The sequence below is a fragment of the Zingiber officinale genome, chromosome 9A (assembly GCF_018446385.1).
Source record: "Zingiber officinale cultivar Zhangliang chromosome 9A, Zo_v1.1, whole genome shotgun sequence".
In the NCBI taxonomy this organism is placed as follows: Eukaryota; Viridiplantae; Streptophyta; class Magnoliopsida; order Zingiberales; family Zingiberaceae; genus Zingiber; species Zingiber officinale.
Window position 1 is genome coordinate 59,235,732 of NC_056002.1, and position 144,179 is coordinate 59,379,910.

A 144,179-nucleotide genomic window follows, 5' to 3' on the forward strand; every position below is an offset into this window, starting at 1 on the left:
CCTATGCTCTCATCTCCCTGTATCATAGGGGAGGGATCCCTGCCCACTACATGCTTCAGTCATCACTACCCAGGAACGGACCAGCGGAGCCCTGACAGAGCAAGCTGCACACACCCTACCTGATGTACTACTAACTTATGAGTGGTTGTGTGTGCAGACCATGTAACTGGCGATACGCTCATCAATAAAGGAGCTGACCACCGCCAGTATGCAATCATGCAAAATGGTGCATGACACTAAACATGTAGATAAAGACCATATACCCTCCATATAAAATACACTAAAAGGAAATAAATCATACAATGGTCTAGGTATCAACAACCTAAGTACACAAATCAGATATGACGAACAACAAGACTACTACACAGTAGGCAATGTAAGTCACAATTTCTATGAACAGGGATACACACAATGACAATCAAAGAAAATATAAGTAGGAATGTAGGTAGACAACATGAACTAGATAGTGACATATCAAGCAGATGCAAACATAATCATTACCACTAGAAATAAATTATTATGCATATCTAACATGACTATATCAAGAGATAAGTCAGAAGTACCCGCCTCAAATAGAATGTCGAATCCGATAAAAACCCAAGTTGTGATGCTGTCTCAAATAGATCCTGCATCAAAGTATTTTATTTAGCTAAATTCATAGGAATTAAATAGCTAAATAAATTCCCCAAGCTAATTTAGAGAAAACCCTAATCGGCATAACATTAACACTACCTAGATTAAATCCCATGGTTAACTAGGGTTAGTTGCCTTAACCCTAATCATTCCATTAGATTAATTCTAAACCTAAATAAATCTACAACAAAGATACAGTTCTCTACTCCTTACCTCAACTCCAAGTCAGTGCTCTTGATCCTTAGCCAAATATGTTGTTGTCGGGTGAAGAAGTTGCTAGAAATCAGAAATGGCACCGACACAATGAATCTACAAACAGAGACCACCATTCTCCAGTTAGCATAACCTTCCACTCCAACATAGGTGATGCTCACGGAAAAAATTTGGACAAGAACAGAGCACAAAATCGAAAGCCAACCCTAAGCCCTCACCTTCAATCACACCGCTGGATTACTGCTGCCCTCTGTCGCTTTCTCGAGCTCTCGGCTTCCGGCGATCTAGGGCATAGTGTCAACAGGGGGTGGCGGTGTACAGGGTAGAGAGTGTGCGTTAGGGAGGAGAGGAAGAGGTCATCGGTGTGCAACTCGGGAGGGGAAGGGAGATCGGCTATCGGCGCTAGGGCAGAGATGCGATGCTGGTGTTGATCCTTCCATCCGACGACGGCTGCACTCGGTGGCGGCTGCACTCGGCGACAGCGGAGATGATAGAGGAAGAGGATCGACGTCGGTTTGGGAAATAGGAGAGGTTCAGAAAAGAGAGGAGGCTCGGCGGTGCGGTTCGGGAGAGAAGAGGAGAAGAGAAGTTGGTGTCGGGGAAGAAGGGTTTGGACGACACAAAGCTAGGGCAGAGGAGGAGAAAGCTTTCGGCGAGAGAAGGAATAGAGCAAGGGAAAAGAATTAAAGAAAAGGAAAAGTAAATAATTAAGGAAATTAAACATTTCCTTGTTTAAATTGGGTAGCTTAAACAGGCTTTCCCGTGGCCCAATATTTATCACTGTAACCTACACCATACGGCCTCCGAAAAATTCCCATAAAATTTCTAAAAATTCTAGAAAATTTCATTAAGGTTATTCCTCTATTTAAACTTATTATTTAATTAATATTTATTGCCATATTTTACATTCTCCCCCACCAATAAAAATTTGGTCCTCAAATTTTGTTGTTTACCATTAGCAATTACTAACAATAGATAAATAGTATAAATGCTGAACAAAAAATTAACCCACATACCTCAAGTGAAAAGATGGGGATATCAAGCTCGAATCGTATCTTCGAGCTCCCAAGTAGCCTCCTCGTCGGAAATTAAAGATTCTCTTCTTTAAGTTGTCGGTACAAAGTTATTCTAATTGTTGTTACATTTGTAATTTGTAATTCTTATCGAGCTTATAGTTGTTGCCCACCGGAAGCGAACAAGGATCGCGGGCCTTCGAGTAGGAGTTGCCTTAGGCTCCGAACGAAGTAAATCCCTTTGTGTCTTTGTCTTTATTTTTATTCCGCTACATTTTAATTACTCCGATAATTTTTCGATAATCGAACGAAATAGCCACGAGCGCTATTCACCCCCCCTCTAGCGCGTCTCGATCCAACAGATTGGTGTAAAGTGGTGTACAAAATAAAGAAGAATATCAAAGGAGAAGTTGAAAAATACAAAGCAAGATTGGTGGTAAAAGGCTACAATTAAATATCAGACATTGACTATGATGAGGCATTCGTTTTCGTTGTTCAATTTGAAACTGTCAGACTAATAATTTCTTTAGTAGACCAAAATAAGTGGAGAATACATCAAATAGATGTAAAATCTATCTTTTTAAATGGAATTCTTGAAGAAGAAGTCTATATTCGGCAGCCATCAGGTTATGAAGTCAAAGGACAAGAAGACAAAGTTCTAAAATTAAAGAAGGCTTTCTACAGGCTAAAGTAAGCACCAAGGGCATGGAATAGCTGAATAGACAAATACTTGCAAGAGAAAGGCTTCTTCAAATGTCCATATAAACATGCACTATACATTCAGAATAACGATAAAGATGTTTTGATTGTATACCTATATGTTGATGACTTGATCTTTACATGAAGTAATCCAAGTATGTTTGAAGAATTCAAAGAAGCAATGACTGAGGAATTTGAGATGACTGATATTGGGCTCATGGCATACTATCTAGGCATTGAAGTGAACAAAAGGGAAGATAAAATCTTCATTTCACAAGAAGGTTATGCAAGAGAGACATTAAAAAAGTTCAAGATGGATAATAGTAAACCTATAAACACCTTAGTAGAATGTGGAGTCAAGCAATCAAAGTATGATGAAGAAGAAAAAGTTGACCCAACATTTTTCAAGAGCTTGGTTGGAAGTTTACAATACTTGACGTGGCCTTATCCTTTATGCTGTGTGACCTATTAGTCGCTATATGGATACTCCAACTACCACCCACCTTTAGATTGCTAAGAGAATTTTGCACTATATCAAAGGTATGACGGATTTTGGATTGCTTTATTTAACATCTAACCAGTTCAAACTTGAGGATATACCGATAATGATTAAGGTGGAGATATGGATGATAGAAAGAGCACTACAGAATTTGTATTCTTTGTGGGAGATACAGTTTTCACTTGGATGTCGAAGAAACAACCTATTGTCATACTTTCTACTTGTAAAGTGGAGTATGTAACTGCGACCTCGTGTGTTTGTCATGTTATTTGAATTAGAAATTTATTGAATGAACTAAGTTTACTATAAGAAGAGATAATCAAGATTCAAGTTGATAACAAGTCTGCAATAACACTAGCAAATAATCTAGTTTCCCATGATAGAAGCAAACACATCGATACATGCTATCACTATATCAGAGAGTGTATTACAAGAAAAAATGTGCAAGTAGAATACATAAAGTCTCAAGATCAAGTTGCTGATATTTTTACCAAGTCACTCAATACGATATCTGCTTGGAGTCACAAAATCAAGTTTAAGAGGAGATGTTAGAAATTTAAATTAATTTTATTGATAAAGAAAAAATTATTGATAGAATATTATGGATAGAGATAGAATTGATGAGGTGACAATTCTTAATAAAATGATAGTTCATGATAAGATAGAGATAGAATATGATAAAATCACATTCTTGATAAGAATAAGAATTCATGGAGATAGAATATGATGAGGTGACATTCTTGATAAGAATAAGAGTTTATGGAGATAGAATATGATAAGGTGACAAAAATAAAAGGATCTAGATTCAATGTATTTGAGATTAGTGATTATCCAATATACCTATAAATATGTACCTTTTCCGATAAATGTAAGTTGAGTTCACATTTTTTTTATTCTCCTCTTTCACGTAGAGTACATTGCTTTTCTCATAATTCTTTTTTTCCAACAAAGTGAGTGCATTTCTTTTCCCATAATTCTTATCGAGCTTATAGTTGTTGCCCACCGGAAGCGATCAAGGATCGCAGGCCTTCGAGTAGGAGTCGCCTTAGGCTCCGAACGAAATAAATCCCTTTGTGTCTTTGTCTTTATTTTTATTCCGCTGCATTTTAATTACTCCGATAATTTTCCGATAATCGAACGAAATAGCCACGAGCGCTATTCACCCCCCCTCTTGCGCGTCTCAATCCAACAATTGGTATCAGAGCGGGGTCGTTTTGAATCAGTGCAACAACTGTTCAAAACAATTTTTTCGTGGTATTTTCATTTTCTTTCGATTAGAATCTAGCCTCATAGCTATATTCTAATTTTTTTTTTTCGAATCGATTTTTTTGCTCAAAGTTGGTCAATACCACTTGAGCTTGTCATTTTTTTTTCTTCCTCCTGCACTACTAATCCAAGACACAGTCTTGGAATAGATTTGTTTGTTTTTGTTTACTTAGGTCTAAAATGACTCAACAAGAAGGATATAGCACTGTTCGTCCCCCACTATTTTCCGGAGAAGACTTCGGATATTGGAAGGGGCGAATGGAGATATATCTGAAGATCCAGTTCGACACCTGGATGATCGTCAAGACAGGACTGCAACTACCAACTGATACGGACGGTAAGCCTACATCCTGTGAGAACTAGGAGCCAGCCTTCATCAAAAAGGTGGAAGCCGACGCCAAAGCTACCTGCACCATCCAGTGCGGGCTTACCAAAGAAGAGCTCAACAGAGTCGGTCCATTCTCCTCCGCAAAGGAACTATGGGAGAAACTGATCGAACTTCACGAGGGCACCTCGGAAACCAAGGTAAGTAAGCGTGATTTGTTACTTAATAAACTATACAATTTGAAAATGCAAGAAGGCGAGACGGCAAGTTCTTTACACGCTCGAATTCAAGATATTCTGAATTCCCTTCATGGAATCGGGCAGAAGGTAGAAAACAGAGACATAATAAGGTATGCTCTTAACTCGTTTCCAAGGAGTACGTTGTGGGCATCAATGGTAGATGCCTACAAGGTCTCCAAAGACTTATCTTCTTTAAAATTAGACGAATTATTTAGTGAATTTGAACTCCATGAACAAACTAATGCACAGCCTTCCGAGAAGGGTATTGCTTTGTTTGCAGGTACGAGTCGAACACGGGAATCAAGAGTACGGCGAAAAATTGAATCGGAATCAGAAGACGAACCCGACTCAGAAGATGAACTGACCAGCGAACTAGTGAATCTCGTGAAGAAGCTCTACAAAAAGAAAAAGGGCTTCAACAAGAAAGATCTAAAGAAGGCAGTCCAATCCAAGGAGGCCCAACATAACTCAAAGGTAAAGTTCGAAGTCACTTGCTACGGGTGCAACCAAAAGGGGCATATAAAAGCCAACTGCCCCAACCAAAAGGAAGCCAAGAAGCAAAGAAGAAAGAAGGCCCTAAAGGCAACCTGGGACGAATCTTCTTCGGAGGACGAAGACGACGAACTCGACCAAACGAGTTTACTCGCATTGATGGCCTGGGACCAAATCATCGAATCCGAGAGTGAGTCAGAAGCCGACTCCAAGCAAAGCCACGGATCCGCATCCGTTTCCGAAGGGCCAGACTCCGCTGTAAGTATTCCGAGGCTTAATAATTTAGTCAATTATTTACTTCGCAAATTAGCCAAGTCAAATCTTAAGATAAAGTCACTTCTAAAGGAAGTAGCTATCCTTAAAGGAGTGACTAACTCAAAACACTTACCTGATCAAGTTCAAACTGAAGATTCAACTCAAGTTCAATAACTTGAGGAAGAAAATTCAAGTTTAAAAAATCAGGTAAAAGACTTAAAAAACACCTTAGAACGGTTTTCTTTGGGCTCCAAGAATCTGGACCTAATTCTTGGGACACAAAGAGTCGTCTACAATAGAACTGGGCTAGGATATAAAAGTAAAAAGAAATATAAATCTTATTTATCCCTAATAAGCAAACAAAGTAGTAAATCAGTCCAAGCATGGGTCCCCAAGTCCAAATTGATCAATCAAGTTGGACTTGGCCAATACTAGGTTCCGAAGGATCAAATATACTACCTCGACAAACCATATCGAGGCCGTGATCCAGGGAAAGCTAAATTGAAAACGATCTTAAAAATTCAAAATTAAATTATAAACCTAAATTCAAAATTCGAAATTAAATTAAAAATTCAAAATTAAATTATAAATCTAAATTCAAAATTCGAAATTAAATTAAAAATTCAAAATTAAATTATAAACCTAAATTCAAAATTCGAAATTAAATTAAAAATTCAAAATTAAATTATAAATCTAAATTCAAAATTCAAAATTAAATTATAAATCTAAATTCAAAATTTGAAATTAAATTAAAAAATTATAAAAATTAAATTATAAATTCAAAATTGAAAAATAGATGGAGGATCCAAACTAGCTGGCACCTTCAACTGAACTACCCGACAGGGTAACTGAACCTAATTTACCCGGAATGGGTAAAACAAGAATAGACTACCCGGCAGGGTAATTAAGGTTAGATTAAAACGGGATAAGTTTAACTTGAACCACAGTACTGGTGAAGTTTTTGGATGATAGTACGTTAGGGAAGCTTGGGCATCGCATGTCTAGGAAGATATGGCTTCGACCTGGTGCATTTGGCCAAGTGGAACTGACCGAAGCTACCCTTAAATGAATCCTAACTAGTTAGACCAAGGATTAGTATTAAGTTCAATGGGTAGGACTATTTGGAAAACCTCGAAGGCATGGTTACTTTAATGAGTTCCTTGTGACTCACCATAGCCCAGAAGTTTATCCAAAGAATGCCTACTTGTTGAACCCAAAGCTAAACCTGAATCTAACACAAAGTTAAAACTTACCCTAAAAATTTAACCATAATTCATCTCACAAAAATTATAGGATTCCCTCATTGAAAATTTAAATCGGGTGAGATGACTAAGTAATTAAAAGAATTGATAATTAAATTTCAAAATTATTTTTAAAAACTTAAATTTTAAAATTATGTTAAAAACTTAAATTTCAAAATTATTTTAAAAACTTAAATTTTAAAACTTTAAAATTATCTTTATCCTGATCAAAAATTGCTGAATTACTTAGAAAATCTAAGGAGTCTACTTCAATTAAGCTATCTTTAAATCCATTAAGAACCAATTCAAACTACTTCATGTGTAGGAATTGAAACAATGGATGTTGGATAGTGGATGCTCTAGACATATGACAGGAGATAAGTTGAAGTTTACTAAACTCAAGTACAAGAAGTTAGGATCAGTTGCATTCGGCAACGACGGTAAACTTAAAGTAATCGGAAAAGGTAATATTGAACTTAGTTCCGATTTCATTATTCTAAATGTCTTATTGGTTGAAAATTTTAACTTTAATTTACTAAGTATAAGTCAATTATGTGACAGCGGATATCTAGTCAATTTTGACAAATCTGGATGTCTAGTTAAAAACATCGAAAACCCTGAAATTAGGCTTAAGGGACTTAGGAAGAATAACATCTACATAATAGACTTGTCATTATCCTCAATAAAGTGTCTATTGACACAACAAGAGGAAACTCAACTGTGGCACAGAAGGCTGGGTCACACTCACACCAGACTCATTTCAAAAATGAGTCACAATGGTCTAGTTAGAGGTTTGCCCAAATTAAAATTCATTGAACACTCAATCTGTGATACATGTCAAAAAGGAAAACAAACCAAGTCAATCCACAAATCAACCAACCTAGAAAGAACCAACACCATACTCGAGCTCCTTCATATTGATCTATTTGACTCACATGGAGCCAAGTCACTAAGCAAGAATCAATATTGCTTAGTAATAATTGATGACTACTCTAGGTACACATGGGTAAAATTCCTAAAAACAAAAGATGAAACCTATGAAATATTTAGTAACTTTTGCAAATTAACGGAAAATGAAAAAGATACTAAAATTAAAAGAATAAGAAGTGATCACGGGGGAGAATTTGAGAATCATAGGTTCACCCAATTTTGTAAAATAAGTGGATACCAACATGAATTTTCATGTCCTAGAACACCCCAACAAAATGGACTAGTAGAACGTAAAAATAGAACACTACAAGAAGCCGCTAGGACAATGTTAAACGAATATGAGTTAAGTCATCAATTTTGGGCTGAAGCAATAAATACGGTAAATTATATTCAAAACAGAATTTTAATAAACAAATCTCACAATAAAACACCGTATGAACTCTACTATCACAAAATTCCTAACCTAAACTATTTAAAAGTATTTGGTTGTAAAGTCCACATTTTAAATACTAAAGATTACTTAGGAAAATTTACACCCAAGTCTAACCAAGGAATATTTTTAGGATACTCCTCAACCAGTAGAGCCTTTAGAGTATATAATCAAAACACCTTGAAAGTTGAAGAAACAACTAATGTAATATTCGATGAAGAAAACAATTTACCTAATATAACTGACAATGTCGACATTCATCCAAGAGCTATAGAAGATGATGAAATCCAACCTAATCTTAATGAGGCAGAAGAACCAGTACCTGAACCACAACCAAGACCAACTAGAGTAAGTACTTCTCACCCACCTGACCAAATTCTGGGTGACCCAAACCTAGGAGTCAGAACTAGATCATCCCATAGAAACCTTAGTCAGATTGCCCTCATTTCCAAAATTGAACCTAAAACTATAGATGAAGCTCTTCCTGACCCAGACTGGATCATTGCAATGCAAGAAGAATTAGCACAATTTGAGAGAAACCAAGTCTGGGACCTTGTACCTAAACCCATAGATAAATCAATAATAGACACCAAATGGGTTTTTAGGAACAAGTTGGATGATCACGGTGATATAATAAGAAACAAAGCAAGGTTAGTAGCCAAAGGGTTTAGTCAAGTCGAAGGCTTAGACTATGATGAAACCTATGCTCCAGTAGCTAGACTCGAGTCTATTAGGATGTTATTAGCCTATGCAGCAAATAAAGGATTCAAATTGTACCAAATGGGTGTTAAGTCAGCCTTTTTAAATGGTTTTATCAAGGAAGAGGTCTACGTAAGCCAACCTCCAGGGTTTGAAGACATAGACTACCCTAATCACGTATTTAAATTAAAAAAGGCACTATATGGACTAAAACAAGCCCCTAGAGCATGGTATGAAAGATTATCTAATTACTTAATATCTAAAGAATTTAACCAAGGACAAATCGATCCGACTTTGTTCGTGAAAACTATAGGAAAAGACATCTTTATAGCCCAAATCTATGTTGACGACATAATCTTTTGCTCAACTAATTCAAAATTCTTAAAAGAATTTGTCAAATTAATGGAAAGTGAATTTGAAATGAGTATGGTTGGAGAACTTAATTTCTTCTTAGGCTTACAAATTAAACAAACTAAAGATGGAATCTACATTTATCAAACTAAATATGCTAAAGAATTAATTAAAAAATTCTGTATGAAAAATTCAAAAATTATAAATACCCCAATGGCAACCAACATAAACATTGACTCTGGCCCTGAAGGAAAACCAGTTGACCCAAAATACTATAGGAGTGCCATAGGCAGCTTACTTTACCTAACTGCAAGTCGACCCTACATATTGTTTGCAGTAGGTATGTGCGCAAGATACCAATCCTGTGCAAAAAAAGTCACACCTATCATACATTAAAAGAATACTTCGATATATTAAAGGAACTCTAAACGTAGGACTTTGGTATCCAAGAACTTGCACCTTTGACCTTTACGGCTATTCTGATTCAGACTATGCCGGGTGCAAGCTAGACAGAAAAAGTACAAGTGGTAGCTGCCAGATTCTAGGTCAGTGCCTAGTAAGTTGGTCAAGCAGAAAGCAACATTGTGTTGCTCTATCCACCACAGAAGCTGAATACATAGCTCTAGGAGAATGTGCATCTCAACTACTGTGGATGATGCATACACTAAAAGACTATCAACTAGACTATAAAAATACTGAAATCTTTATTGATAATATCAGCTCGATTAATCTGACCAAAAATCCTATTCACCATTCTAGGACTAAACACATAGAGGTAAAACACCACTTTGTAAGGGATCATGTAGCTAAAGGTGAAATTGCACTCAACCATGTTGAGTCCAAATCAAACCTAGCTGACATCTTTACAAAACCCTTACCTGAACTTGAGTTCAGTGGACTTAGAAGGAAAATAGGAATGTGTTGGGTAGAGTAGATATCTTACCATTATTTCTATTAGTGTGTTTCAAATTCTAGGAAAAATCATTTTCAAAATTCCCAATTTCCTAGAATGTTCAAAAATTGAAATAGCCTAGGCTTTCCCCCTAGAAATCATGTTCTCCTAGAATTAAGCCAGAGCATCTCACAAACACCTAGGTTTACCTTGATTGTGATTGAAAAACATAGACCGGCGTGAGATGCATAGGGTATAGCCTGAACTCAAGGATGCTTATATCTGTGCATCAATATGAGTCTGGGCGTTAAATACGCAATATACATTAATCAAGTTAAGTTCTCCAGCTCTAGTCAAGTCTATCTGGACCAAAATAACTTAACTTGACTAACCTAGTGAAAGCTATTGCCCTGTAGACAATCAGCAAGTAACTAAAGGTTAGACAGTTGGTAAAGGATACTCAAATTTCTAGTTAAGAATGTTTTGTTCTTTATGGCTCTGATACCTAGTAAATCAATCTAGTGAACATGACTTGTGCTTGGACTTAAGGACCAACTGAACTTAAATGAATAACCTTGTCCTAAAACTTAAAATATTATTTAAATTAAGTTCCAATTGACCTTAACTTTCAAATCCTGTTGAATATAGCTAACCTGTTGACCTTAGTAAATTACTGTACAATTCAACGTCTATTATTGCCCATTTTTGATATATGGCAAAGGGAGAGAGAAGCAAAAATGTAAATATAAAATTCAAGTTAAAAGTTAAGGGGGAGCAAAAGTTAAGGGGGAGCAAAAGTTAAGGGGGAGCATATAAGGCAAATTTGCTTTAGTTACTTTGTTCATCTACACTTAGCAGATTTGCCTGTGTTAAAAATGTCTATCTATTCGTTTGTTTACTTAACTTTAAATTTGAGTTGCCATAATCAAAAAGGGGGAGATTATTGGTGCGGGAAGCATCCGACGATCGAACTCGTGTTTTGATAATGGCAAAGAATTCAAAGTTAAGATGTTTTGTAGTCTAACAAGTCTACTTGAGGATTTTAGGAAAGTCCTAGCTGCGGTTAGGCAAAGGGTAAAACCCTAGGGGATGGTAACCCTAGGTCATAGGGGGTGGTAACCCTATGCAGAAAGTCTTAGTAGGTCGATGTCTTCAGGCAAAAGTCCTAGGGGGTGGTAACCCTAGGTGGAAAGTCCTGGTGTCGCGAACCAGGTGAAAGACTGGACTAGCCGGGGAAGCGGATGTCCAGCAGAAAGTCCGGAAGCATCGAGTGCTGAGCAAAAGTCCAGTCGATCTGGAGGATCGCACTGGCAACAGGTAAATCTCCTGAGTGGAGTAGGTGAGGACGCGTTCCCCGTAGAGGGAACAGTAGGCGTCGGGTCAACCTAGGGTTTCCGGTTGGAAACCCGAAGTCAGACTCGGACAGTCCGGAGACTGTCTATACTTCATTTATCATGTTTATTGTGCTAACTTTGTATTGCAGGATAGTGTTTGGGAATAACGTATCTTGCAGGTGCAAAGGAGCAACCTAAAGCCTTGGATGAACAGTGTCCGAGGCACCTCCATGGAGCTTGGAGGCGCCTCGGGTGCAAAAGCTGAGCTGGCTGCGAAGCACCACTGGAGGCGCCTTGAAGCAGGTAGAAGGCGCCTTGGAAGGCGCCTTGAAAGGGCTATAAGGCGCCTTGAGAGGATGAAGTTCGACCAGATCAGATGTTATCCACGCGGAAGACCAGGCAGCATGGAGGCGCCTTGAACAACCTTCTAGGTGCCTTGAACACCCTTTATAAGGGGGTTTCGACCAGCACTTCAAGGAATCAAGTTCTGAGCCTTCCTTCTTCAACGTGCTGCTAACAAAGTCATTCCGAAGTGCTGCTGCAACATTCCGACGATCCGGAGCTTCGTTTTTCTCTTCTTTATGTTGTCGGTACAAAGTTATTCTAATTGCTGTTACATTTGTAATTTGTAATTCTTATCGAGCTTATAGTTGTTGCCCACCGGAAGCGATCAAGGATCGCGGGCCTTCGAGTAGGAGTTGCCTTAGGCTCCGAACGAAGTAAATCCCTTTGTGTCTTTGTCTTTATTTTTATTCCGCTGCATTTTAATTACTCCGATAATTTTCCGATAATCGAACGAAATAGCCACGAGCGCTATTCACCCCCCCCCCCCCCCTCTAGCGCGTCTCGATCCAACAGATTGGTGTAAAGTGGTGTACAAAATAAAGAAGAATATCAAAGGAGAAGTTGAAAAATACAAAGCAAGATTGGTGGCAAAAGACTATAATTAAAGATCAGACATTGACTATGATGAGGCATTCGTTTTCATTGTTCAATTTGAAACTGTCAGACTAATAATTTCTTTGGTAGACCAAAATAAGTGGAGAATACATCAAATAGATGTAAAATCTATCTTTTTAAATGGAATTTTTGAAGAAGAAGTCTATATTCGGCAGCCATCAGGTTATGAAGTCAAAGAACAAGAAGACAAAGTTCTAAAATTAAAGAAGGCTTTCTACAGGCTAAAGTAAGCACCAAGGGCATGGAATAGCTGAATAGACAAATACTTGCAAGAGAAAGGCTTCTTCAAATGTCCATATAAACATGCACTATACATTCAGAATAACGATAAAGATGTTTTGATTGTATACCTATATGTTGATGACTTGATCTTTACATGAAGTAATCCAAGTATGTTTGAAGAATTCAAAGAAGCAATGACTGAGGAATTTGAGATGACTGATATTGGGCTCATGGCATACTATCTAGGCATTGAAGTGAACAAAAGGGAAGATAAAATCTTCATTTCACAAGAAGGTTATGCAAGAGAGACATTAAAAAAGTTCAAGATGGATAATAGTAAACCTATAAATACCTTAGTAGAATGTGGAGTCAAGCAATCAAAGTATGATGAAGAAGAAAAAGTTGACCCAACATTTTTCAAGAGCTTGGTTGGAAGTTTACAATACTTGACGTGGCCTTATCCTTTATGCTGTGTGACCTATTAGTCGCTATATGGATACTCCAACTACCACCCACCTTTAGATTGCTAAGAGAATTTTACACTATATCAAAGGTATGACGGATTTTGGATTGCTTTATTTAACATCTAACCAGTTCAAACTTGAGGATATACCGATAATGATTAAGGTGGAGATATGGATGAGAAAGAGCACTACAGAATTTGTATTCTTTGTGGGAGATACAGTTTTCACTTGGATGTCGAAGAAACAACCTATTGTCATACTTTCTACTTGTAAAGTGGAGTATGTAACTGCGACCTCATGTGTTTGTCATGCTATTTGAATTAGAAATTTATTGAATGAACTAAGTTTACCATAAGAAGAGATAATCAAGATTCAAGTTGATAACAAGTCTGCAATAGCACTAGCAAATAATCTAGTTTCCCATGATAGAAGCAAACACATCGATACATGCTATCACTATATCAGAGAGTGTATTACAAGAAAAAATGTGCAAGTAGAATACATAAAGTCTCAAGATCAAGTTGCTGATATTTTTACCAAGTCACTCAATATGATATCTGCTTTGAGTCACAAAATCAAGTTTAAGAGGAGATGTTAGAAATTTAAATTAATTTTATTGATAAAGATAAAATTATTGATAGAATATTATGGATAGAGATAGAATTGATGAGGTGACAATTCTTAATAAAATGAGAGTTCATGATAAGATAGAGATAGAATATGATAAAATCACATTCTTGATAAGAATAAAAATTCATGGAGATAGAATATGATGAGGTGACATTCTTGATAAGAATAAGAGTTTATGGAGATAGAATATGATAAGGTGACAAAAATAAAAGGATCTAGATTCAATGTATTTGAGATTAGTGATTATCCAATATACCTATAAATATGTACCTTTTCCGATAAATGTAAGTTGAGTTCACATTTTTTTTATTCTCCTCTTTCACGTAGAGTACATTGCTTTTCTCATAATTCTTTTTTTCCAACAAAGTGAGTGCATTTCTTTTCCCATAATTCTTTTTCTAACAAAGTTTTCATTGAAAGCCTATTGGTCAAATTTCAATCTTCTCAGTCCCAATCCTCTAAATTTCATCTTCATCAACCCCAGTTTTGTTGTGCATGAGGAATGACAAGAGGGAGCAGTCAAATTCACAAGGGATTTTGCCGTAGATACAGTGAGTTAAGAGAGTATTGAACAAGCTTAATTCTGCTAAAACAAGTTAGATTTAATTTGTCAACAGTTCCATTAATTAAGCTGATAGTACTAACACAACAATAATCTGCATGAGTCTCAGGTTCTCATCAACAATGACCTTGACTTTGTTTCTCAAATCTGATGTTGAATTATGTAACCAACTCCTTTAACAGTCCATTTAGTTCAGAGAATGCAGAAAAGGACATAAATATATAGAGAGAGAGAGTAAGTTGCTTTATTGATTTATCTAGTTCTTGTATATTATACCTCATAAAAGTATTATTGTGTCAATGTAATAATTATATTGCAATTATTGCAATACTTTTATGAGATCGTTTATCTAGTTCATTTACTGTGGATTCTATGATAGTGATAACTGATCAGAAAGCATCCAAAGTTACTTCTTTTATTGAGCAATACTTCTAGAGATATATTGATGTTGCTCCAGCTACTTAAAGAATGGGCCATTGATATAGCAAGAAGTTGCTTCATTGATTTATGCAACCGATTATCAGACATAGACTTTAATCCCAACCAAAAGCTACATCAATTAGAAGTTATTATTAATGATAGTTGATTGGCTCAGTTCATTTGCCACCCTTGTCACCATGATGGAGACCATGGAAGTAGCCTTGGGGGGTTCTTCTCAAAGGCTTCCCTTGATATGTAGCCTTCTGCTCCAGGAGCTTTCATCACTTCATCGCCTCCGGTTGGTTTAATCACGGACGTCGAAGAGGCAGAGGCTTTAGTGCCTTGGTCCTTTAAACCTCCAGGACTATTGTCATCTCTTGCACCACCTTCTTCAGCACGTTTGCCACCTTTGTCATCCATTCTAAGAGAAGACAATTAATTAGTACCTCACCTTCTTTAATTCAATGGCTTCTTCTTCGTTTAGCACTTTATTTATAGAGCAATGAATTGAATATCAGTCTTCGCTCTACTGCATGCAACAGTTGCATGGCTTTGGAAGTAGAAGAAGGGTACGTACGTTAATGGCGGATTGTTGGGAAGTGGAATCGTCATGCCTTTGAGTAAACTTAAGCAGTGGTCAAAGTTTTAAGTTTTCAAAGCAATATTCTTTGGAAATTCACACGTCAAAAAAGCATCGGAGCTATTTTTCTGGGGAAAAATAAGTTTTTTTTTCAGGTTAAAAATGATCAAAGTAAATTTTAAAATGTTTCTCCCGCAGTTTGAACTATTTTCTCAAAATATTTTTTTTTATATATTAATATTATGAAGGTTAATTAGAACTACTTATGGAAGTGTTAAGAAAAGGAGAATTTTAAAATGCTCTGAAGTTCTAAGATTTTTTAATATCGTCAAATACATTTCATACTTTCTAAATTTTTTGGATATGTTTGATTTTTTTTATAAAGAGATCTAGATCTTAGAAACTAATTAATCCTGAGATGTACGTTCCGAACCCCCATTTTGCATATTAAGTAAATTCAGAAAGCGTGTGACTTTTGACATGGTGCCCTAATGTCATCTGTTGTTTTTTTATTGGCATCAGATATTCAAAGTTGTCACTTATTTGTTGAGTCAATAGCTGGGAGTCTGAATAGATGATCACTCGGGAAGCTCCCACATGTCGAGCAGCATGCAGGCCTACTAATAAAGTTTCATACTCTACCTCATTGTTGGTAGCTCGGAAGTTTAGTCGCACCGCTAGCTGCAAAATGTCGTCTTGAGGAGATATCAGAAGAATTCCAACCCCACTCCCTTATCGTGTAGCTGATCCATCTACATAAACTTTCCAAGTTTCCCCTGGGCTAGCTTGATGAACCTCAGTCAAGAAATCAGCCAAGGTATGTGTTTTGATAGCAGTGCAAGGCTGATAAGTGATATTATACTCTCCCAATTCAGTTGTCCACTTGATAAGGCGACCAGCCACCTTGACATTAGTAAGAGCTTTTCCCATAGTGTTGTTTGTTAGGACCGTAATAGGATAAGCTAGGAAGTAGGGCCTCAAACGCCAAGCCATCAGTACCAGTCCGTAAACCAACTTTTCCAGAACTGTGTACCTAGACTCAGCTCCCTTTAATAAATGATTGAAGAAATACACTGACCGTTGTACATTGTCTTGCTCTTTTACCAGCACTGCCCCCACGGCCTCAGGGGTAGCCGATAGGTAGACCCAAAGTGGTTCTCCTGTGATAAGCTTGAATAGAGAATGCAGGGTCTCCAGATATGTCTTCAATTCTTCAAAAGCTCGAGTGCACTCTTCATCCCACTGGAACTTAGAGGCTTTTCTGAGCACTTTGAAGAAGGGCGCCGCTTTATCTGTCGATCGGGAGATGAATCGGGACAAGGCTGTTATCCTGCCGACCAGCTTCTGAGCTTCCTTCAAGTTTTGGGGAGCCTTCATATTACGGAGTGTTTGGACCTTCTCTGGGTTGGCTTCAATCCCCCGCTCAGTGACGAGATAGCCCAGGAACTTTCCTCCCTTGGCTCCGAATAAACACTTCAAAGGATTTAACTTTACCCCCATACTGCCGAAGAGTGTTGCAAGTCTCCTCTACGTCGTCTATCAGGTTTGCATCTAAGGGAGATTTGATGAGAATGTCATCTACATAAACTTCCACATTGTGCCCGGCATGCTCCCGGAATATCTTTTCCATCATCCTTTGATAGGTGGCTCCTGCATTCTTGAGCCCAAAAGGCATGACGGTATAACAGAAAGTACCATCAGCAGTAATAAAACTGACCTTCTCCTGATCTTCTGGGGCTAAAGGGATCTGATGATATCCCTGATAGGCATCCAGCATGCAGATTCTCTCACATCCGGTGGTTGAGTCCACCAACTGATCGATCCGAGGCAAAGGATAACAGTCTTTGGGGATAGCTTTATTGAGATCCCGGAAGTCTATGCAGACCCTCCACTTATTATTGGGTTTTGCTACTAAGACCACATTGGAAAGTCAGGACTGGAATTGTGCCTCCCAGACATGTCCTGCTTTCCTGAGCTGGTCTACTTTAGCTCTAATAATTTTATTTTGGTCGGCTGAAAAGTTCCTCTTCTTTTGCTTAACTGGTCTGGCGTCAGGAAGGAGATGCAACTTATCTTCCGCTACTTCTGGCTTGACCCCCGGTAATTCTTCGGCGGACCAGGCAAAAACATCCTTATTGCAGATCAAGCACTAGATCAGGTCTTCTTTCAGCTCTGGCGGTAGGTCCCCAGCTATGCGAGTAAGAGTCTCTGGGCGCTCAACATATAATTGGACCTCCTCGCAGGGGATGGACTCTTCTGCTATAGGCATAGGCTCCTCCTGAATGGCATGAACAACCTCATCCTGAGTTCTTTGTGCTTTGCAAGCCTTGACCTTTACCATATCGATGTAGCATCTTCTAGAGACTTTTTGCTCTCCTTTGACTTCCCCAACCTGTTCGCCGACCGGGAATTTTATTTTCTGATAGAAGGTGGAAACCGCAACCCTGAACTCGTGTAAGGCTGGTCGGCCGAGAATAACATTATAGGAGGAGGGTGAGTCCACCACAATAAAGGTGCTCCTCCTGGTCCAACCAGTGGCTCACTCCCCAAAGATATAGCCAGCTTGATCTAGCCCATGGGCTTCACTTCATTACCAGTGAAGCCATATAGAGAAGTGACCACCGGCTGCAGCTCACTAGCGTCGATCTGCATCTCTTCGAAGGCATATCTGAATAGCACATTGACCGAGCTTCCCGTGTCAACAAAGACTCGGGCCACCCGGTTGTTGGCGATAGTAGCCTTGATGATGAGGGCATCATCATGGGGTAGCTCCAACCCCTCCAAGTCTTGTGGTCCGAAGCTGATGACCGGGCTGGCAGCTTGCTGTGGACTACATCCTACAGTATGAATTTCTAAGCAACGCTCATGAGATTTGCGCGCTCGGCCCGAATCTCCGTCTGTAGGCCCCCGGGAGATCATGCCGATATCGTGGCAGACCCAACTCAGTAGCACGGCACGAATCCCGCGCGAATTGGTAGCAGTCACTGGTGGCATGCTAGTGAGAGCGATGATATGTGCAGTAACGCGCTCCCCATGGTCCAGGTCAAGGGACCTGAACGGCAGCTACCCGTGGAATCGGTCGGGCATCCTGAACAGGGTGGAAAGTTCGTCGGGGGTCTCTAACACATGGGAGAGGTTGAGCAGGAGGTGGAGGTGCTCTTCTCTCAGGCTTATTCGCGGGAAGAGGTTTGTCTGTCTTCCTTCTTGCCGCCTGAGCTTCCTCTACGTTGATGTAGCTGGCAGCCTTCTCCAGCATCTCATCAAAATTCTTCACAGGATTTTGGATGAGATCCCTAAAGAATTCTCCCTCAGTCAAACCATGGGAGAAAGCACTCATAAGTATTTCAGATGTGGCCGAAGGAACGTCTTGGGCCACTTGGTCAAAGCGCTTGATGTAGCTCCTCAGTGGTTCAGCGGATCCTTGCTTGAGGGCGAACAAGCAGTGATCTGTCTTTTGGTACTTCCTGCTGCTGGCGAAGTGGCGCAGGAAGGCGATCTTGAAGTCGGAGAAGCAAGTGATGGACCCATGCGGCAATCCATCAAACCGTTTCTGGGCAGAGCCCGACAGAGTTTTCAGAAACACTCGGCACTTAACAGCATCGCTGTACTGATGCAGCAGAGCTGCGTTCCTGAATTTGCGCAGATGGTCTTCAGGATCTTTACTACCATCATATTCCCCGATAGCTGGGGGTCAGTACCCTTTTGGTAGTTTTTCTTCCAGGATTTTAGAGGAGAAAGTCACTTTCTCTTCTGGTTCCGACCATCGTTCGTCCCGTGGGACGATAGCCTTCCCCTTCTTAGAATCTTTGGGTAACGAACTTTCAGCCATAGAAACCTGAGGTTGCTCCTTGTGGCTGTAATATCCAGACTCAGGTTGATAATAACCCTAGCCCGGCTCCCTATAGAAAGCAGGTGGAAACTCCAGAGGTTGTTTCCGTTTGGAGCCTCGATCAGATGCGTGAGCAGGTTCTTTAGAACCCTCAGGTAGCTTTTTTAGTCGAGAGGCGGTAGTCTGTTGTTTCTCAGAGGCCGCTCACTTTTTGGCTTCTTTGAAGAGCTCGTACTCTCCAACGGTCATGGTCACGTTGATTCTGCCCGAGTCCTCCATCTTCACGCACCGGAACAGGCAGGGAGTTTGCCACAGACGGCACCAAATTTGATCCCGTCCGGAAGCTGAGTCGGATGAAGGCGGACCTCGATGTACTGGAGGTTGACGGAAAGTCGTTGCGGCGTCCGATCTACCTGGCACTCTCCGGAAGGGTTCACATGGGCGAATGATGACGAAGGATGATGACTAGGATGATGACGCTAGGGCTCTGCGCACACTTAGACGAGCACACGAGTCGTTAGAGACCAGAAACCAGGGAAAAAGTCCCCGGATCAGGCCCTCCGACGCTCAAGCCAGATACTTTTCTCCAGAAGCACAGAGAAAGGACGAAAAGTAAAGACGAGTCAGAAATGACGAGTGAGCGTACCTACGTAAGGGACAAAGCATCCCTTTTTATACCGCAACGGATTCTTCTGGAGTCTGACGGGTGTCAGGGAACGTCAGATGTCAGGCTTTGTCTGGCGGTGGGTGACACGTGGCGTTTTCTTATAGGTCTAGGAAGGAATCAGAGTGTTGTAAATACCCGACCATTAGCATATTCTCTGACAGGCAGTGATTATTCTTTGACAGGTGGTTACGATTCCTTAAACTGCTTGTCGCGTAGCGTCCAACCTCCTTCTCTTGTTATCCTTGCCCTGGCTCTTGGTATTTGCTGATCCCTACCTGTACGCTATGCTTGTGCCATAGGGCTAGAAGCCCAACCTGTATCCTTGTCCCTGTACCTTGTGCGGCAAGGCTAAAATCCCCCACCTATACGCTATGCTAGTGCCGCAGGGCTAGAAGCCTGACCTATATCCTTGGTTTGCACACCCCGACCTGTACGCTAGGTCTGTATACCGATCGGCTTCTGTTCTCTGTAATCCATGGTTTGTATGTCCTGACCTGTACGCCAGGTCTGTATACCACCCGGCTTCTGTCCTCTGTAATCTATGGCTTGTACGTTCCGACCTGTACGTCAGGTCTGTATTCCAACTTGATTCTGTCTGTTGTTATCCATGGCTTGTACGTTCCGACCTGTACGCCAAGTCTGTATTCCGACCTGCTTCTATCTGCTGTTATCCATGGTTTTTACGTTCTGACCTGTATGTCAGGTCTGTATTCCGACCTGCTTCTGTCTGCTGTTATCTCTGGCTCGTATGTCATGACCTGTACGCCAGGTATGTATTCCGACCTGCTTCTATCTGCTGTTATCCCTGGTTCGTATGTCCCGACCTGTACGCCAGGTATGTATTCCAACCTGCTTCTGTCTGTTGCTATCCATGACTTGTACGTTTCGACCTGTACGTCAGGTCTGTATTCCGACCTGCTTCTGTCTGCTGTTATCCATGGCTTGTACGTTCCGACATGTACACCAGGTCTATATTCCGGCCTGCTTCTGTCTGTTGTTATCCATGGTTTGTACGTTCCGATCTATACGCCAGGTCTGTATTCTGACCAGCTTCTATATGGTGTTATCCCTGGCTTGTACGTTCCGACATGTACACCAGGTCTATACTACGCCAGAGGTCTTTCCTTTTGCGCCATTACCTGGCATGTGGGTCATGCCCTCAATTGCCATCGAGCCTGAATCTTGTCCAACTTTGTAATCTTATCTTTTGACTGCGCCGTCAGCTGAAACTTTGACCGTGGCCACGCAAGCTTGACTTCTGACCCTCACAGGAGCTAGACTTCTGGCCATCCCATGGGCTTGACCTTTGATCACGTCATCCACCGAACCCCCTTCTCATGCATCGTATCAGTAGAGCTTTTGAACAGGCAGCCAAGCAAGGTTTGCTGGAGGCAGTTAATAAAGCTCCTGGAAATGGTGGCTATGCGAAAATTTCAGTTCACAAAACCAAGGGCTCGAATCGCTCAGCTTATGTTTTGGCTAATTGTTGGAGGACACCGAATGAGACCACTTGCAAGGCCTGTCTGGAGAATGCATCAGCTTCAGCAGTTCGATGCTTACTTTGGTCGGAAGGCCGTGTGCTCAACACGGGTTGTTTCTTGAGATATTCCGACACAAATTTCCTTAATCCAGATAAGAGCAGAAGCCATCAAGGAAGTATGCTACATGAGTTTTTTTGTTGTGCTGCTAGAATCTATCAAAAATTTTGTTCAGCTCGTCTCTTGATGTCTTATGTGTCCTTGCTATGTGCTATGTGGTATTTTGGCAGGGAGCATCATAGCTGTGGTTGTTGCTGTTGTTAGCGCTCTCATAGTTGTTGCTGTCGGAATTACGGTTGCGGTAAGGGTGTGGAAGCAAAGGAAACTAAAGAAGAAGAGAGGTAAATGATGCTACTTCTATATTCATATAATGCACACCCAGATACTTGCTTATTATTGTTCCATTTCATATCGTAAAGCCAGGCATCGAGTGAGATCATATTCGTAAATAAAGAACCCAAGACCAAACAACAAGTCTTGTAAACTCATCAAAAAATCTCTTTAGTATCATTGGAAACAACCAAGAAAAACATCAATAGAATGCTTATTGCTTTTCATCATCTCTTTTTCTCATCTTAGGTCTCTGTTGTGTACGAATTTGTATTCTCAGGTTTGAATAATTCACTAAACATCGAACCAGGATTTTACAATAATAGTTTGAACTTCAGATATTCTACACTTGAGAAAGCTACAAGAGGCATTTATCATTCCAACAAATTTGGGCAAGGAGGTTTCGGAACAATTTACAAGGTGAGAAACCATTGCTGTTTTAAATATTTTGGGTTGACGAACCTCTTGTACCAATGCAACATCAAATGGTTATCTTGTCGCGATGTACTCTCTTTAAAAGAACCAGCAAAATTCTATAGGTTACAGGATTGTGTAATTTTGTAAGACCAAAGCATTAGGTTGTGGTTCTAATGTTTGATGAACTTGCAACTTGCTGATAGGGAACTTTGGTCGACGGAAGAGAAATTGCTGTGAAGAGGCTGTTCTTCAACAATAAGCACCGCGTTGCAGATTTCTACAATGAAGTCAACATAATTAACAGCGTGGAGCATAAGAACCTTGTTAGGGTGTTGGGTTGCAGTTGCTCGGGACCTGAAAGCCTTCTCGTTTATGAGTTCCTCCCAAACAAGAGTGTCGACGGTTTCTTATTTGGTATAAGATCAATTCGATATATTGAAGGTTATTGTACTAAATCATTTCTATGTAGTAAAGGGTTTGTATTTTATATAACTTCAACAGATCCTGAGAGGGGTAAGGAATTAAATTGGCATAGAAGGTTGGGCATCATTACCGGCACGGCTGAAGGTCTTTCTTATCTGGATCAGAACTCAAAGATTAAAATAATCCATAGGGATATCAAAGCAAGCAACATCCTACTAGACATAAAATTTCTACCAAAAATTGCTGATTTTGGACTAGCAAGAACATTCCAAGATGACAAGAGCCATATAAGCACTGCAGTAGCAGGAACACTGTGAGTAACCTTCTCTATTTTAACTATTCAGATTCCAAAAGTTCAGACGAGCAAAATAACTCATTGAGATTGTATTTGCCGATTTATTTACATGTTGATAAGAATTTGCATCTTTTGACAGGGGTTACATGGCTCCAGAATACTTAGCCCGTGGACAACTGACAGAGAAGGCTGATGTCTTCAGTTTTGGAGTGCTTATGATTGAGATAGTGACCGGAGCAAAGTTTATGAATGTTTTTCCGAGTCATCAGAGAGTCTCCTTACACAAGCTGCTGCTCATACTTGAGGAACAAATGACGCTCAAATGAACATCATTTGTGCTAGTATATGTTCGGTGTATGTACTAAATATTTGGTCTTTTCGTTGCTTATCGAGTAGGCATGGAAGCATTTTCAATCAGGAACAATTGAGCGGATGATCGATCCAAATATTCTTCTCGACGATTATCAAGATGTTGACACAGTGAAATAGGAAATAATGCAGGTGTTCCATGTGGGACTTCTATGGACCCAAGAGAGTCCTTCACTTAGGCCATCAGTAGCATTTGCTTTGCTGATGTTGTGCACTGACAGAGAACTTCCTGCACCCACCAAGCCACCTTTCACCGACGAGACCACTATGGAGCTCGACGAGACCAAAGATGTAAAACGCCATCCATCTCCTTACTCCATTGCTAGTGTTTCATTCTATCCGCGGTGTCTAAGTGACTACTCGAATGAAACACTAAAACATGGGCGATGAGATGACAGAATATAGGTGTGCTTGGGAATATGTTTGATGGCAAGAAATGCTGGACTGATACTTTAAGATTGATGTCTTTGTTGAAGTAATTATGTTATTAGTTTTCTAACATGTATTTCAAAAACTTATCAATCAACAAACTTGTGGTTTCTTCAAGTTTCCCAAATGTGTGTACTGGAGGTTAGACACAGGTTTATCTGTATTTTTTTAATATATTTGAATTATCTAATCAGCTCTTTTAACAGTGCACTACTTGAACATTCTGAAAGGTAACTAAGAGGGTCTAAGAACATATATATATATATAGCAAGAAGTTGCTTCATTGATTTATGCGACCGATTAACAGACATAGACTTTAATCCCAACCAAAAGCTACATCAATTAGAAGTTATTATTAATGATAGTTGATTGGCTCAGTTCATTTGCCACCCTTGTCACCATGATGGAGACCATGGAAGTAGCCTTGGGGGTTCTTCTCAAAGGCTTCCCTTGATATGAAGCCTTCTGCTCCAGGAGCTTTCATCACTTCATCGCCTCCGGTTGGTTTAATCACGGACGTCGAAGAGGCAGAGGCTTTAGTGCCTTGGTCCTTTAAACCTCCAGGACTATTGCCATCTCTTGCACCACCTTCTTCAGCACGTTTGCCACCTTTGCCATCCATTCTAAGAGAAGACAATTAATTAGTACCTCACCTTCTCTAATTCAATGGCTTCTCCTTCTTCATTTGCCACTCTCTTTATAGAGCAATGAATTGAATATCAGTCTTCGCTCTACTCCATGCAACAGTTGCATGGCTTTGGAAGTAGAAGAAGGGTACGTACGTTAATGGCGGATTATTGGGAAGTGAAAGGGTCGATAAGGTATTTAAGTAAACTTTAAGCTTTGGTCAAAGTAGTAAGTGTTAAAGCATCTGTTGACTGAAAGCTTTGGAAAACTCACACGTAAAAAAAAAAAAAAAGGTATTGTAGCTATTTTTCCAGGAAAGAATTGCTAGCCGCTTGCAGACGGACTGGTCCGGGATAAACTGGCCCGTCAAAAATTCATGACCAGTTTGGGCGGATTGGAAAATTTATAATCCAATATTAAGGTAGATTGTGGATTATACGGAGAGTCCGCAAGTCTATTAAAAAATTATATATAAAATTAAAAATTTTAAGCTTAGTTGTAGATTAGGTCACTCATTCTACGAACTCATTGAGCTTTTTATTTTAATGTTATGATTTTAATTTTTTTTCTCAACCCACCCAAGAACGCCATTGGCCGGTCCGTTGGACCTACAATTAGCACGGGCTGATTCATTTAGGCTTGCCAAATGATGAATTAATAAAATTTTAATCTAACTTTTTAAAAATTATTTGACGAAACGGTCAAACAAATCCAATCCAAATTGACAGTTTTACTCCTGAGCCTTTGAATCAATATAACTCAAAAACGAACAATATATATGAATGTGATAAATAACAAGAATTTAAAGATGAGAGAAAAAACCTCCTTCAACAGATGATATCCCAAAATTAACCGTCGAGAAATATGATTATCGACTGATGATAATGCTTCGAGATGCCAACATTGTTGGTAACTCACAACACTTTGTTAATGCCACAAGAATTATCACACCTTTATCTAAACGTATTTTATAGTTATCTTAGATCCATGGGTTGGCGAAGTTTATATTTGTATAAATATTTGCTCTAATAGACTGTAGGATTAATTTTTAGTCAATGTAAAATATCTTATTTGATGTCTGAACGATATTAGATCGCTTCGGACGAACGATATATCACTGTTCTTGTTTCCAGTCGTTGAAGATGGACCACTAATGAGATAGCTTGTCTGCTGACTATAAGAAGAACTCAAGAGGAAATTCTAAACTGTGAGCGGGCCTACCATGTCACCAAAAAGTAAAGGAGAAAGAAGACGTCAATAGACGGGCTGGGGCGGGGGTCAGCGTAGCCACTCTGACGCTCAAATTAGTGAGGGCGCTAAGTAGCAGTGATCAAAGGACATCGACGAGGAATAGTGAAGAGCAATGGAAGAGCATTTCTACGTGGGAAGAAGTGACCCCTTATATATAGTATTGTTTCTCTTAGCACAAATAATGAAACATGTTACTAAAATAATGCTAACCATACCGACATCATGTCGTCTTTCCCAAATTATACCAACTAATTTTGTACATAAATAGTAGAAGCATCCATTGTACAGGTTGCATAGATAATATTCTAGTGATTCTCTGAAAGCATGTTACACATTGGTAGAATGGGATGATGGGTTGTTATCTCGTAACAGTGGGGCCTTGATGGATTATAGTGATATTTTTGCAATGGCCCTAACTTTTCATGTTATTCGATCAGACCTTACTTCCAACCAATTCCGATTAGATAAGAAGGACTGAGAACTAGTATGGCTTTTGGTGACTCGATCTATACGACGATTACCATTTACTCAGTAGAAAGTCTGGTCAAACCTAGAGGATTCCATATTTGACTGGACATGGAATCTTTTTAAACTTGAGGGGGGATATCTGGTTCATCAAGCCGGGGGATCGATCACTGATAACCTTTGTTCAAATCAGTACAGGAAACCCTAGGGTGTGACTACCTATGGATGTTTGAGTAGTCTTTGCCCAACCAGGGCTAGCACGAGGTCTAAGTTGACTCCTTTTGAATTTTGACCACCACGCTAGCCAATACTCTTGACTCCAATACCCCTTTTGGGTCACCCTTATTCGTCATATCAATTACCTTTTTTACTTTAATATTCTACCGTTATCTTCAAATCATATTGATGCGGCGATAAGGGAGAGCCCACCTATCACGGGTTAGTTGGCATGGTGTTGATCAAAGTCAAGGAGGTCAACGTTAGGGCTTACGAAAAGAGTCTCGGTCAAAGGTGGCTGTCTGGTTATCCCGGTTGGCAAAGGAGTGGTCGAGCGGATCACCCACCCGGTCAGACGAATGGACATCATGGACCGATCAAACGAATAGACAAACTCGTAGTCGGTTGTTTCCATCGACAGGAAAACGAGTCGCTCAAACTGCCCGTCCGGCGCAAGGAATGACATTATACAAGAAGGGACGAGAAAACAAAAGAAAACACTCAGTCTATCATGAAATATGAAGAAGTCAAGTCAAAGAAGAACACTCCATCTATCATTAATGCACAGAAGTTAAGATAAAGAAGCCTTCCTCTGGCAATTAATAACGATCACAAAGAAAGGTATAAAAGGGTACGCCAGATATGAGGAAAGGCAAGATTTATCTATTTTTGGATTACCCCGATTCTAACTTGAGAGACGGAGGCCAACGCCAGGGACCCCTTCCTTGGTTTGATTTTGTTTTACAGGATTGAGGTCTTCATCTCGTCAGTAGTCACCCCATCCCCACCTTTCCAGCTTCCCTCATTTGGACAGAATCATTTTGGCGTCATCTGTGGGAACATAGCCTACGTCCAAATAAGAAGATGGAAGACGTTGGACGACTCACAACAGTGCTGACGTAAGAGGATCTCGATGCACTAATACAAGCTCGAGTGATAAAGATAATGGAGTAACAGCAACAAGCGTTGGCTGATCGACCAACGCATGAGCATGCTGCTTCTGCAGTAGGTCAGCAGGCCAAAAGAGGAGATCGAGCGGATCAACTTTCTGCTCAGGATCCAAATAGGAGACCGATCGACTCCTATGGGGACCCCCATAATACACCAGTCCCCTTCAACTGAGCGCTATCGTGGGCTCCCCCAGAAGAAAGAGGCCAGCGGATAGACACTGGGGATCTTCCTTGGATGAGGCGCCCGTACGGGACTCACGAAACGAAAAAGCGCCGAGGGAAGATAACTCGCTCGTATGGGTCAATCAATAATTTTTGGAGGGGATCCTAAATGACCCTCTGCTAAAGCATTGCACCCCCGATGATGATCGGGGAGTACAATGGAGCAACCGATCCCGAGTCCATTTGGCCAAGTTTGACAACGTGGCCACCCTTCACCAGTACATGGACGGAGTGAAATGTCGAGTCTTCCTTACCACTCTATCTGGATCAACACAATGATGGTTCAAATGGTTGCCGAACAGCTTGATCCACAGCTTTAAGGACTTCCGAGCAGTATTCCTACATCACTTTGCTAGTAGTCGCCGCCATCAGAAGACGAGTGTAAATCTGTTCTCGCTAAAGCAAGGGCCCCGAGAGACCCTGTGAGCCTATATCCAACGCTTCAATCATGTGACAATGGACATTCTAGTAGTCTCCTCATATGTGTTAGTGAACGCCTTCACCCAAGGGTTCACAGAGGGAGAGTTCTTCCGATCGCTCATTCGGTGGTCGCCAAAGGACTTTGGTCATCTGCAAAAGAAGGCCAACGAATACATTAATATGGAAGAAGCCCATGCGGCAAGGAATAAGGAGACGACCGTCGAGCCCGCAGGAGCATCCGAGCGACATCAACTGAGTTGTCATCCACCACCTAAAGGGTCAACTGGAGCCCCTCCACATTAGGAGACTAGGCCATATGTCGTATAGTAGGCGGCACCCGCTCACCCAAGAGGCAAGAGGTGGGCACCGATGTTTTGTACCTTCCACCAGTCAACGACGCACAACACTAGAGACTGCTACGACCTAGTAGTTAGTAGGTCGGTTCTACGCGGATACCGCTGTCGATCACCACTTCCAGACCAGTGTCATCGAAGTCGATCTGCAAAACAAAGGAAGGAGGAAAGGATGACCGAGCCACGCCACCACCAACTACAAAGGGACCGAATCCCTGACTAAGCCTCTTCCGAACGGACCAGACCGCCCGCAAGGAAAGAAGAGAACTGGAGTAACACCGCTCGGGGGGAGATGGGAATGATCACCGGTGGATCGACTGACGGAGATTCTAACTGAGCAAGGAAGTTGCATGCACAGCAGCTCGAGATCCACGTTGTTGGTTGCAGCAAGGAGAAAGCTGAGGGACTCGAGATTAGCTTTGATCCTAAGGATTTGGAGGGAGTGGAGGTCCCCTATGACGATGCATTAATCATCCGAGCGGTAATTACCAATTATACAGTCCATCGAACTTTTATTAATACAGGGAGCTCAGTAAATATCATATACAGGAAGACATTCGATCAATTGCAAATTGACTGAAGTGAACTGCTGCCAATGAGGACTCCACTCTATGGCTTCACAGGCAATGAAGTGTTGCTGATCGGCCAGATCAAGTTGGCCATCTCACTCGGAGAAAAACCCCTGAAGCAGACAAAGACCAAAATTTTCATAGTGATAGATGCTCCCTTGACCTACAACGTCATTTTAGGTTAACCGACACTCAATGAGTTCCAAGTGGTGGTGTCCACTTATTGTCAGAAGATCAAATTCCCAATGGACGATAAGGTAGGAGAAGTTAAAGGTGACAAGTTAGCCTCTCGGCGATACTACATCGAGATGGTCAAGTCTGAAGTAAGAATCGCTCAGAAAAAATCCACGTTTTTAGGTAAACATCATCATTGAAAAACCCCCCATGATAGTTTACGAAGAAAAAGAAGAAGTTCAGATCTACCCTAACTGTCCAAAAGTTCAAATCCACCCTAACCACCCACCCTGTCAATCTAGAGGGCGAGAAAAAGGCGCAACTAGTAGCCTGTCTCAAATAAAATCGTGATGTGTTTGCTTGGGCGACACATGAGCTTTCCAAAATTTTGCCAAGTGTGGCTCAGTATGAGCTACACGTCCGACCGGATGCTTGGTTAGTAAAACAAAAGAAAAGGGACTTCAGTATGGAACAGAACTTGGCCATCCTAACAGAGATAGAGAAATTGCTGGAGGCTGGCCACATACGGGAGGTATAATTTTCGATCTGGCTTGCTAACATTGTATTGGTCCCCAAGCCGAGCAACAAATGGAGGGTCTGTATAGACTTCCGTGACTTGAATAAAGCGTATCTGAAGGATTTTTATCCGCTGCCCCGGATAGACCAGATGGTGGACTCTACGATAGGCTGCGAGCTGATTTGCATGCTCGACGCATATCAAGGTTATCACCAAGTGCCACTCGCCCGAGAAGATCAAGAAAAAGTCAGCTTTATCACGACCGATGGAACATTCTGCTACAATGTCATGCTGTTCGGACTAAAAACATTGGCACCACCTATCAGAAGCTCATGAACAAGGTGTTTCGATGGCAGATTGACCGCAACATAGAGGTATATGTCGACAACATATTAATAAAATCTCCAAGAGCTATTGATTTTTGCACACATATCAAGGAGACCTGCCAAAGTCTGATGGCTTATAGAATAAAGCTAAATCGAACAAGTGCATGTTTGGTGCCAAGAGCGGCTAATTCCTGGAATACATCATCATCGAGCGGAGGATCAAGGTGAATTCGAGTAAGGTCAAGGCTTTGCAAGATATGCCACCGCCACACAACTTGAAGGAAGCCCAACGGCTGACCGAGCGGATTACCATTCTGTCCAGATTTATATCCAAATCATCCGACAGGAGCCTACCGTTCTTTAAGGTTCTACGTCGGGCGACAAAATTCCAGTGAGATGCGGAGTGCGACCGGACATTCGAAGAGCTCAAAGATTATCTCAACTCCTGCCTATATTAGCTAAGCTGAGCACAGGAGAGCCACTTTGGATCTATCTGTCGTCCACCGAGAATGCGGTCGGTTTGGCATTAGAAGAGTCGCTTTGGATCTATCTGTCGTCCACCAAGAATGTGGTCGGTTCAGTATTAGTTAAGAAGAATGGGCAAGAGCAATAGCCATGTATTTTTTAAGTAATATATTGAAAGATACCAAATTCCGCTACACTGGTCTGGAAAAGTTAGCTTATGCTTTGGTACTAGCCGCTCGGAGACTCCGTCCGTACTTCTTCTCCCATCCAATCGTCGTGATGACCAACGATACCTTGGGAAGAGTCCTCCTCAACCCAGAAGCATCCGACCAGCTAATCAAGTGGACAACTGAACTAAGTGAGTTCGACATCCAATACCAACCCCAAACGACGATAAAAGCTTAGGCCTTGGCTGATTTCGTCATAGAAATCCAAAAAGACGAGCTAGAAGCAACTTAGAGAATATATGTTGATGGCTCTTCCACTCGACAAGGCAGCAAGATTAGCATCCTACTCATTTCCCCAAGGGAAGACCGAATGCAACTTTCTGTTCGGCTGGATTATCGTGCCACCAATAATGGGGTTGAGTATGAAGCCTTGATCGCTGGCTTGCAAGCAGCGCGGCATGTTGGAGTCACAAAGGTCCTCATTCACTCGGACTCCCAATTGGCCGCCCAACAACTGGCAGGGGCGTTCGAGATTAGCAGCCCTGACTCAAGTTATATGTAGAAGCCTTCGAGAAGCTAAAGACAAATTTTCAAGAAGTCACTATACAAAAGATCCCTCTATCGGACAATCAAGCACCAGATGAACTGGCTAAGTTAGCTAGTTCATTATCACCGGTCGTGATCAACCAACTGATTGAACAGGTTTCTTTGGTGGCGCATATTGATCGAATGGAAGGAGTTATCTTTCCAAGCAACTAGAGAACACCTTTAATCGAATTTCTCCAATCAGGTAGTACGCCGGTCGACCAGGAGGTGGTGCGTCTATTAAATAAGAGGGTCGGATGATTCACCTTGGTCGGAGATTAGCTGTACAAAAGAGCCTTCTATGTGTTAGACTAGAGGATGCAGCGTATATCTTGCAAGAAGTGCACCAAGGCTCCTATAGAAGCCATCCAGACAGTCGTTCGTTAGCTCGAAAGATTCTCCTAGCCGGATACTTCTGGCCAAATCTCTAAGAGGATGTCGTTCGGACGACAACCACTTGAGACACACTCTTCTGCATGTGGGCCTCTTGACAGTGGGTCGGTTGCTGATCTTTTGGCCATCGTCTAAATTCATGAATGTGTGTGCATTATAATGCCTCATATTCACTGTTTATTTTCTCCCTACATAAGGTTGTTGACTTCAACCATATGCATTCAATATGAAGTTGACCTCCATAATTTTGATCATGTTCGAAAGAGGTGAAGGCAGTTGGCTGGGAACATGGATCTACTGTTAACCAAATGAAGACTCCGTGCTATCCTGCGCAACATAAGGAGCATTAGTGCCGGGTAAGGGAAGGGATCTCTGGGTTGACACTTCGACGCTCAAGTCAGATCGAGTTATGTGAAGAAAATAGTAGGGAACAACTATAGCAATGTACACGTAGAATAATGTAGCATTGCATACCTTCATCGGTTGATGAAGATCCCTTTTTATAGTGTCAATGTTGTGTCTATGCAATACCAAAGCATTCCTAAAAAACAAGGACATCCCATAAAGTGTTCCTGACACCTTTCCTAAAATGAGCCTGCAAATCCCTCTGATTTGACAAGTTAAAAATTTCGAACACACGATTTGTCTGCAAGTATTCTCTGTCCTTTATGGCACAAACTTCAAAGAAGAGTACAAACCGTAAATCCCTGGGGCTCATGTTAGGCCAACCGACCATCACTCAGAGGGATCGCCAGCTTGGCCTCACCGAGTGTAGGTAGTGAGTCAGTGCACATTCAACCATTCTCTGTCATAAAGGAGCGGCCTATCCGATCAGTCTACATATCCGATCAGAATACAGACTCGACTGGCCCTGATCGACTGAGGCAGTCAGTCGATACATAGCAATGAGGCTTATCTGCTTATCCTGGGTTGGGAGACGAAGACTAGCCAAACGAGAGGCCTGGTCGGCCCCCGTGCCCGGTCGGAGGCTCTAGGCCCGATCGGCCATGTGGCCAATTTGAGCATGCCCTTGCCCCTTTGGTAACTTTGACTACTTCTTGACTTTGATCGTCACGCTAGCCGGTTTTCCATGCTATGAGGGGTCCGCTTTTACCACCGTATCAGATTTCATCTCATCTATCCTCTTCCTCAATCTTGACTACCAAACGAGCAGCAGCCCACCAATAGGTCTGTAGCTTTCGGTCCTCCATTCTACTTGACAATATGATCTTAAGAACAGTCCGTTCAGGTGGGTGCCACCCGGATGGCCAATATTTAAATAAAATAGGGATTTGAACTGGGAGATCTTCCAACGGCTATCTGAAGCAAAATGACAAGAGAAAGAGAGGGTTTTTAACAGGTGCCAAGAGAGATAAGGAGGGAGGGTTACCTTCGGGATCAATAGGGAAAAGTCCGGACACTTGAATTATTAAAAGAAAAGAACTGAATTTTCTATCCGGATCATTCTCAATATGATATCAGACTGCAAAGATACAAACCAGCTTAGATTCTGCAGTTATTGAGGAAGAATTTTCAACTGCACATTATTCTTGTTTATGATCTCCACCTGGAACAGATTGAACCTTAGTAGATGGCCTTCCCTTGAACACACACACAAAAATATATATCATACTTGAAGTTCATTTGAAGAAACTCTCAGATTAATTCTGATTGATGAACTGCTTGCTCACAGTGATGAAGTTGCCCAAGTTCTGGCTTTGAGCTCTTGAGGTCTGAAGTAGTTGTTGGAGTTTATCTGTAGCGGATATGGCCTTCTTGTTGACATCTTGGGCAGATGGAGACTCGCTGGCCGAGAGAGCTTTTGCCACCGGCAAAGCTCCCTCTGCTCATTCTACTGCTGCGACAAGAGTTTGCTTTCTTGCAGGACTCCTGATCTTGCACTTGCTCTTTCTCTTCAGGATTGAACAAGGTGGCTAACTTCCATGTGCCATTGCATAGGACAATGAATGGCCCAATTACGAAAACATCACAAGGGCGCCTTTGTTATCGTTTTCGTCAAAAGAAAATGCTCTTCAAAAAATACTTTTATTCTAGTGTTATTATAGTGAACCATTGCATTAACAGTTGGGTTCCACTAATTTCCATGTGCGATGATTAGGATAAAGACTTAGTCACCTCTTAAATTGCATGGTTCTCTCTTTCAGCAATATCATTTTGTTGCGGTGTTATAGGATAAAAGAACTCGTGTATATTCATTGCTTTTGCAAAAAGTTTTCCGATTAGAAATTCCCAAACTCACCTCTATGATTACTATGGATTTGATCGACTTTGAAACTCTTCTCATATTTTAACTCTCTTGCAAAAACTAATGACGATTTCTATGGCCTTGCTTTTATGTTTAATAAAGCTAGTCAATATGAATTTGCACTAACCATTAACTATGTTATAGGGAACTTGCTCTCATAGTGGTTGCCTTAGGTTGCATAGCTAGCTTACACTTCTTGTGAGTTGAGAGAATAACATTGATGGGTGGTTACATAAGAGAAGGTCAAGAATAAAGCATCAAAGTGGTAGTAAGTGTAGAATTAATTTTTATTTTAATGAAGCGAAGGTTGATTCCACTCACTCCGAGCGTTTTTTATCACCGATCATGTAGTAAGATGAAAGGAAATAAATCATTATATCGAATGACCACTTAGGTGGGAGAGTATTTAATTCTCAGAAGAATAAGTTTTCTGGGAATCGATTCTTGTTTAATAAAATAATTCTACCATTCAAATAGCAACTCGGTAATTTATTAGGATTTTTCAAGGTTTTAGGTTGTAGGAGCATATGGACATTACTTGTTTTGAGTGAGCAAATGAACAGTTTGATTTATTTGGGTGGGCAATTCATGCATGCATCAATTTTTTTTTTATTTTAAAGAAATGAGCATTTCACATGGCCATGTAGACCAAAAGGTTGGTGACTCGAAATATTTTTTCTAAGAAATGAACTGTACTCGCATAGTTTCTCAAGTATCACAATTTAAATCTTATTTACAATGCATTATGGGATATTATTTTCCCGTGGGATAAAAAATGTAGGAAGACTTTTAGATTTATTTGATTGTGGATCTATGAGATTGGGTTATTCATTTTCAGTATTAGTTGGATCGAAGACCTAGATTATATAATTGAATTATCAAAAAAGGAAAAAAAAATGAGGGCAGCTTGCAAAGACTAATTTAAAGAAAGAGGGGATAAATAGTCATAACCCTAAAAAAAACTTCTTGCAAATATTAAGATAATTCAATATCATTTCTTATGTGAGTGACTTTGTTTGATCATGTCAAATATATTATACAACAAAAATGTAATAAAAGTAATGTTAATATATTTCTTTAACGAGATGGAGTAAACATTTTACTCCTAATCCACAGCCTAACACTCTAATTGATCGATCCCAACTACTCCTTTGTAAGAGGTGGAGTAAGAATCCCAATCTTTGGATGCTACAAAGCTGCCGTGCGTGCGTGAGAGGGGGCACGTGGGAGGTGTCTAGGTGGGTCCCTTCCTCTCAAGCGGCGCAGATGTCTGCCGTGCAATGTAACGCTTTCCCTACACAGTGGTTATCCTATCAAATAAAAATAAAAATAAAAATGAAATGTAAAGCCAAAGTAAGAAAATTAGCCCAGGACGTAACGATTATAGTCTTCAAGTCAACTTATAGGCCTTTAAACAATTGGTTATTAAAACAGTCAATGTTTTCGACACCATTTTAACAGCTCAAGAAACCTCTAAGACTTACATAGATGCTACTCCAGCGTACATATTTTCTTTCGTTTCATCTATAGTGAACTAGAAGCTGTTTTAGTTGATTTTCAAGAACTCCTGATCAATGAGCAATTAAAAAAGAAGATATAATAAGCTGTTCTTTCAATCGACTGCTCAAGCTTGTAATCGACTTTAACCTTTAGATCAAAAGTCAGGGGGCGTTTGGTTCTTTTCTAGGAATAGGAATCGGAATGGGAATCATTGTATTGTGGAATGGGAATGGGTATGAGCATGGATATCACTCTTAAAAGTAATGTTTGGTTAGTTGTATATCTTCTATCGGAATAAATCAAAGTTTCCTTTTTTACCCTTAAAGGAAAATAAGAGAAAAAATTAGATGGGAGAGAAAGATGAATGTGAGAGAAAAATATGATGAAAGAGAATGATGAGAGAGAAAGTATTATGAGAGAGAAAGTGTGATAAGAAAGAATGAAGAGAGAGAAAGTGTGATGAGAGAAAATGAAAAAAGAGAGTGTGATTGGAGAGAGCATGATGAGAGAAAATATGATGTGAGAGAAAGTATGATAGGAGAGGATGAAGAGAGAGAAAATATAATGAGAAAAAATGAGAAGAGAGTGTGATGAGAGAAATTGAGGAGAGAGAAAGTATGATGAGAGAGAAAGGGTGTTGAGGAAAAAAGGAGTAAGTGTGATAAGAGAGATTGAGAAGAGAGAAAGTATGATGAGAGAGAAAGTGTGATGAGAGAGAAAGTGTGTTGAGGAAAAAAGGAGGAAGTGTGATAAGAGAGATTGAGAAGAGAGAAAGTATGATGAGAGAGAAAGTGTGATGAGAAAAAAGAGAAAAGAGAGTGTGATGGGAGAGATTGAGGAGAGAGAAAGTGTGATGAGAGAGAAAGTGTGATGAGGAACAAAAGAAGGAAGAGAGTGCGATGAAAGAGATTGAGGAGACAGAAAGTATGATGAGAGAGAAAGTGTAATAAGAAAAAAAGAGGAAAGAGAGTGTGATAGGAGAGATTAAGGAGAGAGAAAGTGTGTGATAAAATGATGAGAGAGAAAATATAATGAGAGAGAATAAGGAGAGATAAGTGATATGAAAGAAAAAATAAATAAATATATTTTGATATTTGATATTAATGGAGAAAATTTTAGTTTTAAGTCAAGGGTATTTTTGGAATAAGGGAATATTTTGATTGATGAAAATTGGGTAATGGCTCATTGAAGGGGAGTTACATGAGAATGAGTCATTACCCAATTTCAAGGATTCATTCCCTTATTTGTATTCCTATTCCTATAATCCAAACATTAACAATGGGAATCAATGATTCTCATTCCCATTCCCCACTCCTATTACCCTAAACCAAACGCCACCTCATATCATTTCTTGTGAATCATTCTGATTACAATTAATATTAAGAAATTAATAAGAAGGGTGGTAAATGCGCCAGCCGAGTTGAGATTCCTGGTATTTATTTGATAAAATAACTGAGTTAAGTTAAGTTAATCTAAAATCAATTAAGTTGTTAAAATTGTTCAAGCTTGGTTTTATTTTTTTTTTTATGTGTTTGAACTTAGTTGATTTAGGAGAGAGGATCCTTAGGTCTATTTTTTTATGGACCAAGAGATGATCTACAATGTAATTGCGATCGAATTACGATTGTGATTCAGTCGTAATTGGTTGCGATTTCTCATTGGGTTTACCTTTCTATTCAAGTTATAGTTTAGATCAGGGCAGGCGGTCGGAGGCCACCGACGGTGGGTGGGTGGACTGGCTATCGGGCATCGAGCGGGGGAGCGACCTTCGGGCAACTTTTGGCCGCCCGTCTCTACTGAAACTATAATTTGGATTAAAAGGTGAACCCAGGAAGAGATCATAACCAATTGTGGCCGAATCGCAACAGCGATTCAACTGCAATTACATTGTGGATCATCCTCTATTCTACAAAAAGTGGACCAGAAGTTCCGGTCTCTTGATTTAGATGTTACTAAACTCTCAATTCATCTAATTTGATTGTTTAAAAATTTTATAATTTTAAATTTATTTGATTAGTTATTATGTTGGGGTTATAAGATTATAAACATGAGAAAGATCATGAGTTTATAAAAAAAATGATATTTTTATTAACTTAAGATCTTTTGGATAAAATCCAAGAGTAAATTTATAAGACTTTAGATTTAAAGTGGATGATATCATATTATTATGAAAATATATAATTTTTTTCGATCCTTTAATATATTTATAAATTATGCTCACAATTTTCAGATAAAATAGAAACACCATTTATCTAATATCAAAAATATATATATATTAAGAAATTCATAGAGACATGGTGCTTTATTCTATATATTATAATTCATTTAATCATCAACAAGCGAGGTTGGCGGCCAGACTAGTAAACCAAACCTCATCCGCCGCCACCGCCTTGTCGTCGTCGTTCCGATGCCAACTCCACCGCGCGTGCGTCGCATTCACCACCGCCAGCCGCCCGTGGCCGAAGCTCGCCTCCCTGAACACCGAGATCGACGGCTGTGGATTCAAGAACTTGGACGCCAGCCCCTCCCTGTTCCCGCCGTCCCCAATCGTGATGTGCACCGGCCCGCAACCGTCGGCGATGTTGTTGTTCACCCGCGTGAACCGCTCGTACGCGTGCACATGTCCAGCGAACACGGCGTCGACGCGGTACCCATACAGAAGCGCCTCCACCGCCACACGCATCGCCTCCCCTTCCCTCCGGTGCGCCGCGTTGGAGTTGTACCACGGCGCGTGGATCACGGCGAACACCCACGGCGTCCGCGCGCGGTCGATCCGCGCCAGGTCGGCGGCTAGCCACCGGTACTGGTCGGAGCCGGTGCCGAAGTCGGTGTACGACCCAAGCATGAGCACGCGGACGGCGCCGCCGGCGACGTCGAAGGAGTAGAAGAGGTTCGACCCGGAGGCAGAGGAAGGGTCTGCGTCGTACGGCATGCGCCACCGAGCGTTGTAGGCGACGAAGGAGGCGGAGTGGACCACGGGGATGCTCTCGATCTCATGATTCCCCTCGGTGACCATCCACGGCCGAGCGCTCGCCAGCGGCTCCACCAGCCGGCCGAAGGAGTCCCAGAGCCGCTGCGCGAAGTCGGCGTAGGAGAGATCGCCGGGGAGGAGGAGCACGTCGTACGCCGCCGCCGCCACGTGCTGAAGCGTCGAGTTGGTCCACGAGGTCTGTCCCAAATCTCCTGCACGGTGAAGTAAAGTCAATCAGAACGATGGCGCAACGCCGGAGTGCAAATCTAACATTTTGACATTATATTTTTTAAAAAATAAATTATCAATCATTAATTTCAATCGTTAAATAAATAAATAAATAAATAATTATCAGTCAAATTTAATTTTAACCAAAATAAAATTATAATTTATCCATCAAATCTAATTTTAATTAAAAAATTATAAATTACTGATGAATAAATTATAAATTACTGATGAATTTAGTTTCGACAAGTAAAATTAAAAATTATTGATTAAATTTAACTTTGTTAAAATAAAATTATAAGTTAAATCTAAGTCCTTATCTTTTTTGCTTAGTGCAAATCAAAATCAAATTGTATATCCTCACCGACGACGACGAATTTCAGGGGAAAAGACGACGGCGGAGTCTTGAAGGAGAACTCCCGGGCGGGGTTGGAACCGCAGCGGTAGTAGTAGACGGTGCTGGGACTCAAAGGGCCGATGACGACGTCGTGTATTTGGCCGGAGCGGTAGAGGAGGTAGGAGTAGGAGGAAGCGGAACCGGCTGCGGAATGGGAGTACTGGCCAGAGGACGTGCCATAATCGACGACCGACGGCCCGTCGTCGTCTGTTATCCACGTCACTCTCATTCTGTCAGAGCCTACCAGCGATATATGCACCTGTTGCGGGGTGAGGCCGTCGGCATCGGCGGCGAGAGGGACAGAGAGAACCTCCCTGGCAGGCGGCCGCTCGTAGGCCAGAGCGGTCGAGGCGGAGAAGAAGAGCAGGAGAAAGAGGGAAAGTTGACAGCAATCCATGAATGAATGAATGAAGTTTCTCTCTCTCTCTCTCTTCTCTATAAAGCTGGTGATCGACTCGATTAATCTTCCGTTGGAAACTTGACGTTTCTGAATTTCCTCAATCGTGTGTGATCGCTTCGTCGCCTGAACCCCAAAATAGAGATCAAGTTCAGGAGGCCGTTGGCAGGAAACATAAACATACACCCGCAATAAACGTTGTTGCAATGGGCGGAGTTTGGATCGCTTGACGTTTCTTCCACGTCGAGTGATGTTGTAGCACGTCCGACAAAATAAGCAGACGAGGATAGCAAAGTGCAGCAAGGAAAAGACAGAAGAAGAATGTCTAATGGTATATCCATAGTTCCATACCGAATCGGTAAGCCCAAAAAGTTACACGATATGTGGGCCTTGTCGAAGGGTGGGTTGGTCAGAAGATCGAGCTTGTGCCTAATTTAGATATAGGCCATTAGGAACCTCAATTTTTATTAGGATATATATATATATATATATATATATATATATATATATATAAAGAGAATAAAAAAATAGGACCTAGTATAATCGCATTCTCTATCTAAACTTTAAATTTCAAAAAAATCTAATTATGATTCCAATAAATAAAGCTGGTTTCGTATTTTTTTATATTTTAAATTTATTTTTAATTATATATTTTATTTTATTTTATAAGATCTAATTTATTACTCTTTAATATCTCTCAATCCTAACCTTCTTTTATTACGATTCTCCTTTGTTAGTGACGCTTTCTTTTTTACAGTAAAAATATAAATTAAAATTTTTTTATCCATACAATGTAAAATAAAAAAGTTAGGGTGTGTTTGGTCTACGTATGTTCCATTTTCATTTTCTGGAAAACGAGTGTTTTCTAGAAAATAAAAAATGACTTTTTGTCATTCTCTATTTTTCCAAAAATACTATCTATTTTTTTAGAAAATGGACATGGAAAATGCAAACCAAACACCATTTTTAAAAAACGTGTATTTTTCAAAAAATGAAAATGAAAAACATGCAAATCAAATGCACCCTTAGTTTTTTTTCGAACTCTCCTTCTTCTCCTTTTCCAACTCCCCCTCTCTGTGCTTCTCTTGCTCGTTGAGATTTAGAAGAGAAACTACACTTAACACTGTCACACTAATCTAGTTGGTGCTACTATGTTTCTTGCTCAATTAAATTCAAATGATGATGTATTTATCCGTATTGTATCTAATCGAAATGAAGAATTTTATTAGTTTTGAGTAATAGAGAGTTAGATACTGTAGTATGGTAGATGGTAGCGCACGTGAGGGGGCAATGAATCGCGTGATTTTAAAAAAATTTGTCTTTTTCTATTTTATAAAATAAGTATGCAGCGGAAAACTAAACATGAAAATAGAACAAGCACACGAAATCGGTCGAGTTACTTGGTTCGGAGCCTTCGGTGACTCCTACTCCAAGACTCATGATCTCTCATACTGTATTAATGGACAATTGACTATAATCCTCTTCCAGAACCGCCGAATGAGAGAATTGAGTATAATAGAAAAACGAGAACAAGTGTAAAAACCTATATTTTCCTTAATGCAGTAATTAAACAATAAAAAACCTTTCATTATCCAACACTTTTGAAGATAATCGGATTGAGCTCGGTGTTTGACGGCTTCTCAGCAGTAGTCGAGTGCAACAACGTCGTAGCACAACAGGAGGACGAATTCAGAGCAGTCAAAAACTCGAAAGTTCGCTTGTAGAAGTTGTAATTGAGTTGTCTTGAATGCTTGGCTAAATAGCTCTTTTATTGGTTATTGAGGGCGCCTCCAAGCTCCTCAAAGGCGCCTCCAACGTAAAGTTGAATCGCATAAACTTTGGTTGCGATAAATGATAACTAGCATTTTTGTGCATTATTTTGGCTCTCATTCGTAGCATTTTTATCTTTTCACATGCTAATTTTGTGTTTATATTATATTTTGTGAGTTGAATATATTTTGAACTTAATTATAAATTTCCTACGAATTATGGAATTTAATTTCACATTTTATGTGATTTTGTAGGAAATTCAAAAGTCATGGATTAGGGTCGAGCCGGATCGAATTTGGTTTGATTTGGAGGTCAAGTGGAGGAGATCAAGCTGAATTAATATAGACCATTCATAGAGATCTTCCTCATCCAAAGAAGTCAAGCTCCAATTCAAAACCCAACCCAATTCTTAAGCCCACTCTTAAAGCTCAATTCCAAAAGCCCAATTTCATACTCTTAATGAATCGGATCTAAGCTCTAATGGATACCTTTTCCTTAACCCAAACCCGACCCGTTAAGAAACCTCTTCCTCATGCGACGACACAGTAGCGAAGCCCTCATCTCTTCTCGCGCGATTTCCTCCCGTGGCGGCTAGGGCACAACACCGACGTCCTTCTTCCTTTCTTCCTTTTCTCTCCGGCCGGCGGCCTTGCTTCTTCCCTTACCTTTACTACCGCCGGCCGGCCATCCTCAGCCCACTCATCTTCTTCTTCTTGATTCCAGTGGCGAGTAATAGCGGGTAAATCGGCAAGGGCAACAAGCTTCGGTGACGACAGCAGTCTTCACCTCACAGGAGAGGCTTTCTCCGGTGTGACCTCCATCTTCCGACTTCCTCCTGAAGTTTCTTCCTACCGGGGTTCAGGCGGAAGAGGCAGAGGAGCGGCAGCGGTTCATTCCAATTCACAACGCCTTCTCACAGCTGATCAACTTTCATCTGAGGGGGTTCTTCGGTGGAAGCTTTGGTCATAATCACCGTTGTTGAAGCAATCAACACCCAGCAGAGTTAGCTGTTGTTCATCAGTTCCGGGGGTTCTGGATCTGGGATAGAGGAGGAAGCTAGGGCACGCGACTTCAATTCCAGCACTACTTCCTTCATTCAGACTAGATTTGCAAGCTTATTCTCCTATTGTTGATATTTTGGTTTGCATGGTTGAAGATGTGATGTAATTGATGTTTCTTTTAGTTGGTTGATGCATGCTTGTACTTAAGTTGTTCTCCCTTGTTTTAGATTTGCACGTACTCATGTTATTTTGATTCATGCTCGTAAGGTGTTTGAGCATATGCTTCTTCTAATAGATAGGTTTAAATTAATGCACTTTATTTTTCTTAATTCTTGTTTATCTTGTTTCTTTCAATTGCTCTAAGTTCTGTTCTTTATTTGGATGCAATTAGGTTAGATTAGATTTCTTTAATGCTCTAGATTTCATTCAATGCTTACTTTAGGTTACTTTAATTTCCTTGCAATTATAGTTTAAGTTAGACTAGATTTTCATACTTGCATTGCTCATTTGTTCCTTAAGTTTAATTTCATACTTGTTTTGTTATTTCATATCGTAGTTTAGAACTCAAACCCAACCCCTCCATTTTCAAGTTAAAAATCCAATGCAATAATCGATCCTAATTTTATCATTTACCATTACATTCTTTGGGAGACGACCCGAGTTATTTCTATACTACTTTAGTGTAGAGGGGTTCGGTAACTTTAATTGTAATTTGATAAACTCCCGTATCACGACACTCGAGCTCATATCAAATTTTGGCGCCGTTGCCGGGGACTTGTAGTGGTGTTTGATAATTTTAGGATTGCTTTCTTATTTTTCTATAAAAATTTTAAAAAAAATTGTCAAATGCTTTAATGTTCATAGATTCATGTGTTTGATATCATATACTCCTGTATCTTCTAATCTTATCTGTTAGTGTTTCAGTGTAAGACCAGGACAATTCTTTCAGTTCAACATGGATCTTTATTCTCAACAATTTGGAAGCTTCAATGAATATCACAATTTCGATACTAGGAAAGTAAGACATATATATACTAATTGTAGCAGTCCTTTTCATCTAGATGTTATATGTCATCTCATTCACAAGACTGCTAGATTTCCTATGAAACCCTAGTATTTCCAACATCAATATCAACAGACATATGATCCAACTCCTAGTACCTATAGTCATGACTAGAGCAATTATTCGACTCAATACTTTCAACCCCAGATTCCAGAGCAGCATGGGTACTTCCAATACCAATGCTATCAACCCCAATAAATTCCTGAGCAATATGGAAATACACAGCAACAGGCTATTGAGCATCCTTAGTGTTACAATTCAGACTGGATGAACCATAAAAATTTCATGTATAGGAATGAGCAGCAATAATGGGATCAATCTTTTCCATCATATCAGAGGCCACAAGGATTTCAGGATGATCCTATGTCCACATGGACACATTCAGTCCAGCAGATCGATCCAGTACCTTGGGGAACATTTCGAGGGTTCACTGAAGAAGTTCATGCCCCTAGTCCATCAGAATTTCAAGATTTGCAGGAGGTTATACAGCAAATGCAGCAACAACAAGAGGCCTATATCCAGTCTCAACAAAGAAATGAAGCATCACTACAGAATTTCCAGATGTATCTGGATTAACTTGCAACATTCATCAGTCAACGACAAGCCCAATTATCTAGTGAGGAGATGGATTCTAGCGATTGTCATAGCCCTGACCTTGATTCTACTACTATACAGGACTCCTTTGATTTTGTGTGTTGTGATGATATAGTTGTAGTTGATCCTAATGTTAGGACCAAAAGTAGCTAGAGGGGGGGGGGGGGGGGTGAATAGCTCGTCGCGTGCCCGGTGTTCGGCGTTGCTTGTTTCTTCAAAGATGTGCAGCGGAAAATACAGAAACAAATCACATAACGCTAACACGGTTGATTTACTTGGTATCCACCTCACAAGAGGTGACTAGTCCAAGGATCCACACCAACACACACACCCTCCACTAATAAAACTCTCCTTTATGGTAACTACCAAAGGCGGAGAAGCCCTACAGGACTCAATACCAGAAGAAGAAAGGGTAGTAAAGAAATACAAGCTTACAAGCTTACAATGAGTGCACAAACCCTAACCCTAGTTTCTTCTTCTTGCTTTGATCCGCCTCTTGACTTGGAAGAGCCTCCAAGAACCTTCAAGAACTGGCGATCTCGAGCTTGAGAAGAGCTGTGGAGGAGCTGGTGAAGATCTGAAAATGATCCGTGAAGTGATGCCGAAGGAAATGAACGCCTGCGGCTTAAATCGACGCTAACGGTCGAATCCCGATCGATTGGAATGCTCCTAATCGATCGGGGAGGCTTTGGATCGATCCACGGATCGATCCAGAGCGCCTCTGTGCTATGGAAAAACGCCTGGATCGATCCAGCGCTTATCGCGCGAAGCAGCAGCGTCCCAATCGATCCACTGATCGATTGGGACCTCTGGATCGATCCACCGATCGATCCAGAGGGGTTCTGTTCGCGGGGACTCACCGGATCGATCGGCCGATCGATCCAGATCTTCTAGATCGATCTACTGATCGATCCAGATCTGCTGGATCGATCCACGGATCGATCCAGATCTGCTGGATTGATCCACGGATCAATCCAAACCTGCTGGATCAATCCACGGATCAATCCAAATCTTGGTTTTTGCCCAAAACCAAGTCCAAAGCCCCCTAAACCAACATCTAGTCAACCATCACTTGTTGGTACATAAGACCTAGCATCCGGTCACCCTTGACCAGCTAGGACTCTCTCACCAAGTGTCTGGTCAATTCCTTTGACCCACTTGGACTTTTCTCTTCTTGCCAAGTATCCGGTCAGTCCCTCTGACCTACTTGGACTTTTCTTTCTCGTGCCAAGTATCCGGTCAATCCCTTTGACCTACTTGGACTCTCACCAGATGTCTGGTCAACCTTGACCCATCTGGATTTCTCTTGCCTGGCTTCACTCACCAGGACTTTCCCAATTGCCTAGCTTCACTCACTGGGTCTTTCACCTGGCTTCACTCACCAGGATTTTCCTCCTGCCTAACTTCACTCACTAGGACTTCCCAATTGCCTAGCTTCACTCACTAGGTCTTTCACCTGGCTTCACTCACCAGGATTTTCCTCCTGCCTAGCTTCCCAGTTAAGTATCCGGTCATCCTTGACCTACTTGACTCTTCTTCAATCAACCTTGTATTGTCAAACATCGAAACCCAAACCAAGACTCAAGCTTGGTCAACCAGGTCAACCTTGACCTGAGGGATGTTGCACCAACAATCTCCCCCTTTTTGATGTTTGACAATACCAACACTATCACTTACAATACCACATGTAAGTTAGGCTAATCCCATAGCCTAAACCTTCTTCATGCCACTAGGTAATGAATACATAAGTTAAGCCCTTCATTCTCCCCCTAAGAAGGCAAACTCCTTCTAGGTGATAAAAGCCTAACTTACACCCTTTCATTCTCCCCCTATTGGCACACATCAAACCATGCCCCATTTTTGGGCACACATCAACAAATTCACTTGTTGAAAACTCTCCCCCTGAAGAGTTGCTCATCGTTGTTCACAACTTCACTCGTTGTGATCAACACGATAATGAAGGTCCCATACCCTTCATTATCCTTAACCCTACATTCTCCCCCAATGTAGGCAAATGCCCATCCTTGAGCATTATCCACTTGAAGCCACTTGAACAATGAGGATATCCACTCCCCATTAAAGTTCAAACGCTCAACCTTGAGCATGTTCTTAACGGAAGGTTAACCACCTTCCAAGGTTCATGAAAAAAATAATTTTCATGTCTTTAAAGAGTCCCTCCCCCTAAAGACATGGCGGTAACTTCTGTCATTGCACCAACAATGACTTGGAATCCTTAAAACTTTAGGAAACCCAATTTTAGAAGTTTTGAGGTTCAAATATTCAAAATTTGAAACAAACCTCAACCTAAACTTCAACTTAGCCTTCCTTAACCAATCCATCCTTGTTTTTCACACGAAAACACCATTTTTATGTATACAAATGTATTTTGAGGGGTTAGGAATGGTTACCTAGACTAAAATAGGTTCAATATGCTGAAAATAAGCTTTTCCAGTCAAAATCAGCATCTTCGATCGATTGGAGTTGGGTTCCAATCGATTGAACCCTGCTGAATCGATCCACCGATCGATTCAGTCTTCTTGGATCGATCGGCTGATCGATCCAGCGAGCTTCTGCTCGCTAGAATTGCCTTCTGAATCGATCCACTGATCGATTCAGACACTCCAATCGATCCATGGATCGATCGGAGCTCTGATAGTTGCTGAATTTCAAATTCAGCCAACTTCAGAAACCCCTAGAAAATTCTACAAAAATCCAAAAATCATGAAATTTCGTGTAGATATTATTTAGGGCATACTTTATCATGGAAAAATAGTTTTCTATGAAAATATATCATATCTTCAAAGATTGACACAAGCTTGAAAACTTGCTAAAACTTTAGCGTTTTCTTCAAGTTTGTGTCTAACTATTCAATGGTGATTACTATCAAAAGATAGCCTTCACCAAGGTTTTCCAAAAGTCTTTTAAAATAATTTTCAAGACCAATATCTCATCACATTCCTTGGGCTTAATGCACATGACTTGTACATTAGCTTTCCCAATGATGGGAAAACACATAACTATGTGTTTTGATGAACCTAAAACTCAAAAGAATGCACTAAATCAACATGTTGAGTTTTGTTCATCATCCTAACATCTCACTTGTATCTATTGTGGACAAAACACATACAAGTCATCTTATAGGTCTTTGTGAGATGTAAAATTTGGTTTTGCCTTATTCTAGGGATCATGCATATCTATCTAGGCATTTTAGAGATATTAGACATCCACCCAGGATGTCACTTGTTAATAAGTGTTGTTAAATGTCATTTGTCCTTAATTACAAGGAATTAAACTTAATGCATGATTATGCTATGACATACATCAAAATGAAATAACTTTCAAAAGAAAGATTCCTATAATTACATGATGTATGTATGACATGACATGATATTTTTGTATTTTCATAATAAGGTATGAGTGCAAAAATAAACATGATGTCATGACATATAATGGGCAAACAATCATGGTAAGATTCAGCATAAATAAAATATACCTAGATTATCTATCTAAGTATCTTTAGGCTTAGCTAATCCTAAAACTTAAACCCTAGATTTGCCCAAAGTGCTTCAAGAAAGTGTCAAAACCTAATTTGACATTTCTAATTCTCTTGATTACTTTATGCCAAGTGAAATTAAGCATATTCCCCAAGTGTTGGCATATTTCATTGTTCCACAAGAGAAACACTTTAATTTAAGGCTTAGATTTGCCTTAAATTATTAAGAAAATACCAAAATCTCAACTTGGTATTTCTTATGTTTTCCTTAATTTTGCCATTTTTTTTAAAAAATAAAATTAATACTTCTCAAATTTTGGCACATTTTACTCTTCCAATGAGTAAATGATAATTCCATTTCATTTTCAAAGGTTAACAAAAACCTTGAAACTGCTCCTTGAGTGTCAATTTCCTCAAAGTTGGGTTAACTACCCTTCTAATCGGAGTTGACACTCTCTAACCTATCTATGGGATAGAGAAGATGCTCCTAGGAACCCAACACATATTGGTGCTCCTTGGATGCTCTAGGTACTCAGTAGGGATAACTTCCCTAGATACCTTCCTAGTGACCTTGTTGGGCTTCTTAGAAGCCTTGGTCACATTTTCTAGGTCAAATCTAGGGATAGCCTCCCTTGTGACCTTGTTAGTGACTTTCTTAGACTTCTTAGAAGTCTTAGTCACTTTGGTTGCAAAGATAGTTCTAGGGATATCTTCCCTTGTATCCTTGACTTGACCTCTAGACCTAGGGTTGGTTCCATAACTATATGGAACCCTATGGTAAGAGATTACATCCTTCTTAGCCTTTGGTTTGTATCCCAAACCCCTATGGCCATTAGATGACCTTTGTGCTCCTAGACCTAGGCTATGCTCATTTTGCCCTTTTAGGATATTTTTCATCCTTTTTAGGGTCTTTTCCATTTTATCAAGTCTTGACCTCAAGACTTGATTTTCTATCACTAAGTCCTTAGTTTTTGGTTTTCCATTAAATTTATGAACATTTTTATTTCTAGGCTTGTAGCTAAGGTCCTTAGTGTGATTGCCTAGATTTTTATCTACCTTCCTAATCCTAGGTGTGGTAGTTTTAGCATGGTAAGCTACATTATTTTCCTTAATTTTACCATGCTCTCTATTCTTATGGTAAATAGCATTAAAATGATATAAGTTAGAACTAGCATGCTTTTTACCATAATGTAAAGGGGTAGACTCAATAAAAGTTACCTTCCTTTTTACCTTAGAGGCTCCCCCTTGACTTGAGCTTCTTCCTTGAGCCTTGACCATCTTCTTCCCCTTAGAGCATTGACTCCGGTAATGCCCCTTTTGATTGCAAGAGAAGCACACAATGTGCTTCTTGCTCTTCTTTGTTCCGGGGATGGTTTCCTTTGGCTTCTCCTTGCCCTTAGGTGTCACTTGACCTTTCTTCTTGGCCAATTTAGGGCACTTGCTTTTGTAGTGCCCATGTTCCCTACATTCAAAACATATAATATGATTCTTATTATTAATTGAACTATTTATACCTTCTTGTGTAGGGGTGGCACTTGCTCCTCCATTTGATATGAATGTAGAGGCTTCCTCTTGATCCGAAATCGATTTCCCTCCAATTGATTTATCTTGACTTGTGGAGGTGGAAGCTTCTTCATCCTCTTCTTCTCTTGACCCGGATGTGGAGGATTCTCCTTCTTCTTGATCCGGTGTCACCAAGAGTTGCTCCCCCTCAATCCTAGAGGTGGAGGCTTCACCTTCTTCTTCATCCTCTTGTACATGAAACAAGGAATTCCTTGCTCTTTTGATTACACTCCCTTGAGAATGAAGCTTCTTGGATTTCCTCTTCTTCGGAAGTTGAGCATCTCTCAACTTCGGAGTCCTCCTCTTGATCTTGCTCCAATGAGTCACCCTCTTTGGATTCTTCTTGGTTAGGTACAGTGGAGGGGATCTCATGAGCCTTTTCTAATTTTCTCCATAGCTCTTTGGCATCTTCAACTTCTCCAATTTTCTCCAAGATGTTGCTCGGCAATAGATTGACCAAAAGCTTGGTCACTTTGTCATTGGCCTCACATCTTTGGATTTGTTCTTGGCTCCATTTACTCCTTTTGAGAACTTTGCCCTTTGAATTCCTTGGAGCCTTAAAACCTTCCATTAGAGCAAACCATTGCTCTATCTCCATCATCAAGAAATTTTTAATTCTTGATCTCCAAGAATCGAAGCTTGTGGATGTGTATGGTGGAGCCACCCTTGTATCAAATCTAAGTCCATCTTGAAATTGCATCTTGAAGTTGAGCTTCTTGAATTCTTTGACTTTGATGAATTTGCTCCAACTTCTTCACCCTCTAGCTTTGCTTGTTATGTTTGCCCCTTCCGGCGGTGATTCCGGTGAAGAGCAACCTTGCTCTGATACCACTTGTTAGGACCAAAAGTAGCTAGAGGGGGGGGGGGTGAATAGCTCGTCGCGTGCCCGGTGTTCGGCGTTGCTTGTTTCTTCAAAGATGTGCAGCGGAAAATACAGAAACAAATCACACAACGCTAACACGGTTGGTTTACTTGGTATCCACCTCACAAGAGGTGACTAGTCCAAGGATCCACACCAACACACACACCCTCCACTAATAAAACTCTCCTTTATGGTAACTACCAAAGGCGGAGAAGCCCTACAAGACTCAATACTAGAAGAAGAAAGGGTAGTAAAGAAATACAAGCTTACAATGAGTGCACAAACCCTAACCCTAGTTTCTTCTTCTTGCTTTGATCCGCCTCTTGATTTGGAAGAGCCTCCAAGAACCTTCAAGAACTGGCGATCTCGAGCTTGAGAAGAGCTGTGGAGGAGCTGGTGAAGATCTGAAAATGATCCGTGAAGTGATGCCGAAGGAAATGAACGCCTGCGGCTTAAATCGACACTAACGGTCGAATCCCGATCGATTGGAATGCTCCCAATCGATCGGGGAGGCTTTGGATCGATCCACGGATCGATCCAGAGCGCCTCTGTGCTATGGAAAAACGCCTGGATCGATCCACGGATCGATCCAGCGCTTATCGCGCGAAGCAGCAGCGTCCCAATCGATCCACTGATCGATTGGGACCTCTGGATCGATCCACCCATCGATCCAGAGGGGTTCTATTCGCGGGGACTCACCGGATCGATCGGCTGATTGATCCAGATCTTCTGGATCGATCCAGATCTGCTGGATCGATCCACGGATCAATCCAAACCTGCTGGATCAATCCACGGATCAATCCAAATCTTGGTTTTTGCCCAAAACCAAGTCCAAAGCCCCTAAACCAACATCTAGTCAACCATGACTTGTTGGTACATAAGACCTAGCATCCGGTCACCCTTGACCAGCTAGGACTCTCTCACCAAGTGTCTGGTCAATCCCTTTGACCCACTTGGACTTTTCTCTTCTTGCCAAGTATCCGATCAGTCCCTCTGACCTACTTGGACTTTTCTTTCTCGTGCCAAGTATCCGGTCAATCCTTTTGACCTACTTGGACTCTCACCAGATGTCTGGTCAACCTTGAACCATTTGGATTTCTCTTACCTGGCTTCACTCACCAGGACTTTCCCAATTTCCTAGCTTCACTCACTAGGTCTTTCACCTGGCTTCACTCACCAGGATTTTCCTCCTGCCTAGCTTCACTCACTAGGACTTCCCAATTGCCTAGCTTCACTCACTAGGTCTTTCACCTGGCTTCACTCACCAGGATTTTCCTCCTGCCTAGCTTCCCAGTCAAGTATCCGGTCATCCTTGACCTACTTGACTCTTCTTCAATCAACCTTGTATTGTCAAACATCGAAACTCAAACCAAGACTCAAGCTTGGTCAACCAGGTCAACCTTGACCTGAGGGATGTTGCACCAACACCTAATTCTGATGATATTATTGCTATAGATATTGTTGATGCAGGTGTTTTTGGTGATGTTGAGGAGCTAGCTGAGCCGGATTATATTTCTATCGATAAGGAAAGTGTAGGGACTTGTATGGTGGAAGTAATGTCTCAAGAATCACCTATTTTTGTTGCGCGACCACTTGAAGATGAGAGTGTAGGGACTTATGCTGTGGAGGCAAAGCCCCAAGAATCACTTCTATTTGATGCACTACTAGAACCTGAGCCAGAACCAGAGTCCGAGCTATTACTTGATGAAGAGGAAGTCACATCCACTGTTCTAGAACATCCAGGTACATTTCAATACAGCAAGGTGAATATTTCTTGTGATCTTTTAGAGAATTCCATAGAGGTTCCGAATATTGATTTTATTGGATGTGGCCCATATTTGGATTCATGCTTGTTTAAGTTTGATTTTGTTTCAGCTCTTCCTTACCCCACATGCGTGTGGAAGGTGCATTCCGTCCTTGGCCTTGCAGGTTTTTACAGGCCCTTGGATTGGATACTTTTACTAAACTGCCTCCAGCCGCCAGGAACTAAAGAGAAAATGGTGGAAGAAGCAATTCTCTCCTTAGCTTGAATCACTCCACTTCCGAGTTGGATGCTCAAATTGAATCTTCTCCAACCGCCAGGATGGATTTTTCCTCGAGTTGTTACCCTATTGCCGAGGTGGCTTCTACTTCTGAATCATCTTCAACCGCCAGGAATAAAGGGGAGCTCGTTCCTTTCCTTTTCTTTTCTTGCTTGCCTTTATTTTTATACTTGCATGTTTGTTTGCTTCTATTCTTTGCTTCCATACTTGTCTTTCATACTTTGTTTCCTTATTTTGTATTTTGTTTATTTTTTTATATACCTTGCTTGATTTTGAGTCATATCTCCCTTCATTTCCCTTTATAATGCTTTGAGAATCGTAAAAGATAGTTAAGTTTGACTATCAAGTCTTGGTTTCTTTGGTATGGTTGGATACATTAATTGCATTAGTCATTTGTTGTGGTGATAGACTCTATCTTGTTAGATTATGCATGATATTTTGTTATTCACCTAGTGAGGTTGTTCCCACGCTTATCCTTAATCCTCTTGTGTGTGATAGCACTTGTGATACTTGACACTCTAGAACTTGCTTTGATTCTTTTTGAAATTATGATAACATAAGCTTGCATGAATATAATAGAGGTAAATTTTCTTGTTGATCTCTTAGTTGTTCCTATACTTTGTTGTTCTTACTAGTAAGCATTTCACCTATTGCTTTCATGTTTCATTGTACTTCCCTTGTTATATCTTCTCATTGTCATTATATTTTCATTATCATTATCATTATCATTATCATTATCATTATCATTGTACTTCCCTTGTCATATCTTCTCATTGTCGTTATATTTTCACTAGCATATCTTTATCAATTCATTCATTCCCTAGTCCTTTGATGAGAGCATTGGGTGATTGCATGATGAGTTACATTTTCATTGTCACATCTTTATTATTTTTTTAAGCCCCATATTGTTAAGTTTTAGATGATATCATGATTTGTTATATTGTTTGAGACGGACAAGTTTAAGTGGGGGGAGGCAATGTATGGACGAATGCTTGTTGAAAAGAAAATCTCTCTATGTATCAAAAAAAAAAGAAAAAAAACATCAAAAAAAAATTTGAACAAAAAAATAAAAAAGAGAGAAAAATTTTTTTTCTCAAGCATTTGTTATTTTGTTAGTGATGAACAAGAAACATCTCCATGGAAAGATTGATGTATATCCATTTAACATTGTTATTGAGAGATACTCATGAGTTAAGTTGTTAATACATACATGTATTTTGGAGATGTATAGTGGTTGATGTATATCGCATTGAGAATGTGCGAAGAGAGTTGAGTGTTGGATGTTTGAATGAGTTTTTGAGTATATTATTTGATTGTATTCTTCATGTTGATTACCCCAATGCTCTCATTTCTCTTTGAATTCCTTTGTTGTCTATCCTTCTTGTTCTAGTGTTTACATGTGAGGTTTCATTATTCATGATAAGTTCTCTTGATTTATGTGTACTTATGTTTACATTAGTGGAGAAGTAGAAAATAAGCAAGCATATGGTAGTGCAAGGTCATGAGTTGCTTTGGAGAGAGCCTCACTTTCATATTTATTATTTATGTGAGCATTAGAGCATATATCCACCTTGTGAGGTTCTATCGTACTTAATCTATTCAAGTTGATTGAAATTACCATGCTTGTTGACTTATGTGAGAATTGGAACCATGAATACCTTGATTCTTAAAACTTGATCATCCTAAATAACTTTCTTTTATTATTTTCAGAATATTGATAGGGAATTGATAGGGAGATAAGTTTTTGGTTATTTCTTAATTTTATTTGATTTGCTCGAGACGAGCAACAATAAGTATGGAGGAGTTGATAACTAGCATTTTTGTGCATTATTTTTGGCTCTATTCTTAGCACTTTTATCTTCTCACATGCTAATTTTGTGTTTATATTACATTTTGTGAGTTAATATATTTTGGACTTAATTGTAAATTTTCTACGAATTATGGAATTTAATTTCACATTTTATGTGATTTTGTAGGAAATTCAAAGAGCTATGGATTAGGGTCAAGCTGGATCAAATTTGGTTTGATTTGGAGGTCAAGTGGAGGAGATTAAGCTGAATTAGTCTGGACCGTTCATAGAGATCTTCCTTATCCAAAGAAGTCAAGCTCCAATTCAAAACCCAACCCAATTCTTAAGCCCACTCTTAAAGCCCAATTCCAAAAGCCCAATTTCATACTCTTAATGAATCAGATCTAAGCTCTATTGGATACCTTTTCCTTAACCCAAACCTGACCCGTTAAGAAACCTCTTCCTCATGCGACGGCACAGTAGCGAAGCCCTCATCTCTTCTCGCGCGATTTCCTCCCGTGGCGGCTAGGGCACAACACCGGCGTCCTTCTTCCTTTCTTCCTTTTCTCTCCGGTCGGCGGCCTTGCTTCTTCCCTTACCTTTACTGTCGCCGGCCGGCCATCCTCAGTCCACTCATCTTCTTCTTCTTGATTCCAGTGGCGAGTAACAGCGGGTAAATTGGCAGGGGCAGCAAGCTTCGGTGACAACAGTAATCTTCACCTCGTCGGAGGGGGTTTCTCCGATGTGACCTCCATCTTCCGACTTCCTTCCGAAGCTTCTTCCTATTGGGGTTCACGCGGGAGAGGCAGAGGAGCGGTGGTGGTTCATTCCAATTTACAGCGCCTTCTCACAGCCAATCAACTTGCATCCGAGGGGGTTCTTCGGTGGAAACTTTGGTCATAATCATCGTTGTTGAAGCAATCAGCACCCAGCAAAGTTAGCTGCTGTTCATCAGTTCCAGGGGTTCTAGATCTAGGATAGAGGAGGAAGCTAGGGCACGCGACTTCAATTCCAGTACTACTCCCTTCATTCAGACCAGATCTGCAAGCTTATTCTCCTATTGTTGATACTTTGGTTTGCATGGTTGAAGATGTGATGTAATTGATGTTTCTTTTAGTTGGTTGATGCATGCATGTACTTAAGTTGTTCTCCCTTGTTTTAGATTTGCACGCACTCATGTTATTTTGATTCATGCTCGTAAGGTGTTTGAGCAAATGCTTCTTCCAATAGATAGGTTTAAATTCATGCACTTTATTTTGCTTAATTCTTTTTTATCTTGTTTCTTTCAATTGCTCTAAGTTCTATTCTTTATTTGGATGCAATTAGGTTAGATTAGATTTCTTTAATACTCTAGATTTCATTCAATGCTTACTTTAGGTTACTTTAATTTCCTTGCAATTATAGTTTAAGTTAGACTAGATTTTCATACTTGCATTGCTCATTTGTTCCTTAGGTTTAATTTCATACTTGTTTTGTTATTTCATATCGTAGTTTAGAACTCAAACCCAACCCCTCCATTTTCATGTTAAAAATTTAATGCAATAATCGATCCTAATTTTATCATTTACCGTTACATTCTTTGGGAGACGACCCGAGTCATTTCTATACTACTTTAGTGTAGAGGGGTTCAGTAATTTTAATTGTAATTTGATAAGCTCCCGTAGCATGACACTCGAGCTCGTATCAATAAACAACTTAGTTTTCGGTATCTATCTACTCGAAGGTGCCTTCCATGCTCTTTGAAGCGCCTCTAGTGCTCTCCAAGTCGCCTTTAGCGCTCTCCAAGGCACCTCCCATCCATTAGAGGTGCATTCGTGACTCCAATATGCTAGTTTGACATAATAATTTTTTGGTTGCCATATATTTTGACTCTGAACTCGGAATCAAGCTCTGTTAGTTGCCACGCGTACAAAATTCGAAGGTCTATCTTTGTCTCTACAATATAGAGTTAGAAAAATATATGCATGAACAATTTATATATATATATATATATATATATATATATATATATATATATATATATATATATATATATATGAATTAGATCCTATCTTACCGAGACTAGGATCTATGTGCCTTCATGGAGCTCCAGAAAATTTTTTCCAGAGTTTTTTGACTAAGGAGTAGCTTCTAATGCGGTTGACTTCTTAAGGCGGTAGTATACTTAGCAAATGGTATTTTGCTCTGCTGTTTGCTACGAAATCACTTTGTTCCTTTTTTGTCCATTGATTTTCTTCTTTCTCTTCTCCTTGTTGATTCTTAGGAACTATAAAACTATATTTTATTACTAAAATAATTTCAAAATCAGTTCATAAGAATATCTCCATTCAACATTTCTAGTGTGTGAACTCTCCCTCAAACTTTGGCTAGTTGAGGCTTGGTTCGACCATTGATTTCTTTACTTCGGTCAGCAGTTAGTTCTTCTGAAACGTCCTCACTCGGATACCAATTGTAGGTCCCTAGGCAGCCGAAAAGAGAGGGTGAATTGCCTGAAATTAAAAGAATACCCTTTCTCAATCTTTAGACTAAGTTAGGTAAATACTTGTTAAAAAAAATAGAAAGTCAAATGCATAAAAATAAAAAAAGAGGCAAGAATATTTACTTGGTTTGCAATCAATAGATTGCTAATCTAGGGCAAATGTAAATCAATAAAATCTCCTTCTCCCAAAGGTGGAGTAGCCTCTTACAACATTGAAAGTTTAGAAAAATAAAGAACATAACTAGAAGTTGAAGTATAGAATTCGTTTACTAGTGTTGTTCTAAACTACTGAGACTAGGGCTCTATTTATAGCTTACTGGTCAAATCTGACCATTTGTTGACGTAGCAATTCCAGGCGCTTGGAATAGCTCCGGGTGTCTGGGCGTGAATAAAACTTTATCTATGTTGCAACGGTTCACACAGGATAAATCTTATCTAGTCCGGGCGCTTGGACCGCTCCGAGCGCTTGTACTATGCTGACGCGGCTTCGAACAGTGCGTGTCGAGGAGGCACCCCTAGGCCGCCCCAAGGTCTGGGTGCCCGAACTATTTGGGCATTTGGACTTGGTCCAGGTGCCTAGACAGTCAACAACATGTTGACTATCTGGATTCTCCTCCGTTTCGGCTCCATTCACTTGGGTGATTTTCGCTATCCAAAATAGGGCTCACCCGAACCCATTTTCCAGTCTTCTCCTCGAGTAAGCTTTCGCTCTGGCTTCTGGTCCCTCAGAAACATGGCAGGCTCCCTTCTTGTCTACCAGTGTACTCTTTCGCAGCATCTCGTCCCTCAGATGCACCGAGCCCATCAACTCTCTCTGGTGTCCTCTTTCTCGCTAGCCGTGTCTTTCCCTCAACTTTCTATGCTCTTAAGTTCCTTCATACTTTGACAAAAAGCATCAAACATACATAAGACCTATCTTGACTTTGTTGATCACATAAAAACTACTACGGGGTACCTACACTTACCTCTGGGTCTTTATCCTTGCCAAGAAGCTCCTCGCTCCCAAGACTCCACTTGCCAAGAGCTTCTCATTCCGGGACTTCATCTTTGTCAAGAGCCCATCGATCTAGGTCTTCACCTTTTCAAGTCAAACCTGGACTTGCACGACCAAGCCTCAAGCTTGGACTTACACCGCCATGACTCTCATGCTTGGACTTCAACTTTGCCAAGATTACACTTGGTCTTTCCTTGTATTTGCCACCTGTACACTTAACAATGCATATTAAATACAGATATAAACACTAACTTAAACCATTTTCCCAAATATCAAAACATAAGGATACACCGATTGCTCTTAGAAGGTCCACTTGACACATATAGATTTCTTGCCTAGTTTTCATGATCTACTGAGACTTCCCTTGCCTAGTATTTAGTCCAGCGACCTACTAGGACTTTCCAAGTTGAGCATCCTGCACACTTGATCAATTTATCATATCATAAAAATACTTAACTTAAACCTTTGATAACATTAAAATATAGGTTCAATGCTGGTACTTCCTACAACAACTGAAGAAACTTCATTCAATAGTGAATCTCATCTATCATCTCTTATAGATTGCGATCTTTGTTTTGATATATGAACTAATCTCATAGCATTCTCAATCTCCTACTCTTTTCTTTGCAATTCCAATGACAAGTCATTAGTAATCCCTAATACATTTTTCATTAAATGCATAGTGAATATAAACTCAAATTATTGCATTGCATCTAACTAAATGCGTGTTTCAACTTTTTGCTCTGTGCTTACCCCATCCTCCATAATAAGTTCAAGTACTTAAATTATGAATGAAAATATGGAAGTGAACCTAACTAAAGTACCATAATGTGAACCCCAATGAGTATCACTAGCTCGTTGCAAGTTAGTTTCTTGATTCAATCCACTTCCACTAGGAATCTCCCCTCTCCTTAGTGTTTTTGTAACTTTTTCATGTTGTTTGACTCTAAGAATATCTTGCCTCTTAAAAGATGTTCCAAAACATTCATAACCTTCGATGTAATCTCAAAAAGATATTGAACTTGAAAATGATACTTTACGACAGCTACTAAACTCAATTGAAGTTGATGAGCGAAATAATGAACATAAAAGGTACATGGATTTTCTTATAAAATAAGAGTTTTCAAGCCTTTAAGCTCACCTTGAATATTGCTCACCCCATCGTAGCCTTGATCACGCAAACTTGATATGCTTAAACTATGATAAGAAAATAACCAATCAATGGCATGCTTAAGTGAAGCTATAGTTGTACTAGGAACATGTTCAATACCAAGAAAACATTCTAATATCTTTCCTTCTTTGTTCACATATACTAAAACAACTGTCATTTCCTCTTTGATTGAGACATCACGAGACTCGTTAACCAAGATAGTAAAATATGTCTCACCTATATCTTTGATAATTGCGCAAGTAGTTTTAGCAGCAACAACAACACAAATATCCTTATGAATACTAGATGATGTCAATTGACAATAGAGTGGCATTTTGAAATGAAACTTTCTGCACAAGTTCATTGTGTTCAACAAGCCAATGAAAAAGTTCTAAATAATTGCCTCTATTTGTTGATAAATTAGATTCATCATGACCCCAAAATGCTAATCCCTATCTTAATAGAAAACGAACACAATCAACAGCTACATTTAACTGAGTTCGATATTCAACTCTATCTTTATTTAGCTTTCCAGTAAATAAAGAAGAAACACTCCCAGTAAGATTTTGATTTGTTAAATCATTGCATTTCAATTTTGCTATGTTGTGAAAACTATTATGCTTGCCAACATGTTGATCAAACTTCTGTTTCTTTCTCCAATTTTTAAATTCTTCGCCAATAAATGAATCTCTGCCACCTTGGTTACTTGGAGTTCTAAACAAATAACAATATAAATAATAGCACTATCTTTGGATATGCTATACTCTAACCAATCATGATATTTTTTAAACTAATTTGCAACAAACCTTCTTTTTACATTTCCTATTCAATTTGTGAAAAGTCATGAAGAACAAGTTGAAAAGGTCCCTTTAATAAATACGCCCTTTGCACTCAATCCTTATCATTAGTATCATAACTCCATATTGTTGGTCATTATCCAGGGTTTGATTAGGGGGTTTGAAGATTCAATCGTTGTAGATTTTCTTTTGAGAAATTTCTCCATATATAATAATATTATTCTTCATCTCACTAATAATCAAACCTGAATATAAATTACAATTTTCAACTTAATGTAAATAGATAAAAACTTTAATAGAATTTAGAAGAGTTAAGAAAAATAAAAGAAAATCTTATCGGTGAGGAGTTGAGAGAGCAATTTCACATAAAAAGGAGAAAATTTTCCCTTTTCTCATTTTTCGCCAGCTTCCCCTTCCCCCCACCTCTTTGTCATGTTATATCTTTCAAACAAAAAGAAGACAAGTGCAACTTCTTATGCAAGTCTCCTCTCATTTAATTTAGTTTTTTTTTTCCTTTTTTTGTATTATGGGCTGGCTCTTATTTTCATAAAATGGGTCAAACTTTGATTAAATATTGAAAATTAATTAAATTTCACTTAAAAATTAAAATATACCTAAAAAATAAATTACACTTAAAATTAAAATATGCCTAAAAATATATAAAACTATTGAACTTATGTTGGGAGGAATCTAAAATTCATGCATTTGTCAACTGCTCTAAACTAGACAAAACTATAGCATATATATCTCTATCATCGCTCTCTAAATTTTCCTATTCAACTATATTTACAGACTTCGTCAAACTACTTTTGTTCTTTGAAATATTTTTCTTCAACTCTGGACAATCTCTTCATATGACCTTTGCCTCCACACTTATAGTGCGTGATTAATTTCTTCCTTTCTGACTTAGAACAGGTCTTATTGTCATTACGTGATCCATACCGAATTTTGCTCCTACTGCGCTCTTAGTTAGTATTCACCACAAGTCCTTCTCCTTGAGAAACTTCGTCACTTGCTTTTCTCCGCTGATGAAAGCCCAACAAAGCACCTGTGACCTCCTCCAATTTGAGCATTTCTTTCCCCCACATTAGAGTAGTAACGAAGTTCTAATATGAGATAAAGGTAGAGAATTCAGCAATATCAATGCCTTGTTTTCATCCTTTATCGTCACATTAACCCATTTCAGATCGCTCATAATCTGGTTGAACATGTTCATGTGCTGGCTCAAATCAATTTCTTCTGTCATCTTCAGCTTGAATAACTTTTACTTAAGATATAATTTGTTTGTCAACAACTTTGACATATGCCAACATTTTAGCTTTTACTAAATTGTCACGGGTGACTTCTCGTTCATGATGTGATATATCACATCATCCGTAAGACAGTTTAATCATTGTCACTGCCTTCGCCTGAAGCTCTTCCCAAACTGTCCTATCCATACTTTTGTGTTTCTTTTCTCCTAACGTCTTTACCATGTCTTGTTGCACTAATCGGTCCTAGGGCTTTGCCATAATCCAAAGTTTCCAATTCTATCAAACTTCACTAGATCAAATTTCACAAAAAGATGTCCCTGACATGTTGAAAAATGTTGCTCTGATACCATTATTGCGATGTGAGTAATTTCAGCAAAAGAACACAAGAAAGCACCAAACATGAGAAAAAAACAAGAAGAAGAGACAATAGAGAATTACCTTGCTTCGGTAGCGTGCCTATTCCATAAAAATAGTCAAACCTTTATTAGAATTCTCTCAACTCATATATTAGGTTTACAATGATCTCATATATATAGTGCTCAAACCATTACATGATATTTCGGATTGAAAATTAAAAAAAACATTTTCTAGGTTTTCCGTCACTCCCCAAACGAGACACAGTCGGACCGTGCCTTCTGGGCATGATCGTGCTTGCCCGTGTCGCTCATCCAGATTCGGACACAGTCAAGCCGTGTTTGGTGGGGACGCCTGTGCCTGAGCGTACTACGGCTCTAGAGCCAAACACAACTAGAACTGTCAGACGGGCCAACTCGTGGCGGGACGGGTCGGCCCGTGGCGGGCTAACCATTTGGCGAGGCCGGGCAGGCCAACCCGCCAACTTGGCGGGTTGGGAAATTTCCAACCCAACCCATTCTAAGGCGGGTTGCGGATTTGGCGGGCCAACACGCGGGCCCATCAAAATTTTTTAAAAAATTAAAAAAATATTTTATATCTTCAACATTTTACTTCGAAAAAGTTTTCTTCAATTAAATGTATCCATAAACATGTATTTTAAATATAAATAAACACGAATGAAATTATAACAAAGAAAGATAATAAATTGACATAAAACTTAGCTTATATGGCGGGTCGCGGGCCTAGGCGGGTTGGTCCGTGGCGGACTTGGGTTGATAAAATTTCAACTCAACCCGTTTAAATTGTTTGGCGGGACGGGCCAACTCGACGGGCTCAATCTAAATTGATGACTCTAGACACAACCAAACCATGTCCGATGGGCACGCTATGCCTCTAGAACTTGACACAGCAGTGCCAAGTCGTGCCCCTTCTTCCTTCTTTTTACAACGTCCTTCTTATCAACCTCTAGTTAGATATGGGCCACTTGTCAACACTTATATATCAATATCTAAAATATTAAATTATTCAAGATTATAAATATTTTAATTCATATCTCTATCTAAGCATCTCCTAAAATATTCAAATCAAGTTCATTGTATTTCTCAAATCATTATGAGTGTAAGTATCACTCTCAGATATGAATTTATAATCTAAATAAAGAGCTATTAGGTTTAAAAATTGATACAAATTTGAGATATTTTTAAATTTATGTAATGATCTTGCTACATAATGAGTGCATCTAATGAGTTATAGACAATCAATTGTTGACAAATCTAGTTTGCCTATATCAGTTGAGGACAGATTTAGGAAAAGGAGGTGAGCTAAATTTTGGATATGGAAAAGGTGGGCTAAGTAAAAATATTTTTTGCAAAAATAATTAATATGTAATAAATCTCATTGTAATTTTTTTATAATTTTTTTTTACAATTGATAATAAAAAAAATTGAGTTTAACTAGAGTCCAAGATCTCTTTGGAAAATATCTCTACGGTGGATGAGCCTTTAATCTAATTACACTGTCAGATAAATTAAATTACCGTTAAAATAAAAACTCTTTTTAATTTTATTTATTTATTTATTTTTCATAAAAGTTACGTCATAAACAAATTATTCATTATCGTTATGGCGTCGTATAAAAATCAGGTAGCTCATGTATCGTTGCAGTTGGAATGTCGAATAAGCAGAGATTATGCGGGCAGTAATTAGAAACTCCATGCATTCTCGTCCAACAAAGGACTATAAATAGAATCGTCCTCGGTGTTTGGCCCGTGACAGAAGATCCGGGACGCGACGTCCTCCAGCCTCTGTAATTGGTCCCGAGAGACAAAACCTGACAACCTCGCTCGGGACCCACTGACTCTTTTCCCTACTTCCCCCTCTTTTCCTCACAATTCCACTATTGCCCCTTCTTCTTCCTCTCCCTTCACTCATTGTGCGCCTTTAAAAGGAGTGGCCGACCTGCTTCTCGAAGAATCTCCTCCTTCTTCTTCAGATCGGCCATGGGGAGGAGGAAGACGGAGATGAAGCGGATCGAGAACGCGGCGAGACGGAAGGTGACCTTCTCTAAGCGGCGCAGCAGCTTGCTCAAGAAGGCCTACGAGCTCTCCGTGCTTTGCGACGTGGAGGTCGGGCTCATCGTCTTCTCTTCCCTGGGCAAGCTTTACGAGTTCTCCAGCTCCAGGTTCCACACATTTCATTTACTTTTCGCATTACAGAATCTTAATTTAGAAACTCAAAAAATCCTAATCTCTAGCTAGCTTATCATTTTCTGTTTTCTGATTTACGAATCGATGAATTTTTGTGAACAAATCTTCACGGATCTTTTGCGACTTCGCCTATCAAGCTTTACGAGTTTGCCAGTTCCTTCCACCCATTTCAATTCCTGCTTGCATTACAGAAACTTAATTTATAAACTCAAAAAAAAACCCTAATCTCTATCAAACTAGCTAGCTACCTCCTGCTTTACGCGATCATTTTCTGTTTTCTGATTTACGAATCGCTGTTGTGAACAAATCTTCACGGATCTTTTTGCTACTTCGCCGATCGTTTCCTGAAACTGCTGCTGGTAGCCAATAGGGTTCCGTTTTTTCTGCCAAATCGTACGAGCTAGGGATAATTAATTTCCAACAATGTTTCTGGCACATTGAAGGATCTGTTTTGCTTAGCGTGTTGTTTCTCTCTCGAAGAAGAAATGGGAAAGTTTTTTTTAACTTTACTGGACGTACGTATATCTGTACTATTTCTTTGGCATTTTGCAATTGATACAGCACTTTGTTTTGAATTTATCTCTTAAAATTTCTCTCCGCTATGCAAGTTAAAAGCTAGGAAATCATGCATCTAAAAATAGTAAATCCAACTACGTACGATGACATGCCATTATAATAATTCATATGCCTCAAAGAGGACAGAACTCTAATTGTACTATCTACCATATTTGAGTAGATATAAATTTAAGCATTTACTTCCTGTTTCTATTCCCACTTAATTTTTTCAAACATCTTTCGGAACATAATTTGTTTTTGATGCTACTGATAAAATTCTAACTATTATTAATGTCATCTATTGGTTTAGGTGTTCTTTGACAGTAGGATAAAACACAAAAGGCTTGTCATGTACTTATGTTTGAGATTGAAGTGAGAGTTATTGAGAACTTGACAATGGATAATATACGGATATTGGGGAAATAAATGCCTCGAATTTTATTTACAATTTACAGTACATAGGCACTTATATTCATACATCTGAGTCATCGTGGTATTTAATCTGCATGCATTTTGAACTGTCTGTTTGTTTATGAATATTATTATCATATGTAACTAGTTTATAGAATTTATAACAGAATACTCAATACTTTCTTATTTTGAGTGATATTATGTAGGATTAATTACTAATTGTATCGTGCACTTACAATTTTCAATAAATATATTTTGTAAATTCATCATGTACTATACTAAAATTATTACAAATCTATTATGTTGGTATATTTTTTTGCCAAATCATCTAAATTTTGTTTGTTATCATCACACTACATCATAACCTTAATTAAACTAGTTACATGAACCTCAATTCCTTCTCTCATGCCCCCTTACCTCTATATTAGAGGTATGAAGTCACAAAAGATCTGTTTAAAAATTCAATTATTAAAAATTTAGAATACACGATAGATTTAATAATTAGCCCTACTATATATGCAACTCAATGAATTTAGAACTCAAATTAGCACTTAAAGACTATAAGAGGCAATTTTGATATATACACCAGATAATTATTCTTGTGAAGGAAAGATTTAACAAGATTTAGCATCTCATATATATATTATTGTATTATCCCACAATTTATCAAAAATGCCAATTGTATATGATGCGGCATAAGTCTACCACCGCACTAGAAACTAGTGATGAAGCTTCTACTCATAACGAAGAATAAGAAAACTAGGGTTAAGGTTTCATACCTTCTCTCTATCACTGTTGCCCATATTATTTGTAGAGAATTATGTTCCAAACCTAATGGGTTATGAGATCTACGATTTGCGAGTTGTGGGACGTGTGTTGGAGGTACATTATTACCTAGTGGTATCAGTATATATCCTAGATAAAGCTTTAGTTATTGTTGTATACTATAATTAGGTTATATTTTGTTATTTTAGAATGTATTTGTGTCTTGCATAATACGACAATAACAAATCATGCCTTATCTCAATAGGTAAGATCAACTATATGATTTAAAATCTCGAGTCATATTAGAGTTTTGGTTTATGATCGAAACGATACTATTTCAGTATAGTATCATGTTGTGCTGGTATGATTTCAATATTTATAAATATAAAATATATTAATTAAAAATAAAAAATTTAATATAAATATTAAAACTAATAAAATATCTTTTTTTAAAAAAAATATAGGGGCACTGAGTCTCCATATGGTAAATAAATAAATAATGTATTACATATTTTTAAAATTAAAATAAATAATATATATTAAATTAATGAGATAGTTTTATTAGGATTTGATTAATCATATTTAGATTATCTTATTTGTAGGTAGGAGTTAATTGAAATTATTAACCTTAAGTTTAATTATACACCTAAGTTTATACACCCCTACAGCGCTCGCGAGCATCCCCACCGCAACCCACGAGTGTCCTCAAGGTGATCTGCTATCCATGAGCATCTCCGACGTGACCCACTATGACCCCACAACTGTCTGCAGAGGTCGTAGTGGCATCTACAACCCTACAACGACATGTGGTGTCAGGCGGCCCGTGGCAGGAAGAATAGTACATTTTCCCATTTCGTCTGGCATAAAATGAAATTTTAAACCATGATTGGCTATATGAATCTTTCTATGTCATTGGGCTTTATTCTCTACTATATCATCATTTATATTTAAATAAATTTTATCATATTTTATCATTACTGATTAAGTCTTCTTTGTCTTCCTTTTTCTCGTTTAATATGCATATTTATCATAGTTTCATATCGTTTAACTAAAATATTTATTAGTCATTGAAATACATGTCCTTATCATCTTAAATGCATCTCCTGTAATGTTCTCGAGGAAAAACTCCTCCCATCCCTTAGTGATTTGACAGTTAACTATAAGCTAATCTTGTAATTTTCTTTCTTTCACATAATCTGGGACGGACTATGAAGGATGTCCGAGACGAGCGTAATCACCTTTTTTACAATTAAATGCATCTCCTGGAGTTTGTGTCTTGCATAATACTAAACATAAAATAATCCATGTAAAAAATAATGAATTAGAAATTATTGTTTGTTCTAACATTATTCTCCCTTAGACTGAAACATAAATCATATCTAAATTGTCACAAAAATAGTTTTAGTATTGGCAATGGGAATCGATGAACATGTGAAGAGTTTGTTCTTCCACAAGTGTATTACATATGCTGATCTACCTGGAAATGAAATTTTTTCTGAAGAAGTGATAATTAATTTAAATTTTTTCTGAAGAAGTGATAACTAATTTTAATATATATATATATATATATATATATATATATATATATATATATATATATTTTGTAGTTATAGTTATCTGTATTAAGCAGTGTTAACCCATATCATCTCATTACTTGTTTGTTTTAAATAATAAAGAAAATTTTATTATTATTTTCCTAGTTTATTTACTTTCCAAATGGCCCTCACACTTTAAAAACAAAATTATTTATTTGCTTGGGATGATTTTTTTTGTTTTTGTCAAAAAGAATTTTTTTTACTAAAGAAATAAAAAAGTGGTCAAAACTTTATTTTTTAAAATCAACTAATTCTATCACATAGTTTGCATATGATCGTTAACTTAGCCAGTAGTTAACAAAAGGAGATATTTTGGTAAGGTTTTTAAACATTGGAGTAAAATTGTGATTTTAAAAGTATGGGAACACTTTAAAAAGTAACTAAGGCCGGGAATGAAATTTTCTCTAATTAGTATCTAGCATTGTGATATTAAGATAGATAAACCTTTCCTACAACTCTTTGATAACATGCCCCAGGTGTTGGAAATGGGGATAGTGGGGAACGTGGCCTATGTTCCCCACTACACATAATGGAAATGTCCATTATGCCCCTAGGGTATTTCCCTATATAAAGGGGGTCCGTCCAAGGCTCAGTGTGTGAAATCGCGATCGTGCGACGAGAGTCAGAGGAGAACATCCAAAGCGGCGGGATTTGGTTTGTGGAATTGCGGAGGGCTTTCTGATCCTGTGATCGCTCTTCCGATAGCAAGTTTCGTCATTGCCAATTGCAGATCTGCGGGAGATCGCTGTAAGTTTTTACCGCATTTAATTAATTTGTCTATCATGCATTTAGAAAATATTTTCAACATTGGTATCAGAGCCAAGTTATTTGTTCTAAATGTATGTGCGATCTCCTGTTTAAAATTGCTGCCGTGAACGGAGTCCGTCTTCCGTCTAGTTTTGCCGTAGCCAAGCATATTGCGTTCATGTTGCAATCTGCTACAGTCGTCGGCATCAAAAGCAGCCGTAATCAACGTCTGTTGAAAGGTCTCGAATGAACACTCATGGAGTTTGTCTCTGTGTGTTGGCCAACGGCGTACTCGAGCGGCCTGTGCAACGTGGGCAGTTGCGAAGAAATCGGCAGAATAACGAAGCACAGTGCTTCGTGTGAGATAAAGTTTGATTTTGAAAAATCAAATAATAAAAAAAAAAAACCGTGAACGAAAATACTGCATGCATATGAAATTAAGAAACATAATATGCTTATGTTTTTTAATTAAAGTATAATTTTTTGTTTGCCATATGATGCATCGTTGAAATATGCTAATGCATGCTTATTGTTTCATGCTAATGTATGCCTACTGTAGCATTTTTTTTTAATTTGGATGCATGCCTACCGTAGCATTAATTTCAATTTGGGTGCATACAATAATTAATTGAAAATAAGTTCAATTAATTTCATCATTAATGATAAATGATCAAAATAAATTTTGGTCCATTTAGATCCGGTTCAGGTTTAAATCATTAGTTGATTTAATCGAATCAATTTGATCCAAACCCAAAATCAATTTGGGTTAATTAATTGGACTTAGACCAAATATGATCAAAATTCAGATTTGATCAAAACAATTAGATTTGTTCTAATTGGTCGGACTTAAACCAATGGGCATTGGTTTGATCAAATGGATCTGAGTTTGATCAATAAGTCTGAAATTGGTTGAAATGGACTTAGAGGAAAATTAACAGAACATAGGTACAAAAATCCCTGTCCAATTAGATTAGTTCTAATTAAGGACAATGGACCAAGCTTAGGATCTGGATCCCTAATCAACCGATCCGATGGGTTTGACCAATTAGATTAGTTCTAATTGTCGACTTAACTCCTGAAAATCGAGAAGATTTGTTTTTCTTGATTGATTATGTTGGTACTATGCCTGTATAAATTGAAATAAGCCGGTTTTGTACTGGTTAGTCGGTTTTGTACTGACTTATTTATTTTTCAATTTTTCAGATGGCTAGTCGTGATTCACGACAACATGAGCTTTGGGAGGAGATTAAGGAGCTTGATTTCGACCCTGTTCTAGGACTCGGATGACTTATTGGTCGGCTCGATCGGTTGTTCTGAAAACTCGAGCGAGAAGAATTTCCAGTAGAAGACACACACAGAAGATTTGCTCTAGTCTATTCACTGCCAGAAAACCTTAGGCAGATAGCATTCCAACTTTGGAATGATTATGATGGACACATCTCGTACTCAGAGATGTGCAGACAGTTGCTTCATCTCTATTGGGGTCCTGAAGACCCAGAGGAGGATCCAGATGAATCTGAAAAGGATTCAGAAGATCTTGAAGATCCTCCAGAGGAGGATCCAGAAGAATTTGAAGAGCATTCTGAAGAGCCTGAAGATCCAGATGAATTTGAAGAGGATCTGGGAGAGTGTATGTGGGATCCAATTGAAACTTGAGTCTTGCTCGGAATTACCCCAAATGAGTCCAGGTGAGAGGATTATATTAGCCACGCACTAGTGTCATCTGAGTGGGAGTGGTAGTTGGCTATCTAGTTTATTAGAGTTCTGTTATTTTTAATTGTCGTTTTGTATGAACAATAGTTAGTCCATTTCATTCATGTCAGTTGGTTATATGTTAACAATTTGCAGCATAATTTTATATTAATGATATGTTCATTTATTTATGCTGTTTGCTTGACATGATACATGATTAGTTCATAATGTATTAAATGATTAGTTCATTTAATTAAAAAAAAAAGCATGATATATTAAATGATTAGTTCATTTAATTAATGAATTCATGATATTATAAATGATTAGTTCATTTGTTGGGATGTATGTAATAGAATTGATTAATATTAATTTGATTGGTCATACGGATGATGAGTGAATACATAGTTGTCACTTGATTTTGTAAACCAACTCAAAGTAATATTAAGTCAATCATAAATTACATACATATGATATACACTGAATACTAAATAATTTGTTTATTTATGATAGATTATGACAACCAAAAACATAATAGCTGAACTCAACAAAGGTGAAAAACTTAATGGGGATAACTATAGATCTGGCACAAGATACATATGTACTTGAGGAACAAGAAGTTCTAGAGGTCGTAAATCAGGTTATGGAAGTACCTTAGAAGGTCTCACTGCACAACACAGACGAGATCTTGATGCCTATAAGGCGTGGAAAAAATCCACTACTAAGGGTATATTGATTAGTTCAATGGCGACCTAGCTTTTGAATACGAGTCGTATCTTACGGCTCAAGTGGGTTGCCTTTAAAGAAAAATATATGGAGTAAGTCTACAAGCTTGACAATGACAATTAAATTGACAACTACAAAAGCGTCCGAATATGCCAATGGTTCAACACCTCACGGAGATGTCGAACATGGTTCGGGAGCTTAAAACCATCGGTCATGAGTTGATGATGAACAACAGGTTCAAGCAGTTATACGTTCACTTCCAGATTCTTGGGAAACCATGAAGCATTAACTCACAAGCGAGAGTATCAAGACTTTCACTGATGTCTCACGCCCGTGTAGAATTGGAGGCGGAGAGAGTTGAATCCGCAAGGATTTCGGACAAGCTTTTGTAGGTTCTGCAGGATCATATGGATCCAAGAAAAGAAATGGTTCAAGAAAGGGAAGGAAAGAAGAAGGAAGGTGTGGGACAGGGCCCAATCAAGAAGATAGTCAAGAAGACGGAAAGAAACCTAAAACAAGTTGACTTGTTTTAACTGTGGCCACTTTGCTGGAGTGCTGAGCCGAAAAAGGTAAATCCAAGTGTGTCTTCTTTTCAAGAGCTTTTGTTGCTAGTTCGGTGTTGTTAGTGATTCTTATCCTTTATAGATTCGGGAGCAACCAACCATGTAGCTCGGGAACGAGTTACATTTGTTGAGTCTCGTTGGTACCAGGTGGCAACAAGTGGATCCATGTGGGAAATAATGCAAGAGTTGAAGTCAAAGGAGTCGGCACTTGCAAACTCAACCTACGCGGTGGTAGAGTTTTATTTCTACATGATGTCTGTATGCTCCTGAAATTCGACGGAATCTTATTTTCGTTACGTGTCTTCTTGATTTAGGGTATTGTATTAATTTTTACAGTCGGTCTGTTGAACTTAAGATTGACTCGATGTCAATCGGATAGGTTTTTAACAAATGGTTTTATGGTTCTTGATGTAGAACCGTATGTCAATTATCTATCGATGGTTGTTTTCAAACATTGCTTTAACTAGTGATGCGATATAATCATGAGGTTTTGCGTAGATTAGGACACAGACAAGAACGTATGAATCGATTAGCCAAAGAGGGTTTATGGGCACCGAGCCAAGATTCAATTGTCTATACGTGAGCATTGTCTTCAGAAAAGCAACTAGGAAACCATTTGGTAAGGCTATTAGATCTGAATCAACATTGCAGTTAATTCATTCGGATATTTGTGGTCCAATGAATGTGAAGGCTAGATATGGAGCTTCCTATTTCATTACATTTATTGATGATTTCTCGAGGTTCGGTCACGTGTATTGATTTCTCACAATCCGAAGCATTAGATTGCTTCATTCGTTATATGAGCAAGTTGAGAATCAAACGAACGTAAGTTAAGACTTTACGCACTGACCGTGGAGGGTATTTGTCTGATATGTTCAAGACAATATGTAATGATAGAGGATTATTAGACAACTGACAATCCCGAACTCCAATAGAATGGGTGGTAGAAAGAAGAAATAGGACTCTTCTTGAAATGGTTAGGTCATGATGGCGCAGCTAATTTGCCAATCTCCTATTGGGAGATGCATTATTACAGCCTATATACTTAACAAAGTGCCTTAAAGTCGGGTCCATCTACCCGTATACGAACGTTGACAGTAAAACCGATTGAGTAATCCGAGACCTTGGGGTCACTGCTTATGTTCATGATAGTTCTCACAGTATGGAAAACTAGGGCTAGAGGTAAGAAATGTATCTTTATAAGATATCGAGACCTCCAAAGGTTATGTTTTCATGGGTGAGTCACTAGATGGAACCATCTCCGAAATAGACTCGAGAGATGTGACTTTTCTCAAACAGAGTTCCCAATCGAGGTGATGTTGATAAAATGTTCCTCTATTTGAGGAGGATGAGATATTATCAACAAGAGAGGTGTCAAAAGGGATACCTGAGTCTAGTCAACCGAGTGGGAGTGATATGCCGAGTCATGAGTTGACTTCTCAACAGCCCAACTTACGAAGAAGTGTTCGTAAGATCAAACCTAAGAAGGTTTGATATTGAGAATGAGGCGTTGGTTACACTTCCAATTGACGACGACGAGCCTCAATCCATTGAGGATGCATTGGGATGTAGAGTTAGAGAAAAATGGAAAGCTGCAATGGTTGAAGAGATGGAGTCCATGATTCAAAATCATGTTTGGGACTTAGTCGATCTTCCTCCGGGGCTATTGGAATAAATGGGTTCTCGAAATAAAGAGGAAAGCGGATGGATCGATTAATGGATCAAAGCTCGTTTAGTTCAAAAGGATATACCCAAATGGAGGGTATTGATTTTAAAGAGACATTTTCTCCGTAGTGAAATTTGTATCAATAAGAGTTATTTCGCCTTTGTGGCACATTATGACTTAGAATTACATCAAATGGATGTAAAACCGCTTTCCTTAACGGTGATCTTGACGAAGAAATCTATATGGTTCAACCGTAAGGTTTCATCTTCAAGGTCAAGAGAGAAAAAGTATGTAGACTTAGAAGTCTATATACGGGCTAAAGCAAGCGTCAAGACAATGGAACATAAGATTTAACGAAGTCGTTTTATCTTATGGTTTTAGATGATCAATGAGGATCATTGTGTTTTCCTAAAAAGGAAAAGGAAAATATCGTTTTATCATTATATGTATGATGATATCTTGAAATGACATAGGATATGTGAATGAAGTCACGCCATCACAATTTGATCTGACAGATATGGGAGAAGTCGAATACATCTTAGGGTGAAGATCAGAGATCGTCCTAAAGACTTTGGTCACAAGAGTCTTATATAAATAAGATGTTACATCATTTCAAGACGTCTAATTGCAACATGTAACATACACCTATTGTGAAAGGTACTGTTGAGCAAGAGTATGTGTCCTAAAACTCGGAGGAAATAGGTGAGATGAATAAAAACCATACGCCAGTTATTGGTAGTTGATGTACACTATGTTACACGTCCCGATATCGCTATGTTGTGGGTCATCGCCCAAACCTGTGACCGAGACACCGAAGGCGATAAAGGATATTCAGATATCAAGGCGACAATGATTATTGTCTCGCTTTTCGAGGATCGATATGAGTCCGAAAGGATATTCAGATGCAGATCATTGAGACCGGATGATAGAAAATCCACATGGATACGATTCTTCCGAATGGTGGCTCCGTCTCACAGTGCAAGAAACAAGCTTGTGTAGCTTTGTCGATTATGGAAGCTGAGCATGTTCAGTAGCTGTGCAAGAAGCAATCTGGTTGAGAAGGTTTCTAAAGCATCGAAAATTCTTGAGGATAGTGGGAGTCCAAGAATCGCTCATCGCGATACCAAGCCGCATAGCTTTTTCCAAGGATCCCAAATATCATAGCAAGGCATATAGAAATTAAATATAATTTTGTAAGGGATATTGTGGCTAAAAGAAAAGTCATTCTTGAGTATGTCCCTACACGTGTTATGCTTGCAGATTCTTTTACTAAGCCAATGACTAAAGAGTCGTTTAAAGAACATGTAAAGTCTTTGGGACTTCGTAGAATGTAACAATATGAAATAACAATCGACTTTGTGTTATTTATGCTATTACGTAATTTATTCAAGGTATATGTTGTATTTGTTACATCTACGAAAGATCTCTGAGTACGTGTTGGCGGTGAAGATTGGTCCACCACACGGACAATCATCTCGTTATATACAAATAGGGTAAGATTACTTATGAAACAAATTACGTGGTGAAATTATGAAATTGAGATGATTCATAAGTTGAGGTCGTCTTGATAATCAGGTCGAGATGAGATCATTTATGTAAATAATGATCAAGTAAATGAACCAACCATTCTTGAACTCGTTGAAAGCCGATTAGAATTCATATAATTGTTGAATTGAGTTAAACGTTAGGTATATACAGATCGAAATCATGCGATGTTAAATTTAAAGACAACGCACTCTTTTTAGTAAAGAGAATAACATCGTGGCATGTGATTCATACCACATGTGCTATGATGACAATAAAGGTAGTAGGAGAATGAATCCTGTTTCTACTATGTGAGACCTTTGAGATTATATGTTAATCTCAATTTTACCTTAGTGACTATTTAACTGTTTACTTGAAGTTTTAATCGATGTCTGCTACTTTAGCGTGTATCCTAGGTTATGGATGGAGCATAACTAGGAAAGCGACTGATTAAAATGAATTGATTCTAGCTAAAAAGGAAGATTAAATATATTTACATCTTTTGTTGTTATTCACTGGTCGACCCATTTCTGTTATGTACGGAAATGAATGTGAATATAGGATATGGAACATGCTCATGACATAGTGGTCATTATAAGGGATTAGAGATGTTCATATCGATGTAAATGAAAATTATTTAATCTGGGTAAATAGCAAGACATGGATATCTTCAAGATAATGACTGTGTGTCATTTGAAGATTGGATGGATCCTGGATAAAGGCTATGTGCCACCAGGAAAGTGGCTAAGTGCCATAAAGAGTGTGTCTCTAATTTATTTGAGCAGCTAAGCAAAGTGTAACAACTTTATTAGCATTGATTGCTCAACGAGCGGCTAAGTCAAGGTGTAACAATCTTCTTAGCAACTATCGCTCAGTGTGCTTGCTGTCGCACGAACCATTTTCTCTAAGTATGAATTAGATGTTCTCATATGGTCTATGTGACCGAACTCTCTAATAGTCTATGTGACTTATTAAGTCTTTGTGACTTACCTGAATGAACTAGTCTTAGTGACTTACCTTGGACGAGTGGGAGATGTTGGAAATGAGGATAGTGGGGAACGTGGCCCATGTTCCCCACTACACATAATGGAAATGTCCATTATGCCCCTAGGGTATTTCCCTATATAAAGGGGGTCCGTCCAAGGCTCAGTGTGTGAAATCGCGATCGTGCGACGAGAGTCAGAGGAGAACATCCAAAGCGGCGGGATTTGGTTTGTGGAATTGCGGAGGGCTTTCCGATCCTGTGATCGCTCTTCCGATAGCAAGTTTCGTCATTGCCGATTGCAGATCTGCGGGAGATCGCTGTAAGTTTTTACCGCATTTAATTAATTCGTCTATCATGCATTTAGAAAATATTTTCAACACCAGGGGTAGTACAGACGGTAGGCGCATGATATCTCTGGTGTAATGATCAGAGGTCGATTTTCAGGAACTGACGACCTGGGATTTACTCCACCATGCGCCTGACGTCTATGTACGTACCTGCATGTACCTCCCTCCATATCCGTGGGACCGACACTAGGAAAGTCGTTAATGTAGCAGATCTATACTTTGATAACATGGCTAATTTTCAAAGTTATGATCTTTGCATACATCTTAATGGATAAATAAGATTCATGTGATCAATCTCAAATATTTGGCACATGACATGGTAATTAACCATAGAAATACCTTAGAAGAAAATAAAGATTATCATTATTTGAGATAAATCGACTTTTCTTGATTATAATCTAACTCATCTTTGAGTAAATAATATCATGTTGTTAGTTCTTCACTAAAAAATTTAGTTTATGTCAATTGATCTTTTTTATAATATATCTCATCTCTGACTAGTTCTTCACTTTAAACTAATTAGAAGGTGATTTACAACACATCACCGCTTACTAGAAGAGTATTCTAAACATAAATTGCTAAGATATTGTGTCTATCTTATAGCTAGATACGGTAGTATAAATTAGTTGGATATTGTGTTAAAATTAGTGTATACTAATAACAATAACAAGTTAATAAAAATCTGAATAATTAAAAAAATATTCTAATGAATTATGAAGGAGAATAGCTCATAGGGAATAGGGAATAATTCTAGCAGTAATATTTTTTATAATATTCTTGTAATTCATTTTCATTTATCTACGTGAAGATTCTGTCTCTATGTTACTTTTAGTGTCGCATTTTAAATTCTCCATAACTTTACTTTTTCTATTTGTACAAAAAAAATCTATTTTTCGTCGTCTTTCTTTTTGAATTTTAATGAGAATATTGCATAATACACTTCTGCGCACACATATATTGGCACATACACACATCTACAAGATTCATTGGAATTCATGAAAACTAAGAGATGGACTCTGTTTATATATGTTTAAAAAAAAATTAAGAATAGAGCGGAGAAAGAGTGGATAGGTTAACAAAAACTGATCAACCAACCAAAGCTTGAAACTAATATTCGAATAGAGTTGTTCAAGTTACAATCCAAAGCAAAACAAAGGAAGATATCCATTGAATTCATGGAAAATGAAGGGAGAGATCAACTCTATTTATATATGAGAGTTCCATTGGATTTCATGAAAAATGAAGAGGATATGGATTCTATTTATATATGTAAAGAAAATAATAATACTAAGAGGCCTGAAAGGAGTTGGAAGTGTTAACAAAAATCATTTAACTAACCCAAGCTTAAAACCAGTGTTCAAATATAGTAAGGTGTGTTTGGTTCTTTCCTAATAATCGGAATGAGAATGTGAATCATAGTATTATGGAATGGGAGTAGATATGAGCATAGATATCACTTTTAAAAATAATGTTTGATTAGTTGAATATTTGCTATCGGAATAAACAAAAATTTTCTTTTTTACTGAGAAAAATAAAAGAAAAAAATAGATATGAGAGAAAGTTGAATATGAGAGAAATAAATTATGAGAGAGAAAGTATGATGAGAGAGAAAATGTGATGGGAAAGAATTAAGAGAGGAAAAGTGTGATGAGAAAAAATAAGGAAAGAGAGTGTGATGAGAAAAAATATGATGCGAGAGAAAATATGATGCGAGAGAAAATATGAGGGGAAAGAATAAAGAGAGAGAAAATATAAGGGGAAAAATGGTGAGAGAGTGTGTGATGGAAGATATTGAAGAGAGAGAAAGTTAAATGAGAGAGAAAGTGTGATGTTAAAAAAATAAGGAAAGATAGTGTGATGGGAGAGAAAGCATGATGAGAGAGGATGAAGAGAGAAAAAATATGTTGCAAAGGTTGGAACCGCCAACCCAGCGGCCCCCTCATCCCGGCCCCACAAGTATGAGAGGGAGTAAATCACGGTGAATACGGGCCCGGCTATGACATGGTGGTCTCAGGTGTTTAGCACGGACAGATATTGATGTTATCGCATTTGCTGCCGCAGACCCTTGACCTCTCGACCCATGTTGCAAGAATCCATGTCATAACCGGCTGATCCCGCCCGTGGGGGCGAAAAAAAAAAAAAAATATGATGAGAGAGTATAATGAGAGAGAATGAAGAGAAAAAGTGCAATGAGAGAAATAAGGAGAGAGAGCATAAGATGAGAGAGACTGAGAAAAGTAAAAATATGATGAGAGAGAACAAGAAGAAAAAAAGTAATATGAAAGAAAAAATTGAACAAATATATTAAGGATATTTTTGTCCAAAACTTAATTCTCATTCTCATAAAACCCAAGGGTGGAGGTGAGTTTCATCAATACCCAACTTTTTGGATTTCATTTTAAAATTTTAATTCTATTCCCATTAACTAAACACAAAGTTCTAGAATGAATCCATTCTCTCATTCCCAAACCCTTAAACCAAACACCACCTAAATCAACCTACAATCCAAGGAATGCTTGCAAATGACTAAAATCTTTTGGAAAATATGCTCTCAACTAGTTGAACAGACCTTTAAACAAGCTGTCGAATAGTCCATAAAAAGGTTGTGACAGCCACAACCTAGACACAACATAAAATGATACAAATCATCTTCTCTCTCTATGCTTTGAGAATTTGGTTGCTATAGCCCCTGCCAATGTAGTCGAGTTAGTACTCGAGCAGAGCTTGTCATCAAAGAGACATGATTCAATTCTTGACAGGATTATTCCGTCCCTTGTCTAGGAAGACTGTTGGACAAAAGTTAAATAAGCTCTTATAATTTACACCCTTCCGAAGTATGTAGGATCTTTCTGGAGAAACCGTAAAGGTAATGGCTTCACCTCTTGCCAAAAGAGAATTTGGTTGCTTGTTATTTCAAGATAGACAATATATCTTCGGGATAAAATTTTAAGTAGTCATACTGCATCAAATTGTAAGAAATCTTATCGTTTAGGAAAGTTTCCTAGAAGTGCCTTGTCTATCAAAATCTTATAGTAATTTCAAATCCATCCTTTTCATTTCATACAAAAGGATAGAAATTTTCTATGGATGGATTTGATTGTCATCTTAAAATCACAATCAAAATATTTGGAAAAACTTGAGTGCTTTAATGAATTAAACTATAAATGGTAGATCATCACTAAAGTGACATATATGGTGAATACAGACACCGTTCTCTCAAGAAGAGTTTGACAATGATGAGTATACAATTATAGTAAAAGGTGAAATCTATAGTAATTTCATACAGTCAAATCCATCATCATCTGTGAAGAAATAAATCAAAAAATTATAATTGACTACTACAGAGGAGAGTTGTTCGTTCAGCTTTTGCCGAGAATCAACCCAAGTGATGAGTACATAATGATAGTAAAAGATAGAATTGGCCACCCTATGAGTCTCACTCAGTCGTCCATGTATGAATATATATGAGGAGATAAATTAAGAATTTATAGTTGGTCCATATGAGAAAAGTTTTTTTCCTATAAAAAAGGAACATGAAGTCTAAATGTCACGTCATTATTTTATCACTGTCCCTCCTTTTCCTTGTAGAGCCAACTAGATATCTTCTTGGAACTCTGTCCGTCTCTAGAACTACTAATTGTGGAAAGGAAGAGAACCTAATGAAAATTGGAGCCCTAAAATTAGCATATCTCCATATCCATTAAAGCAGAGGTGAAATCCATTTTGCTAGTACTTAGGGTCCCTTTTCATTAGTATTAATTCAACCCACACACGTCCTCATTCCTTTTATCACTACACCATCATCAACTTAGTGATAAATGTTCTTTTCAATGTCTTCCATAAACGCGGGTGACTTTGTGTATTCAAGGCCAATAATGAATCAAAGTTTGTAACAGACTTTTCTACTTAATGAATCAAAGTTGGTGACATGACTTTGAGAACTTTTTAAATATTTATGGTAATTGGAAAGTTAACACCATTCTCACATGATTACCAAAAGAAGCTAAACATAATAATCAATTCATGATCATGGACAAATTGATATGACACATTTAGAAAGAATATGAAGCTCTCTTTGTAAAAAGATGGAAGATTTAGCTAATTTTTGTCAATCGCGCCTTAAATTCACCATTGCTTGGTAGAGATATAGTTTATATAGAGGAACGATAAATTTATGTGATTTAGAACTTCTGCTTTCTACCATACAATCTCTACTTCCTATTCTACGGTCTATGATCTTTCAATGGATCACATCCAAAATTCTTTTATACATTCTCCTTCTTGGATACCTTGTGAAGGAGAAATCTCTTACAATTTAAACATAGATGACAACAAGAGAATGCAATATTAGATAAAATAACTTACAACATAAAGAAGGATTATAAGATGGAGCTTTTCTTAGCTTGACTTCATTTTAATACAATTGTTCTCTATCTCTTTTGTTGACGAATGCTTGACAAATTCTCCTCTTGAACCTCTTTTTATAGAGCCTTTACTGCAATAACTATCTGTTGAAATTTGTCCGATCAATTGACTCCTAACTTACCTTTGATCAATTGATTGCCTCAGTTGAGTCAACTGACCTTGCATGTAATCATCGATTACTTGACCCACAACTTTGAAGACTTTTGCAATCAAGTCTTGATCCAAGTTTAACCTTTTGTTATAAATCTTAAACACAATTCCTTTATCCATATTAATAATTTTTAACAAAGGAACCATGCACTTTTCTTGTCTTCTTCTTTTGTTTTTTATATCTTTATTAAGTTACAGTTAAGTTGGAGGAATTAAACTGTGTTGTAAGAGGACTATTACATGGTATCGATTTATGACTACAAATAACCTTAAACATAAAGCATAGTCACCATCTATGTCCAACTTTCTACGTAAAATTGAAGCCCTCACAAGGAAAAAAAAAACCATAAATACATGAAGCAAGAAATTGTCAATCCTTCAATCTCAGATCAATACATTAAGTAGGCTTCTCCCTAGGATGAGTAAAGAACACAGAAGCAAGTCTCTTGAGTGGGTTGCTCCCCGATGGCATTAACAACACATGATAAACTAATGAAAGTGAAAATGAAGATTTAACTCGACTAGGGTATTTTGGATGGTTTAGAGTATGTGGTGCATATCTAGATGATCCAAACAAATAGTGAAAGAGAAATTCAACAACTATTCAATCGCAAACACAAGAGTTGCATAGGTGAAGATGCAACTTTTAAGGTATTTAGTTGAAGACACATGCAGAAAGTTGTTCAACTGAATATGAGAGTAAGAAAGAAAACCTCAAGGAAGTTGTTCAACTGGATTTAAGTATACAATACAAGTAATTCTAAAATCTGTGATTAATAATGACAACGGTTGGTCATTGAAAGTGTCAAATTCCTGGTGCTTGTGTGTTGACATGAGGGTGGAACTTTAATGATGAGTCTAAGTATTAGAGGTTGTTTGAGATGTAGCAACTTTGGGAAGAAGAGAGAACTAAGATGATGTATTTGAAAATGGTAAACAAGGAATATGACAAATAAGAAGGAAAACATTTCAAGGATGATTACTGGATAGGAATTTAAAAGAGAGGAAAATCTGATGCTACAATGATAGAGAGCTTAAAGGAGTAATTTAACTTCCATATATTAATATGAGATGATGAAGCAATTAGAGTTGGATACCTAGATTATAAAAAAAAAAAAAAAAAAAAAAAAAAATGAGATGACGAAATAATCACTGTTGAAGAGTTATTAATTGAAGGAGAAGGGAAGGAAGTTGAGAGCCTAGCACTATGTTGAATGTGAAAGAGATGACCCGAGAAGAATCCAATTCAGGTACAATAACAACCAAGCTTTATCCCACTAGATGAGGTTGGTTATATGAATTTTTTTATGTCATTGAGCTCTATCTCCTACTCCATCATTATTTATATTTAAATAAATTTTATCTTATTTTATTATTGCTAATCAAGTCTTTTTTGGTCTTCCTTTTCCTATGTGTGTTTGTCATAATTTCACATCACCTAACTGGAGCATTTATTGGTCATCTAAGTACATGTTTATACCATCTTAAACATGTCTCTTGGAGTTTTTCCTTAATAGATGTAACTCCGACTTTCTCTTTAATGCTCTCATTTCTTATTTTATCCATCCTCATATGTCCACACATCCACCTTAACATCCTTATCTCTGCAACTGTCATCTTCTGCTCATATGCTTGAGTCATAGCTCAACTGCGGTTTTATAGAACTTTCATTTAAGTTTTAGAAATACATTATGGTCACATAAAACACTCGACGCTCCCCTTTATTTCAACCATCCTACTTATATTTTATGTAAGACATATCTCTCAATCCCTCCATCATTTTACAAAAATGATCTTAAATATTTAAACCTCTTAGTTCTGGATAACCTGTCCTCTCCTATCTTAACAATTGTCTCATTACTTCTAATATTGCTAAACTTAAATTTCATATATTCCATCTTCAATCTACTAAGCCTTAAACCTTTCCCTTCTAGTATTTCCCGCCAAAATTCTAATTTAGCATTTACTCCTTCACATGTTTCATCTACCAAAAAAATATTATCTGAAAATAATATGTACCATGGTACTGTGTTTTAAATGCACAGTGAGTTCGTTCATAATTAGTGTAAAAAGATAAGGACTTAGAGTTGATCCTTGATGTAATCCTATCTTTATTGAAAATACTTCAGTTACTCTACCTGAAGTCTTTACTCTGATTATTATTATAGAGGATCGATGGCCGACAAAAAGGGGGGATGGATAGTTAGGGCACCTCCAATTTCAATCGCTTCTCTACAAGAGGTTAGTGTGCAAGCGGAATATACTAAAACAATGAAAACAAACAAGAAGGAACACAAACGCTAACACAAATCCTTTACGTGGTTCGGAGATTGCTTGCTCCTACTCCACGACGTGTCCTTGAGGTGGATGAACCCTTGATCCTTCGGTGGACCAGTCCCCGGCAATCTCTGGCTAGATTTTACTCATTCTCGGTGGAGTACAACCTCTCACAAAGCTCTCTTCCTCTTACAAGATGGAACTTAGGTTTGGAGAGGAAGAGTGGACTTAGAAGCTTTGGGCAAAGGATTAGGAGTTATTCAACAAGCATGAGTAACCTTCTTCTTACCCCAAAGCTTCCTATAAATAAAAGGAGAGAGTTGATCAACAAATCAACTCATTTCGGTACCAGTCGACTGGCACTTCCATCAATCGACAGGTGCTACCGTTGGAGGTAGCCAACGGCTACTTCGCAGTACCAATGGTTTGCCAACGACTACTTACCAGTCGACTGGTCGCTGTTGGCTGAGCGAACAGAATGCTTCTGTTCGCTCTCAGTCGACTGCATGGTCGACTGGTCCCGATTACACACTCACACTCATCCTCTCCGGAGTTGCCCTTGAAGCTCTCTTCCTCGACCTTCGTCCCTCAGATGCACCCGAGCCCGCGGCTCCTCTCCGTGCCATCCTTCACGTTGCCTTGAAGTCCACTTCCTTCGGCTTCACTCCGTTGCTCCTCGTCCGTGGTCCCTCGAATACACCATCCTTTACTGATCTCCTGGACCCGAGCCATAGGATGAGCTTCCCAAGCTTAGCCGCACCAAACTCCTCATATATGTTTCACCAAGTCCTGCATAACTCAAACACATATCAAAATAATATGAATGCCTAACTTAAACTCTTTGACACACATATCAAAACCATGATCGTACCAATCAAACTTGGGTCAATTGCACCAACAATTATATCCTAGTACATATCCTTGATTAGTTCAATATATGTTACGCTAACATCTCTCTTTTCTAGAATTCTCCATATAATTTCTCTTGGGACTCTATTATAAGTTTTTTCTAAGTCAATGAATATCATATATAGATCTTGTTTTTACTCCCAATATTTTTCAATTAATTATCTAAGAAGATGTATAGCTTCCATTGTCGACCTTCCAAGCATGAACTCAAATTAATTTTCGGTCACTGTGGTCTTCTTCCTTAATCTTTTTTCTCTTACTTTTTCCCAAAGTTTCATGGTATGACTCGTTAGTTTAATATGCCTATCGTTTGCACAATTTTGTACGTCTCCTTTGTTCTTATATAAGAAAACTAGAGTACTTATCCTCTATTGATCAGATTTTTTTTTTGTATAATATTATGTTAAATAATTTTGTAAGTCATTCAATACTTTGTTCGCTAGGCACTTCCATACCTCTATCGGAATATCATCTAGTCGCTTTTCCATTGCGCATCTCATTTAAAGTTTGTTCTACTTCTAAAGTTTGAACTCCATGAGAAAAATTAAAATTTCTATGCTCATTTGACCTAGACCTAACCCCGGGCCGGGTCTGGCCCGGACCCGGCCCGAGCCAGTAACCAGGTCAACGGGTTGGTTGCCCGTTGACCCGGTTGCTGGGCCGGTTCCGGTTCATTGGCTATAAAATCGGCGAACCGCTGATAACCGGCGGGTTGAACTGGTGAACCGCCGGTTAACCGGTAGGTTGAACCGGCGGTTCAGCCGTAAATATATATATATATTTTTTTTAAACAGCTTGAACTGCCGGTTAACCGGCAGTTCGTAGCCGTTGGGAGGGTTTTTTGGATATTTTTTTTCAACGGTTAGGATCATTTGATCGTTTTTTGATCAATGGCTATGATTTAGTATCCGTTACTATCAAAACTCTATAAATAGAGAGCTCATTTCATCATTTTTCACACACATCTTCTCTACTCTTAATCTCATTTTCGTATTCTCTAATCTCTACATGCTTTCGTTCCAATTTTCAATTACAATGGAAGGAAGCCGCGGAGGTGCATCATCTCGAGCTCGGAAGGGAAAGCAAATAATGAATTCGCGGGAGGAGGACCCCAACATTCAATCCACTGATGATGAGATCGAGCATCTTCCGAATCGTACTGATGCAATTACTTCTAAGGTTCGGGAACTTCCTCCTCTAAATTCTTCTATTTTTACTAAACATTTTGAGAAGGTCTTCCGTCGAGAGAAATGTGTGCAAAATATAAGCACTGCAATGCTTTCTACAAATTCCAAGCCAGCAGCGGCTATGGGTTGTTGAAACGATATGTAGAAACGAAGCACTCGACGGAATATGGACTCGATCGTTCTCAAACACAATTATCAAGATTTTTTTCAACTAGCGGTATAGTACTGATTCCGTTTTATTTTTATATTCGGATAATAAATTAAGAGAATCATTAGCTAAATTTGTTTCCGTAGAACATCTTTCTTTTAGTTTTGGATCTAAATGCACATTTGAAGTTTTTTGTAAAGAATCTCTTAATCCATGTGCTAAACGTGTTCCTAAGACTACACTTACTCGTACAATTAAAAAATTAATAAAACAAGAAAAAAATAATTTAATTGATGAATTTAATAAATTAGATAATAAAGTTTTTTTATGTTCCGATATTTGGAGTGATCATTGGCAAACACATTTGTATATGGGTGTGACTTGCCATTGGATTGATAACTCTTGGAACCTCCAAAAAAGATTATTAGCTTATAGAGTTTTTGATGAATCACATAATGTTCATAATATCGCACAATTATTATGTTTAATTTTAGAAAAATATGGTTTAACTCATAAAATATTTTCAATATCATTAGATAATGCTAGTTCCAATACCGCTTGTATAGATGATCTAAAATTTGTTTGTCAACCTATTATTGAAGGTTTATTTTTTCATATTCGTTGTGTAGGTCATGTTTTAAATTTATGTGTTCAAGATGGTTTAAAAATTTTAGAAAGTTATATTAAACTAATTAGAATTGTAATTTCTTATTTATGGTCTCATCCATCTATAATGAAACAATGGGGTAGGTTTTGTAAAATTAATGGAATGAGACCTAAAAAATTTCCACGTGATGTACCAACACATTGGAATTCAACATACCAATTATTACAAGATTCATTTCAATATAAAGAATTATTATGTTCATTTTTTGCACAAAACACTAATACTAATATATATTTATTTTCACAACAATGGAATATTTATAGTAGTATTTGTGAAATTTTAAAAGTATTCAATGATGCAATTGAACAACTTTCCGGTGTTTATTATCCCACTGTTCAATTAGTTTTAGAAAATTTTTCTAATATAGTATTAGTTTTAAATGAGCATATTAATAATGAATCTTTATCTCCTTGCATCTTAGCTATGAAAACTAAATGGGAAAAATATTTTTATTTAATTCTTGAAATTTATTTAATTACATTTGCTTTAGATCCTAGATTTAAATTAGAAGTTTTACAAGAAATGTTAACTTTATATTATGACGCTTTAATTCCAATTAAAGATTCTTCTTCCCCTGATCCAATTAATATTATATATAATGTTAGAATTTATTTACATGATATTTATAATCATTATAGCAAAATATGGAACACAAATTAATATTTCAAATACAACAAACTACTAGTAGTAATTAAAACTTACAAAAGCACAACTCTTATTAAAAGAACTGATAAAACGTTCACGAGGATCCTCAAGTCCATACTAGAACTTGAGAATTATTTTACGAATTCTTTTGATTTTAATGAAACAGATAACGAGTCAAACTTCAATATCTTAAAGTGGTGGTCATAGAAGGCTCAAAGCTTTCCCATTCTCTCCGTGATCGCAAAGAAATTTTAGCTTGTCAAGTGTCAACCGTCGCAGAATAGACGTTCAATTCTAGAGGTAACATATTAGATGAACGACGATCAACTTAGTACTCTTTGGAAGCATAAGCATTACTTGACGATTGGACGAGAGTAAAAAAAAATGAATCCAAGGAATGCAACTTTCGGATGACAAAGTAGAAGACTTTGATATTGAGGAACAATATGGGAATGAGAAATGGAAGTGAATGATAATGTAACGTCCTAAGGTAAAAAGAAAAGCAAATTACGTGGGCTTTGATTCCCCTAAAGGGCTACGTAGACAACTTAAATAAGTGCAAGCCCTTTTTTCAATAAATTTTAATTTCTAATTTTTAATGTTTAATTTTTAATTTTTAATTTTTTTAACATATTAATCTTGAACCGTGGCGAACCATGAACTGAACCGTGAACCGACGGTTCTGAACCGTGAACCATAACCATCTTGAGCGGTTAAGGTTAAGGGTCGACCTGCCTGGAACCGTCGAACCAGCTGTTCCGAACCGTAGAACCGTCGAACCGTCGAACCGTTAGTTCTGAACCATGGTCAGGTCTAATTTGACCTACTTATATACTTTCGTTTGAGGATACCAAACTAACCCTTTATTTATTTTCATTTATTCAAAAAATTATTTTACGATAGTCTACTCATAAAATAGTTGTCCTTGCCTTATTTGATTTCTTGGTTGCTAAAACCAATTTTCCAACACCATTTATGCCTCCAAAAGGTTTTTGAATTCTTGCAAGTCAATGGTGGTTTAGCAAATAATGCTTATGAATTGCTTCTTTTATCAGATTGTTTACCATATAAATATTTATTTGATTTTTATCTCGATGCAAAGTAATATCTATGATATGGAAAAATAGATGAATTTGTTGAAGTATTCAAATAAATATATTACACAAATTTCATAATCATTTTAAATACTTTTAGTATTATTGATACATATCCCCACATAACATATATGTGCTAAATTAAAGGTCAATTACATGTGCATAAGTGTTTCTGTTTGAGATCATGGTTTGATGAATCAATGAAAAGAAACAGTTGTGGGGAAGGTATCAGGGGACACAGTAGCGAGGAGGCCCACGAGATTCCTATAAACACTCAGCAAGAAATTAGAATGGGTACCGAGGGTGGACTCGGTGTAACCACTTCGATGCTTAAATTAGTACAGGGGTTATTGGAGGAGAAAGGGATCGAAGAAGTAGGCAATACCGATGGTTCTTTGCGTTCACAGGAGTGGACGACCTTTTATAGAGTTATAGCTATATTCTCACATTCTCCACGTGTTCCGCGATGATGCTTTTGTTGTCCATGTCCTCCGAGATAAATGACTACGCTACCCATGAGGATAATGGTTTTGTTGTCCACATTCTTCGTGGGAACAATAGCTATGTTGTCTGTGTCTACCAGAGGAGATATTACAACCAGCCATACAAGATATAAATCTCATCTAGGGTAGTCAGGGAGATTGAGCAAGGGGAAAATTGAGGGACCAAGATGTTGGACTTAGGCCCCCGAGCTATTAACATTGGTCAGCTGTCAACGGATTTGTCGTGTCTTTACCGAGAGCCGTTTGCTGCGGACTAGATAGATCATTATGGTGGATTTATGAACCCTCTTGGGATTTTTGGCAAAGCCCCAGCCATCAATGGATTTGGTGCTGTCCTTACCGCGAGCTGTTTGCTGCGGACTAGATAGATCATTATGGTGGTAGTATGCTTGGATTCGGAGTTGGGACCTGAGTGTCTTTGAGTCTATGAGAGTACTCAGTGCATGACACCATTATCTTCAATTTCATGGGAGAACGCTTGGACTCAGAGTTGGAGCCCAAGGTTTTTCGATTGGTGGGAGCACACTTGGACTCGATGTAGGAGCCTGAGTGTCTTCGATTGTGTGAGAGCACACTTGAACTCGATGTAGAGGCCCAAGTAATAAGGAATTATTAATTGTGAAAAGATAGATAGTCGTTTATTGATGAAGGAAAAAGACAGGTACAACTAAACTAAATACATGCAAAAAAAAAAAAAAATGACGGGTACTTAAGCCCCAATGTTTAAAATTTTAACTTGTGTCGATATTTCGGTCCCAGATTGGAATGATAAGGTTTCAATATCGTATTGTGTTGTGCCATGCTGTTTCGATATTTTTTTATTTATATATAATAATTATTAGATAAATATGTTTATGGTGTATAATTTAAAAATAAGTTGTATATTGATTTTATACAAGTTCTCTATTATTTAAAAATTAATATTGTTAAAAAATAATTAAATATAATTTTTTAAAAGAAAATTGATTTATCAATAACTTGAATTAAATTGACACATTATAATATGCTACCCTACTAATACCAAAATTAATGGGGTGAATAAGATGAAAACGTTAATTTTTCAAATTAAATAATCAAAATTATATAAATTATTATAAAGATGTTATTTTATATATAATAATTATATAAATTAACTATTTATTCTTTTAATTAATTATTATTTTAAATAATATATATTTAAAATAGTAAAAAATATCAAAATATCAATTAAATAGTAAAAATAATAATAAAATTATCAAAATATAAATTTGATTTATTAGAATTTTTAAATAAAATTTTAAATAGTAAAAAAATCAGATTATTAATTAATAAATTTTATTATTTTTTAAGAAAATTTAAATATATTTTAATATATTTTATTAGGATAATTTAATTAGGGCTTATAAAGCATCTTTGAAGTGTCACACTTAAGTTAGAAATTATTTTAATTAATTAAACCTAATTTTAATTTTCTTGGCAAATAGGAGTGCGATGCCCTCTAGTGGCATCACGCATCGTAGAGGCTACAGGCGACGTCAGAGGTGTCCCACGATGCCTCTGGCAGCATAGGAGGCGTCTCGCGACACCTCCAGTGACATCAGAGGCGTCCCGCAATGCTTCCGGCAATACTAAAGATGTCTCGCGACACCTCTGGTGGCATCGGAGGCATCCAACGATGCCTCTGATGGCACCGAAGGCATCCCCTCGACACCTCCGGTGGCACTGGAGGCATCCTGTGACGCCTCCGGTGTCGCAAGAAATGTCACAGGGCACTTCTGACGCAGCCAGAAGCGTCATGCGACACTTCTGGTAGCATCAGAGGCATCGTACAGTCGTGCGATGCCTCTGAGTTGCCAATGACCCACCTTATGGTGCATATGTGATGTACACGAAATTGTTCATCACACAGTGCTGGTTTCGCTCCGTAGTCAGAATGGTAAAAACAGCTTGTGCTGTACAAAAAAGTACTTCAATCTTTGCCTGGGTCCCTAGACTTGATAAGGTTGTAGATACATAGCCGACCATGGTCGGCCAAGCTCTTGGAGTCGAGTCCTCCAAATAGTATGCTCCCAAGCTCAACTTATGAGTGACCCAATAGGGTCCTCCCCATTTAGGCTCTAACTTCCCTACATCGCCGACTAGCTTGACTTTCTTTCATACAAAGTCACCAATTTGGAAGGTACGAGAAATGACCCACTTTTTGTAGGTTTGGCGCATTCGTTGCTAGTAGGCTACGAGTCATGCTGCTATCTTCTCTCGAGTTTCAATGATCAGATCAAACTCGAGTTAGCCACTTGTTGGGATTATCAGAATCGTATGCTTGTACTAGAGTAGATTCCACGCCAATCTTGATAGGGAAGAGCACCTCTCCTCCATAGACTAGATGAAAAGGAGTCATTTTTATGCTTTCCCGAGGAGTAGTTTTGTAAGCCCAAAGGATATTTGGCAACTCTTCTACCCAACTACCACTGATATGATAAAGTTTGGTCTTGAGGCCTCGAATGATCTCTTGATTGATTACCTCTGCTTGCCCATTACTCTAAGGGTAAGTGACAAAGGTGAAGGTTTACTTAATGCTAAAGCCTTCACACCACTCCCTGAGGTTGCATCCCTAGAATTGTCGGTCATTGTTCGATGCCAATTTATGAGAGAGGCTATACTGATAGATGATATTCTTTCATAGGAATTTTAGCATGACTTCCTCTATTATCAGGACTAAGGGCTCAACTTTCACCCACTTGGAAAAATAGCCAACCACCACCAAGAGGAACTTCTTTTGGCTAGGTCATGTTGGGAAGGGGTCAACGATGTCCATCCCCAATTAATCAAAGGCATAGGATGTACTAGATGCCTTCAAAAATTTGACAGAGGCTTGTGAGATATTCTGATGCTTTTGATAATTAATACAGTACGAACTAGTTGAGCTATGTCTACTTGTAAAGTTGGCCAAAAGTATCTTGCTAGTAGGACTTTTATGGCAAGCGGCTGACCCCCCACATGATTGCCACAACTTCCTTCGTGGATCTCATGCATGACGTACTCAACATCTTCAAGGCTAAGGCATTTGAAGAGAGGACGGGAGAAAACCTTCATGTATAAATAGTCTCTGACCAGAGTGAACCGAGTGACCTACCTTTAGAGAAGTCGGCCTAATCAAGGTGGTCGGGTAGGAACCCCGCCCCCCCCCCCCCCCCCCCCTTCTTTAGAAAGGAAACAATAGAGTTCTCTAGTTGGTTAATTGCTCTTCCGAAAGTACTTGGTCTATCTTCGAGACTAATTGAACTTAGGTGACCAGGTTGTCCAACATCCATGTAGCCAAGGCACTTGTCATTTTGGCAAGCTCATCGACCTTCTACTTTTCGACCGTGAGTATCCACTGACAAGGTTCTAAAATTTATTATGCGTTAGTCGGGTGCTAGACTAGTGCCTAGCGCCTAGGCCGCGTAGGTGGGAACTAGGTGGCACTAGACAGATTCCACGGAATCCGCATAAATTACATAATATATCATATATTATAAGTCCAACACAATAATATTAAATTTAAAATGAGTTCAAAATTATACAACTAATAAAATATTAAATTTAAAATGAGTTCAAACTTCAGAATTACATAACTAATAAAATATCACATTTATTTTATTTCTTCTCCATAATTTTCAATATGTTCTTCATCAGACACAAACTTAATATCATTATTATGATCCTCCTCTTCTTCAGATGTAAAAGCTTCTTTGGGGTTGTATATTATCATCTACTCCACTTGCTTCATTAACCATTATATATAAAATATAATTATACGATACAAAATAGAATTAACAAGTCTGAGAATAATCAAATATATTTTTTATATATCTTAATCTAATTAATAAAATTTATTAGATATTTATTAAAAAATAAATAAATTTTAAAACTATTTTTTATATATTTAAATCTAATTTATATAAATTAATCATATTTATTGGAAATTTTTAAATTTTAAATTTATTTTTTATATTTTTAAATCTGATTTATATAAATTAATAATATTTATTAGAATTTTTTAAAATTCATATCTAGATCAACTGACAAGAGGCGTCATGCATCCGATGCCGCCGAAGATGTTCCATGATGATGAGGACTAAACGAAACAAAAAATAAATAATAAAAACAAAAAATCTTACTAGAAGAGACGAAGCCACGACAATGAGATGATGAGAGCAGACGCAGATGAACATGTAATTTAGGGATTTTAAAGTTAATGATTTATTGGTCGGACAAACAACCTTTTTAAATTAAAAGCCCAAAATCATCGACGCCAAGGTCCGCCAAGGGCTGCTTAGGTCACCCGTCTTGCAGGTTTTTGGCACGGGTGGTGGACGTGTAACGCCTAGGCGATTGCCTAGGGTGAGTTTTTGAACATTATCTACTGGATGACGATTTCGTGAATTTCGGCTCTTAATTTTACAAAAGCCACGACATAACCCCTGAGTTGCACATTCTTTGTCTCAAATGCCCCTTCGAGTTGTTGCATCGTCAATTTTGAGTCAGAGTGAATGACAACTCGAGATGCACTCACCTATTTGGCAGCTCGGACCCCAGCTAACAACGCCTCGTATTCAGCCTCATTATTGGAGGCTCGAATGTTTAGTTGTATGATTATTTGCAAGATCTCTTCCCAAAGTAAAATCAGTAACACCCCTACTCTGCTGCCTAGTTTCGTGGATGACCTATTTACAAAGATCCTCCAAGTCTCTTTCAATTCTTGACCTAGGGTCTCAATTAATAAATAGGCCAATACTTGTGCCTTGATGACTGTTTTGGGCTAATATTGGATATCGTACTCGTTGAGCTTTGTTGTCCATTTAATAAGTCATCCAGAGGTCTCTATGTTAGTTAATACCCACCTCAGAGTGTTGTTGGTGAGCACAATGAAGGAATAGGATAGGAAGTACGGTTGTAGTTTTCAAGCCATCGCTATAGAGACAAAGCTAGCTTCTCCAAGGTGGTATATCTAGTCTCAGGATCTTTCAGAAGATGAGTGGCGAAATAGATGGGGTGCTAGGTGCCACCCTCATTGAAGTAGAACCAAGTTCGTTACTCCTTCAGCCGTCGCCAAATAAACCAGAGTGTTTCCCCTGTGACAAGCTTGGAGAATAGGGGAAGACTACTTAGGTATGTCATGAGCTCCATGAAGGCTTGTTCACACTTCTTGTCCCACTCAAATTGAGCCGACTTCTAGAGAACCTTGAAGAATGATAAGCTCTTGTTAGCTGGTCTAGATATGAATCGGGAGAGTGCAAAGATTTGCCTGACTAACCTCTGAGTTTCGTTAAGGTTTTTCAGAGAGGGTGTATTCCACAATGCTTGGACTTTCTTTGGATTAGTCTCAATCCCTCGCTCAGTTACGATATAACCGAGGAAACAACCATGCTTAACTCTGAACAGACACTTGTTCGGATTTAGTTTGAGATCATATCGACACAGTATGTCGTAGGTCTCCTCAATGTCCCCAACTAGATCGTTGTCCCAGGTACTCTTGATTAGAATGGTCGTCCACATAAACCTCGACATTTCTCCCGATTTGCTGCTTGAAAACGTGATCCATCAATCGTTGATATGTTGTCCCTATATTTTTTAGTACAAAAGGCATAATGGTAAAGCAGAAGGTCCTATCCGAGGTGACAAAGCTAACCTTTTCTTGATCTTTGACCCATCTGATGGTAGCCTTTGTATGCATATAGTATGCATATGAGTTCATTGCCCAAGGTCGAGTTCACCAATTGATTGATTCGAGGTAGGGGATAGCAGTCCTTCGGGCATACTTTGTTGAGATCCCGAAAGTTCACGTAGACCCTCCATTTGTCTCCAACCAGCCTTCATCAACTTGGTGACCTCGACTTTGATTATTTTATTTTGTTATGGCCCAAAGTGTCGCTTCTTTTGTTGGACTAATCGATCTTTTGGGTCGGTATTAATTCAGTGTTCCATGATTGCGGGTGATACCCCTGTGGCCTCCTTGGCCGACCAAGTGAAGACATATTGGTTACGAGAGAGACAAGTAATTACTTTTTTTTCAGCTTGGGGGAGAGGTCAATTGTCACTCGAATAGTCCGATTTGGCCACTCAGCTACTATCAGTACTTCTTTGTGTCCTTCGGCCAATTGAGCTAGAAAGGCATCGTGGATGAGCTGGACCTCAGCTCTGCCGATTCTTTTATTCTTCTGAGAGTCGGCCTTCACCACCTGAATGTAGCACTTTCGTGTAGTTGATCACCCTTGACTTCTTGTATCTAGTTGTCCACTGGGAACTTTATCTTTTGATAATAAGTAAAACACCATGTCTTGGAACGAGCTCAAGGTGGGATGGCCTAGGATGATATTGTAGGTGGACGGGGGCATCGACCATTGTGAAGACAGTGGTCTGAGTTCACTTCTGAAGTTATTTTCCATGACACCAATTTATTTCTGTCTGAGATTGTGGTCTGATGAGTCAGTAAAAAGAAATCGTCATGGGGAAGGTAGCAGGGGACACGGTGGCAAGGAGGACCCATGAGATTCCTACAAACACTCAGCAAGAGGTTAGAATGACCATCAAGGGTGGACTGGGCATAACTGCTCTGATGCTCAAGTTAGTACATGAGTTATGGAGAAGTAAAAAACTAAAGTAGTAGGAAAATGTCGATGGTTGTCTGCACATACCTACGCCGGCAAGAGCGGGTGACTTTTTATAGAGTTGTAGCTATACCTTCACGTTCTCTGCGTGTTCCATGATAGACACTTACGTTGTCCACGTCCTCCAGGATAAACAACTATATTACTTACATTCTACGAGGGATAAAGGCTACGTTGTCCATATTCTTTGGGGGGGACAACTGCTATGTTGTCTGTGTCTATTGGAGCCAGCGACACAATCAGGCACATAGGATGTGAATCCTGCTCGGGGGAGTCAGGAGACTAAGCCAAGGGAGAAATTGGGGGGCTGAGTTGTCGGTGTCGGACCACCCCTGAGCTATTGGCGTCGGGAGTGTGAGCTAAGGGGGAATTAGGGGTCGAGCTGTAGGAGTCGGGCCCTTGAGTTGTTAGCGTAAGGAGACTAAGCTAGAGAAGTCGAGCGACTGAGCCAAAGGAATCAGTGATCACTTTAACCTCCACCTCTACCTGACTATTGATCCCGACCTTTGGCCGAGCTATGTCACATGTGGTTCTCGTATTCTTGCATCAATGAGCTTTTTAAAACCCTGTGAATGATGCTTACTAATTAATTCATCTTATAAGCTCATTTCAAGGCTTATTTAACTATTCATTCTAAAACATATTTGTTTTTTTTTTCTTATTATAAAGTAATACCTATGATTTGTATTTATAGCTTTCAGTTAGTTTGTTGAAGTATTCAATTAAATATATGTATTATATAGATGCCAAATTTGTCTAAAATTTTATCGTTACTTAGCTATTGTTTTATATTAGATATCATCTATTGAAATTTTGGAACTTTTTAATACTTTTTATTTTATCAAGTTTGTTAAAAGAAGAGTTTGGATGCCCTGACACAATTCTGACATATATTTTTTTAATTCAGATGAATTTAATTATCATTGTTCATCATTAAACCATGTGTTTTCTAACTATTGGAGTTCACTACACTGAAACTATGTGTGCTTGATCAATTTTTTCTATAAATAATGTTGAAGATCAGCCGACTTCATTTAGTTAGAAGGCTAGATCGTTATTATTTGCTCATCAACGAGATGATAATTCTGCAATTTCAGCTCTCATGTTTGCAATATGTCATTTCCTCGCATGGTTCATACTAGAAGTTAACTAATGCTGAATTGTATCGAGTTTCCCTAGCATACAAAGTACCGTCGCACGATATACAGAACGTTCAAGAGGAGATACTAGTGACTCAATAATGGAGCAAATTGTTCAGGTGCAGCATGCTTGCAACTATGTTTCTGTTTTGTATTTGGCTTTCAAATGTAGTTTCTTGAATCGCATGCATATGCTACTTATCAGCGTATTGTAGGAAATTTAGAACATTTATTTTCTCATAGTTTTATCGAGTGCAGCAAAGAAAAATGGAAGCAGACTACTTGTCGAGCTTTTCAAAAACAATGGAGCAACTTGAAACCTCTAAAAAGTGAGTCTTTCTCTGCCTTCTCTGCTCTCATGCATCTACAACTTAAGAATTTTTAATTTATCTGTGAAGTTTTCATGGTCGCAGGCAGTTGCTCGGCGTGGAACTAGAGTCATGCTCGTTCAACGAGCTGCATGGTCTAGAAGGTAACATTGAGCAGAGCTTGCAAAGGATCAGAAAAAGGAAGGCAAGTTGAAACTGTGGCCTATAAACCAAGTTTGTGTTGAATTTTGGAATGGATCAGACACTACTTACATGATGCCTACTTTTAATTAATGTGTCAGTATCAAGTGATAGAAGAGCAGATTTCGCAGCTAAAAGAGAAGGTGATTTTTTTTTTTCTTTTCTTTCCCAAACAGAACTTTGCAAGTAGCTATGTTGCGCACCTCACTTCTATGATTGTGCTGTATGACTGAGTTAAGTCGGGGCGTTTAAAAATAATCCGAGCATCCGGATCATTTTTGAGCAACTCTGACTCACTTGGTCGTGTAACACAGTCGTGGAAATGAAGTACAAACAAATCTCAACTTTGCTGCATGCTGTGTATCTGAAACTAACCTTCTCTCACCTATTTTAGGAGACATCCTTCTTAAAGGAGAATGAATCACTATGCCAAAAGGTATGCCTAATGGTGTTATTTATCTGCATAACAACTTGGCAAAAATTAATAGACACTCTTAATTATTAGAATAGTTGAAAGGATAATTTTTTATATAAAACAAATTAATTTAGTGCTTCAACATATTACTTGTTTTGAAAATATTTTTATTCCTAGCCATTATAATATGTTAAAAAAATTAAATCATTTAATTATTTTTTAAAAAAATTTAATTTGATAAAAATAATATACATAGAATACTTTTATATCAAAATATTTCTTAATTAATTTTATTAAAATTGAGTAAACTTATTTAAAATTATTTCAATTTAATCAAAATCACTTCAAAATTATTACAACGGTAATATTTTGATAACAATTTTTTTTTTAAAAAAATTGATATATAGTAATTTTGATAAGTTGAGTTAGTTTATTTTAATACGGTGTGGAGTAATTATGATATAGTAACTATAATAATATTGAAGAAGGGGGCCTTGGTCAGCGACACATCTTCTTAGGGGCGGTCCTAAGCTCTAGCTCAACCAAAATATTTTTTTATTACTTATTAAAAAAAGAAAATTATAAAAAAATTTTCATTATCAGATTTATTAGAACATCTACATCAGTTACCCTATCCAAATATTTTACCTTAAATTTTAGATAGGATAATTAAAAATCTTCTACATCAGTTACTCTATCCATTCCCTAAATTTAGATTTGATGAAGAATGATTATCTAAATTTAAGGAATGAAACCTCTATTTTAAAAATAAAATAATATTTCTTTTTAATCTCTCTCCTTCCACTCATTTCATAAATATAATAATAAAAAAAATAGAAGAAAGAGAAGAAAATAATAAAAAAATTAGGATGATGAAAATTTTAAAAGTATTTGATGTAATGTGTAATGAAAAGTGATTATCTAAATTTAATAAAGTGAGTTATTTATCCTAAATTTTTGATATAGTAATAAAGAACCTGATCTGGATGCTCTTACACATTGGTTCTTTTTGTTTTTGTTTTTTTTTTGTTTTTTTTTTTTTGACTTGGTCCACTCTTGCCACACACAAACTCCAGCCTAACCCATGCATCTCCTTTTCCGGGATCCATCCTTGGCCTTGGTAACAATAAAATTAATATTATGTGATTTAGAGGAAGGCCACATATTAAATATAATGTAATTTGACCCTTATTTGGAATTCATATTAGCTTGACTTTTATCCACTGGAGTGTCCTTTTTACTATCATAATAATATTAAAAAAAAATATTTTTGGAAATATTGAAAAAAAAATACTCGCTTAACAATTATGATAATTAAAGATTGCCTTTTAATTTTTTTCCCCCTAAAACCTTAACTTGGATGTAAATTTGTCGGTTTATTGATAAATTTTATTTAATTTTGAAGCGCAAACTATTTCCTCAGTTGCCAGCTAGTGCTTCCAAGGAAGTGCCACGCTGCCCTAGTCATCAAGCCACCAGCACGCACAGCAATTACAATGAGGTGGAGACAGAGCTACGCATTGGATTTCCAGACAGAGGAGCCATGGCTTCTTCGCCATCTACGAAGAAGGGCTAGTTACTCCAGTCATTCTTTCAGATCACCTTCCAATTACTTGCAGCATAGATTTTGTCACATTTATACAAATAATTAGCAGGCATCGCATGGAAGTAAGTTTTCATCTTTGTTTTTCTTCCTCCAATCATTTGGGAATGAAAAATAATTAAAGTTATTTATAAATTGGAACACATGTAGAAGATATTCATTCTCTTAGAAATTTAAATTTTGATTATCTTATTGTAATTATCCTAGAGTAGTTTTGATATGATCAACCAAATTAAAGTTAGGTCATGTTATCTTTTGATACCTTATGTTTAAGTATACAAAAACTTAAGAGCACAAGAAGTCCAGCGAAAAATACAACTAACGAGAAGAATAGCACGGGAGAGAGTTGACGGGTTTGGTGTGTCCGAGGCATGAGACGCTGTGGAAGAGTACGCTGACGGATGATAAGGAGGCACGCGACGTTTCCAAGGGACGAGAAGACTGAGCAGAAAGTTACTCGAGAAGGTAAAAAATGGGTTCGGATGAGCCCTATTCTGGATGGTTGAAATCACCCAATTGAGTAGAACTAGAGAGGAAGACCCGGACGAAAAGTCAACCTGAATTTGACTGTGATCCGAGCACCCGAAGCTACTCTAGGTGTCCGAACCAGTCTAGTCCAACCGGGGTGCCTTGGCAAGGCGCCCATGTGTGAAGGCAGTCTGGGCGTCCGGAGATGTTCCAGGCGCCTGAACCAAAGAAATTTATCTAGATTAAGCTGTTGTGATCCGTTGCATCATGGATAAAGTTTTATCTATACCTAGACATCCAGAACCCTTCCAAGCACTCGAAGCAAGGCTATAAATACAACCCTGATCTTAATAGTAAGAACAACACTTGTAAATAATCTTCTCTTCTGTTCTACTTTGTGATATAGTGTTTTAACTGTCGTAAGAGGCTTCTCCGCTAGAAGGAGATTTGATAATGAACTTTTAACATCTTGGATTAACAATCTTCTAATTGTAAATCAAGTAAAAAGCTTTGCCTTTATTTTCTTTTTAATTAGTTTACTATTAAATAAGTGTGTCTTAATTTAGTTTGAAAAGTCGATAAAGGTGTTTTATTTGTTTTATATTGTGCAGGGCAATTCACTGCCTCTTATCAATCGCCAGGGACCAACAAGCGGTATCAGAGCCCAATCACTTTAGAAGGACTAATTACCGACCAAAGCATAGAAGACGATGGTCGAACCGAGCATCTACTTTCTTAAGTTCGAGGGGGAGTTTGCGACTTGGAGAAAGAAAATGGAGTTATTCTTCAAAACAAATTTTGAATTATTAGTAATTATGAAGTATGATTTTATAGCACTAAAGGATCAGCAAGGGAACTTCAAAGAAGAACATCAATGGACTAAAAAAAAGCAAGCTGACTTCGTAGCAAACGACAAGACATATTTTCATCTGCTGAGCATTTTACCGTCACAAGAAGTCAACCGGATCAGAGCCTACGAGTTAGCTAAGGAGCTCTGAGAAAAATTCTTGGAACTACACGAAAGAACCTCGGAGGTAAAACTCGTGAGACGAGATCTGCTCTGGAATCATATCAGCAACCTCCGGTTAGAAGAAGGCGAAACCGTCGTACACCTCCACTTGAGGATCAAAGAACTCATCATCGGACTTATGAATTCAGAGAAATGGTAACTAATCGAAATTCGCTAAGGTATGTGCTTAACGCTTTCCCTAGAACATCTGAATGATCAACCCTAGTAGATGCATATTACATCTCTAGGGACCTAAAGGTAAGTACTTTAGAGGAATTATTTTCTATATTTGAAGTACATGAAATTAGATGTACAGATTTGAAAAAGGAGCACAAGCACAACATTACCTTAAGGAAAAAATGGATAAATCGGATTCTGAAACAACCCTCGACAATGATGAAACGACGATTATGGTAAGAAAATTCAAAAAGTTTTTTTAGAACTAATAAAGTCAATCAAGTGCAGGTCAAAAGAAGGAAAAGAAAGGTGAGATGCTATCAATGCAATGAAGAAGGGCACATCAAAGATAACTACCCAAAATTAAAGAACAAAGAAAAGGACAAGAAGCTGACCTGGATAAGGACTGAAATCTAAAGGCGATGTGGGATGAAACGTCTTTAGAATCGAAGATAGAAGCCCACGTCGGACTTGCGCTAATGGCAAGTCACCAAGAAGAAGACGAAGAAAACTTATCCGAAATGACCATCGAGAGTATCGATAAATGGGGAGCAATCTCAGAAGGAAATAGCACTACAGGGGGAGCATCAGATAATGAGATCGACAAGGTAAGTCATATACAATCTCTACCTCTTGATAAATTATTTTCATTTATAAAAATATTGTCAAAAAATTCCTGTCAATTAGAAAATGATAATAAAAAATTGTTAAAAAAATAATGAGTTAAAATGAACTTTAGTAACATCTTGCCGATTAGAAGATTTCGACAAACTAAAAATGAAAAATGAAAAATTGAAAGTAGAAATAGAAAATTTAAAGAATTCTACATGTTCGAATATAGATGTTTCAAATTTCAAAAGACTAAACTGATACTTTAGATATCATAAGGGTCAAATTAAAAGAATATCCAAAAAATTATATTATGAGAAAATTTTTAATTAATCCGGTAGGAAGGAAGTTATATTGGATTCTAAAATAGTGATTAAATTAAATTTTTATGCATGCTGTACTTTTGAATTGATTTAATATTTGATGTTTGCTTAGAATTATCTAAATATTTTTTTTGTATAATTTTTGTTTAAAATTAATTATATATTAATTTTTTTGAAAAAAAGATTTTATTTCTTAACTGTTAAAAAAATTTCAACATTTTTTTCCATTGTATTAATTTTTATGATTTTTTAAACAAAAATCATAATCTTCAATTTAAAAATATTGCAGTGCTATTTTTGACAAAATTTATTTTTGTTGTCAACATTTATCATATTCTTTATCTAAGGAAATATTATTGATTTTTTTAACCCTTATTTAATTTTTTATGAATTATTTATCTAAATACTAATTTTTAACATTAAAAATTCTTGAAAATCAAATTTTTGAGAATTTATTTTTTCTGTAAAAATACTTGTCCTATTACATTCTTAGAAAAGTTTTCAGAATTGGTTAAGCCTAGAAATTATTTTAAAGTAATTTTTAAAGAAAATATATCTTTATATAGAAAATAATTTATTACTGTTTAAATTAATTTTAATTTTTCATAAAAATTTTATCTGTAGTTTATGATGTGATTATTTAATTTTTGGAAAATGTTTTATAATTTTCCCACAATTAAAATATTTTTTTCAAATTATTTTTTTCTAAAAATAATTTATAACTTGTAAAAATTGAGAATTTTGAAATTTGAAGTTCATGATTTTTTAAATGATGGTCATTGTCTTTTTTTTCCCGAGACTCTGTTTTGAATTTACTTAAGTTATTTTCATAGTATACTTCTATTTTTAATATGATAAAAAGGAGAACTTAGAGGTTAAGTCTAGGAAAAGGATATATTTTTATTTTTACATAAATTTTTTTAATTACAAAATTTATACTTATTACCTTATTACCTTATTGTTATTTTTATTTTAAAATTTTCCCTAACTTAATTTTGATACCTCATGGTAATTTTGATGTGATCAACTAAATCAAAGTTAGGTTCTGTTGTCTTTTGATGCATTGTGTATAAATCTGCAGAAACTTAGGAGTACAAGAAGTTGAACAAAAGATGCAGCTAGCAAGAAAAATCGCACGAGAGAGAGTCGACGGGCTCAGCGTGTCCGATGTACGAGATACTGCAGAAGAGTATGTTGACGAATGAAGAGGTGCGCAATATTTTCGAAGAATGAGAAGTCAGAACGGAAGGTTACTGGATGAGATCATTTCATATACAACCTACATGCCATATTTGATTAGGTATCAGATCGTGGGATGAGCTGATTCTTCGATGTATCTACGATCGAACTCTTTCCGGAGATTGGATATTCATCCAATCGATTCTTCTGAGGTCAATTTCTGTGGATCGGCTTCTATTGAGTCGGCCTCTGTAGAGTGACACGATCAAAATCACATTAGTAGAAATAGAGAGAAAGAAAAATAATAGGGCTCAATATTCCAACGTCTGCCTTCCATGGTGACCTCAGTGAAGAGGTGAGTGAGGCTCCTAATTCAAAAGGACACACTTTTATAACTAACACGTCTCTTTTTTTAATTGGTGTCATTATAATTGCCGACATCGCTTTGTAGCATGCACCTTTCTGTAACCAATTGCCTTGTTGTTTTTGAACTAGGGCCAGTTTTAGGTTGAGTCCAGTGGCGATTCCGACTAGTTGAACTTAACTCAGAGATGAGCTGGGTTGACCCGGCTTGAGCTTGGCCACTATCAAGTTGATCTGAGTTTACTCTGAAGAGATGGTGCAACCTAACTTGAGCTCAAGCTCGAATGTTGGACTGATTGGGCTTTGCATTGATCGAGCTCTGAAGTCAAATTAGCGTTGGACCTGCCACATGGCGCCTGTTGTTGCGGCCACATCAATATTAATTTCTAAGTGCGAATTGCATGAACTTATCAATTTCACAACATATACATTAGTAAATTAAATGTGATTTTGATAACCTTATGGTGCTTTTTTTTTTTCAAAAATTTCCATACGTGGAAGCGTGAATTCGATTGGATCACTATCATTTCTAATTCATCTTCTCCATTTAATCTTGCATCTAATTTTTAATCATCTCTTGTTTAACTTAAAAGTTCTTGTTGTGTTTACTTAGAAAGAGAGTTTGTGATATATTTCATTAGCATGTTTTATTGTTCTAATTGTGGTAGGCTCAGGCACTTCTTTACGCCTTGCCATGAAATGTTGCCAAGAGTGGGACATGATCCTCAATGCTTAATACCATCTAACAATATAAATGTTGCTCTCGTCGGTGTAATGCAGTGATAAAACATTCAGATTAATAAATAAGATGATTCAAATTTCATTAGGGATGAATATTTTAAAAGTCAGCCTTTGAGTGTAGGTAAGTTGTGTTGTATATTTCAAGGATTTTGAAAGATGAGAACACCATTTTTTTAATTTTGTCCCAAAATTTTGTGTATAGGAAACTTAATGATTGCTTGAAAATAAACCACAAAATAAGTGTGCCATTTAACTTTTATTTTTTTTCATTTTTATTTAAAAAATTTGTTAAAATAGTGTTCGACCCCGTGGTTGTTTTGATGTGATCAACCAAGTTAGGTTAAGTACTATTTGATTTTAATCCCTGTGTCCAAGTGTGTAGGAACTTAGGAGCACAGGAAGTCGAGTGAAAGGCGTAGCTAGCGAGAAGGATGGCACGGAAAGGGAGCTGACGGGTTTGGTGCGTCCGAGGGACGAGAGGGCTGCGGAAGAGTACACCGGTGGACGAGAAGAACGTACGCGACGTTCGAGGGATGAGAAGCTGGAACGAAAGCTTGGTCGAGGAGAAGGCCGAAAATTGGGTTCGGGTGAGCCCTATTTCGGTTGGCCGCAATCACCCAGACGATCGGAGCAGCAGGAGAGCGAAAGAAGCTGGAGAACACTGCTGGAGGCACCCTCAACAAGGTGTTGAAGACTCCTCCGAAGCGAATCAAAGCCTTCGCCATCTTCAGGCGGAGGGCGCCCTCGACTTGGCCAAATTAGTCATTGGCAGCAGATAAAGTTTTATCCACTGCCGCCTCGCTGGAAGTGTCCTCCATACCCATAGGAGGCTCCCTCAAGTTATAGATAGAGTTTTCAGAAGCTATAAAAAGACCCCTGGAGTTAGGAAATAGTTAATCAACTCAAGCATTCATTTCCTAGCAATAGTCTGAGCGTTCAAAGATTGTTAGAGAATGTCGGGTGTTACAGTCTGCATGGTGAGAGAAGGTGTATGGTGGCCTCCTTTTGGTGGAAGGAAGGTTCCATTCGTAGGTGATAGCAACCCACTGGAATATTCCCTGACGTATGACAGTTATTCTCTGACAGGAGGTTAGAATTCCCTGACATTTTTTGTTGCTTAGCGCTTTCTGTCCCACACTGGTTTAGCTACGGACAGCTCGGGATGACCATTCGGGTGTGCCACCTGACTTGAGTCTTGATGAGGGGGACGAGCTGTGACGAGGGGCCCCATCTTTCACTCTTGGATCGCTGAAGGGTCGACTGGGAGTTATCTTATTGTACTGAAAGTACTAGACCTAGCTACGCGGCCCAAGCAGAGGAAGCCCGACCAGTAGGGGCAGGTCAGGTACTACTCCAAGTTGCATCGTATGTCTCAGATTTGGGACCCTACTCTATCTATACCCGACCAGGAATTATGCGGTTGGTGACATGAGGTGGTCTAACTTCTTTCTCATGACTGTTGACTGTCATGTCTCTTTAACTTCTGACTGTCATGCTACATTGACTTTGGACTATCTAGCCTTATCGAACCCCACTTTTATGTACCGTATCATAAGTCTCCCCTCTAAGTCTAGTCGAAGGAGGCTCAAGTCCAACTGACTAGACACAAACTCGAGTTTTATTTACTTCACCCTTATGACTATAAATAGTGCTTCTTTTCCCAGACCGTCGGTATTGTAATCTGTTTAATTGCTCAATCAACCTCGAGCAAGGGGCCACTTTAATCTCTATAAATGTCGACTTTTTCCATCTTCCTCTTTAAAAGGGGTTGGCCCCTACCCACAGATACATACTTTCCTTTAACTAACGTCCATTAATCATGGTGTTGAACTTCGATTTTGGTGAACTGTAACATCTTCGCCAGCAACTCGCTCATATGACCCAACTACTTGCTCAGAAGGATATGACTTTAGCCTAGATGAAGCAGGAGAGGGACCTTCAGTCTTCCCTTCGTAGGGAAATTGAAGAACTCTGACTAGTTGCTAAATCACGGGCATGTGTTGAGGTAGCACTGAAACAAAAAGCCTATTCAGACCCGGAGAGCCAAGCTCAGTTCATGATATATTTGAAAGAAAAACATGCCTCTTCCATTTCCCTAATGCAGGAAGAAGCAAAATAAAAGATGAAACAATCGCTCGACAACGGTGCATTCTTTAGCTGACTCAAGTTGAGCTAGAACAGGCTTGAATCCATCTTGAAAAAGTAGGTTAAGTAGAATGCTTTTGCCCGGGGTGCCAACTCTCAGTTGGCATCGGAAGAGAATCTTAAGCACTTAGATGACCTCAATGTTTTTACTGATTTAAGAATGAGATTTTGAGGGTGCTCCCCTGTAATTTATCAATTAAATACTGACTTGATCAGGTTTCAATCTTTATTCCTATCCTTCTACCTTTTTCCCACTAGAACTCCCTTGCTTCATGTAGACATCTTTAACAAAAATGGAGTTTTTGAATAGAGGATGCTCTGCTAATTACATGATAGCAGCAATGTTAATTGCCCTTAGAAAAACTACTTCTTTGAGGCATGGCAATAGCCCTGCTCGTCTTTCACCCCTACTGTGGTGAGTTTAAAATACTGACCGAGAGGTAGTTGATGGAGGCTTTGCTCACTTATAACCCGCGATGGGACGAGAGTATAGAGGGCCGACTGAGAGGTTGTCGGTCGTGAGAGCATGCTCACTTATAATTTGTGCTAGGGCAAGAGTCTGGAACGCCGACCCAGAGGTCGTTGATCGTGAGAGCGTGCTCCCTTATAACTCGTGCTGGGACGAGAGTATGGAATGCCGACCGAGAGGTCGTTGGTCATGAGAGAATGTTGGTGCGGGAAGCATCCGACGATCGAACCTTAGTTTTGATAATGGCAAAGGATTCAAAGTTAAGTTAGTGTGTGATCTAACATGTTTGAATAAGTGTTTCAGGAAAGTCCTAGCTGCGGTTAGGCAGGTGAAAAACCCTAAGGGGTGGTAACCTTAGGTCCTAGGGGGCGGAAACCCTAGGTGGAGGAAAACCTTAAGGGGCGGTAACCTTAGGTCCTAGGGGGCGGTAACACTAGGTGGAGGAAAACCCTAAGGGGCGGTAACCTTAGGTCCTAGGGGGTGGTAACCCTAGGTGGAGAAAAACCCTAGGGGGCGGTAACCCTAGGTCCTAGGGGGTGGTAACCCTAGGCGGAAAGTCCAGTCGGTCTGGAGGACTGGACTGGCATCAGGTAATCTCTCCTGAGAGGAGTAGGTGAGGACGCGTTCCCCGTAGAGGGAACAGTAGGCGTCGGGTCGACCTAGGGTTTCCTGTTGGAAATCCGAAGTCAGACTCGGACAGTCCGAAGACTGTCAGTTATTCGTTACTATGTTTTATCAGAATCTAACACTGTCTTGCAGGGTATTATTGCTCGGACTAACCTTATTTTGCAGGTGAAGAACCTGCTGGAAAAAGGGGTCCGGGCGCCCAGGATGGATCCGGGCGCCCGGGACCAAACTTTATCCCTTCCGCGACTTCGTCACGTGGAGCATCCTAGTTGGTTGGCCACGTCACACTCCAGGCGCCCGGAAGGGATCCAGGCGCCCGGAACCGCATATAAAAGGAGGGTTGAGGTGCAGCTTCAAACAACAATCAATTGCTAAGCTGTCTTCTGTGAAGTGCTGCCAACGAGACGATCTTGAAGTGCTACTACTCGACGTCGACAACCCAAAGCTCAGACTCTTCAATCTTGTGTTGTCGGTATTAGTTCTTTTATTACACTGATTATAATTCAAATTGTAATCTTTTCCGATATATAGTTGTTGCCCACCGAAAGCGGTCAAGGACCGTGGGCCTTCGAGTAGGAGTCGTCATAGGCTCCGAACGAAGTAAAACACCTGCGTCTCTGTGTGTTTTATTTTACTTTCCGCTGCGTTTCTATTCTGTGTTTTAAATCGTTAAAAATAGCCACGAGCGCTATTCACCCCCCTCTAGCGCTTTCGATCCATCAATTGGTATCAGAGCGGGGTCATTTTGAATCGGTGCAACCACCATTCAAAATATTTTTGTCGTGGTATTTTTTTCGGAGTCGATTAGAATTTAGCCTCATAGCTATATTCTAATTATTTTTCCCTCGAATCAATTTTTCTCGGAATTGGTGCAACACCACCCGAGTTCGTGATTCATTTTTTTTCTTCCGCACTACTAAGCCAGGACCAAGTCTTGGGACATTTTTTTTGTTGTTTTTTCGCTTTAGGTAAAACTGAAATGGCCTTTCAAGAAGGCTATAGTACTGCCCGCTCTCTGCTATTCACCGGAGACGACTTCGGGTACTGGAAAAGTCGGATGGAGGCATATCTCCAGACTCACTTTGAAGTCTGGATGATTGTCAAAACCGGATTCGAGCGACCATCTGACAGCGCCGGCAAACCACTACCGTACGAGGACTGGGATGCATCTTCGATCAAGAAAGTGGAAGCTAATGCCAAGGCAACCTGCACCCTCCAGTGTGGCCTATCAAAAGAAGAACTCAACCGCGTCGGCCCCTTCAACAGTGCCAAAGAATTGTGGGAGAAGCTAATTGAACTTCACGAAGGGACATCCGACACCAAAGTAAGTAAAAGAGACTTAATTTTTAATAAATTATTTAACATCAAATTGCAGGAAGGTGAAACAGCCGCCCAACTCCATGCCCGGATTCAAGATCTGCTCAATGGTCTTCATGCGATTGGACAAAAGGTAGACAACCGGGACATCATAAGGTATTCTCTAAACGTCTTTCCAAGGAACACCTTGTGGGCATCCATGGTAGATGCCTACAAGGTCTCCAAGGACTTGTCTACCATTAAATTAGATGAGCTGTTTGCAGAATTCGAACTTCACGAACAGACTAATGCACGCCCGACCGAGAAAGGGTTGACTTTGGTTGCAGGAACAGGGAGATCGCGTGAGTCAAAGGTCAAGCGAAGAACCGAACCTGAGTCAGAAGAAGAACCAGACTCAGAAGACGACGATGAACTCACAATCGAAATAGTCAGCTTAGTAAAGAAGCTCTGCAAAAAGAAGGGATTCAACAAAAAGGATCTCAGAAAGGCCATTCAGTCTAAAGAAGCCCAACCAAGCTCGAAGGTCAAATTCGAAGTGACATGCTACGGGTGCAATCAGAAGGGTCACATCAAGGCGAATTGCCCGAACCAGAAGGATCCAAAGAAACCCAAAAGAAAGAAGGCATTGAAGGCAACATGGGACGAGTCTTCTTCCAAGGAATCCGACGACGAAGAACAAGAACAGACGAACTTTCTTGCCTTGACAGCCCGGGACTTCACCAACGGATCCGGAAGTGAGGGCGAATCGGAAGCCGAGTCCGAGAGAAGCCACGGATCCGCATCCGTTTCCGAAGGGCCGAACCCCTCTGTAAGTAAAAGTCGGTTATATAGTTTAATTAATTATTTAATGCATAAAGTAGCTAAGTCTAAGATTCGAATTAAAGCGCTTCTAAAGGAGGTAACACTCCTTAAAGAAACGCCTAATAACGAATCCTTAACTGATCAAGTTCAGACTGGAACCTCAACTCAAGTTCAAAAACTTGAGGAAGAGAATTCCAATCTGAAAAGTCAAGTCAAGGATTTGAAAATAACTCTAGAGCGATTTTCCTTGGGATCCAAGAATCTTGACTTAATTCTTGGAACTCAAAGGGCAATCTACAATCGAACTGGACTAGGATATAAAAAGAAGTATAAATCTTACCTATCCTTAATAAAACCAAATAGAAAAATGGTCCAAGCATGGGTTGCCAAGTCCAACCTGATCAATCAAGTTGGACTTGGATATTATTGGGTTCCTAAGGATCAAATACATTACCTCAATAAACCTTATCGAGGCTATGATCCAGGGGGAGCTAAAACAATAAAAATTCGAAATTAATCTAAAAACTCAAAATTGAAAAATTCATAATTAAAACTTAAAATTCAAAATTCAAATTTGAAATTAATCAGAAACTCAAAATTAAAAATTCAAAATTAATCTAAAAACTCAAAGTTAAAAATTCGAACTTAATCTAAAACTCAAATATAAAAATTCTAAATTAATTATTAAAATTTCAAAATTTAAATTAGAAATTAATCATTAAAATTATTCATTCAAATTCGAAATTAATTATTAAAATTTAAAATTCAAAATTCGAAATTAATTATTAAAATTCAAAATTCGAAATTAATTATTGAAATTCAAAACTCAAAAATTCAAAATTTGAAATTAATTATTAAAATTCAAAATCCAAAATTAATTATTGAAATTCAAAATTCAAATTCGAAATTAATTATTAAAATTTAAAATTCAAAATTCAAATTCGAAATTAATTATTAAAATTTAAAATTCAAATTCGAAATTAATTATTAAAATTTAAAATTCATATTCAAAATTAATTATTAAAATTCAAAATTCGAAAATTCAAAATTTGAAATTAATCATTCAAAATTCATAAATTTGAAATTAATTCAAAAATCCAAAAATCAAAATAGAAGGAGGGTCCAGAATAGCTGGCAACTCCGAAATCTATTTACCCGACTGGGTAACCGAACTTAATCTACCCGAAATGGGTAAACAAGAGTAGATTACCCGACAGGGTAAATAAGGATAGATTAAAAAGGGTTAGATTTAACTTGAAACACAGTAATGGTGAAGTTTTTGGATGATAGTATGTTGGGAAAACTTGGGCATCGCATGTCTAGGAAGATATGGCTTCGACCTGGTGCATTTGGCCAAGTGAAACTAACCGAAGCTACCCTTAAATGGACCATAACTAGTTAGACCAAGGTTTAGTATTAAGCTCAATGGGTAGGACTATTTGGGAAACCTCAAAGGCATGGTTACTTTAATGAGCTCTTTGTGACTCACCATAGCCCAGAAGTTTATCCAAAGAACGCTTACTTGTTGAACTCAAAGCTAAACCCGAATCTAACGTAAAGTTAAACAAACCCTAAAAATTGAACTAATTCATCTCACAAAATAATAGGATCCCCTGATTGAAAAACATACATCGGGTGAGATGATTAAGCAAACTCAATTTTAAATCTTACTTAAGTTAAGCTAAACATTTTTTTAAACATCAAATCACCAAACAAACCCCCATAGAATCAACTCAGATTAGGTAAGATACAAAATTAGGAACTTACCTCAATCAAACTGTCTTTTGATCCATCAACTACTTTATTTGTAGGAATTGGATCAATGGATGTTGGACAGTGGATGTTCCAGACATATGACTGGAGATCGGTTGAAGTTCACTAAGTTAAAACTAAAGAACCTAGGATCAGTTGCATTCGGCAACGATGGAAAACTGAAAGTAATCGGAAAAGGTAATATCGAACTTAATTCTGATTTTATTATTCGAAAAGTACTCTTAGTTGAAAATTTTAATTTCAATTTATTAAGTATAAGTCAACTATGCGATACTGGTTATTCAGTCAATTTTACCAAGTCTGAATGTATAGTCAAACATGTCGATAATCCAAAAATCATACTTAAGGGCACTAGAAAAGATAATGTCTACACCGTCTATCTACCATCATCCTCAATAAAGTGTTTTCTAACACAACAAGAGGAAACTGAGTTATGGCACAGAAGACTCGGTCACACGCACACAAGACTAATTTCAAAAATGAGTCAAAATGGACTAGTTAGAGGGTTGCCCAAATTAAAAGTTATTGAAAACTCAATCTGTAATGCATGTCAACAAGGAAAACAAACCAAGTCCACTCACAAGTCAACCAATACGGTTAGAACTACCCATCTACTTGAGCTCCTTCACCTAGATCTATTTGATTCACATGGAGCCAAGTCACTAAGCAAGAACCAATATTGCTTAGTTATAATTGATAACTACTCCAGGTTCACCTGGGTAAAATTTTTAAAAATAAAAGATGAAACCTTTGAAATATTTAGTAATTTTTGCAAATTAACCGAAAATGAAAAAGATACTAAAATTAAAAGGATAAGGAGTGATCATGGAGAAGAATTTGAGAATCACAACTTCACTGAATTTTGTGAAATAAATGGGTACAAACATGAATACTCCTGCCCTAGAACCCCCCAACAAAATGGTTTAGTAGAACGTAAAAACAGAACCTTACAAGAAGCTGCCAGAACCATGTTAAACGAATATAATCTGTCTAATCAATTCTGGGCTGAAGCAGTTAGTACAACTTGCTACATTCAAAATAGGATCTTAATTAATAAATTTCAAAATAAAACCCCCTATGAAATTTATTATAATAAAATTCCTAACTTAAACTATTTAAAAGTATTTGGGTGTAAAGTCTTTATTTTAAACACTAAAGATTACTTAGGAAAATTTACATCAAAAACAACCCCAGGAATATTTTTAGGGTACTCAACCACTAGTAGAGCATATAGAGTATATAACAAGAATACCCTAAAAGTAGAAGAAACAACAAATATAAAATTTGATGAAGACACTATAGTTGAAACTGAGGATATACAAAGTGCTAATCCAATAAACAGAGAAGATGACGAAACTCAACCTGAACCTATTGAATCTGAAGAACAAATAACTAATTCAAATGACATACGACCAACCAGAACAAGCACAAATCACCCATCTGACCAAATCTTGGGTGATCCAACTGTAGGCGTAAGAACTAGGTCATCCTATAGAAACCAGAGTCAAATAGCTTTAATCTCAAAAATTGAACCCAAAATCATAGAAGAAGCCCTACCAGACCCAGATTGGACTATAGCAATGCAAGAAGAATTGGCCCAATTTGAAAGAAATCAGGTATGGGAATTAATGCCTAAACCCATTAACAAAACCATAATTGAGACTAAATGGGTTTTTAGAAACAAATTAAATGATCAAGGTGAAATAGTAAGAAATAAAGCCAGGTTAGTAGCCAAAGGGTTCAGTCAAGTAGAAGGGCTAGACTATGATGAGACCTATGCTCCTGTAGCAAGACTTGAATCCATTAGGATGCTGCTGGCCTATGCAGCACACAAAGGATTCAAGCTATTTCAAATGGATGTAAAATCCGCGTTCTTAAACGGATTTATTAAAGAAGAAGTATACGTAGGTCAACCTCCAGGATTTGAGGACATAGAACTGTTAGGATCCTTCGTACGGCTAGAGAGGGGGTGTGAATAGCCGACCCCAAATCTTTGCTCGTTTCTTTCTACAAATTAGGTTAGCAGCGGAAATAACAAAAGGAAACGAAAGCAAAACAAACCAAACCTCAACTCGTCGATGTAACGAGGTTCGGAGATGAAACTCCTACTCCTCGGCGTGTCCGTAAGGTGGACGAAGCCTATCAATCCGTCGGTGGATGAGTCCCCGGAAAACCGGCTAATACAATATACTCCTTGTGGGTGGAGAAACCTCGCCACAATATTCTTGCAACAGCAAGAAAGGAATACAACAAGAAATACAAGAAGACAAGAACAATGAATGTAAAAACACAGGTTTTCTTGCCTCCTCGCCGACTGGATTCGTTGAAGCAGCAGCTCCTCAGAACACCTACAGCAGCAGGAGATCCCAGTCGAGAAGCTCACGCGAAGCTTGTGAAGATGAGCTCAACAAAGCTCAAGCACTAGAACAGCAGCTCTTTAGTAGAAGAGAAGAAGGAAGTAGAAGTGCTTCGGCTCGCAGCAGCAGCCCTCCTTTTATACCTGCGAAGAAAGCGAAGAAAACACAGAAGAAATCTAGCCGTTGCGACGCAACGGCTAGTGCCTGGATCGGTCAGGGGACCGATCAGGACCTATTCTGATCGGTCCCCAGACCGATCAGCTTTCTTCACAGAAAGCTGCCCACCTTCTGTGCGGGTTCTGATCGGTCTGTGGACCGATCAGGCCACAGCTGGATCGGTCCACAGACCGATCCCGACCCTCGCTTTCTCAGTGACATCGTCTCTGATCGGTCCCCAGACCGATCAGAACATGGCCTGATCGGTCTGTGGACCGATCAGCCTGCCTCTTTTTGCTGATCGGTCACCAGACCGATCAGTAACCGATCAGATGGTCATCGACCGATCGAACAAATCGAGATCACCGGATCGGTCGGTGACCGATCCGAGCTTGGTTTTGTCCAAACCAAATCCCAAGACTTCAAACCAATATCCGGTCAACCTTGACCTATTGGTACTTCATCCCTAGCATCCGGTCACTCCTTGACCTGCTAGAACTCCCCGCCAAGTGTCCGGTCAATCCTTTGACCTACTTGGACTTTCCTCAACACCGGATGTCCGATCATCCCCGATCCATCTGGATTTTCCTGCGGCTTCACTCACGGACTTTCACCGCTTCACTCACGTGTTTTCCACACCGCCAACATCCCGATTAGGACTTTCTCCTCGCTTCACTCACGGGACTTTCCCACCGCCTGGCTTCACTCACGTGACTTTCCACACCGCCTAACATCCCAGTTAGGACTTTCCCATTCACCTAGCTTCACTCACTAGGATTTTCACCGGCTTCACTCACCAGGATTTTCCACACCGCCTAACATCCCAGTTAGGACTTTCCCACCGCCTCACTCACCAGGACTTTCCAACTGCCTAACATCCCGGTTAGGACTTTCCCATTCACCTAGCTTCACTCACTAGGATTTTCACCGCTTCACTCAGGATTTTCCACACCGCCTAACATCCCGGTTAGGACTTCCCATTCACCTAGCTTCACTCACTAGGATTTTCACCGCTTCACTCACCAGGATTTTCCCGAATGCCTGGCTTTACTCACCAGGACTTTCACCTTCACCTAGCTTCACTCACTAGGATTTTTCCCCGTGCCAAACTCCCTGTTTGGACTTTCCCCGTGCCAAGTCTCCATACTTGGACTTTTCGCGTGCCAAGCTCCCTGCTTGGACTTTTCCGTGCCAAGTCTCCATACTTGGACTTTTCGGTGTCCCTCGCTTGGACTTTTCCGTGCCAAGTCTCCATACTTGGACTTTTCCCGAATCCGGTCAACCAGGTCAACCTTGACCTACGGTTGCACCAATAATCTCCCAAACATCTATTCTTGTCCCACATCAAGAATAGAACTCTCTCACGAGTGTCAATCATCAACATGCAACTCAACTAGGTCAACCTTGACCTAAGGTTGCACCGACAATCTTCCCAAGTCAAACATCAAAATACAACTCGAGTCACGTCAACTCGAGTCGGGTCAACCAGGTCAACCTTGACCTAAGGTTGCACCAACAATCTCCCCCTTTTTGATGTTTGACAAAACCATGATCAAGTTAGGTTAACCCGATAACCTAACTTAGGTTTTCAATCATCTTCCAATGTCCAATGTTCTTTCCTTGAACATTCTCTGGACATTTCCCCCTTAGGTTAACCCGATAACCTAACTTGGGTTCTCCAATAGTTCTCCCCCTTTTTGACACACATCAAAAAGAATTCCAATGTTCTTCCTTGAACATTCCTTGACATTCTTTCCTAGCTTAGGTTAACCCGATAACCTAACTTGGGTTCTCCAATAATTCTCCAATAAACACTCTCCCCTTTTTGACACACATCAAAAAGAAAAAAGGAGAGTATCAAGGTCAAGAATTTCTTCCTAATGAAAGTCCCATACCTTTCATTGAAACTCTTAATTTCCCCCTTGATACTAAACTCAACAATCAATTTAGTGATAATCCCATATCACTAATTCTCAAAAGTCTTAAGGAGTATAAACTCCCCCTAAAGGTCAACTCCCCCTTGACCATTGCACCAACAATGTCTTTGGGAGTTCCAAACCTTTAGAAATCTACAAAAACCCAACTTCCAGCTGAAATTTCAGACCAACAGCTGAAATCAGAAACTGGCACGCTCTGATCGGTCCCCAGACCGATCAGAAACCCCATGAATCGGTCCCCAGACCGATCAGGCCTTCACCAGATCGCACCCGTGCTACTGGAACCTACTGGATCGGTCTGCAGACCAATCCATGCTTCACTGGATCGGTCCGCAGACCGATCAGGACTTACCTGGATCGGTCCCCAGACCGATCCAGACTCTGATAGGCAGATTTCTGAAATTTCCTTCCCGAAATTCAGAAACTCCTAGAAAATTCCAGAAAATTCGAAAAAATGTGAAATTCTGAGGATACATTCCTCATAACATATACTACCATGGAAAAATAGTTTTCTATGAAAGTAGTTTCCATTTTTCAATCTTGATACAAAGTTCAAAAACTTTGAAAAAGTTCAAGTTTAACTCAACTTTGTATCACAATGTTCAATGATGAATGCTATCACTAGGAAAGCTTCATCAAGGTTTTTCAAATCAATTTTAAAATGCTTTTAAAACCATTTGAATTTAGGACCATAATCTTAGGGCTATATGCACATGACTTGTACACAAGCTTTCCCTATGATCCTCCATATCTTGAATTAGGCTCATCTAGGTACAAGAACTATGCACCTTGATCCTAATTCATGATCCTAATATCTCACACACATCTAAAGTGTATCAAGCACATCCATGTCAATTTTGATGTGAGATATGAGTTTAGGTATCTTAGGCTAAGGTCTCATGCATTTTCTAAACACAAATTTGATCTCAATATCAAAATATGTTTTTCATCCTTAAATCAATTCAATTGATTATTAATGCAAGAGATGATGACATGGCATAAAATGGTATCATAAATGAGAACATGTGCCAATGTCATGATGTCATGGCATAAAGTTTGAAACTAAACTAACACATGACATATAAACTAGCCTAAGTATTATCATGACATTTCAAATGATAATAAAATAAATATGATGTCATGGCATGGCATATGGCAACCAATCATGGCAAGTTAGCTCAAATAAAATACCTAAATCCGTATCTAAGTATCCTTAGCCTTAGCTAACTTAAAATCTAACCCTAGATTGCCCATATATCCCTAAGAGAAAACCAAAATCCCAATTATGGTATTTCTCTAGGTTTTCCTCAAATTGTGCCAATTAAAATCATTCTTTTCCATAATGGCACATTTTACTCTTTAAGGAGTAAATAATAATTCTTTTTCATTTCCAAAGGTTATCAAGACCTTGAAAATGCTCCTTGAGTGTCAATTTCCTCAAAGTTGGGTTAACTACCCTTCTAATTGGAGTTGACACTCTCTAATCCATCTATGGGGTAGAGAAGATGCTCCTAGGAACCCAATACCTATTAGAGCTCATTGGGTTCACTAAATATTCACTAGGGATGACTTCCCTAGCAACTCTCCTAATGACCCTCTTAGGCTTTAAAGCCTTGGTCATTTGGGACTCATCAAGATCAACTCTAGGGGTGACTCCCCTTGTGACCTTGGTGGTGGTCTTCCTAGCCCTAGGTTTTGTTCCATAATTGAATGGAACATTATGATAAGTGGGCTTGACCACTTGGGACTTAGGTTTGTGACCCAAACCCTTTTTGTCCTTGGACATTGGTTTTTGACCCTTAAACCCTAGAGATGACTTCTCCAAGTTCTTAAGAGCCTTTTCCAAAGTATCAAGTCTTGACCTCAAGACTTGATTCTCCTTCTCTAATACCTCAATTTTTGATTTGTCATTTTTCTTTGAGGCATTCCTAGGCATGTGTCTAGTTGATTTGGGATTCCTACCTAGGTTCTCCTTAACCTTAGATGAGGTAATTCTAGGGTTGGCTTTCCTAGTGTTATCCTTATCTAGGCTCACATGTTTGGCACCTAAGCATGTGTATCGATTTCTAATGTTATCATGCTTATCATTATTGACTAGTGCAATAAAATTTCTAGCATGCATCTTACTAGTATTGCACGAATGAGACTTAAATGATACCTTAGGGTTTGCCTTAGCTCCCCCTATAGAAGTGCTCGGTTTCTTGCCCTTGTGAGGTTGCCTCCCCCTCGGACAATGACTAATGTCCCCTTCGCTTGCATTGGAAGCACACCACGTGCTCCTTGCCCTTGCGTGTCGGGACTCCGGCTACCTTGACCTTTGTCGCCGGTGGAGTCTTCCTTACCCTCTTTGGACACTTACTCTTGTAGTGCCCAAATTCCCTACACTCAAAGCATATTATATGTAACTTATTTGAAATTGAAATGCTTGAGTTACCTAGGTTTGGGGATGGGTGTGAGCTCTCTTCCTCATCCCTTCCGGAGGTAGATGTCTCTTCTTCTTGCTCCGAACTTGAACAAGAGGAACTCTCCTCCTCTTCTTCCTTGGATGTTGAGTAGCCCTCAACTCCCAATTCGCTCCCTCCATGATGTGAGCTACTTGGCTCACTAGGCTCCTCTTCATGGCTTGAAGTGGAACTCTCCTCATGGTACTTGGCCAAGTTATCCCACAACTCCTTGGCATTGTTGTATTCACCTATCTTACGCAAAATATTAGTAGGTAATGAAAATTCAATTGTTTTAGTTACCTCATTGTTGATCGTGGATTGATGGACTTGTTCCTTTGTCCACTTGTTCTTCTCTAGAGGCTCTCCTTCTTTATCCATTGGAGGAGTAAAACCTTCTTGTACACAAAACCAGTTCCACATATTAGTCCTAAGAAAATACATCATCCTTACCTTCCAATATGCGAAGTTGTCATTGTAGAAGGGTGGAATGGTGATGTCTTCTCCGAATTGATCCATCTCTAGCTTTGCTCCCACGGGTGTTAATCCGACGAAGAGCGGCCTTGCTCTGATACCACTTGTTAGGATCCTTCGTACGGCTAGAGAGGGGGTGTGAATAGCCGACCCCAAATCTTTGCTCGTTTCTTTCTACAAATTAGGTTAGCAGCGGAAATAACAAAAGGAAACGAAAGCAAAACAAACCAAACCTCAACTCGTCGATGTAACGAGGTTCGGAGATGAAACTCCTACTCCTCGGCGTGTCCGTAAGGTGGACGAAGCCTATCAATCCGTCGGTGGATGAGTCCCCGGAAAACCGGCTAATACAATATACTCCTTGTGGGTGGAGAAACCTCGCCACAATATTCTTGCAACAGCAAGAAAGGAATACAACAAGAAATACAAGAAGACAAGAACAATGAATGTAAAAACACAGGTTTTCTTGCCTCCTCGCCGACTGGATTCGTTGAAGCAGCAGCTCCTCAGAACACCTACAGCAGCAGGAGATCCCAGTCGAGAAGCTCACGCGAAGCTTGTGAAGATGAGCTCAACAAAGCTCAAGCACTAGAACAGCAGCTCTTTAGTAGAAGAGAAGAAGGAAGTAGAAGTGCTTGGCTCGCAGCAGCAGCCCTCCTTTTATACCTGCGAGAAAGCGAAGAAAACACGGAGAAAATCTGGCGTTGCGGCAGTGCTGATCGGTCGGGACCGATCGGGACCTATTCGATCGGTCCCGGACCGATCAGCTTTCTTCACGTGAAAGCGCCCACCTTCGCGGGTTCGATCGGTGCGCGGACCGATCGAGACAACTGGATCGGTCCGCACCGATCCCGACCCTCGCTTTCTCGGTGACGCCGTCTCGATCGGTCCCCGCCGATCGAACATAACTGATCGATGCGGGACGATCGACTGCCTCTTTGCGCCTCGTTTGCTGATCGGTCACGGACGATCGATAACGAACAAAGCTTGATATCGATCGGTCATCGGACCGATCGAACAAATCGAGTATCACCGATCGGTCTGGTGACCGATCCAGAGCTTGGTTTTTGTCCAAACCAAATCCCAAGACTTCCAAACCAATATCCGGTCAACCTTGACCTATTGGTACTTCATCCCTAGCATCTGGTCACTCCCTTGACCTGCTAGAACTCCCTGCCAAGTGTCCGGTCAATCCCTTTGACCTACTTGGACTTTCCTCAACACCAGATGTCCGATCATCCCTGATCCATCTGGATTTTCCCTTGCCTGGCTTCACTCACCAGGATTTCCACACTGCCTAACATCCCAGTTAGGACTTTCCCACTGCCTGGCTTCACTCACCAGGACTTTCTCCAACTGCCTGGCTTCACTCACCAGGACTTTCCGACTGCCTGGCTTCACTCACCAGGACTTTCCACACTGCCTAACATCCCAGTTAGGACTTTCCCATTCACCTAGCTTCACTCACTAGGATTTTCACCTGGCTTCACTCACCAGGATTTTCCACACTGCCTAACATCCCAGTTAGGACTTTCCCACTGCCTGGCTTCACTCACCAGGACTTTCCAATCTGCCTAACATCCCAGTTAGGACTTTCCCATTCACCTAGCTTCACTCACTAGGATTTTCACCTGGCTTCACTCACCAGGATTTTCCACACTGCCTAACATCCCAGTTAGGACTTCCCATTCACCAGCTTAGCTTTCTCATTCACCAGCTTCACTCACAGGATTTTCACCTGGCTTTACTCACCAGGACTTTCACCTTCACCTAGCTTCACTCACTAGGATTTTCCCCTGGAAACTCCCTGTTTGGACTTTCCCCGTGCCAAGTCTCCATACTTGGACTTTTCGCGTGCCAAGCTCCCTGCTTGGACTTTTCCGTGCCAAGTCTCCATACTTGGACTTTTCCAGTGCCAAGCTCCCTGCTTGGACTTTTCCGTGCCAAGTCTCCATACTTGGACTTTTCCCGAATCCGGTCAACCAGGTCAACCTTGACCTACGGTTGCACCAATAATCTCCCAAACATCTATTCTTGTCCCACATCAAGAATAGAACTCTCTCACGAGTGTCAATCATCAACATGCAACTCAACTAGGTCAACCTTGACCTAAGGTTGCACCGACAATCTTCCCAAGTCAAACATCAAAATACAACTCGAGTCACGTCAACTCGAGTCGGGTCAACCAGGTCAACCTTGACCTAAGGTTGCACCAACAATCTCCCCCTTTTTGATGTTTGACAAAACCATGATCAAGTTAGGTTAACCCGATAACCTAACTTAGGTTTTCAATCATCTTCCAATGTCCAATGTTCTTTCCTTGAACATTCTCTGGACATTTCCCCCTTAGGTTAACCCGATAACCTAACTTGGGTTCTCCAATAGTTCTCCCCCTTTTTGACACACATCAAAAAGAATTCCAATGTTCTTCCTTGAACATTCCTTGACATTCTTTCCCTAGCTTAGGTTAACCCGATAACCTAACTTGGGTTCTCCAATAATTCTCCAATAAACACTCTCCCCTTTTTGACACACATCAAAAAGAAAAAAGGAGAGTATCAAGGTCAAGAATTTCTTCCTAATGAAAGTCCCATACCTTTCATTGAAACTCTTAATTTCCCCCTTGATACTAAACTCAACAATCAATTTAGTGATAATCCCATATCACTAATTCTCAAAAGTCTTAAGGAGTATAAACTCCCCCTAAAGGTCAACTCCCCCTTGACCATTGCACCAACAATGTCTTTGGGAGTTCCAAACCTTTAGAAATCTACAAAACCCAACTTCCTGAAATTTCAGACCAACAAATTGAAAAATATTCATCGGTCCCTGACCGATCGAAACCATGAATCGGTCCCCGACCGATCAGGCCTTCACCGGATCGCACCGTGCTATCGAACCTGGATCGGTCTGCGACCAATCCATGCTTCACTGGATCGGTCCGCAGACTGAGATTCCCTGGATCGGTCCCCGGACCGATCCAGACTGACGATTTCTAAATTTCCTTCCGAAATTCAAACTCCTAGAAAATTCCAGAAAATTCGAAAAATGTGAAATTCTGAGGATACATTCCTCATAACATATACTACCATGGAAAAATAGTTTTCTATGAAAGTAGTTTCCATTTTTCAATCTTGATACAAAGTTCAAAAACTTTGAAAAAGTTCAAGTTTAACTCAACTTTGTATCACAATGTTCAATGATGAATGCTATCACTAGGAAAGCTTCATCAAGGTTTTTCAAATCAATTTTAAAATGCTTTTAAAACCATTTGAATTTAGGACCATAATCTTAGGGCTATATGCACATGACTTGTACACAAGCTTTCCCTATGATCCTCCATATCTTGAATTAGGCTCATCTAGGTACAAGAACTATGCACCTTGATCCTAATTCATGATCCTAATATCTCACACACATCTAAAGTGTATCAAGCACATCCATGTCAATTTTGATGTGAGATATGAGTTTAGGTATCTTAGGCTAAGGTCTCATGCATTTTCTAAACACAAATTTGATCTCAATATCAAAATATGTTTTTCATCCTTAAATCAATTCAATTGATTATTAATGCAAGAGATGATGACATGGCATAAAATGGTATCATAAATGAGAACATGTGCCAATGTCATGATGTCATGGCATAAAGTTTGAAACTAAACTAACACATGACATATAAACTAGCCTAAGTATTATCATGACATTTCAAATGATAATAAAATAAATATGATGTCATGGCATGGCATATGGCAACCAATCATGGCAAGTTAGCTCAAATAAAATACCTAAATCCGTATCTAAGTATCCTTAGCCTTAGCTAACTTAAAATCTAACCCTAGATTGCCCATATATCCCTAAGAGAAACCAATATCCCAATTATGGTATTCCTCTAGGTTTTCCTCAAATTGTGCCAATTAAAATCATTCTTTTCCATAATGGCACATTTTACTCTTTAAGGAGTAAATAATAATTCTTTTTCATTTCCAAAGGTTATCAAGACCTTGAAAATGCTCCTTGAGTGTCAATTTCCTCAAAGTTGGGTTAACTACCCTTCTAATTGAGTTGACACTCTCTAACCCATCTATGGGGTAGAGAAGATGCTCCTAGGAACCCAATACCTATTAGAGCTCATTGGGTTCACTAAATATTCACTAGGGATGACTTCCTAGCAACTCTCCTAATGACCCTCTTAGGCTTTAAAGCCTTGGTCATTTGGGACTCATCAAGATCAACTCTAGGGTGACTCCTTGTGACCTTGGTGGTGGTCTTCCTAGCCCTAGGTTTTGTTCCATAATTGAATGGAACATTATGATAAGTGGGCTTGACCACTTGGGACTTAGGTTTGTGACCCAAACCCTTTTTGTCCTTGGACATTGGTTTTTGACCCTTAAACCCTAGAGATGACTTCTCCAAGTTCTTAAGAGCCTTTTCCAAAGTATCAAGTCTTGACCTCAAGACTTGATTCTCCTTCTCTAATACCTCAATTTTTGATTTGTCATTTTTCTTTGAGGCATTCCTAGGCATGTGTCTAGTTGATTTGGGATTCCTACCTAGGTTCTCCTTAACCTTAGATGAGGTAATTCTAGGGTTGGCTTTCCTAGTGTTATCCTTATCTAGGCTCACATGTTTGGCACCTAAGCATGTGTATCGATTTCTAATGTTATCATGCTTATCATTATTGACTAGTGCAATAAAATTTCTAGCATGCATCTTACTAGTATTGCACGAATGAGACTTAAATGATACCTTAGGGTTTGCCTTAGCTCCCCCTATAGAAGTGCTCGGTTTCTTGCCCTTGTGAGGTTGCCTCCCCCTCGGACAATGACTCCGATAATGTCCCCTTCGCTGCATTGGAAGCACACCACGTGCTCCTTGCCCTTGCGTGTCGGGACTCCGGCTACCTTGACCTTTGTCGCCGGTGGAGTCTTTCTTACCCTCTTTGGACACTTACTCTTGTAGTGCCCAAATTCCCTACACTCAAAGCATATTATATGTAACTTATTTGAAATTGAAATGCTTGAGTTACCTAGGTTTGGGGATGGGTGTGAGCTCTCTTCCTCATCCCTTCCGGAGGTAGATGTCTCTTCTTCTTGCTCCGAACTTGAACAAGAGGAACTCTCCTCCTCTTCTTCCTTGGATGTTGAGTAGCCCTCAACTCCCAATTCGCTCCCTCCATGATGTGAGCTACTTGGCTCACTAGGCTCCTCTTCATGGCTTGAAGTGGAACTCTCCTCATGGTACTTGGCCAAGTTATCCCACAACTCCTTGGCATTGTTGTATTCACCTATCTTACGCAAAATATTAGTAGGTAATGAAAATTCAATTGTTTTAGTTACCTCATTGTTGATCGTGGATTGATGGACTTGTTCCTTTGTCCACTTGTTCTTCTCTAGAGGCTCTCCTTCTTTATCCATTGGAGGAGTAAAACCTTCTTGTACACAAAACCAGTTCCACATATTAGTCCTAAGAAAATACATCATCCTTACCTTCCAATATGCGAAGTTGTCATTGTAGAAGGGTGGAATGGTGATGTCTTCTCCGAATTGATCCATCTCTAGCTTTGCTCCCACGGGTGTTAATCCGACGAAGAGCGGCCTTGCTCTGATACCACTTGTTAGGATCCTTCATACGGCTAGAGAGGGGGGTGTCAATCGCCGACCCCAAATCTTTGCTCGTTTCTTTCTACAAATTAGGTTAGCAGCGGAAATAACAAAAGGAAACGAAAACAAAACAAACCAAACCTCAACTCGTCGATGTAACGAGGTTCGGAGATGAAACTCCTACTCCTCGGCGTGTCCGTAAGGTGGACGAAGCCTATCAATCCGTCGGTGGATGAGTCCCCGGAAAACCGGCTAATACAATATACTCCTTGTGGGTGGAGAAACCTCGCCACAATATTCTTGCAACAGCAAGAAAGGAATACAACAAGAAATACAAGAAGACAAGAACAATGAATGTAAAAACACAGGTTTTCTTGCCTCCTCGCCGACTGGATTCGTTGAAGCAGCAGCTCCTCAGAACACCTACAGCAGCAGGAGATCCCAGTCGAGAAGCTCACGCGAAGCTTGTGAAGATGAGCTCAACAAAGCTCAAGCACTAGAACAGCAGCTCTTTAGTAGAAGAGAAGAAGGAAGTAGAAGTGCTTCGGCTCGCAGCAGCAGCCCTCCTTTTATACCTGCGAAGAAAGCGAAGAAAACACAGAAGAAATCTAGCCGTTGCGACGCAACGGCTAGTGCCTGGATCGGTCAGGGGACCGATCAGGACCTATTCTGATCGGTCCCGGACGATCGCTTTCTTCACGTGCCGCCCACCTTCATGCGGGTTCGATCGGTCAGGACCGATCAAAGACACCGGATCGGTCCACGCACCGATCCCACCCCTCGCGATATCGCCGTCTCGATCGGTCCCCGACCGATCAGAACATGCCCGATCGGCCGTGGACCGATCACCGCCTCTTTGCGCCTTTTGCTGATCGGTCACCGATCGACAAGAATCAACAGTAAAGCTTGTTATCGATCGGTCATCGACCGATCGTAACAAATCGAGATCACCGATCGGTCCGTGACCGATCCGAGCTTGGTTTTTGTCCAAACCAAATCCCAAGACTTCCAAACCAATATCCGTCAACCTTGACCTATTGGTACTTCATCCCTAGCATCCGGTCACTCCCTTGACTGCTAGAACTCCTCGCCAAGTGTCCGGTCAATCCTTTGACCTACTTGGACTTTCTCAACACCGGATGTCCGATCATCCCCGATCCATCTGGATTTTCCCTTGCGGCTTCACTCACGGGACTTTCACCTGCCTCACCAGGTTTTCCACACCGCCTAACATCCCGCTTAGGACTTTCTCACCGGCTTCACTCACTGTGACTTTCCCACCGCCTCGGCTTCACTCACGTGACTTTCCACACCGCCTAACATCCCAGTTAGGACTTTCCCATTCACCTAGCTTCACTCACTAGGATTTTCACCTGGCTTCACTCACCAGGATTTTCCACACTGCCTAACATCCCAGTTAGGACTTTCCCACTGCCTGGCTTCACTCACCAGGACTTTCCAATCTGCCTAACATCCCAGTTAGGACTTTCCCATTCACCTAGCTTCACTCACTAGAAGTTTCACCTGGCTTCACTCACTAGGTTTTCCACACCGCCTAACATCCCAGTTAGGACTTCCCATTCACCTAGCTTCACTCACTAGGATTTTCACCTGGCTTCACTCACCAGGATTTTCCCGAATGCCTGGCTTTACTCACCAGGACTTTCACCTTCACCTAGCTTCACTCACTAGGATTTTTCCCCGTGCCAAACTCCCTGTTTGGACTTTCCCCGTGCCAAGTCTCCATACTTGGACTTTTCGCGTGCCAAGCTCCCTGCTTGGACTTTTCCGTGCCAAGTCTCCATACTTGGACTTTTCCAGTGCCAAGCTCCCTGCTTGGACTTTTCCGTGCCAAGTCTCCATACTTGGACTTTTCCCGAATCCGGTCAACCAGGTCAACCTTGACCTACGGTTGCACCAATAATCTCCCAAACATCTATTCTTGTCCCACATCAAGAATAGAACTCTCTCACGAGTGTCAATCATCAACATGCAACTCAACTAGGTCAACCTTGACCTAAGGTTGCACCGACAATCTTCCCAAGTCAAACATCAAAATACAACTCGAGTCACGTCAACTCGAGTCGGGTCAACCAGGTCAACCTTGACCTAAGGTTGCACCAACAAGAACATCCAAATTATGTCTTCAAATTAAAAAAGGCCTTGTACGGACTAAAACAAGCACCTAGGGCTTGGTATGAACGACTGTCCAACTATCTAATATCAAAAGAGTTCAACCAAGGTCAAATAGACCCAACCCTTTTTGTAAAAACCTTTGAAAACGACATCTTTATAGCATAAATTTACGTCGACGATATCATTTTTGGATCAACCAACTCAAAATTTTTAAAAGAGTTTACCAAACTAATGGAAAATGAATTCGAAATGAGTCTAGTGGGTGAACTTAATTTATTTTTAGGGTTACAAATTAAGCAAACCAAAGATGGAATTTATATTTATCAAACCAAATATGCTAAAGAATTAATTAGTAAATTTGGAATGGAAAACTCAAAAATCATTAATACACCAATGACTACTAATGTTAAAATTGACTCAGACTTAGAAGGTAAACCAGTAGACTTGAAATACTATCGAAGTGCGATAGGAAGTCTACTGTACCTAACTGCAAGTCGACCAGACATCATCTTTGCAGTAGGTATGTGCGCAAGATACCAATCTTGTGCAAAAGAGTCTCACTTAACCCTAGTAAAAAGAATCCTTAGGTATGTTAAGGGAACCCTAAACGTAGGACTTTGGTACCCTAGATCTTGCACCCTTGATCTAATCGGCTACTCTGACTCTGACTATGCCGGGTGCAAGCTAGATAGAAAAAGCACAAGCGGCAGTTGTCAATTTTTAGGGCACTGCCTAGTAAGTTAGTCAAGTAGAAAGCAACACTGTTTTGCCTTATCTACCACTGAAGCTGAATATATAGCACTAGGTGAATGCACATCTCAATTACTATGGATGATGCATACCCTTAAAGACTATCAACTTGAATATCAAAAAACAAAAATTTCAATCGATAACATAAGTACAATAAATCTAACAAAAAACCCAATTCATCACTCAAGGACTAAACATATAGAAGTAAAACACCACTTTGTAAGGGATCATGTAGCTAAGGGTGACATTGTACTCAACTATGTTGAGTGAAAATCAAACTTAGCTGACATCTTTACAAAACCCTTACCTGAACTTGAGTTCAGTACACTTAGAAGACAAATAGGAATGTGTTGGGTAGAATAGATACTTTCAATTCAGTCCTTTTAATGTTTTGTTTTTATAACTTCTAGGCAAAACTTGATTTTTCAAAATCCCTACTTTACTAGACTTTCAAAAGTTGGATTTAGCCTAGGATTTCCCCCTAGAAATCATGTTCCCCCAGGATTCAACCAGAGCATCTCACAAACACCTAGGTTTACCTTGATTGTGTTTGTAAAACATAGAACGGTGTGAGATGCATAGGGTACAGCCTGGACTCGAGAATGCTTATTTCTGTGCATCAATATGAGTCTGGGCGTTAAATACGTGATTAAAAGTAATCGAATCAAGTCTTCCAGCCTTAGTCAAATCTAACTGGATCTATTGACTTGACTTGACTAACCAAGTGAACACTGTTGCCCTCTAGGCAATTAGCAAGTAGCTAAACGGTTAGACAGTTGGTGAAGGAAATAATAAGTTTAAGCATGTCTGTACTTAAAAGATCTGATACCTGATCAAAACAAATCTTGACTCATGCTTGGACTTTAGGGCTCTGATACCTTACTCAAACAAACGGCAAGCTATTTAAAAATAAGGTCATCGCTTCTCCTTTGCCTTAAGTATTCTTGAAATACATTTCAAAAACATGCCTTAAGCAGCTTTCTCAAAAACTTTCTCCAAATTTAAAACTTTCAAGTGTTCTCTACTTTAAAACTTTAAAATTTTTTAAAGTATTATTTTCTTTAAAACTTTTAAAAACTTTTAAAAACTTTTAAGTTAAAACAGTATTATTTAAAACTTTAAAAATTTTAAGTTAAAATTTTTTTTCCTTGCTCCTTGCCTAAGTTAAAATGGTTTCTGCTAAATTTTGTCTTGAAAAATTAAGCTTTTTTAAAACTAGCTCATTTTTGATATATGGCAAAGGGGGAGAGTAGAGAAATTCAAAGAAAGAAATAAAAATAGAAATTCAAATTCAAAGAAAGAGTAGAGAAATTCAAAGAAAATAGTTTAAAGGGAGCTTGTATTAAGGGGGAGTTATGTTTATCTTGCTATCACGCTTATCCTGTGTCTTGTGCTTATACATAACAACATATTTCTTGTACTTAACATTGAATTTCGGTTGCCATTATCAAAAAGAGGGAGATTGTTGGTGCGGGAAGCATCCGATGATCGAACCTTAGTTTTGATAATGGCAAAGGATTCAAAGTTAAGTTAGTGTGTGATCTAACATGTTTGAATAAGTGTTTCAGGAAAGTCCTAGCTGCGGTTAGGCAGGTGAAAAACCCTAAGGGGTGGTAACCTTAGGTCCTAGGGGGCGGAAACCCTAGGTGGAGGAAAACCCAAAGGGGCGGTAACCTTAGGTCCTAGGGGGCGGTAACCCTAGGTGGAGGAAAACCCTAAGGGGTGGTAACCTTAGGTCCTAGGGGGTGGTAACCCTAGGTGGAGAAAAACCCTAGGGGGCGGTAACCCTAGGTTCTAGGGGGTGGTAACCCTAGGCGGAAAGTCCAGTCGGTCTGGAGGACTGGACTGACATCAGGTAATCTCTCCTGAGAGGAGTAGGTGAGGACGCGTTCCCCGTAGAGGGAACAGTAGGCGTCGGGTCGACCTAGGGTTTCCGGTTGGAAATCCGAAGTCAGACTCGGACAGTCCGAAGACTGTCAGTTATTCGTTACTATGTTTTATCAGAATCTAACACTGTCTTGCAGGGTATTATTGCTCGGACTAACCTTGTTTTGCAGGTGAAGAACTTGCTGGAAAAAGGGGTCCGGGCGCCCAGGATGGATCCGGGCGCCCGGGACCAAACTTTATCCCTTCCGCGACTTCACCACGTGGAGCATCCTAGTTGGTTGGCCACGTCACACTCCAGGCGCCCGGAAGGGATCCAGGCGCCCGGAACCGCATATAAAAGGAGGGTTGAGGTGCAGCTTCAAACAACAATCAATTGCTAAGCTGTCTTCTGTGAAGTGCTGCTAACGAGACGATCTTGAAGTGCTACTACTTGACGTCGACAACCCAAAGCTCAGACTCTTCAATCTTGTGTTGTCGGTATTAGTTCTTTTATTACACTGATTGTAATTCAAATTGTAATCTTTTCCGATATATAGTTGTTGCCCACCGAAAGCGGTCAAGGACCGTGAGCCTTCGAGTAGGAGTCGCCATAGGCTCCGAACGAAGTAAAACACCTGCGTCTCTGTGTGTTTTATTTTACTTTCCGCTGCGTTTCTATTCTGTGTTTTAAATCGTTAAAAATAGCCACGAGCGCTATTCACCCCCCCTCTAGCGCTTTCGATCCATCAGAGAATACTTACTTATAAGTCGCGTTGGAGCAAGAGTCTAGAACGCCAACCGAAAGGTCATTGGCCATGAGAGTATGCTCACTTATAATTCATGCAGGAACGGGAGTTTGGAATGCTGACCGAGAGGTCGTTGGTCGTGAGAGCATGCTCACTTATAACTCGCGCTGGGGCGAGAGTCTAGAATGCCGACCGAGAGGTCATTGGTTGTGAGAACATGCTTACTTATAACTCATGCTGGGGAGAGAGTCTAGAACGTCGACTGAGAGGTCGTTGATGATCAAGAGAAATAAACCCATAGACCTGCCCTCTATGACCCTTGACGTGATCTGTGATCATGACTCCTACCTCCCTACCTTGCCATTAGGCCTTGACCAAATTTAAATCTTTCTCTGATTATGAGGTTGGGGTAAGGCGCCAAACTTTGATCAACGACTCCCACTGCCTTCTATTCCTTTTCCTAAGGTAGCCGCATGGAATTTTCGATCCTCGAGGCATGGTGCCACTTCTCCCATATCAACACTATGATTTCCCTGTCTTATCCATCATAAATGTCATTTCATAGAAAACTGCCATGTGCCCCACTTACTCCCTCCGATATGACACCTGACGTATGCTTTTTGCACGTGACCCGATGGCGCTTCTCTTCTCTTGATCTGACGGCTACCGTGCGTCATGCTATTCGATGCCCAACTCGAATACCGATGTCTCTTAAGGGGTTTGGTTTAAAAATCCTAGAGGCCTCAAGCGGCTATTTATCAGTGGATCCTCTCCCTTCGACCTTTCTTTCTCCGATTGTTCCTACTTGTCCCTTGTGCATCTCCTTTGTAAGTGCCTTTCCTTCCTCATCTTCTGCTTCATGTGCTTTTCAATTTGGTAATGGTCGGTGAAGCGGTAATCCCTTGATATGCATACTTCCGTTCTAATTTTGATAAGAGTGACCTTAAGTCGGTACACTCTAGCTTGCAGCTTTCTAAAGCATACCAGCTTCGCCTTCCTGATCCTAACGACCATGCATCCCTATCCTCCTTCCGCTAGCTTTGTGACCTTCTTCAAGGATCAACTTCTTGGCAGTCTGCGCTTTCCTATCCCTTCCTTCGTTTCATCATTGAGTCGATATTTTGGTGTCCCTTTATCCCAGTTCACCCCAATTCCTTTCGTGCCATGCATAGAATGATAATTTTGTGTCGTCTGTACGAGATTCCGTTAACTCCCCAACTTTTTCATCACTTTTATTCCCTCAAGCGATTAGAACTGAGTGTTTTCATAGTACAATATAGGACTGGGTACAAGTTTTTTGTAGGTATGCCTACTTACAAGAAAGGTTGGAAGTCCCGTTTCTTCTATGTATAGTTGCCTGAGTCTATGGCTTGGCTTGCTAAATAGCGTCCCAATCTTTCTTCTCCTTTTGAGTTGAGTTACCATCAACACTAGCCATATTGCTTCATTACTTCTGAGAAATTGGCTGGGGTGCAGTTCTAACTCCCCTCCTTGCTGCGAAAGAGTGTGCTGTACACCTTTGGGCTGAGCCCCATTCGGATGCCTCTGACGGTGCCTTTTGGTAAGATCAAACAACTCTCTTTTCATGTCTTCAATAACTGAGGTATTTTCTTTTATCTGCAATCCCACTTGCGGATGGCTGAAGACCATTTTCGAATCGCCCAGGACTTGGCCCATGCAGAGTTTGGGAAAGTGAAGTCCCCTGGAGGCTGTCGTGAAGACTAGTGCGTCCAAGCTTAAGTCCAAGGGCCTGAGGCGCGCTCAAATCCTGGCAGACTTGGAGGCGAGGGACACAGAGGTTACCAACATATTATCCCAATTGCAGGATCTCTAAAAGGCACATGCCTCCCCGCAGATAGACTTGGAGGCTAAAATGGTAAATCTGTCTGCCAACACTAATCAGGAGGTCACTCTACAGAAACAACTGGATACTGTTCAGGCATCTCTCAAGTCTAGGCAAGTGGAGCTCTCAACAGCAAAGGCAGAGACAGCGGCTACTCACCAGGAGTTGGCTAAGGCACGGGATGATGCACACAAGGCCCGGGAAGAGCTGAAAGACTATCGGGTGGGGGAAGACTTTTTCCTTGCAGCCTCTTCGACCAGATACTGTGTTATGGTGGTGAAGGGGCTTTGGTGCAGCTATAAGAGAAAGGTTTCTCTAATCAACTCCTCCTGAAGACTTCCTGGACCGAGCCCGACTCCTCAACGAGCTCCCTAAAGAAGCTTTCCTTGTTTTTAAATAGTCTATGTTATCTTATAACTGCCCTCTTTGATTCTGAGGTTCTAAACCTCTCTTTGACTTTTGAACTTGATATTTATCAAAGTATTGTGCTCATGAACATGCTGCTTACGTGCAATGCTATGCCTAAGTGTCTGATGGATTCGCTCGGGACCCTTTGATATTCCCCCCTGTACGACTAAGTGATAGGTTAAGTGCTCGACCCCTTCGTGGATGCCTAGTCGGCTTGTCGCCCGAGCAGGCATCGCTGAAAGAAGGGTCACCTTGTATCTATACCAATTACCGGCTCTGTCGTGGGCCACAACGATTCCAGAGTCATCCCGCTTGCACGGGTGAGACTTATTGTAGCTTCGTCTATTTCTGATGTCATAAAGACTTCCACTCCATTTTTACCACGTGTTCTTTGATCCAGGTTTTTTTGACAAGCCCACTTCTGCACAATATTCCAAGATAATCCAACGGCCAACATCGCTTCTATGCCTATAACTTACGCTAGGTACCTCATCTACGGATTACCTAATTGGTGATGAGGTCGAGGTGTTCTTCCTAGACAACTATAAATAGTCAGCTTCGACCTCTCACTGGGACTTCTCCCTTCTCTTCCTTCTTTCACGCTTTTGGTTCCTTGTATTCTTTTTGTGACTTCTCCATGGATTCCCCAATGCCTAAGTATGCTTCTGGAGTATCAACCTTCATTGATGTAGATATGGATGATCTCCACTTCGCGTACGAAGTATCCACGACCATGCATATTATCATACCCTCTGAGGTTCATCGACTCTTTCACCCTCCTCAGGGTTATGTGACTTTTTTCAAAGAATAGATTATAGCTGGTCTCCATTTTCCTATCCACCCATTCTTCTCTAACGTGAGTCACTACTTCTGCATTCTCTTTTGTCAGTTTACTCCTAATTCCATGCGGATCTTGTGTGGGTTCATTCTTATCTGTGAATTATGTGACATCCGCTGGAACCCTCGTTTATTTCACTGTCTCTTTACCCCTCGACGCCATAGTGAGGGCCTTTTTTTACTTCTAGGCTCATACCCAGACTGCCCTTTTTGCTCCTCTTCAATCTTCAGAGCCAGAGTGGAAAGATAAGTATTTTTTTCCTCCGCTTTCCATTTACCGTGGAGTGGCTTACCCAGCGGTGATCATCCCTTACTTTAGCTCCCTATCTGGGAGACTATCGCACATACCCTGCTTTTATGGAGGCGTCGGTGTAACTAGAGGGCTAGCACTTCTATCTGTGCGTGCTGCTGATGGAAGATGTGTTGTTTCTATTTAGGTCGAGCGTTGTCCCTTCAGAGCTACCGCATTCTCTAGGTAAGTATCACCCTGGCCCGACCTGCTATTTACTTCTTATTCTGACTCTTGCTTTGTCACAGCGGGCACTCTTGCCCGAGCGTCCTTGATCAGGCCTCTCCCATTAAGTGTTTTAGAAATAAATCACCGAGGGTACATAATCTTAGGCAGACGGGGCCTCTCACATTCCACTCTGAGTGCGCCCGGGATTGTTGCAGATAATGCCTCTCATCCTGCCTCCCCCCAAGCGGCGCCGCCTACCTGTTCTGTTCTCGAACATGCTTGGCAGACTCATCCGGTTCCCCCTGCTCATCGCCCCCTGATTCCAGAAGAGGGGTCAGATTCTGACGAGCACCCACTTTCATGTCGACCGAGGCATAGACCTGTTGAGTCCTGCCCAGTAGTTGAGGACTCCACTAGACCCAGATACCCAGGTCAGCTCCATCTTCCGTTCTAGAGCCACAAGTCCCTGGTGACCTTACTGCCTCTCCATAAGCTCAACCATGGGCCTTTCAAGGGAAAACTCCGATCGTTAAAGAAGAGATTAATCCAGAGTAGCAATCTACACCAGCCGCCCAGGCTGGGCCTTCTGCCTCTGGACCATCTACCTCCACTCGTTCGACCACCAGCGGAAACGCTCCTGTATCACCCAAGTCCCGGTGTTTCCATTTTAACGCTTCTATGCCTTCAGCACGGGGATTGCATCGTGACCCTTCTATCCAGGCTGATAGTGTCCTACTGTGGGGGAAATTATTGACTGTTTGGATGGAGTCTATGAAGTAGATCGATTCCCTCCCAGTGCTCACTCAAGTTGATCTGTTCTATGAATATACAATTGCGGTAAGCCTTCGCCTTCTTTTATTGTTGTTTTTTTTTCTAATTCTGACTTTCCTTTTATATGGCTAGGTCTGTGCTAAGATGCTACTCTTGAGTCAAACGTCCCTAGACATGTATTAGCAAAATAAGGTCTTGAATGATCATATTGAGAACCTAGAGTCTCATCCTCCTGACTCCTCTCCAGCCATGCTCCAGCTAAAGGCGGAGGTGGAGTCTCTAAAAAAGTTAAATGCATCCTAGAAACAAATCTTAAGTAAGGCCTTGCTGGAGGCCCATCGGCTACGGGATGACAAGAAGAAACTGGAAGCCCTCCATCAATCAACTGATGCTAAGTACCAAGAGGAGCTGCCCCTCAAGGAGAACGCTTTGTCAGAGATGGCTCAACAAACCACAACCCTGGATACTTGTAAGCTCATGCATAAGCAGGAGACAAACTGCTTGACCAGTGAGCTTGACTCCAAAAACATACTCCTCATGGATCATCGAAGGGATTTGGAGTCTCAAGCTACCAATCTGGGCTCCTTACAGACAGAGCTATCTCAAGCTCGGTCTACACTGTCTAACTTAGCCCAGGCCTTGGAAGCTTATAAAGCGGGAGAAAGTGATAATCTTTTGGCCAATCGAGTAGAGTACCTTCGCTCTTCGGAGTTTGGCTCCCAAGTGGGAGACATTTTCGTCCGGTCGCTCTCCTATGGAGCAGTAGGTGCAATCCAACAACTCTAAGAGGGAGGGTATCTGTCCTATGACCATCCTGAAAATTTTCTAGACCATCATCGGATCATCAAAGAAATGCCCGTTGATGTTTTTCCAGAGTTTAAGTGACTCAGCCTATGTACTAGTTCTTTTTTCTGTTACTTCCCTTGTTTATAAGATATCTTCTATAGTCTTTCAGTTCCTGCTTTCTATTAGTGTTCAACGATTTCTCCCCTAGCTAGATCCCATCACGGTTGTATTCACAGGCCATTATGCGTGTGAGCCAAGTGGAACTTATTCTACCACGAGCCACAAGAGCTAGTTGTGAATGAGATTTTTAGATCTTTGCCCAACCGAGCTCGGGCAATGAGGTAGGGTTTGGAGGGTTCTACTTGGGGCTTACAATAGGAGAAAGGGAATAAAGGATTAAGTATAATCTCGATTGGGACTTCCTGACCAGTCTCTATGTGTGTATGCCCTATTGTGCTCATCCCCGACCTGGATCTTTTTCTCAAACAACTATTAGTACAAAAAGTAACATTATCAGACACGATAAGGCTGGAGGTAATTAGCACTCCATGGATGGTCTAACTTTCTACCCTAAGCGTCTTGTAGGTAATAAGCACCAGATGCTAGTTTCTTAATGACCTTATAAGGGTCGCCCCACTGAGGTGATAACTTAGTTACCTCTCCGACTGGTTTGATCCTTTTCTATACTAAATCCCTTGCTCCAAAGAAGTGGGGTATCACCTTCTTACCATAGGTTTGCCGCATCCGTTGTCGGCGTACGCGGTTAACCGGGCAGCTGTCCTCTCGCGGGTTTCACTGATAAGATCCATCTCTAGAAGCCACCGCTCGACATTCTTAGGGTCATACAATAACTTCCGGTCGGACGGAACTCTAACCTCAATCTGCATGACTGCTTCATTACTGTAGACGAGATGAAAGGGAGTGAGTCTTGTACTCTCTCGTAGAGTCATTCGGTATGCCCAAAGAATGTTGGGAGATCTTCTACCCAATTACTGCCCACGTGATCCAACTTGATCTTAAGTGAGTGATGACAAACCCCCGACACCATTCCTAAATCTTGAGCCCTTGGAATTGTTGACCATTGTCTGAGACAAACTTGTGAGGGATTTCGAATCGGCATAAGATGTTCTTCCATAAGAACTGGAAGATAGCTCCTTCTGTTATCCTAGCCAGGACCTCTGCCTTCACCCACTTAGGGAAGTAGTCTACTGCCATGAGCAAAAAATACCTCTGTCCTGGAGCTATGGGGAACGGTCCCACGATGTCTATTCCCCATTGGTCAAAGGGGCAAGAGACTATCGAGGTCTTCAAAATCTCGATCAGCCGATGGGACAAGTTCTGATGCTTCTAGTAAGAGAGGCAAGTGACCACTAGCTGCTGAGCATCTCTTTGCAAGATGGGCCAAAAATATCCGGCCAGCAATACTTTCCAGGTTAGTGTCCTTCCTCCTACATGACTACCACAACATCCTTAGTGAATTTCTCGGAGAGCATAATCTGCCTCGTCCGGGCGTAAGAATTTTAGCAATGGTCAAGAGAATGCTCGCTTGTATAATTAATCCCTGATCAGTATATACGCATGAGCTCTTTTTCTAATGGATTTGGCTTCTTGAGCATCGACAGGCAAGATACCTTATTGAAGGTAGATGATCATTGGAGTTCTCCAGTTGATTGGTTCTTTTAAATTTTTTTATAGGTCAATCTGAGCTATCAGGAAGCTCTGGGCTATCGACTTATCCAGCACCCAAGTGGTCAAAGAGCTAACCATTTTGGCTAATTCATCTGTTCTCTGATTGTCTGCCCTGGATATCTTGGTTATTGTGACCTCCTTGAAGTCTTCCTTCATTTTCTCATATGCTTCTCTGTATAGCTGTAGCTTTTCATTGTTGACTTCAAAATTACCAACTACTTGCTAAGCCATCAGCTGAGAATCTAAGTAAATGATTACCCGGGTTATCCCTATGTGTCGATCTTCCTGCAATCCAGCCAGTAATGCCTCATACTCCGCCTCGTTATTGGTAGCTCTAAAGTTTAGCCTAACAACTAATTGCATAATGTCTTCTTGAGGGGATATAAGGAGTATCTCCACTCCACTTCCTTATTGAGTACATGACTCATCCAAATATATCTTCCATATTTCTTCAGAGTCATGCTGATGGGTCTCCATCAAAAAGTCGGCCAGAGCTTGTGCTTTGATTGCTGTTCGAGGCTGATACTGTATATCGTACTCTCCCAGCTCGGTTGCCCACTTGATGAGACGACCGGCTATCTCCATGTTTGTAAGGGCCTTCCCCATGGTACTATTGGTTAGAACAGTAATTGGGTGTGCTAGGAAGTAGGGTCATAAGCGGCGAGCCATGAGAACCAACCCATAAACCAACTTCTTGAGGGTCGTGTATCGAGACTTGACCCCTTTCAATAGGTGGCTGAAGAAGTACACTGATCGCTGTGCATCATCCTATTCTTTCACCAACACTGCCCCCATGGCCTCAGGGGTAGCTGATAGATATACCCAGAGCGGCTCTCTAGCAATAGGTTTAAACAATGAAGGCAAGGTCTCCAGGTGTTGCTTCAGTTCCTCAAATGCTTTGCTGCATTTTTCATCCCACTGAAACTTAGCAGCTCTTCAGAGTACCTTAAAGAAAGGGAGCATTCGGTCTGCTAATCGAGATATGAACCTGGAGATTGCTGTGATTATGCCCACAAGGTTCTGGGCTTCTTTCATATTCTGAGGCGCCTGCATGTCTCGGAGTGCCTGAACCTTCTCCGGGTTGGCTTCAATTCCTCGCTCGGTAACAAGGTATCCCAGGAATTTTCCTTCTCGAGACCCAAACAAGTACTTCAAGGGATTTAACCTTAGCCCATACTACCTCAGTGTGTCACAGGTCTCCTCCACATCGACGATCAAGTTTATTTCCCTAGTAGACTTGATCAGTATATCGTCTACATAAACTTTCACATTCCAGAAGATCTTGTCCATCATCTGCTGATAAGTAACTCTTGCGTTGCATAGACCGAACTACATAACTGTATAATAAAAAGTATCATCGACTGTGATGAAGCTAACTTTCTCCTGATCTTCCTAAGTGAGAGGGATCTGGTGGTATTCTTGATAAGCATCAAGCATGCAGATCCTCTCGCAGCTCGAGGTTAAGTCCACCATTTAGTCGATCCTTGGTAGCGGGTAGAAGTCCTTAGAGCTAGCTCGATTGAGGTCTTGAAAGTTGATGTAGACCCTCCACTTAGTATTAGTTTTGGACACCAGGACCACGTTAGAGAGCACGAGCGGAAATTGTACTTCTCTAATGTGTCCTACTTTCAAGAGCTGATCAACTTCAGCTCGGATGATTTTATTTTGCTCGGCCAAGAAGTTTCGCTTCTTCTACTTGACTGGTCGAGAATCAGGTAGGAGGTGTAGCCTGTACTCAGCTACCTTGGGCTTGACTCCTAGTAGCTCCTTGGGGGACTAGGCGAAGACATACCTGTTGCGCTTCAGACATTCGACCATATTCGTCTTGATTTCGATCGGTAGGTCGCTTGATATGTGGGTGATTCTCTCCAGAGGATAGAGCTGGACCTCCTCCTAAAGAATGGGTTCCTTGGCTATAAGCAGAGGCTCCTGTTAGATGACATGGATTCTTCCATCCTGGGTTCTTTGAGCTTTGCGGGTCTCAACCTTCACCATGTTGACATAACACCTGTGGGAGACCAGTTGCTTGCCTTTGATTTCCCTGACCTGGTCGCCCACAAGGAATTTCATCTTCTGATGAAAGATAGAGACTGTCACTTAGAACTCGTGCAGCGCGGGTCTTCCCAGGAAGATGTTGTAGGAGGAGGGAGAATCCACTACGATGAAGGTGCTCCTCCATGTCCTCACTAATGGTTTGCTACCCAAAGATATGACTAACTTAATTTGGACCATTGGTCGTAGCTCGTTGCCAGTGAACTCGTACAAGGAAGTAGCTACGGGTTGGAGCTCACTAGCGTCGATCTGCATACCTTCGAATGCATTCTTGAACATCACGTTGACAGAACTTCTGGTGTCAACGAAAACCCTGGCCACGTGACTGTTGGCAATGATGACTTTGATTATGGGGGTGATAACCATGATTTTACTACACTATTTTCATTCATATAATCATGATTTGATATAGTTTTTATAGATAGAATCCATATTTACATCATATTTTATGCATTGTGTCGATTTTGGGCTTAATTACAAATTATTGTATTATGGTTTTATTTGATGTTAATATTTATTTCTTATTTTGTAGGCATCAAAAGTTCTTGGATTGGGATGAATTTGAACCAAATCTGTGCTCGGATCGGAGTTTTAACGAGACGATCATGCCTTGGAGTGATTTGGACCGTCCGTTGAAGATCGGAGAGATCTGAGTCATCCGTCAAGAATATGGACCATTCGACCTAATGTAGAGAAAATCTCGTTCGTTGATGGAGATCCAGAGATTTTGATCCAGATTTGAGTTCATCCAGCCGTTGATCAAGCTTCGAGGATTCTCAGCCGTCCGATCAGTTTTGAAAGGGATATAAAAGCTTTGAGAAGCTACAGTGTGTCTTCAGGCTCGGTTGTTCGTGATTTTTCCACTGTTCCTGCATCTTCTTCGCAGCGACGCCGAGTTCCCATTCTACCTTCAGATTCGAGAGCTTACCTTCTTCATCGCTGGCGATCATTGAGTTGCCGGCGTTCATCGTCCGAGGTCAGATCGCGGCGGAGGGTGTTTCCCCAGTTCGTGAGTTTGATTTTGATTCCCGTTTGTGATCCAGGCAGAGGGTGTTTCCCCAAGATCTGCGATCTCCATTAGCCAACAGAGCTCGAAGGGGGTTTCCCAGAAGCATCCGATTTCATTCCATCTTCAGTCCATCTGCTAAACTCGAATTGAATTGATCAATCGATCGAGTGATGCAAAATTCCAGAATTGAGCTATTGTTCTTCGTGCGATGTGAGTGTCATCCAATCCGTAAGCTCGAAGGGCGTTTCCCAGAGGCTTTGATCGAGAGGATGCATTAGTCGGAAGCTTGGTTCTTTGCTGGTGGTCACCCAAAGGGCGTTCTCAAAGGTGACTCTATTTTTCTGGAAGAATGAAGAAGATCTGATCCGGATTCGGTTTGTGGAATGTTTAGGGGTTAGTTTTCTTTATCTTTGTCTTTGAATTGTTGATGTTCCTGCTCAGATCTGATGATTTGATAATTTTCTTTTCATTTCATTTTTTTTGTTTAAGTTTACTTTTTCAATCCTGTTCTATTTTCTTACTTGCAATCTGATTCCTTTAGATTTCTGCATTTCAACCCCCCTGTTCAGTTATTTAGTGTAGATGCAAATTGTTTCTGATTTCCTAGAATGTGCCATTTGAATTCTATGAGCAAATATAATGCGGATCTAGTTTTGGCTACATGAATAAATCACTTTCTAGTTTAAATCTTCCATTTGAATCCCCATAAGTTTGTGTTAGATTCAATTCTGGAATTGAGAAACTCCTATACTATGTAACTGAGATTGAATTTAGATGGAGAAAGAATTTTGTGAACTTCTTAATGCAAGCTTGAGTTATGAATTAATTGGGTGACCTTTGAGTGTGATTACGAATTGGAATTTATTTTAGTTTGTGCAAGTTTGAATTAGGTTTAAGTTTTGAGTGAAGGATATTTCTGTTCTAGTCATGTATCTTTTGTTATTGCATTGCGAATGGAGGAATTTGAATTTAGTTGATGCTAACTTGGTGAAAAGGAATTGGATTATGTTTCGAAGAAAATGAACCTTCTTTGATTCTACCTTGATTTACACACATTCACTAGTTATCCTTGGAAAAATACGACTTGTGACTCGTTACTACAACACTTGTCTTAATTTTAATGAGTTTCAATCTTTATCAATTTTGTGTGCCAAGTGACATGCTTAAAGGTCGACACCAAAATTTTGGTGCCATTGCCGGGGATATAACTAGTAGTGTGTGTTTATTTTAGATTGTGCATTGGATTTGATTGATTTTATTGTTAGTATCTTTCTTGATTTGATTGCTTATTCTTTTTGTATTTTCATGTGGGCTTGTTCTTGAATTGTTAAGTGCTTTTAAATGTTCATATTTTCATGTGTTTGAAACTTTATGCTTTTGAATCTTTTAACATTGAGTTTTAGTGTTGTAGTGAATAAAAGGAGATTTTTTAGCATGGATCCATATTTTCAGAATTTTGGAGGTGGAATGGAGAATCAACATTTTCAGCCTGAGTATCAATTTTACCTAAACATGGATCAAAAAAATAGGTATGAGTCATTTTCTAATGGTTTTAATGCTAATTGGGTGGATAATTCATGTTTCAGGTATGAAAGTGCACAAGGACCATTTTTTGAGCCATATCCAGCTTACCAGAATTCATATGGATTTCAAGAGGTTTCAACATCATTTTTATCATATCCTTTTCAACAGAACGATCCTCAGATGGATCAGCCAACATGAAAACTCAGGGAGATTATGCAACAAATGAGTGAACATCAAGAGCAGCAATTCTCAAGGATATAGAACATACAGAATCAGTTAGATCAAGTTGCATCATCCATTAACCAGTTGCAAACATAAAACGTCAGTGAGGAGTTGGATTGTGGAGCTCTTGTCAGGCCTGACACTGCATCTACTACTTCACTAGATTCTTTAAGTACTTTTTATTGTTGTGATGATGTAGTTGAGCATACTTTTGATTCTACTAATGATGTTGCTCTAGATGTTGAGAATGATGCAGGAATTCATTTTGAAGATGATTTAAGTGTAGGGGATTGCTTATTGGAAGCATTACCTCAAGAATCACCAAGAATTGAGGATGTGAGTGTAGGGACTTGTTCTATGGAGCCAAGCACCCAAGAATCACTACATGAAGATGTCCATTCACCAGAACCAGAACTTGAGCATTCATTTGATGAAAAGGAGGTAACAATCACCACTCCAGGTACCTTTCAACATGATAAGGTGAGTATTTTTTGTGATTTTTTAGAAAATTTCATAGAGGTACCAGTTGTTGATTTTATTAGATGTGATTCATTTCTTGATAAATTTTCTACCCACACTAATATTCTCCTATTTTCTTTTTATCCCACATATATTTGGGAGGGATTATCTTTTAATAATGTTGTAGGAGAATACAAGCTCCCGGAGTGGATGCTTGAACTGAACTGCCTCCGTCCTCCAGAAAAAGTTTTCAAAGGAAAAATGAAGAATAAAAAGGAATTGAGTGCAACCAAGGATACTCCACTTCCGGCGTGGATTCTACTTTTAAATATTCTTCAACCACCGGGAAAAAGGGGAGTTTGTTCTAACTTAATCTTCTTTTGAATTTTAATTCATGCTCGATGTTTAGACTTTTCTTTAATAAATCTCTTGAGTGCAAAGGTTGATTTTCTTATTGCATTTAGTTATGCTTACAATTGGTAATTTTCTTATTGCATTTGATTTTGAGTGTGAATAAGAAAATGACAACCCTAGCAAATTTTTCTATAACATGTTAGAAGTAGAGATTGTGAGCTAGGTTTGAGAATCTATTTTGGAGCTTAATGTCAATAATAGACTTTTAATTTTCTTAAGGTTTCTATTTAATAATGGACACTTAATTGGTAAATTGGATTGATACTTTTTCATGCCTAGTGAGGATGAGCCTTAATTGAGTGATGCACTTGTGTTATTGCACTCTAGAACTTGCTTTGATTCTTTCAAAACCACAATCCAATAGATTAAATCATGTTTATGAAGGTAAATCTATTTATTTCTTTCTTCCACACAAATTCTTGCTATTATTCTTGATAATCATCATATCAATTTATGTATTCTCAATTGTAAATCTTTTGGATATGGATACATTGTTTGTTATATAATGGATATTTTGGCCAAGGTGGATGAAGTTGAAGTGTGGGGGAAAGAGTTTTAGATGGTATTTGTGGATTACATTTTGGATGCATTTTCTTATGGACGAAATTTTTGATGTTCAAAGTCAAGCTTGATTGTAATGGTGTTTAGTGTTTTTGAGTTTTTGGAGTAATTGGGTGCATGAATAAATTGGAATGGTTTAAGATTTAGAAGAGCAATTGTTAGAGGGTTGTTTTGTGAAGGATTTCTTATGCCAACTGATAATTCTATTTTTAAATGTCAAGGTTTTAAATGCAAGATCTTAATATTGCAATGCCAAATAGAGTCATTCCTTAAGCTTAATCATGTATCTTTGAATTCCGGAAATTAGTACTATGGTGATCCCTTGAGAGCTACCTTTATGCTGTTTTGAATCTGAACTTCTGACATTGCTATTCTGAATATTGAAAACTGTTTTTGGTGAAGGGGTTAGTTAGCACTAGACACTAGTGCTAAATGGGATAAATCTCTGAGATATACCCTTAATGAAGCATACTGAAATAGTGTCACGCCCCGGAGGAGTCCCTGTTCGAAGAAATTTCGGCAGCATCTCCCCTGTACGACGGACAATCTGAAACTTTACTACATCACCATATACCTCAGCCACATGCGGCTGGAATAATAACAATAATAAACAAACAATAACACAGACATCCACGCAGTTTATATCAATTTCAGCCTCTGGCTGACACAACCACGCAGTTTAATAGTAAACAAACTGAACAGTGATAATATGACTCAAAAACAACCCGACTCAACTACACTCATAAAGCAAAAAACTGATGTCCTACTCCACTACACACATAAAGCTCAAATCCGACGATAAAATCAACTTACCTCTTCTACCGTCTAGGCAGGCGTGTAGTAAAACAAATCCAATAAAACTCATAGGCAATAAGAATCCATACAAGATCCGAATGTATCAACACAAACAAGTCCAAATAGTGCGATATCCATAACACAAAAACCATAATCCAAGTGTGTCAAACAGAACTAGTCTGATAAAGAAAACCAAAAGATAAACCACACGTCCTCGCGGTCTGTAGGGGACTAGCGACTGGAACTCCTCCGGACAGCATCAACCTGAAAATAGCAACGGAGGAGGGTGTGAGTCCAACACTCAGCGGGTAACAACTGATATACATAGTAAGAAAATAACATCTAGCACTAATCATGCATACAGTCTCCTGACATAATAAAGGTAAATGCAAACTGAAATAAACAGGAGAATATTGTACTAACCAGGACCTAGTACAAGGATAAATAGTCCGAGAGTATAGAAATCCTGTATGCATGTCAAGCATGGGCATCCAACCAATATACAGCAAATAAATGCAGCAAACACAATCACAAGAAATAAATGCATCAATGCGTATGATGCCAATGCAGTCATGTGTTGGTTGCTACTCGGAAAACCTAGAGGTTCCACTGTATAAAAATTTTGTACAAAGGTCTGAACCTTTTCCTAGCTACCATGTGTTCTTTTAAATTAAATTTTGGATCGCCTGCGGAACTTAACACGTTTGATCCAAAACTTAATCTATTTGTTCTTTAAGGTTTAGACTTGGATCTCCTGCGGAACTTAACACGTTTGATCCAAATCACCTAAGTTATTAATTCCATTAAATATTAATTTCCATAATTGGTTCCCAGTACTGACGTGGCGAGGCACATGGCCTTCTTGGATATGGGAACAACCACCACCGACTAGACAAAACCTTTTATGGAAAGCTAATATTTAATTTCCTAAAATAACTTTAGGTCAACCAAAAAGAACAATCAAATCACAAGGAAAATAAAAATAAAAGAACACAACTTCGAAAACATATTCGAAATACTAGAATCGTAAGCCTCTTGTATTTGGTATTATTTCCATAAATAACTAGCATGATGCGGAAAGGAAAAATTACTAGTTATACCTTCTAAAAGACCTCTTGATCTTCTACCGTATTCCTCTTCTAACCTCGGACGTTGTGTGGGCAACGATCTTCCGAGATGAGAACCACCAAGCACCTTCTTCTTCCTTGCAAGTTTCGGCCACCACAATTCTCCAAGAGAAGTAGAGGTCCGGCCACCACCACCAAGCTCCAAGGGATGCAAGAAACAAAACCACCTTTCTCTCCTTCTTCTCCTAGCTAGAACCGGCCACCATCAAGAGCTCCAAGAGAGGTTGCCGCCGGCCATAAGAAGAAGAGAAGAGGAAGAAGCTAGGGCCGGCCACCAAGGAGGAAAAGAGAGGAGAAGAATAATAGAGTTGATCACCCGTGAAGGCACCTCTACCCCCTCTTTTATAATCCTTGGTCTTGACAAATAAGGAAATTTTAATAAAAAATTCCTTAATTCTTTTGTCATAAAAAAGAAAAATTATTTTAATTAAAAAACAATTTTCTTCTTTTAATAATAATGGTCGACCACTTCTAATTCCCCAAAACAAGGAAAATTTAATTCACACAAGAATTAAAACTTCCTAATTTGTTTCTAGAAATTTATAAAAATTTCTCCAATAATTTTTATCCCTTCATGATTGGTTAATAAAAAGGAAATTTTATAAATTAAAATTCTTCTTTTAAACATGTGGATAATTTCCAAAAGGAAAGTTATCTCTAAAAATTAAAATCTCTTTTCAATCTACAAATAAGGAAAGATATCAAATCTTTTCTTAATCTTTTGTAGAAACTAATAAAAGAGAATATTTAATTTTTAAACTTCTCTTTTAAATTATTATCATGGTTAAAAAGGAAAGTTTTTCTTAAAAATAAAATCTCCTTTCAATCTACAAATAAGGAAAGATTTCAAATCTTTTCTTAATCTTTTGTAGAAAGCTTTAAAAGGAAAGATTTAATTTTTAAACTCTCTTTTAAAACTATGATATCCACATAAGAAATAATTTTTTAAAAAAATCCTTTTTAATATGATGTGGCCGGCCACCTAAGCTTGGGCTCCAAGCTATTGGTCGGCCACCTTAAGGCCAACCTTTAGGCTTGGCCGGCCCTAAGCTTGAGCTTCAAGCTTAGCTTGGCCGGCCCCTATTGGTTGGGTAAGAAGGTGGGTATGTGGTGGGTATAAATCTCTATATACAAGAGGCTACGATAGGGACCGAGAGGAGGAATTGGTTTTGGTCTCCCGATGAAATTAAGCTTCCCGTGTTCGCCCCGAACACACAACTTAATTCCATCAATAATAATTCATTCCACTAAAGAACTATTATTGAACTACCGCACCAATCCCAAATTACATTTTTGGGCTCCTTCTTATTATGAGTATGTTAGTCTCCCTGTGTTTAAGATGTCAAATGTCCATTAATTAAGCGAGTTACTGACAACTCATTTAATTAATATCTTAGTCCAAGAGTAGTACCACTCAACCTTATCGTCATGTGGGACTAAGTCCACCTGCAGGGTTTAACATGACAATCCTTATGAGCTCCTCTTGAGGACATTCTCAACCTAGATCACTAGGACACAGTTTCCTTCTATAATCAACAATACACACTATAAGTGATATCATTTCCCAACTTATCGGGCATATTGATTCATCGAACTAAATCTCACCCATTGATAAATTAAAGAAATAAATATCAAATATATGTGCTTGTTATTATATTAGGATTAAGAGCACACACTTCCATAATAACTGAGGTCTTTGTTTCTTTATAAAGTCAGTATAAAAGAAACGACCTCTAATGGTCCTACTCAATACACTCTAAGTGTACTAGTGTAATTATATAGTTAAGATAAACTAATACCTAATTACACTATGACCTTCCAATGGTTTGTTCCTTTCCATTATGGTCGTGAGTTACTGTTTATAATTTATAAGGTACTGATAACATGATCCTCTGTGTGTGACACCACACACCATGTTATCTACAATATAAATTAATTGAACAACTACATATATCATAAATGTAGACATTTGACCAATGTGATTCTTATTTCTAGATAAATGTTTATACCAAAAGCTAGGCTTTTAGTATACACTCTAACAATCTCCCACTTATACTAAAAGACTAAGCTGCCATATCTGCTGCCATACATCTGATTCCCAACTCTTCAACATGTCCATCAAAAGCTTTCGCCTTAAGGACCTTAGTGAAAAGATCTATAGGTCATCATTTGATGCATTCTAGGCGGCAACAACTTCTCCTCGTTTATACGATTTCTCGTATTGGGTGGTACTTGCGCTCTATTGTGTTTACTTGCCTTATAGACTCATGGTTTCTTCAAGTTTGTTACTGCACCATTATTATTACAATAAATTGTAATAATCTTTGGACAAACTAGAAATCATATCTAAGTCTATCTTGAGGTAATTAAGTCATT

General features: G+C 39.3%; 2 protein-coding genes and 1 pseudogene across 6 annotated transcripts; 2 read left to right on the forward strand and 1 right to left on the reverse strand.

The window, feature by feature from the left end:
• The first annotated feature begins 21,182 nt into the window (after nucleotides 1-21,182).
• LOC122019227 lies at nucleotides 21,183-23,607 on the forward strand (annotated as a pseudogene).
• Nucleotides 23,608-37,377: 13,770 nt separating this feature from the next.
• Nucleotides 37,378-39,259, reverse strand: LOC122020981 (probable purple acid phosphatase 20). Its single transcript, XM_042579046.1, has 2 exons — nucleotides 38,673-39,259; nucleotides 37,378-38,295 (listed from the first exon to the last, which is right to left on the reverse strand). Exons 1-2 carry the CDS (start codon nucleotides 39,100-39,102, stop codon nucleotides 37,445-37,447), a joined length of 1,281 nt encoding a protein of 426 aa, XP_042434980.1. The 5' UTR covers nucleotides 39,103-39,259; the 3' UTR covers nucleotides 37,378-37,444.
• Nucleotides 39,260-62,226: 22,967 nt separating this feature from the next.
• LOC122018866 (MADS-box transcription factor 50-like) lies at nucleotides 62,227-98,647 on the forward strand. 5 transcript variants are annotated; one of them, XR_006121935.1, is made up of 8 exons: nucleotides 62,228-62,487; nucleotides 93,899-93,977; nucleotides 94,102-94,187; nucleotides 94,272-94,371; nucleotides 94,469-94,510; nucleotides 94,762-94,803; nucleotides 96,188-96,450; nucleotides 97,465-98,647. XR_006121935.1 is itself a non-coding variant. In XM_042576320.1 (7 exons), exons 1-7 carry the CDS (start codon nucleotides 62,306-62,308, stop codon nucleotides 96,356-96,358), a joined length of 684 nt encoding a protein of 227 aa, XP_042432254.1. In that variant the 5' UTR covers nucleotides 62,227-62,305; the 3' UTR covers nucleotides 96,359-96,583. The 5 variants fall into 5 exon arrangements, 4 of the variants coding, with proteins under 4 accessions (XP_042432254.1, XP_042432251.1, XP_042432253.1 ...); XM_042576320.1 differs by lacking the exon at nucleotides 97,465-98,647 and having other exon boundaries at nucleotides 62,227-62,487; nucleotides 96,206-96,583; XM_042576317.1 differs by lacking the exon at nucleotides 97,465-98,647 and having other exon boundaries at nucleotides 96,188-96,583.
• Nucleotides 98,648-144,179: the final 45,532 nt, after the last annotated feature.

Excerpts from the sequence above, each read along its gene's own strand:
- LOC122020981 (XM_042579046.1), bottom strand. The coding sequence starts at position 39,102 with ATGGATTGCTGTCAACTTTCCCTCTTTCTCCTGCTCTTCTTCTCCGCC. Across the intron at positions 38,296-38,672 it reads CCTGAAATTCGTCGTCGTCG|GAGATTTGGGACAGACCTCG; the intron begins GTGAGGATATAC and ends TTCACCGTGCAG.
- LOC122018866 (XM_042576317.1), top strand. The coding sequence starts at position 62,306 with ATGGGGAGGAGGAAGACGGAGATGAAGCGGATCGAGAACGCGGCGAGA. Across the intron at positions 62,488-93,898 it reads TACGAGTTCTCCAGCTCCAG|CATACAAAGTACCGTCGCAC; the intron begins GTTCCACACATT and ends GAGTTTCCCTAG. Across the intron at positions 93,978-94,101 it reads TAATGGAGCAAATTGTTCAG|TTTTATCGAGTGCAGCAAAG; the intron begins GTGCAGCATGCT and ends ATTTTCTCATAG.